Source organism: Aedes aegypti, chromosome 1 (assembly GCF_002204515.2).
Source record: "Aedes aegypti strain LVP_AGWG chromosome 1, AaegL5.0 Primary Assembly, whole genome shotgun sequence".
In the NCBI taxonomy this organism is placed as follows: Eukaryota; Metazoa; Arthropoda; class Insecta; order Diptera; family Culicidae; genus Aedes; species Aedes aegypti.
The window spans coordinates 236,612,508-236,756,686 of NC_035107.1; the positions used below are offsets into that span (position 1 = coordinate 236,612,508).

The window sequence follows — 144,179 nt, forward strand, 5'->3', positions numbered from 1 at the left end:
AAAAAAATATTCTTCTTTCTGGCGTTACGTTTCAAACTGGGACGGAGCATGCTTCTCAGCTAAGTGTTCTTATAAGCACTTCCACAGTTATTATGTTTATTAGCCAATTGACCATTTTTGCATGTGGCAAGCATGAATATACTTTATGTCTTGGAAAGTGGAGAATATTTCCTTTAGGAAACGATCGACCGGTTGGATTCGAACCCACAAGCCACAGCTTGGTCTTGATGAATGGCTGCGTTATTTACAACTACGGCTATTGGGGCCCCCATTTGTATTCTCATGTGAAATTCATATGTAAAATCTCCGCAATCCCGGTACCTTTCAATCTCTCATCTTCAAACGCCACATTCCTCCACAAAGGTCACCGTAGCTGCTTTGTTATCGGAAAACATTCCACGGTCTACCGTAAGCACTCGTCGTCGTTCCCCACCACTTCTGCACCACATCCTACCCCCTCCATCCTACGACTTAAAAAACGCCAAATTGTGCTTGTTTTTGTAGAACTTCCTAAACGTCAACCGCCAGAAGGCGATCCGGAAGTCCACGTTGTAGAATGCGTAGATAAACGGATTGATGGCGCTGTTGATCCAACCGAGCCATGTGAGAAATGCCATCAGAGGTTTGCTCTGCGAATGCTCCGGCAGGAACGGCATCAACAGGTAGTACACGAAGAAGGGTAGCCAACAGGCAATAAAGCCGCCCACCACCATGCTCAGAGTTTGGGCAGTTTTTGTTTCGCGCTTCAGCGATGAAATCCGTATGGGGATTCGTTTGCCGCCATGGACTCGAACTTTGGTGGCGTTTAGTCCGCTGTTGGTCACGTTGGAAACGCAGGATTCGGCCAGCGAAATCTGGCTGGCACTGAACTGGACCGTGTTGATTGGCCTCATCTCGTAGTGGCTATTGCCGTTGTTGTTCCCGTTGCCGCCGCCCATGACCGTTGTCAGCCCGACTGCGGAAGACCTCGGTGCTGTCAACTGGTGGCGCGTGGCGTTCGGAGTGTTGCGAGCCGAACTCAAGAACTCGTACAGCGTTTGGTGCGAGTTGGCATAATTGGACGATATATTACGGCTCACGTAGGTTCCCTGCTTCGGACTGGTGTCTATCTCCGAGGTATAGTTGTCGATGTCGATCTCGCAGTTTTTCTCGGTAGCCTAAAAATAGAGCGTGGGAGAGATGGAAAAATGGTTAAAGGATGACCGAGAAGTGAAAATTAAAAGTTTGATAAATTGAAGGCTTACTGAGCTGAAAGCTAAACATTCCACTGTTAATTTAAAAATTTATGAGAGTAATTCTAGGAGTTATCTATATTAATTAATTGAAACCTGCAGTATAAATTAATTAAAACTTTTTTTCTACAAAGCAATAATTTGTAAATTGCGTAGCACAACGTTGTGGTAGAAATTAATTAGAAACATATAAAACAACACCCACCAACGAATGTTTAGACTAGGACGCTACCAACAACAACAGCATTCCTTAGAACTAATGGCATGATTTCCACGCAAGCTCCAAATGAGAAGCAGTCCACATCCTAATTGTGATGCAGCCGGATTTTGATGCGGAATGTCATTTTCACATTGCCAAACTTTTATAAACGCTCAAGCAATGTTCGTTTGATTCGACAATAATATTATAATTATTCATAAGGTTTCGATGAACACCATTTAAACTGTTAGGAACATTCCACCAAAGTTTTTTTTTACTGTCGTATATAAACATTTGAAAGGATATCTTGCTGAAATTTACTAAGAAATTCTTTCGATTTCTCCTAGAGTTTTCTAAGACCGAGCATATTAACATACATTCTTAAAAAGTCATATGAAGTTACTTTCATTTTGAAGTTACAGCATCGTACCCTCGTGCTGTACGTACACAAATTATTTCTCCCTTTAGATCCTTGTTTGAACCCGTGCCTTCAATTTTTCATTGGACCAGTTAGTGAAACTAGCGGTAGTACATACATACTGTACATACTGTACATAAACGATGTTAATTTCGTGCTAAATTGCTTAAAAATCTCGTATGCCGATGATCTGAAGCTTTACTATACGATCAACTAGGATTCTTGTTCCGATTTGCAAAAAAAAAATTAAAGAGATATACTGCCTCAAAGCTCTTTACTCCTCCATTGTGCGACCCATTCTGGAGTATTCCTCTGCTGTCTGGTCGCCTAATTATTATCAGAACGAAATTCAATGGATCGAGGCTATCCAGCGCAAATTCATCCGCTTTGCGTTGCGTCATCTCAGATGGAACAATCCGCTCAACCCATCCAGCTACAGGAGCCGTTGCAAGCTGATAAATTTGGATTTACTGGAAGATAGACGCAACGTTGCAAAGTGCTGCTTTATTGGAGACCTCCTGCAAGGCAACATTGATTGTCCAACGCTGCTTAGTCTGGTGAACATCAACATACCCAGCCGCAACCTACGCTCGCACTCGTTTTTGACCATTTCTCCAGCCAGGACGAACTACGGATCACGCTATGTCTGAACCAGACGATTATAAAAATCGAATGTACATCGGATATTTTCTCGCTAGAGATCAGTATTTGATCCATATTTTCATAATCGGAAGGTTATAAAATATTCTATCGGTGAAATTTTTTTCATACATTTTGTATGGGCTGAAATGCGCCGAAAAACGAGGTTTTCATGGGTTTTAGTATGAAAAATAGCTGAAAAGTGTAAAAAATCAAAATTTCACCGATAGAATATTTTAAAACCTTCCGATTCTAAAAATATGGATGTAATACTGATCTCTAGCGAGAAGATATCCGATGTACATTCGATTTTTATAATCGTCTGGTTCAGACATAGCGTGCGGATTGCATGAACCTATGCGTAGCATGCCGTGTTTTCAACCAATGTTATCGTGTCTTTGACTTCAATATGTCCCGCGTAACAAATAAGTGTAACTTCCGTAGAATTTTGTGTTATTTTTTTTTTCCTGATCGTAATTTTATTACAGTTAAACCTCCATGAGTCGATGTTCCATTACTCGATATTGACTCATGGAACCATATGAAAAATCAAATTTCATGGTTACTACGATGGTCCCTTCAAACGGCTTTCCTTAGCATTGCTGTTCCATGACTCGATATTTCCATGAGTCGATGGTCCCTTCAATATCGACCTATGGAGGGTTGACTGTATTTTACTTTTAATGTCGTGCTAAACTAGTTACTGGGGTAAATATTTTACCTGTTGGCATAAATAAATAAATATAAATATAAATATAATCCTTTTTGGACACCGTCTTTTGAAAAAAAAAAAACCCTCTTAGAAGGTCACGCCTTCTTTCGATTATTCACTAAACATGGTTGCAACTACCAACAAAAGGAAGGGTGAAACTCTGAATTCACAACTTCCTTCCAAAAAAGCGGGATTTAAAACATTCACTAAACTTTGCAAGAGTGGAAGAAAGGACTTTTCTTCGGAATGCGAACCTTCTTCCAAGGGTGAAATGAATAATGTTGATAAATGTGTCGAAATGAGCAATGAGTTTGATACTTTACACAAATTTTCCGAACATCGAATCTAAACAGCCCCTAGCCCAGGCTCCTTGATTCAAGGGAGGAAACAAAGGGTATCGCCGATCGTGGTCAATTATTTCGAATTTGGAGGATTTAGATAGGAGATCTTGAAATCTATATTCCCCTAAGATTTTCTTTAAATTGCAAACAAAGGAGATTATCACGTATTGCCGGAAATTCTTAAAGATTGCTAACTTTTTCTCAAACATCTTGAAGAGAAGAAGCATAAATGTTTTACTTATGACGAATAAATTGAACGTTTGTTCATGGTCGTATGAAGAGGTGTGTAGGTCAAGTCACCTGAAGTTGAAGATAAATCGAAGCCAAACTTCAATTTTTCTAGAGCACAAATCTAGAGAACCGAACACCCGTTTGAGCTGGAAAACTAATCGGTTGGTCACTCCCAACTAGTGACCATTCCATTAAATTTTCAGCCTAAACGGATGTTTGATTCTACAGATTGGTGGTCTTGAAAAATTTGATATTTGGCTGTGTTTCATCTAACAATAGAATAAATGATTTACTTTGATTTTTTCCAGTCCATGTAATCATTATGAAAAAAAAAACAATCTGACATTTGTCGGAAACATTTCCAGAAATCTGGCGGAAGTTTCCAAAACCCCACTCAGTGCTGTTTGTTCCAAAAGTGGGATCACGGTACCAAACATTTCCGCATGGATGCACAATGCATGATTTACGGAGGTTCTTCTCAAGCTAAAGATGCCTGTCATGTGAAGGAAGATACCAAAAAGTTTGTATGTGCAAATTGCGAGAGCAACCATAAGTCTAACTTTTGGGATCGTTGATGTCCGTACCAGGCAGATGATTGACAACTGCTAGCGGGCTATTCACCGCACATGAAATCGTCACAATTGACGACGTCTTCAAAATTCAGACAGCACTAGAACGATCAAATGGGATGAATCGACGATATATTGCTGGAACGCACTGGCTTGGAAAGAAAGAGCACTTACGAGAAGCGAACTGTGGAAAATCTTTTTTCACCAACGCGAGAGGTTTTTTTCTTAATTATTTATATTAGGATACAAAAAAGCTTCAAAACCCTGCACGGTCTCTCTGGTAGAACAACATAATTATAAAAAAAAACAGTATCGCTAAAACATCCACCAAATGAAAGCTTAGGCTTTCCCCTTTCATTTGAGACCTGTTTGGAAATGTTCTATCGGGGGGTCCTGAACATTTTTTTTTTCAAAACAGTACAATGCCGTTTTTTCAGTACTGATTTCTTAATTATGGTTCACACAGTCATTTTCTTTCATGCTTATCTAGGTAGCCATGAGAAATTTCACTACGAATAGTTAACCAATTAATAAAAAGGACTTAGCATTATACCATTATATTTAAACCAATTACGTACACGACATATCGATAAAGTAAATACGGATAATACGGCTTACAAATGCTCACTATTGTACATTAGTACAGTTCAAAGAAGCTGTCGATCATATGCTTCGGAGTTCTCCGGAACCTTAACATAATTCCAAGCAACTTGAAAATCGAAATGCACGGTTTCATTGGCTTGTTTCCCGTATTTGCTCAAATCACTCCCTGTGATTTTACAAAACTCCGGGATATGATAGCGGAAATATGGAACTTCGAGCTATTGCGCAAGCAATCCTCGTTTTTGAAAAGTTCTGAACCTTTTCTGCAAAATCATCTTCCAGACTCGTTTGAAAACAACTTTTATGTACCTGATCAGAATGATCAAGCGCCTGAAATACATTTTTTCATTGAAAAGAGATAATTTACAGAACAGTACGATAAATTACAATTGCTAGCAAACTTAGATCCCATTACACTTCCAAAATATGCCGATTTTTCAAAAGCTTCTGACAGTTTCATCTGGTGAATCCAAATTTTTTGTGGCGTTGGCAACTGATGATCCTCACCTGTGATAAAAGAATTAATTTTAAGGTCATTTTTATGAATCACACAATCAAACTGCTAATGCTTACCCACTCCTCGACATTATTTGGATCAATGTATTATACTTTTTTGTCAATTGGACAACACCTAGTGCTATATGCAAGGAAGGTGGTGGGCAATTTGTTCGTCGGGTGATCCATCAAGCAGTGGATAGTAAATACATCTGAAGAACTGCTCCGCCAGTTTATGGTCCGAGCCGAGACTTTTCCATTTGGCGGACGCGTATGTGACAAAGTATTCGTGGATGATCAGCTACATTGGATAAATCTTTTTTGTGTGGTACAGTATGGACAAGGAAATGTTGAACTATCTCCCATTATTACGCAAAACAGATTAACGATTTTCAAATCTCCAGCAATGAAGCACCTAAAATTATTCAAAAGCAACAGTGTCTTCCATATTTTCTCAATATTGCCATATTTTTCTGGAAAGCCAGAAGCAACAGCAAGCAGAAACAGTATTTTTACGCCAGTATCCTTACATCGGCCTTGAGTGCTCGATAATCGAGAGGGTAAAGGATTACAGGACCCTTCTCCATCGCTTGCAGATCAAACTGCCCAGGCCAACCCCTCTTTTTGGACGTCACATAATCAACTAACCCCTGAACGTTATTACAGTATATTACAGGTTTTAATTCAGTTTCTGCATTATCGTTCAAATCCAAGTGCAGATATGCTGCCTTTAAAAACCCTTGAACTGATTGGTTAAGTCTGCTGATTTTTTTAGACAGCTGCTCAACTGCAACGCTCATCTGGTGCTCAAATCACATTTTTTTTTAATCAGAAACAAGTCATCAGCGAACAAATGCTTTTTTTAGGTTGCACAGATGTTGAATAAGATTCTCAATTGGGTGGTAAACCGTGTAGATTCGACAACCAACCAATTCAATTGGCACTTACTTTTTGCATTACTGTGTCCACCACGCTTTCCCTTTAGTTTTGGTGAGATTGTTGTTCTCACATCATTACATGCTTCGAGTGGTAGGTTTTAAATTGTATTTAAATTTATACAGTGCTATATTCATAAGTTTGAATTGGTTACTGAACGAATAAACGTGCAAGCTCGATATATTTTTGTAGGACAATACCAGACTGTAATCCTGATGTCGTGAAGAATGTGCTGTTCAATAATATCAACCACTATTGCTGATAACGGTTGCAGACACATATTCTTTAAACACAATACGCAAATCTTCAAACGATTGTCTTCATGGCTTTTCGGTTTCATGTTTCAGGTCTCCTAACAGAGTGTAGTGTAAATATATATTTATTAATAGGTGTTAATAGGGGCCCAGATAGCCGTAGCGGTAAACGCGCAGCTTTTCAGCAAGACTAAGCTGAGGGTCGTGGGTTCGAATCCTACCGGTCGAGTATCTTTTCGGGTTAGAAATTTTCTCGACTTCCCAGGGCATAGAGTATCTTCGGACCTGCCACACGATATACGCATGCAAAAATGGTCATTGGCACAGTAAGCTCTCAGTTAATAACTGTGGAAGTGCTCATAAGAGCACCAAGCTGAGAAGCAGGCTCTGTCCCAGTGGGGACGAAATGCCAGAAAGAAGAAGAAGAATAGGTGTAAAATTGGGATATATTTATTGTAATTATTAACAGGCATACCTCTAATCAGCAAACCAAAATGTTGACCCAAAACAATGAATTTATAAACTTATCACGCGACACAAGCACCAATTTTTCGCTATACCACCTTAGAACGCGACAACTTAAGCAATGAAGCGCCGATTTCCCTACCATTGATGCAAATTGAGTTGTTTGTGCAATCTGTGAAACCATTTGTAATGTAATGATCCATGAGTAAATGTTTTCTCAAACGCTTTGTTTATTACTAATCGTAATAAGCAATATCTTATGAAAATATATTTGAATTTTAAGACAATAGCATACAACTGAATCTAAATAAGAATTATTTATTGAAAATCTTTCAAATATCTGAACAGTTTTTTATTTAAAATTTTAAATACTATTTACAACCATTTTAGTTTTGTATAAATGAATAAATTTTGATTGAAAATATACAATTTTACTATTTACTGAATTTATGATCTACTGAACAGCAACACTGCCAAAACAAAAACAAGCTTGTTTTATGGAAATCTGGACAAACATTTAAAAAGGGCACATCGACATAGGTAAACAATGGCTTTGTAAGACGCTGTTGAGCCCAATTCAACTCGATCACGCTCACCAATACTACTATCAGGAAGAACTAACACTAATCTTTCTGATAGTGTTGTTAGTTTGCATGGGCGAGCCAAAAAGGGCTCAACAGCAACGTTTCTGAAAAAAGGCTCAAGACCTCTCCAGCCCTTTTCAAATGTTTGTCCAGCAATATTTGTCATGGCCTTTAACCGTTCGATTGAGTTGTCATCATATGGTACAAGCGATTCATTGTATCATACTATTGGTGGAAGAAGATCACCTATGGTACGTATCTCTTACTAAAATAAAAAAAAATGTTCAGGACCCCCCGATAGAACATTTGAGCGGTTCCACGCCGTTTCGCAAACCCGATTATTTTTGTATTTTTTGAATCGCCTGAAAATTTGCATACAGATTCTTTATGACCAAAAATGCCATTATGCACTTTCAGACCGCCATTTTGAACCTCGCCTTATTTTTGAGAAGGGCGTATCGAAAAATGCATAGCAAATCTTTAAAAAACTGTAACTCGAAAACGGTTTGTCCGATCGATTTGAGATCTTCTACAAAGTTGTAGGTATTGCTTAGGACTATATGGAGAAAAATATGCACGGTAAAAAAAGTTACAGATTATTTTTTATTTCAAAAACAAAATTTTAAAATCGATTTTCTCCAGAAACGCAGTTTCGATTTTTTTTTATTTTTGGATATGTTTTAGGGGACAACTTATGTGATTTATTGCACAATGTTTCAAAATGGAAGAATTATGGACAAAAAAGTTATGATTTTTTAAAAAATTACAGGTTTTGAAAAAAAAATCGAAATAGAGGAAAACAATATTTTTTATGTGATTATTTGAAAGTACAGAAAAATTGCAATCGAAAAGTACTTAGGTAAATTTTTTCTAGGTTACATCAATTTCGAGATATACTCATATTTATATAAAATTTTCAAATAAAAAAAGAAAATAAGCCCTTTTCAAGCATATTTCGTGTTTCTCCATTCCAGAAAAAAAATATTTTGATTGAGCGAATCGTAGCTAAATCGTTTATCGTTTGATCAAAACATTTTTGCTTAAGTATTGAAAAAAGAGTGAACGGTAAAAAATGTAAACGATATTTTCAAATGAAAATTTGAAGCTAATACAGTCATCTCTCCCTTACTCGATATTCTGTATCTCGATATTTCCTCTAACTCGATGGAATGCGCGGACCCTTCAATTTAGCATGCTTTGATACCTCTGTAAGTCGATACCTCTCTAACTCGATGTTCCCTTACTCGATGCAATCTGTTTCAGTTTCCCAAGTGAATTTACCTCTCTAACTCGATATTTTCATGAAAAGTTCCAAATGTCCTCCAAATGTTAAAAAAGATCAAGAATTTGAATATTATGACTAAATTAATAGTAGAATTGACGTTTACTGCCTATTCCTGGGTGATAAAATTTTCAATTTTTTCCGGCCGGTAATAAAGTTTCACATAGGTAAATGTGGTAAAATTGTATTATATTTCACATTTAAATGATTATTTTGAATGTGTTTTGTCAAAATATATAAATGTTTATAATTTGAAAAATATGTGTTCTGTATCTCGATGGTCCCTTCAATATCGAGTAAGGGAGAGTTAACTGTAGTTCTTAAAAACCGCAACATTGATGTTTTTAATTTTTGGATATATTTTGCGGTTGTTGTAGGTATTGTTCAGGACTATGTGGAAAAAAATATGCACGGTAAAAAATAATGACAGATTTTTTAAATAAAAAAAATTAAAATCGGTTTTCTATGAAAATGCATCTGTTATTTTTGTTATTTTTGGACATGTTTTAGGGGACAACTTATGTGATTTATTGCACAATGTTTCATAATGGAAGAATTATGGACAAAAAAGTTATAATTTTATAAAATATTACAAATTTTGAAAAATAGGAAATAAAAGGAAAACAATATATTTTTATGTGTTTATTTGATAGTACAGAAAATGCATTGGAAGAGTACTTAAGTAAAATTTTGATGATGATGATGAGAGGGTTTAACCCATTAGCCGGGCTTAGCCCTGGGGACCAAAGGTACACCGTTGTGATAGAATCACATTTTTAATGCCACGTTTAGATTTACCGTGTGATGCATCTCAGCTAAATTTTACTTGAGTATTTTTCGATAGAAATTTTTCATATTTAAAAATATATAGTTATTTTTCTGTACTCAAAAAAAAAATCACCAAAAATATCGTTTTACATAAATTTGTTATACAGGTATGTTCCGTTTTTATCAACACGATCAGCGATTTTCAGTTGACAAAAACGGAACCGTGACAAAAACGGAAAAATTATCTTAGACAAAATATTTTACAAATTTGAAATGAAAATTGCAGTTTTGTCAGGATAATACACATTTTCATCATATTAATGCACAGTATTGACGTTTAAGAGCTGTGACGACCATTTAGATTGTTTATTATTATAGGCTCGTAATGAAAGTTGATTGCAGATTTCTATCAATCAATATGATTTTGATATAAATCATTAATAGTATCAGTTTTCTTAGTTAGAATTTCAATAAAAGTAATATAGAATATTGAAACGATAATCACATAAATGTCCTATGCATCACAAGGTACACCATATCTGTAAAAATAACTACAAAGAAGTGAGGCAAGCTGATATTTTTTTTAAAGAAAGATTAAATAAGAAACACCTTTTTTTTCTACTGTTCATCCTCATCCTTCTTCTTCTTCTTCTTCTTCTTTATGGCATTACATGCCAACTGAGAAAGAGCCTTCTTATCCATCTTAGTGTTCTTATATACACTGCCGCAACTATCAACAGAGAGCTTTTTTGCCAAGGTACCGTAATTCGGGGTGTAGTTGATCAGTGAGGAGAAGTTGATTATTCCCGTACCCTCATGCATAAACTGTCAAGAGAGCTATGATCCGATTTCAAATATCACAATTTATGTGATGTCGCTCTACCTGATAGCTGCGCTTGATGTTCCTATATTCGGTTTGACATTCAAGATAATTATACCATGGAAAACAGAATTTTTAGGAAATGTTTTATGAACTGTATAAAGACACCATTTAAATAAACTGTTTCTTACATTCCAGATATGTTCAGTGAACCCAGTTTTTAATTAGCATTGAGGATTAAAATCAATTTTCAGAGAAAAACCATGTTCTTTTAGTGAGCGAGTTACTAATTTCGAAGAAAATTGCATATCTTTAGGTGTTTAATGTGATGTATTCTGCCATTAATAACATTTAATTCTAAATTTGACCGATTTATCAAAAAATTTTGATTTTTCGAGTTTTGATTCGGATTTCGTGAACTCAAATTTAGTGAATAACATATATCTTTAATTTATGAAACCTATCGCAGTAACTGATCAACATCACCCCGGAATCAAGAACTCCAATTCTGAAACATGTTTCTGTTATTACGATAAGAATTTGTCAAAATATGTATAATTCGATACACATCCATTCAGTACAGGTTTAAAAAATATTTGGATGATAATACATGCATCAGTGATGCATTTTGAACTGAACGCGAGCCAAAAGTGAACGGAGCCCGAGCCAAATTTGCACTTGAACGTAGTAGTCAATGAACTTACGAGCAAGAGCTTGCCGTTGCTCAAGAACGGCCCGTTCAGTTCGGAATAATGATTGGAATTTCCACTTGAGAAATGAATCTATCAATTGCCGTAATTTATTATGAGTATAGAAATCATACAGCCCTCGATATAATGAATATCAAAAACACAACATTGACCTAGATTTTGTCGTAAACCAGTCAAAACTGATCGCGTTCATTTTCCGGCTCGCACGGGTTCATATTTTTGAACTGCTCAATGTTCAAGCCTACTTGATCGCTGCGTTCAACAAAATGAACTGGAACGCGAACTGAACGCGTTCAAATGCATCACTGACATGCATCCTACTTGGAATTATAGAACAGAATCTCTCAAAAGTGATCAACTTCACCCCATTTTACGGTACATTTTTTTTGCATTTTTGGTCACAACCGATTGATGATCAAATGTGGAGTTATGTTGCGAAAGTTTTGCAATTGAAATGAATACTTATACAGTAAGGGTATGCGAAATACCGAATGATTCCGTCAAATACGCTTCGAAACGAAATTCCGCGGAATTCCACGGAACTCTCACAGGCGAAATTTGTATTTTGCTATTTCGTTTCGTTTCGCCAAATTGTTAAAATATTTCCACGGAAAATTGAAAACAATCGGAATAAAACGGAATTTCGCGAAATTCGAGTTTAATTTCGAACAAAAAAAGGCAAAGCGTTCGCTTCTACTCCTAGCTACAGTCAAAAATGGGTCCGTATTACGGATCAAATCGATTCATATCATGGATCAGAACACTATAACAGCAAATTATCTGCGAGGCAAACGAATGGTGTGCTAGTGAAAGCATACGTTTTGGCGTTTCTTTAGGAATCGTCTTATCTTAGATTCATAACTGGTCGGTGTTCAGACAGACTGAACCAAGTGTTTTTTCATGGTTCCAGAAAAACTTTTCCCAGGCATGTGAAATATCCAAATATTTGTGTTATTTGCTGTAATAATGGAACTTATCTATTTGATGATACATCTGTATAAAAATAGCATAGGAAAAATCACATTTGATTGAGTCCTTAACGTATCTTTAGAACGCCAAAATATCATCTACTCCGGCCTGTCTGAACACCGACCAACTGTGGTATGGGTTTCAATGCCCCACAAATATGAATCGACGCTCCTAAGCATATGTATGAAATTTAATTTCCTACAAATGGAACAAAAGTGTTTAACCCGTACAGGCCTGAGTGAAAGCAAAAATACTGAAACCCTCACCGCTTAGCGAATTCTTAACGGATTCAAATGATTTTTTGTCAGTTCATTGGCCCACATATATAGTTTCTGGAAGTGGCCAGAGGAACTCGGAAATTTTCCAGTGGCCGGAGTTATTCCGATGGGTCACTGGGTCAAGTCGGGTAAAAAAGGGCTATTTTTTGGGACATGCCAAGTTACCTTTATTTATTTTCAATGACAATCATTTTAATTTGCATAAATCATTAAGATCTGCTATTCAACATTATAAATGAAGAGTTTTGCACCGTTTAAAATATACCGGATGTGGCCATTTGGACGTAATGCCCGGAAGAACCGACTGTAGAATTGTTGGATACTAAAACGTTTCAAATGTCGAAAAGTAGAAATCAAACATAATTGTGCACTAAAATGCGTTCCCACAAGTTTGGCACAGTTGTTCAGATACAAATTGGCCACTTTATCATAAGTTTGAGGCGTCCCGGGACCCGAAAATGGTCATTTGTAGAATAAATCAAATGCAAAACTCATACTTATCCATTTCAATCGTTTCTCAAAAGGTTTACATTGATGCAATTTTCTTAAAATTCCGTCATGCAGTGGCCACATTATAGCCGATTCCGTAAATTATCTGTGGTTTGAAATTTGCCTACTTTCAGGGGCACAAACGCACAGTACCCTTCTCACCCGACCTGACCCAGTGACCCACCGAAATAACTCTGGCCACAAGAATATTTCCGCGTTCCTCTGTCCACTTCTAGAAACTAGAAATGTATGCCAGTATACTGACAAAATATCATTTGAATCCCTTAAGAATTCGCTGAGTAGTGAGGGTTTTAGAATTTTTGCTACCACTCAGGCCTATACGGGTTAAGCATGTTATTGTTGATTGCTATGCTGTATAGATTTATGGTTCGCGTAGGTAAAATAGGTTCTGCGTAATTGCTACTCTATTTGATGAGATATTCTCCGTTTAATCCAACTTTGATCCATATCTGTGTGCTATCCATAACTGTTGGATGACTGTAGTCAGTGATGCATTTGAACGCGTTCAGTTCGCGTTCCAGTTCAATTTGTTGAACGGAGTGATCAAGTAGGCTTGCTCATTGTTCAGTTCAAAAATTAGAACGCTAGTGAGCAAAAAACTGAACGCAGATTGTGCTGCCAGCATTCACGGAATCTTACCGCGCTAAAGTTGTTTAAAAGGTACTCAAAGCAAGACATAATATATTTATTTCAAACTTAATTGGTTTCACTATTGATTCAGGAAATCTTTTCTTGTTAAAAACCTAAATCTATGCTTTGATTACCATTGCAGTGCATTGCGATCTGAGCAGCAGTGGGCTCCGGCTCGGGAGATCACTGTCTACTGCGTTCTCGAGAAAAAATTGAACTTGCTCCGTTCAGTTTTGGCTCGCGTTCAGTTCAAAATGCATCACTGACTGTAGTATTGACTGGTCCGCAGGATATGATAAACTGCACTGCATTGTAAAATTTCCAAAATTGCCAATTTGTCCTAAATTACTCGCAGCGAATAGCCCAGGAAAGGAACAACTGCGTTTGATGAACTACCGCAATGTTATCTTCCATAAGAATGAAGAAAGCAAAACCACGGTTTCCTCCGGGAAACATCGCGTGTCCTGTTGAGCAAATCCGTTAATATATCGCAAAAACTGTTTGTACACAAATGTAAAAAAAGCTGCGGAGCGTGAGTCCCTGATGTTCTGGATTTGCTCAGGTGGTGCAGATTATTGATGCGCGCGCATTAGTTCTTTCTCTTGCTTTCCCGCTATGACGTCACTTAGCATAAGATCAGCTCTCCCAAATCAACGCGATTTTTTCCGCGATGGCGACAAAAAATCGCCGCGATCTCGTTGTTGTGTAAAAAAATTCTATATGTAGCAGCGAAATCGCAGCGATTGTTTGTCGCTATCGCCGTAAAAAATCGCGTTGATTTGGGTGATCCAAAGCCACACCTCAAACCTTCAAGAGCACAAATCTAAAGAACCAGACGTCCATTCAAGCTGAAAACTCTATCGATTGGTTATTCGATGGCCAATCGATCAAGTGTTCAGCTTGAACCGCTGTCGAGTTCGTTAGATTTGTGCTCTTGAAATTCTGAGGTATGCCTTCGATTTATATTCACCTTAAACAAGGAAGATGCATACATTATTTTTTATCGAAAAGTGAATCTAGGTTTATTCACGCTGTACCACACCACCAACTCCTCTCTCCTCTTATAACGTGACATAATTTCTGTAATGTCTACCTATCTCAAGTGATATTCCTTATGATTTTGGTACCTTTTACTTGTTCATACCTACGGGATTTCTGAGCTATAAATACTGACTACCGTAGGCGCAGAAGGCAGACTTCCCAGACTGTGGACTGATTAACATATTATTTTTTATTTTATTTACAGGATATAAAAGTGGCGACGAGGATCATGGAAACGTGTCTTGGCGATTATCGTTTTTCTTTGAGGTGGCGAGTTTGCCAATTTTATTTATTTGAGTGTGGTGAAATTACCAATTTTATTAATTTGAGTGTGGTGAAATTACCAATTTTATTTATTTGAGTTATTACCAATTTGAGTTGAACTAAATTGTACTTCAGAGCTGACAAAATTGTCGTATATTGTGAACATAGTTGTTTTTTTTTGTGAAGCGATTGCTATATTGAGATGGACGAAATTGTTCTTTAGTGTTGACGAAGTTGACAAATATAATGTTGAGCAGAGCAGCATGAATGATTTGAATTTGTTGTTGTAGTCATTTGAAGTTACAGTTTTGGAATTTTTTGGGTATATTTTCGATTGTTCTTTGAATGAGTTGTTGTAACGTGAAGGCGGCTTTTTGAAGAGTTATTAGAAAGTTTCTAAAGGGGAAAGGACTATAATGTCTACCTATCTCAAGTGATATTCCTTATGATTTTGGTACCTTTTACTTGTTCATACCTACGGGATTTCTGAGCTATAAATACTGACTACCGTAGGCGCAGAAGGCAGACTTCCCGGACTGTGGACTGATTAACATATTATTTTTTATTTTATTTACAAGATATAAAAATTTCCTCACGACCTCCAATAAAAAAAATGCGAATATTGATAATATATCACTACAAGTATAGAAGCCGAATGCCGCAAGGCAAAAGTCTTAACCTTTTCAATACCGACATCAAGTTTCAAAATTCTCTAGTTTCGCCAAATCAGTTATAAATTTGATTCATGCATTGCATGGACCATCAAAATTGGTTCCGGATATAGATTCAAGTTTGGTGGGGTACCTAGGGTATTTCACAATGGAAAAGCGCAACATTTTTTTTCGATTTTCGCACATCTAAATCATCTAAATCCCGAGAAAAAAAATGAGCCAAACATTAAATTTAGCTCATTGAAAGACGGATTGTCTGAACGTACATGGGTGAACTTGTCAGCCTTATTTGCGGTTCCTCTAAGCTATGTAGTACAGGTTCAAAGCTTTTTTTTTTTCGATATTTTTGAATATATTTAAAATACTCTCGAGGCACGAAATTGAGTGAAAATGTGATTTTGTAGTCAGTTTTAAACAAAGAATCTGAAAATAAGATATTATCGACAATCCTTAATTCTTCCAGAAATCGTCCAGAAATTCCTTCACAGATTTTGGAATAGGATAATTTCTCCAGTATTTGCTCTTCAAAATGATAGAAATAACTTTATTATTTTCTACAAGGTTTACTCTAAAAGTTTGCTTTCTCCAAATTTGATCACTCCAAGAATTAATTCACAGTTAATCAAGGCTTTTCCAAAAAAAAATATTAGGAACTTCTAAATTAACACCAATAGGCAATCCTGGTTAAGTTGCTGCCGCAATATCTCTTGGAGTTTATAACTTTTGCAGTTCTTTTAAATTTATCTTGATTGATTTCTTAGGTATGTGTAGATGGATTCTTTACAATTTAATTTAATTCAATACTCCAGCAAATACTAAAGCAAATATTCCAGTGATTCCTATGTTCTACTTATTTTTCTTCTTCTTTCTGGCGTTATGTTCCAACTGGGACAGAGTCTGCTTCTCAGTTTAATGTTTTCATAATCACTTATCGACTTGTGTCGATTCATTCATGCCACAAAGCATACAGTACAGTAAAAAAAGAATATCATTATTTCATGTTTTATGGTATATATTAGCATAACATCACATCCACATGATTAAAAAAATTGTAAGGCATTTCTAAAAATCAAATTAATTTTGGGCTCCTCTCAATATTTTTGAGATTGTTTTAAATGTTTGTAACTGCTTTTCGACCCACTTCTTAGTTGTAACATTTAAATTAAACCCACTCATTTCCTTGTGTGAATGTCAGATATGTTGAAATGAAACCTTATAAAGTTATTCAGAAAATTTCAAACAAACAGAAAAGAGTCTTACCAAAACATGTGAGGATTCCGCTGAGCAACACTAAGGTTTCCATATGGTAGAGGATTTAAAAATACGTTTTTTATACCTATGGTCGAATTTCCAGCTTTTGACAAGAAAAAAACTTAAACGTGTATTCCGCGAAACAAATTCAAAAATTTCGTTTCGTTTCGAAAAATTCCGTGAGATATTTGATTTCGTATCGAGTTACACGAAACATTTTTAAATTTCGTTTCGTTTCGTCATTATCAGCGCAAGATATTCCGCGTATCGTTTCGTTTCGTATCGACATGGAAAAAATCCATATCGCATACCCTTATTATACAGAAAGAAAAATTTATGTAAATTTCAACGTAAAATCATGCACATGCAGGGAATGCCAGAAATGTCGCAAATTTACACGTCACATCGTGTAAAATTACAATAACATCATGTAAGTTTCCGCTAGACATTGTGTAATCTAGCATGGACTCTAACCGATTTCGTGACAATTGATATAAATTTACATGATGTTGGTGTAATTTTACACGATGTGTCATGTAAATTTGCGACAAATCTGGCATCCCCTTGATATGCATTATTTCACGCTGAAATTTACATGGATACCGTACACAGAAATACGGTTTCCTGAGCTTTGAATTGCCAAATTTAACATTAAAATGATTGTGGTGATCTTTCTTTTAAAGTTATTACTACCAACTTCGACAAGGATGCACTAATCACCAATCTAGAACAGCACCACCATCGCCTTTAAGCTTTAAGGCCCAAACGCAATGATAGCGGAACGGCAACGGAAAGCGGAACCAGTTCGCCAGCATGAACTGTAGCATGCATGTCGACCCAGACTTGGTTCACTTTTGTTCGTTGACAGCTTACTGTTACTGTTTGCTATAATTTGTGCAATGCTATCGAGTTTGAGAGATAGAAGTTAATGTCCAAACTATTACAAGGTCGACAGTCTTATTAAGAATAAAATAAACTTGATCATACCTCTTGCCGTTGTACACAACATTGAGTTCATTCACAAGTGCATCCCTTATCAAAAAGAGCTGAACATGTATGGGATCGTCCATTAATCATGTAAGCGGTAATGGGGGGAGGCGGGGGATTTGAAGTATCTTAAGTGCCATACAAATTATTTTTTATTTTCATACAAACATTCATACCATAGGGGGAGTATATTTGTCTATCAAATTTACATAGAAAATTCTTTTAAGCCATATTACATAAGAAAAAGGAGAGGTCTATGCAACTCTTTTAAGTACGTTGTTGCTAGGACGTGGCCAGAGCAACTCTCGATTGTTGAAAGATGGGCCAATCTTATGCAACAGAACATGCTACGTTTGAAAACTCAAATTGAATAATTGCATAAGAAGAAGTCAAACCTTATTAAATCGTATATGACTTGACATCTACCATGTGTCGTAGATGCTCAATATTAACAAAATGGCGAAAATTCAACTCTGTGGCTATTAAAAAGCATTTTAATTGCTTCAAAATAAGTATTTAGTTTATATTCGAAACATTTTAAGAATTTAAAAAAATCAATTTTTTTGTGTTGATAAAAACGGAATAATTTGTTGACGAAATCGGAACGTGACAAAATCGGAGCGTGACAAAATCGGAACGTGATAAAAACGGAACATACCTGTATTTATTTTTTAAATAATTTATTTTTTATCCAAAAATTTTCCGTTTTGAGGCATTGTGCAAGAAATTACAAACAAAATGCTGCAAAACATATCCAAAAATTAAAAACATCAATCTTGCGGTTTCTAAGAACAATGAACTTCAAATTTTCATTTGAAAATTTCGTTTATATTTTTTTACCGTGCATACTTTTTTAAATACTTTAGTATATAGGATTTGATCAAACGATAAACAACTCAGCTACGATTTACTCAATCAAAATAAAAAATTTCTGGAATGAAGAAACACGAAATATGTTTGAAAAGGGCCAATTTTCCTTTTTTATTTGAAAATTATATATACATATGAGTATATCTCGAAATTGATGCAACTTAGAAAAAATTTACCCAAGTACTTTTCGATTGCAATTTTTCTGTACTTTTAAATAATCACATAAAAAATTACTGTTTTCCTCTATTTCGATTTTTTTTTCAAAATCTGTATTTTTTTTTAAAAATCATAACTTTTTTGTCCATAATTCTTCCATTTTGAAACATTGTGCAATAAATCACAAATGTTGTCTCTTAAAACATATCCAAAAATAAAAAAAATCGAAACTGCGTTTCGGGAGAAAATCGATTTTAAAATTTTGTTTTTGAAATAAAAAATAATCTGTAACTTTTTTTTACCGTGCATATTTTTCTCCATATAGTCCTAAGCAATACCTACAACTTTGTAGAAGATCTGCAGAAGAAGATCTGCAGATCTTTGTAGAAGAATGCAAATTTTCAGGCGATTCAAAAAATACAAAAAATAAATTTAAAAAAAATTTCGTCATGTTCGGTGGAATTGCTCATTTTCAAACCGGTCTCAAATGAAAGAAGAAAGCCTTAGCTTTTATTTGGTGGGTGTTTCAGCGATACTGATTTTTTTTGTATTAATGTTTTCTACCAGAGACACCGTGCCTGACCTGTTGTGTGTTGGCACGGTGTGGGACTCATGTTAGGTGTGCTTAACCAATAAAAAACTTTACCTACTGCTCCTGTGCCTCGATATAACCCCCCGCCCCGGGAACTTCATCGGGGAGGATTGCGCTCATGCACTTCGTCAATCTTAGCCTCTAGCCGTTCTGCTAGTTCGCTGTTGGAGCTAAATGTCGTCAAAAACGCTGCTCATTATGACATTTCTACGGTGTCTCTGTGACTATTTGTTTTGCCCAATTAGCGGTTGAAGAGCTCGCCGGGGCTTTGGACAGCTTTCTGTGTGACGACGCATACTTACCTTGGCCTGGCCTCGCGTCAGAGCCCTGTTGATCTTCTTTTGGACGCTAATGTGCTGCTGCTGTTCGAGCTCTCCTGGTTGACCAGTTGGATGCCGAAGTCGGTCCAGCGATTCCGGTTGGAGAATGACTTCCGGTTCACTGGCGTCCCGTCCTCCCAAAACTGCTTTGTGACGATCAATGCTACTCGGCCTAGTCCCCGACGGTGGAGCTAGCCTACTCCGGCTACGCGCTTCTTCATGCTTCGATACTGGCCGGTGGAGTGCCGAAGTCGGTCCAGCGATTCCGGTTGGAGGATGGCTTCCGGTTCACTGGCGCTCCGACGACTCAAGCCGGTGATATGCTCGCACTACTCAGAACAGCCCCCGACGGTGGATCTATCCTACACCGACGAAGATTTCCCCGGCGGCGAAAGATCTTCCGAACTGATGCTATCCGGGCAGATGCCGAGGTCGATCCTGCGATTCCGGTGGAAGGAAACTTCCGGTTCACAGGTGCCCCGACGATCATTTGCCGGTGCTGTTCTACTCAGCTAGTCCCCGACGGTGGACTTAGCCTACTCCAACTCGACGTTGGACGGCCAAGTGCCAAGGTCGGTTCTGCAATTCCGGTTGGAGGATGACTTCCGGTTTGCAGGCGCCCCGACGACTTTTAACCGATACTACGGTACGCCCGCTCTACTCGGTCTAGTCCCCGATGGAGGATCTATCCTACTCCGATCGCGACTCGGAGCTCTCTGGTCTTCACTGTTCACCGCATTCCAAGTGCTTTCATGCTGGCACATGTTCTGCACGATGTTGTCCGGATTTAGGACGTTTGTGGTTTCTGGCATCATCTTGCTTCGTATATCCCTGAATCGAGGGCAGTCGAATATAACATGCTCCGGTGCCTGGAGATTCTGTGTGTCCGAATCTGTGCAGATATTTTCGGAAGCATCCATGGCCTGACAGAAACTGGGTCAGGAAGAACTTCTCCATGTTTTCGTCCACACCGACACGTTAGGAATGAGACTGTGGGTTCACCTTCCTTTCTCCGAGTTATTCCACTCCTTCTGCCACCTGGCCATTGTGGCTGTTGAAGTTTAGCCTATCGTCGAACCAACTGCAGCTTGACTCCAGTCATCCACAATTCAATGGTGTCTAGCGATTCCGCCGTCAGCATCTCCACCTCCTCCGCAATCTCACCAGTTATCACAAGAACGACGTCATCTGCGAACCCGACGATCTCGACTCCATTCGGCAGTGACAAGGTTAGCACTCCATCGTACATCATGTTCCACAATGTTGGACCAAGTTTGGATCCTTGTGGAACTCCCGTCGTGACTTCAATTGACATCCGTCCCTGGTTTGTGTCGTAGACAAGTATCCGGTTCTGAAAGTAACTTTGCAGAACTTCTTCATCATCAACAGGCTATTGAGCCCCAATGATAGTTATTAATAATTGGTTATAATACACAGACTACAAACAAAAAATATTTAAAAGTCACAAACACTTAAAAACTATCTGAAAACAGTAAAAAATCTACCACGAAGCACGTCACGTGACACGTTAAAATCGAATTCTGCGTCTACTCTGTTGAACTTCCTTTGTAGACCGGTTATGGCGCAGTTAACTCCGTAATTGGTGCGTTGGGTTTGCGGCCGAAGCATTGAGGTGATACGCAAAGCTCTTGGTCGTACGTATAAATTAACCTGCTGTAGGATTTCCGAGCAATCGACTCGGCCCTGCAAAACGTCAGCAACCAGAAGGGCCTTGGCAACATCTCTGCGTGTTCTGAGAGTGTCTAAGCCAATTAGGCGACATCGGCTTTCATAGCTCGGGAGGTGAAATGGGTCGCGCCACGGCAGCCGGCGAAGAGCGAATCGAACGAAACGTCTTTGGACAGACTCTATCCTTTCAGCTCCATTTTGATAGTATGGACCCCATATAGTTGAGCAATACTCCAAAATTGAACGAACCAACGCACAGTAGAGCGCCTTCAAACAGTGAATGTCAGTGAACGTCTTGGTCACTCGAACAATAAATCCAAGGGATGCTGAAGCTTTGTGCAACATGTACGACAAGTGATGTCTAAAAGTCAGCTGACAGTCAAGTATCACTCCAAGATCCTTGATTCGATCAACTCTTTCCAGAATGACGCCAGAGAAGGTGTAGTTGTACAATTTCGGGTTTTTCAAACGGGAAAAGGTAATAATCGAGCATTTCTCTGGGTTTACGGTCATACGATTACTGTGACACCATTGAGCGAAAGCGTCTAACTGCTGTTGCAAAATCAGCGAAAGAGAGTTTTGGTTCATCAAGAAAGGTGTTGACGTCATTGAAATACAACAGGAATATCAACGGTCCAAGATGACTGCCTTGTGGAATACCGGATGGAATCGGAAAATATGCTGATTTAGACTCTCCAATGACGACTTGTGAACGACGCCCATTAAGATAAGACTTAAACCAGCTTAAAAGTGCACCGTGAACATCAAACCTTTCGAGCTTCGCTATCGCGATTTCATGATTGATTTTGTCGAATGCTGCAGTTAGGTCCAAATATAGAACATCTGTTTGTGATCTTAGGCGCATGCTTTCAGCCACGTATGTGGTGAGACAAAATAGATTAGAGGCGGTTGATCGTCCGGAAAAGAATCCATGCTGATTAGGGCTGATGAATTGCTTGCAGTGAAAGAATAGTTGGTCTACTATGACCAGCTCGAAGAGTTTGGAAACAGCACACAATGATGATATTCCACGATAATTTTCAATATTCTTCCTGTCTCCCTTTTTGTGAACTGGAAACATATACGCATTTTTCCACGCAGGAAACACTCCAGATGATAGAGATTTGTTGAAAATTGTTCGCAGGGGAACGAGTAAGCAGTCAATGCAGTTCATCAAAAACAGGGAGGGAATTCCATCAGGTCCTAGACACGTTGAAGCTTTAAGCTTACTTGATGCTTCTACAATGGATTCGTTACTGACAGTCACATCGGGCATTACTAAACCGGTCAACTGAGTATTAGCTGATGCTGATGTTATTTGCTGGTCCGATAGAGCTTCGTTAGAGAAAGTGCTGGAGAATTTAGAAGCGAACATATCGCAGATGGCTTGTGGATCAGAGGTTACTGTATCGTTCCATTTCATCGAAGAAGGCAATCCGTACTCGTTTCGCTGTTTTTTAACATAATTTCAAAAATATTTTGGATTATTTTTAAGTCGTCGTTGTATGCCGGTCTGATACCGACGAAAACAGTCTCTACTTGCTCTTTTATATAGACTATTGAGTCTGACGTAATGGTCTCTTTGCTCCTGACTTTTATGTTTAGAATACCGTCTCAAAGCAGCTTTCTTCTGTCTTTTTAGATCTCGTAGCTCAGATGTCTGCCATGCTGCATTGGACACTGATACAGTTTTATTGGGTACATGTCGATCAATCACATATGAAAGAATATGGGAGAATGTAAGTGCCGCACTATTGACCAGTCCAGTACTTGACTTGAAATCGTATTTGCAGAGAGCCAAGTTTCAGTTAATACAAGAATTTCATAACAGCAGTCTGAACTGGCCATCAAATAATCCTCCAGAGACGAATTTAAACCGCCAATATTCTGATAGTAAATGTTTACCATACCATCGGCTGAACATGTCGAGGTTGTGATATTAGCAAAAGGGGCTATAACTGATTCTGACGGACGAGTATCGGCAGGCGTGGGAGGCACGACAATATCCATGGTGCGGTTCTCAGGAACAGATGCATCTGCTTCAGGGAACGAGGAATCTGCTCTATCGATACACATAGCTGCATTCTCCAAACGATTGTCATCCGAAATCGGTCGTGTTGGACCGGATATAGCTGGAGCAGCCCTGAAAATTGGAATGCTTTCAGGCAGTGACGTGGTCGGAGATTTAATATACTTGCCTTCATTGGTGGTTTGGAAGACCCCTGCGTCCAACCCAAACACAGGTCCGGAACGACTGTTGTGCGCTGGCAGGATTGGCACGACCGTGCTGGGTGGCTTTGGGGCTTCCATGGTACTTATTGAAGGCTTGCGTTCCGGTGATGAATGATTAGCTGGTCCCGAAGAAACTCCGTGATTACAACAGGGTAGAGTAGATGAGCTGTCAAGGTATGATTTGTCACGCAGAATATGTATGTCATTCGATTCCAAATAATACTTGCCTTCGCAAGCTATCTGGAAGACCTCGTCGCACACCTCAACTGCAGGATCGAGACGACTGTGACGATCGATGTCAGCAAATGGCAGGACTGAGTTGAGGGGATCAGAGGCTTCCAAATGGCTTTCTACGATGCGTCTCGATTGATGATCCGTTCCATACGCTTGGAAATTACTGCCGTACTGAACCAAGGTAGTTCCGAGATAAGCTGCTTCTGATGTTGATGGTGGTGGGTAGATTATTGCATTGCAGTTATCTGAGTGACTGGAGTGGACAAAGTAGCGGAAGGTGTCCGGATGTCCAATCGAGGAATTTTTGGAGGTCCCCGAAAATCCCGTTCTGTTTGCTGGTTTTCAAACTCCCTGAAGAAGATCCCTTTGGGCCAGACAGAGGGGTCGAGGTCAGTTTCCTTCAGCTCCTTCTCAATCACAATTTTAAATGAGATGAATGCGAACTGGTTCAAATCTGCGTCCTTGCGAACAAGCTTTCGCACTTCGATAGGTTGTTGAGTTTGTATACAATTTTTGACTAGTTCGGTAACGTCATCCTCCGTGACGTGACGAGCGATTCTGGATAAATATAACCAGATTTTTTCTGGTGGTTTGGCAACGGTCTCCACAGTCAAGCTCCCCTTTTCAATGGATTTGGTGCCACCAACAAGTCTGGAATCAGGGCGAGCTTTAGGAGTAGCTGTGTCGCGGGATCGTTTAATACTCGGCCATGAAGTACGAGCTCGAACCTGACCAGAAAAATCGTTAGAAAGCTTCTTATCGGTCAGAGATTTTGCGAGCTCTTTGGTTTCCAGAATCTCGTCTTTCAATACATTCAGAGATTCGCGAAATACATCTGAAACTGCTTCTACGACATCCTGCTTCGTTTTCAGTGGATTTTGCTTCAAATATTCAAGATTATCGATGCAACGGTCGCAGAACCATAAGATATTCTTATGCTCTCATACGAGGTCCATATTAGCTCTTTTCAGGCGCTGATTGATGACAAAAACCACTGCACTGTATGAACTCAATGGTTTTGATCGGCTCAGAGCACTGCTTACAATTTGAATTCATTTCGATACCGGCCAACAGATGGAAAGTTGCACAAGAAGAGCTTTGCTTAGCTTAGACTGACTACACATATCAATGGTTGCTATTCCGTGATTGACCGAAGTCAGTGAAAATGCACAAAGAATCAACTAGAAGTTTGACTGGGATTGGCCATAATCTTCTTCAGTGTGCATAATTCAGTGCCTCTATTTATACAGGGTCAATAACGGCGCCGGCCACGTCCTTGCAGTCAGGTGGGATTGAGGGAAGGAATGTTAGTGTGTAACCTTTGCTATTTGGAGACCGTGTTTGCCTCTGCATCTCCACAAAGGTTACTGGGAGGGATGTTTGTTAATGGGGAGGATCGTTGGGTCACAGGATTCACTTTGATAAGCAATTAGACCATGATAAATAATTATTTGTGAGATATAAACATGATTATGCCGACACTTGGGGTGACGAACCATTCAAAGTTTGTTGAACAAATACCTAAATGAAACATTCCTAACACTCCTATTCTTATGCCGACACTTACAGTGACGAACCATCCAAAGTTTGTTGAATAAAGTGAACCTTTCGGAAGTCTACACTTGTAGTGTCCAACCATTCAAAGTTTTTTTTATTACAAAAATAAAGGTAAAAAGAAAGGGGTGTTTTGCATAGCATAGCATAGCATAGCATAAACTGACTGTACATGTCAATGGATGCTACTCCGTGATTGATCGGAACTGGTAAGAATTGCACTACGATCCAAATGAATAAGGGATGGGAGTTTCCGCTTACTCTCGAAGTGCAATTTTAGCAGATCTAATATTATTGATCAATAACGGCGCCGGCCAAGTCCTTACAGTCAGTTGGGATGGGGAAGGAATGTTAGGGTGTAATGATTGTTGCTTCTAGAGACCGAGAATACCTCTGCATCTCCACAATCACCACGGGAAGGGTGTTTATTAGTGAGGAAGGAAAAGATCTGGGAGTCACCTCTGGTCGGTGATGCGATCCATGGACAAGGGGGAAATATACGACTTGTATTTAAAGCTAGTTTTGTATTTTTGTCTCGAGAAGTTTTTGGAAAAATTACGTCAACATCTATAATGTCGAACAATTCAAAAGACGTTTTTATTAATGACGAAAACTGAAAATTACATGTATATATTTTAACTTATATGAAACAGGAATAATGCCGACACTTGTAGTGACGAACCATACATAGTTTGTTTGAAAATTACATATGAGTATTACTGTGCATTTTGTCTCGATATGGTAGAAGTTTTAGAAAATACGTCAACATTCACAATGTCGAACAATTCAAAGGATAATTTTTAATAATGTCAAAAAGAGAAAAATATATGTATATTCAAATTGTATAAGAAAAAAGCATAATGCCGACACCTATAGTGACAAACCATACAAAGTTTGTTTTAATATTACATAAAAGTTACGCTTTCAAGAAAATATGTGTTATCATAAGCATGAAACGAACTCACCAGTTGGCCATCCATTCTCGACTGAACACAAAACTGACACTGACAGCAAAACTTCTTGGCGTCCCGAAAATAAACCGTCTTGCTTGGGCCTTCCCAAATACGTACCCAGCAAGACGCTCCAAAACAAAGGGAAAAAAAAAAAATCTCCGGCGACGAAAACACGCGCGAAACCGTCAACAAACTCTATCGGACGACGCAAAACCGAACCGTCCTGCTTGGGCTTCTCGAAGCACTACCCAGCAAGACGCTCCAAAACAGGGGGAAAAAATTCTCCGGTAACGAAAACGCGCGAATCCGTCAGCTAAATCAATCGGACGACGCAAAACCGAACTGTCCTGCTTGGGCTTCACAAAGCACTACCCAGCAAGACGCTCCAAAACAGGGGGAAAAAAATTCTCCGGCAACGAAAACGCGCGAATCCGTCAGCTAAATCAATCGGACGACGCAAAACCGAACTGTCCTGCTTGGGCTTCACAAAGCACTACCCAGCAAGACGCTCCAAAACAGGGGGAAAAAAATTCTCCGGCAACGAAAACGCGCGAATCCGTCAGCTAAATCAATCGGACGACGCAAAACCGAACTGTCCTGCTTGGGCTTCACAAAGCACTACCCAGCAAGACGCTCCAAAACAGGGGGAAAAAAATTCTCCGGCAACGAAAACGCGCGAATCCGTCAGCTAAATCAATCGGACGACGCAAAACCGAACTGTCCTGCTTGGGCTTCTCGAAGCACTGGAAAGTTGCACAAGAAGAGCTTTGCCGTGAATTAGTATTGGTGCAGATTGAAGTTGGTTTCCACCAGATGTCGCTTCGGAAGAGAATACGAATACAGCCAGAGAGGTACGTCCAGATCGTAACGGCAGCGCACAACAAAAACACTCCTAATGGACCGAAAATTAGATATGTTTTTTCTCACTACGACACGTCGAACGAAGAAAGCCGGTCTTGAAATTAAATAGCAACGAGAAAGCAGTTCACAACAATAATAACGACATGAATTAACGAATCAAATAAACACATAAATAGCGAAAATAAAACGACGACGAAATATCAACAAAGTTGCGTACGCGTCAGTGGTTGCCAGAAGTGATAAGCGAATCTTTACACAGATATCCGGGAACCCGCATTCTGTGTAGGGCTGCGGCGATAGCCTCCCAACTGGCACTGTTGAACGCGTTCTTGATGTCTTAATGTTACCACTACGCAGTATCGATTGCCTCTCCTCTTCTGCTTGGACGCTTTCTCCGCGCACGCGATGACTGTCCGAATAGCATCCACCGTCGAAGTCTTTTTACGGAATCCGAAATGCCATTCCGACAATCCGTTCTTGCCTTCCGTGTAGATCGTCAGCCTGCCGAGGAAGGCCTTATCCAGAAGTTTGCCAAGAGTATTCAGCAAACATATTGATCGATATGAAGCAGGATCTCCTGGTGGTTTTCCCAGCAACACCAGCTTCTGCACCTTCCAACTATCTGGGAAGCAGCCTTCCGCTAGACACTTCTGCAACGCTGTTCTGAACATGTCTGGGAACGCCAAGATTGCTGCCCATAGCACTAAGTTAGGGATACCATCTGGTCCAGGAGCTTTGTTCAGCTTCAGTCCTTTCGCAACCGTTATCAGCTCGGCGTTAGACACTTGAATACCGGCATTTTCTTCATCTGTGTCAGCGTACGATGTGGGCGGCCACGCGGTGGGAGCATGCGTAGGAAAGAGACTATCCACTATCGACTTCAGGATGTCGGGGCACATTTCAGCTGGGGTAACTGGGCCCTTGATCTTCGCCATCACTACTCGGTAGGCGTTGCCCCAGGATTTTAAATCAGCTTCCCGGCACAACTCCTTGTAACAGTTTGTTTTACTCGTCACTATCTCTCGTTTGAACGCGGCTCTGGCCAGTCGGTAGGTCACTTTACGCTCTTTCTTGCTGGCTTCGGATCTAGCTCTCTGCACGCGCCTTCTGGCTCTTAAGCAGGCTGCACAAAGGGTGCTGAGTCTGTCGTTCCACCAGTATGCAGGACGCCGCTGATTTCTTGGCTCTAATTTTCTCGGCATAGTTGCGTCATACGCTCTCGTCAATGCTTCGGTCAGATCTCCTGCATCCATGTTTGAAGCGTCGCTTACTGCTCGGAGTGCTTCGACGAAAAGATCCTTGTCGAAATGCTTCATCGTCTACCTAAGTTCTCCATTCCTTCTCTGCCATACTGCTCAACTGCTCTGGCCAACCCAGTAGTGGATCGCTTGATGGTCACTGTGGGTGTATTCTTAGCTAACTCTCCAATTCATCTTGGTGATCTGCGACGCACAGTGGCGGGTCTTCACACAGAGGTTGGACAAAACGTTAAAAACGTCCCAAATCGCTTAATGCACTTCAGAAAATATGAGGGATTCCACGGAGGCATGCAAGTCGATTCTGATCGACCATTTCAAAAATATCTGAAACTTTGCACAGTTTTTCAGTTCCATCTAAATCGTCATTTTCCGATATCAAATCTTCAAGTTGAGTCACGACTAACTTTTCAAAAGGGTGTATGTGAAAATGGTTCAAAAATATTCAAAAAGCTGCACAGCAAAAACGGTTCGTTCGATTGTTAGACAACTAAAGAAACAAAGTTAGACAACTAAATAAAGATTCCAAAAAAAATACACACAGTAAAAAAAAAAAAAAATTTGCATTGAAAAACATCATTTTTGTCACAAAAACTCAAATATCTCAAAACCCTATCGGAATACCAACGTAATTTTTTGAGGGAAAACGGTCCATTATATTAGCTATCATAAAAATTTGGTGATGATAAGCCAATAAACAAAAAAGTTATGACATTTCAAATATTTCACAAATTTGACACTTAGTGAATTTTTTTTTTTTTTTTCATTGTTAATCTTTTTAGGACCGCAGTTTGTTGCTGAATTTTTTGTTAAGGGTACCACATGAGGTTAACTAGTTGTTTTCATGATATTTTATTTAATTATTCATAACTATTATAGCATCTATTAGAAAGTTAGACGCGATCCAGTGTTGTGATCTAAAGTCTTGATAGTGTTGAAACCTTTTGATAAAAGAAACCTATAAGAAATCTAATATTGAAGACAAAAGCTACAAAAAAAGTTTTCTATACAGGTATACGACTAGTTTACCTGCAAAAAGTTTACCTCGTAGAGAACAAGGCGGGTCTATACCCAGGTGATCTAGTATACGTAAAGCAGGTCGGTTTTCTCGGCGCTGGTTTTCTCCACAAAGTTAAAATCTGATTACACCTGGGTATAGACCCGCCTTGGTAGAGAATAGACTTTGTTAATCATATTTGGGAGAAAGCGAGTAACTTCAACAACATCAAAAACATGATAGGTACATACCATGAACATACTCACGAAAAAGCTAAAAATATACTACCACTATGGTTATAAAAGATTTAATTGTAAAATTTTTCTTCAGTCAAGCAAACGACACCAAACTAGTCAGTAAAAACTTAAAAGTGATTTTGTTTATTAAAATCTAACGAGCAACATGAGTAGTCGCTTTCTCAACTGTTGCAGGCCGTTTGCAGAAAAAAAGTGTTCGAAAGAGCTACGAAATCTCACCGAAAGCACCATAGATAAACTGAAAGCGGCTGGTAATGCTCCAATGTCTACATTGAATACAAATTTACGCATTTGTACGTCCTGCCGTTTAAACGTTGACAAACGGGCAATCTGTACATCATCGGTGGATCAGGTTGCAGGAAGTTCGAAAACAACAACAACTGAGGAATTACTAGATGCACCGACAACAACTGAGGAGTTACCAGAAGTACCAAGTGCAGATAGTCTTGCCACGGTACCATCAGCGACATCTGTTCCAACAAATCAATCAGAAGATGAGTGCATCCAGAAGGTCAACATCGAACGCTTCAACGAAGGGATAGCTGGAATAAAAGTGACTCCGATTAAATGGACGAAGATGGGTTACGTCAATTATCCCGAGAAAAAATACCGTGAAATCAACGAAGCTGTACGAAGAAACCTCTTCAAATTAGGACCTGAGGATGTGGAAAATACAGACTACGATAAGGTAATTATGAATATGAAGGAAAGGTTCTCGAATCTAGCCACGACAAGGAAAGAAAAATTATTGATTTTGTCGATGCTGTCAAGCTCGTGGTCTATTCAAGACGCCATTGATGAGTTCAAAACCAATAGAAATACAGCAAAAGAGGCAAAACAATTCAAAAATAACTGTCTTGCAACCAAAAATGCTAGGTCGAGTACTTCATTAACAGATGAGACAAAAGAAAAAATAATTCAATATTTTGAAGACGATGAAGTAAGTAGAGCTATGCCTGGTCAAAAAGATTATGTATCTGTAAAAAAAGATGGAAAGCGTCAAGCAATCCAAAAACGATTAATGATGACTACTTTGAAAGAAGCGTATACACGCTTCAAGGAAATTAACGAAAATATTAAGGTAGGTTTTTCCTCATTTGCAAGCCTTCGTCCAAGGCAATGCAAGCTTCTATCCAATTCAGGAACACATAATGTTTGTGTGTGCACAACACACGAAAATATTAACCTAATCTTACATAGTTTGAAAAGAATCAATTTATCAAAGGATATTAAAATGTTAACTGGTAGTCTTTTGTGTGAAAATACAACATCAAATTGCTATCTACGATCTTGTTCGGATTGTCCAGATTCTTCATCATTGGAAAATACTTTATTCGCTGAGTTTGAAGAAAATTATATTGATCAGTTATCATTTGAGCAATGGGTGACCACGGATAGGTGTGACCTAGAAACTATTGTAAAACCTGTAGATGAGTTTGTGTCATTTTATTGCTTGAAATTAGAAAGTTTAATTCCTCACGACTTTATTAAAACAGAGCAATCCCGCTTTTTAAAAAATACGAAAAATACATTACAAGATGGTGAATTTTTAGTCATTTGTGATTTTTCTGAAAACTATAGCTTTGTATTGCAAGATGAAGTGCAGTCCCATCACTGGAACGTACAACAAGCTACAATTCATCCATTCGTTATTTATTTCAATGGAAGTACGCAAATTGAACATTTTAGTTTTATTGTAATTTCCGAAGATTTAAGACACGACTCAGTATCTGTAAATTTGTTCATTGTCAAAATGATTAACTTTTTACGCGTTGATAAGGATAAAGAAATCAGAAAGATATATTTCATGTCTGATGGAGCAGCATCGCAGTATAAAAACCGTAAGAATTTTTCGAGCCTATGTCAATTTAAATCAAAGTACGGAATTGATGCAGAATGGCATTTCTTTGCTACGTCACATGGCAAAGGTCCTTGTGATGCTATTGGAGGAACCATAAAGCGCATGGCCACAAGAGCAAGTTTAGCCAAAGAACGTGAGCATCCAATTAAAACTGCAAAAAAGAAAGATTTAACAAAATTATCATTTTGTTTTACTACTACTGAAGAGTACGAATTAACGGCATCAGAGCTCAGCGAGCAATATAATAACGCGAAAACGATCCAAGGAACCCAAAAATTTCACTGTTTCATTCCATTGTCAGAAAATAAAATTAAAGCAAAACTATACTCGAACTGTACTGATAATGATACAAAAGTGTTCGATATTGTAAAAAAATTGAATAACAATAAATAAATAAATAAGTATTAATAAAATGTTTTCATGATCTCATAACGCATACCCAAATCCAAAACTTTTAATGTTTATATATAACATTTAGAAACTCATCGATCATACTCTAAAAAAAATATCCTGGTAAAAAAAAAATTATTTTCGTGTAATCTGTTAATTCATTTTAATTTATACATATATACATATACATATAATATTTATACATAAACATAATATTTATACATAGAATATACATAATACTAATGAATACATGAAAACGACTTGTTTAATTCACGCAAGGTCCTTAACAATAAAATCAGCAACAAACTGCGGTTCCCGTAATAATTTACACCGAAAAAAATTTTTTTTTTTCTACTAAATGTGAAAATTGTGACCTGTTTGAAATGTAATAACTTTTTTGTTTATTGGTTTACCATCACCAAATTTTTATGGTAGATAGCTAATATAATGGACCGTTTTCCCTCAAAAAATTACGTTGGTATTCCGATAGGGTTTTGAGATATTTGAGTTTTTGTGTCAAAAATTATGTTTTTTAATGCAAAAAAAAAAATTTTTTTTACTGTGTGTATTTTTTTGGAATCTTTATTTAGTTGTCTAACTTTGTTTCTTTAGTTGTCTAACAATCGAAAGAACCGTTTTTGCTGTGCAGCTTTTTGAATATTTTTGAACCATTTTCACATACACCCTTTTGAAAAGTTAGTCGTGACTCAACTTGAAGATTTGATATCGGAAAATGACGATTTAGATGGAACTGGAAAACTGTGCAAAGTTTCAGCTCAATAGAAAAAAAATGAATTAAAAAATTTACCAAATTTTGGTGCTGTTGCTTGGAATCACTCATATGGATGATTTGCTGCTTCATAGTGCGTGACTTATTTTCTCGAAACACTTCAGTTTTGAAAATTTATTCTTGTGCAAATTTCCCCAGGACAGAAATTCCTCCATGAAATCCTTCAGAAGTTCTTCTATGAAGTTTCTTCAGAAATATATTTTATTAATTTATTTTATTTAGGTTTACATCAACAGACTATGTAAAGTCCCAATGATATTAAAAATAAAAACAAAAATACATATTCTTTAACAAAACATTGAATATTAAAAAGTCAAGATCGTAAAACATTTCAAACTTAAAATATGTCTTCAGTTTCTCCGGCCAGTGAAAAAAAAAACTAGAAAATTTACGGCGAAGCATATTTCGTGTCAGGTTGAAATCGAAGATTGTTGCAGGATAGCTTCGCAATCGATTCTTCCGTTTAGAGTATCAACGATGGTTAAAGCTCTACAAACGTCTCTTCGAATTCGCAAAGGTCGATCAGTTGGCAGCGGCTCTCGTAACTCGGAAGGCTTAAAGGGTCTCTCCAAGGCACTGTGTTTTATTTTCTCGTTTTCATGCGCTTTTTGAATAGCGCCCTAACCGTTGATTTTAGCGATATAGTTTGTCCCGAGAAGTTTCTTGGTATATTAAAGCGCAACTTTTGACGAAAAAAGTTTTGTGATCAATCCACCTAGTAGTGAGATAAAAAAAAAAACTATTTTTTCAAAACATTTAGATAGACAAATGGTGTCTTCGGCAAAGTTTAGAATTGGCAATTTGAAACAACTTTGTCGAAGACACGATTTTTCTATCTCTTATACTTTTTGAGATATATGCCGTTGTATGTGAATAACAACGTTGAATGGTTCGACATTAAAAATGTCGGCTAAAATGTTAATATTTAGGTGTCCATTTACTTAAATGAACAGACCTTAGCGGGAATTTCTATCGAAAAATGAGGCTTAACCTTCAAGGAATTTCGACATGGCCAAGTTTTCTTCCGATAAATGGCAGTAATTTAACCTGGTGCGAAAAAAATTTAACAAAATCGACCATAGTGTTTTATTCCAACGATAAATTCATTTCGATTCAATGTTTGAAGTATTATCGCAAGAATAAATTTATTGCTCAACTCAATTAAAAAAAACTTATTTTTTCATAGATTATTTGAATGATTTTCAGCAGATTTGTAGTAAAATTTAGTCATAAAACTTTTCGATATTCTCAATCGAATTTAAGTATAATCAAAATCCTCAAGGAATATTGAAAGGTGGCTTCAGAAGTTTTGCAAATCTCTTGGAACTTAGTCAAATAATATTGTGGGAGGTTTAACAGTCATGTAATTTACCTCTAGAGAAAAGATTATAAATTATTTTTCATTGTTATCTTATGTTCTCCCAGCTGCAACATTTCGTTGCTTCTTCTTCCTTCGCATGACGCTTTGAGGAACCTTGTACAAAAAGCTTTCCATACTTCAAAAAGCATCATTTAAAAAAAATAAAAATAAGCTAAATTATAGCAGTTTTGAAAAATTACCGAATTCTAATAGTATGGTTCCTGTTTTTTGAAAGTCCATCAGGAATTCCTCAACAATTTTGCAAAGTAATGCAAAATTTTCTCCTAAGATTTAAATTCATTAACATCTTACACTACAAATATAATCTCAACACATCTCTGGTAATGTTCTTAAAAAAAACTGGCAATATTTTCGCGTTGAACTTCTACAGTACTACAAAATAATGGATAATAGACACTTTGAAAAAGTTTGTTTGAAATTTCTAAAGGTATGGTGCTTTCTACATCAATATGTTCATGAAACTTCAACATGTTTACCAACAAAATTTTTTTGAATTTTTTTTACATATGTTTCCCTGGAAATCTGGTATGGAGTGATTCGTGGAGGAATTTGTAAAGCAATCCCTAAAAATATTGATAATTTCCTGGAGTCATTTTGAACCAAAAATTAAAGAGTGTATACATTTTTAAATAACATTTATGGAAGAATCCTGAGATTACCATTGGGCTTATTTACTGAACCTGATAGAATTCCCGACGAAAGTTCTGGAGATTTTTTTTAAGAAGTTCAAGAATGAATTGCGAAATATTAGTGAATTTGATGGAAAATTTCTTCAAAAATTCCCAAAAGAATCGTTAATGTGATTTAAAATTCACTGGAAAATACTTAGATAAATCTCTGGTTAATTTTTCGGGAGAATCTTAGGAAACAATAGTGTAGTTTTCTAAGAAACCCTGAACAAATTACTCCGGAAATCTTTGAGTATTTTCACAGAAGAGTTTTCGAAAGAACTGTTGAACGTTTTCAGCTAAAAATTTTATAGGAAGTTAGAATTCTATAAATATTTCTTAGTCAGGGTTTTCGAGAGGGTTTTGAAGGAATGCGGGATGTTGCTCATTGATGTTAGAGAAATCTAAAAAAATAATTATCTGTGAAAAAACGCTGATAGATCTGCGGACAACTTCTTTGAGAAACATGTTCCCAATCGAATTCCTCTTAATTACTCATAAAATACTTGTGGAATTTTTCAAGGAATCCTTGGATTAACACCTGGAAGAATCATTTTTTTTTTTTTTTTGCAGGAAGTCTGGATAATTTTTTCTGCGATTTTTTCAAACACTCCTGTAGAGGAACTTTAGCATGAAGTTCAAAACCAAAGTTGGAAAAACTTTTGGCAAACTCTTTGAAGAATTCGTGGAATGAATCCTTGCTTGGTGATATTGATGACATTTTTGGTGAGACTTCTAAAATTTAGTATACCATTTTGTTTGGAGAAATCCTCGGTAATTCCTGAAAATCATTAACAAATTAATTATGAACAACTGGAGGATACTTTAAAGTAACAAATGATAAAAAAGTAGATTGTAACAAGTACGTAGAGGATCTTCCAGTCGAAAATATTAAAAAAAATTCTAACGAATTTCTGGTGTAATTTTTCAACAGATTTTAAGGCAATTCGATAGAGATTCTTCGACAAATTTTATCCCAGGCGAACTCAGTGAAAACTGGTCATGGAGAAAGCACTGAAAAGTACGAAAATAATTCATGAAGAAATTCCCGTAGGAATTCACAGAGGAATCTTTTCAAAGCACATGGTTGAATACCTGAAAAAATCGTGGAAGCATCACAAAGGACATTCTTTGAGAGTTTTTTTTTTTGTTAGAATTCCTAAAGGATTTTAAACTGGATTACAGCAATAATGAATATTTTCCGTAGCGGAAATTGAAATTTACAAATATAAATGATGTACCACGAAATGAGACAAATAAATAAAACAATACAAATCTGTTAAAATTACGAAATTTGTGAAAATCTTGATGATTGCGACCGACATTACTTCTGTAAAACAAGTACCGTTTTGTCTCAAATTCCGAACAGACTCATATTCCGAACACTCGGTTTTTGTATGGCGATTTGGTTGAAATGTTTCGCTGAAATATGTCACCAAATAACAAGGAAATGGCAGTCAATTGCAATTCAATTTTAACGTCTCCAATATAATTTATACCGCGCGAGTAGTGATGATTCTCTAGTTTGAAACCAGTAGAATCAGCTCAGATTAATTTATTATCAAAATTATTCTTTTGAATACGGTTAATTCGTGCTGTTCGGAATTTGAATCAAGGTGTTCGGAATATGAGACAGAATAAACACAGTGTTCGGCATTTGAATCAAAATGTTGTTCCATACTTTTACGTAAAAACAATACTAAAACTAATTAAATCAACATTATTATTGGTACACCCAACAGCTAATCGTTAGGCTTTGCGAAGAAATTAAAATTTACACAAATATCAGCTAATTTATGCCAATCAGATGCATTTGAAGTCACTGTTGGCCTTAAGTGTTCGGAATATGAGTCAAAACGGTATTTGCTAGGCCCCCGCTGGGCCCCCTCCAGAAAAAAAATCTTAGCTACGCCAATGGCGGTAATTGTGCGTCCCGGGGATGAACTGGTTGGAAACGTTGCGACTCGAAGCAAAGGTGATGTATTTGAAGGCTGACTGGAAAGCAAAATGCTTTCAGGCGATGCAAAATTCATTTTATGTTTGTACTTGCCATTACTGGAAGTTTGGAAGACCCCTTCTCCAGACTCACACGCAGGACCGTAACGGCTGATGATCGCTGGCAGGAAGGGCTCTACTGCGGTGAGTAGGATAAGGGGCTTCCTCAAAGCAGGTGGCAAGATTGCGTTCCGGTGACAGAAAATTTGAGATGTATCGAGACTGGCCTAGAGATGATCGAGTGTCAGTAATCTCTCTCCCAGCTAGCACATTGGTTCTACTCCTGTTGTAGGAGTTGAGTACTGCGAAGGTCCGGGTGCAGGAGAAATTCTCACGGTCGGCGTGTTCAGGCGGGGAAACCACATGTTTTTTGAGTTTCCGCTTTCGAATGCTCGAAACAGAATACCTTTTGGCCAAGTCTCTGCGCTATGAGCGGTTTCATGTAGTTTCGGATCCATACCAATTTTGAAAGAGATGAAGCTCATTCGGCTTATGTCGGTGTCCTTTTTTATCAATGGAACAACTTTAACCGAGTCTTCACACTGTACACAATCTTCGACTAGCTTTTCGATTGCCTCAGGTTTGACACTTGGGTGAATGCGAGAGAGGTAACCAAAACAACTTAGCAGGTTCTGGAACAGTAAGCACCTCAGTAGTGACGTTATTATCGGTGGTCACTTTGGTGCCGCCAACAAGTGGTTTATTGGGAAGCAAGCTTTCGTCACGGCGTCTTTTCAAAGGTGGTTGGCGGGGAGTAAGTCCAGAGTTCGATTGAGTTGGAGTTGACAATGCGATTCCTTTCGACAGTTTAGCAATCTGCTGTTTTGCTTCGCTATTTCTCTTTTCAACTCAGCGTGAGCAATTTCTTGCTTTTCGGTTATCAGCTCAAGCGCGACAAACGACGATACAGTTGATTTGAAATGGGCACATTTCATGAGCTTTATACACTCGTTGCAAATCCAAAACAAATTCGGACACGATTGAATAATGTTCGCAAACGGCGGCTCCGTAGGTGAACATCTAAGATGAATCATTCTGTCACAGAACGCCATACACGAGACAAATTTTTCTTCTTCTTTTACTGGTTTAGTGCATTGATCGCAGGCAGAAGTCATGATTGACTAATTTTCCGAACCTCAGAAAAACAATCGGTGGAGATGCTTCTGTACGAATATGGATTCGAGTCACTGTAGCAAAAGTACGGTTGCCGAAAAAGTGCACATAGAGGACAGTCAACGACAACAACAACCAACGGAACTGGTGGATAGATATTAACAGAGTTTTTGACGTAAGACTACGTCTTTGTTTTCTATATTGGGGTGCACTTTAAAAGTACGGAAAATGAGACATGTAACGAAATTATGGGAGATTTTGAACGTTAATTACTCAGTTGTTTATGAACCAATTATTACGATTTTAGTATCATTCGATCAGAAATGTATCTACGCATCGTTAGTAATATATCCGATAAGTGAATTTTGTTGTTAAACTATTGAAAATTTGATAAATGTTGACCCCTTTCTTATCCAACCAATCACGTTCGAGCACTTTTCGACGGTGTCGCTTCCCACTATAAAAGCAAACGGGTTGCTGAGCGAGGAGTTGCTGCTAATCGAGCGTCGGAATCGCTCGAGATTCCAAGAATGAGCATCGTTTCCAGATTTCGCCTTGTGCCCGGTAATCCACTACCCGTTGCTGTTGTGCGCCATCCAAGGACCATGGCAATCAACTGATCAATCCCGGAGTGCTATTTATCTGTGACCGTATCGATGCTAAGAAAGCCATCGGCCCTTGTCAGGGCCATTAAATTAGTGGAAAAGAGTTGAAAGAATAATATTCCCGGCCTTATTACATCTTATATTCCTCAATCAATCTCACAGTTTCGTACACAATTTAATTTGTCATGAATAATTGATGGCACGACAATTTGAGACTATTCTTGGACGCCTTGCTGTGCCGTCGAAGTGAGTGCTCAACATTTCACAACGAATCTAGTTTACAGTGGCATTTCCAACAGTATCTTTGATTTGCCATATTTTATGGGAGCATTTCGATTATGAAAATTATCACATGTAACAAAATTGCGTCATATTTAGAATGGTTTTGAAGAGAAATTCTGATAGAACAAATTTCATCATTTTGGCACGCATTAATCAGAAATTCACCTTCATACTAAGGAAAACTATTGATTATCAATAGCTATCTATAGAATATTTAGTAAATGTCAAGCATTCCAACTATTCATGTTTGATCAATTTCTTACGCATTATCATTTTTCGCAATTTTCAAGTAATTCTAAGCCCAACACATTATTGGCACATACCCATTTTCCAGATTGGTCGACAAGAAGAGAAGAGCACGAATGGGAGGAGCATCATCTGCTAATCTAAGCGTTTTAAGCATGCTTCCTTCGCCGGATTCGGTTTCATTCCATTTTCGCTTTCGAGCTGGTAAGAGCTCCTCAGTATCTAGTTTATGATATTTCGGCTCGTGATAAACTCATCTGTGGTGCAGTCAAGAATCAAGCCCGTTAGGCAAGTCGCTCAAGATTTCAAACTTAAGCTACGTTTTCAGATTTCGACTTCAGCCGTGTGATCTAATACCTGTTGCTGATGTGTGCCATCCACACCACGAAACATTCAACTGGTTCGTCTTATAAGCAGAGAACTTATACAAATTTCTACACTTGCGTTGGGGATTCTTCGTTTAACCATGGCAATCAACTGATAACATCCTGTAGTGCGATTCATCTATGGCAGCATCCGAGCCTTTGGCTCTTTTCAGTGCCACCAAATGTGTGTAAGAGAGTTAACAGACTTCCGACTTTATTTATCACATTGCCAAGCAATGAATAATATTTCTCTCAAACCATAAGATCAACAAAGCGATGACTGAAGCTTTCATTATAATCCTCGAATAACTTCTTTCCAATGCTATCATATATTCCATAGGAGGTTACTATTATAATTTCAAAATGATCATACAACCTGAAGTGAAATTTCGCATTTTCATAGATAAATATGACGAATTCATCGGATAAAGATAATGTATATTTGGGACATGATTAAACGTACACTTGGCTGCAAATCGTTATATGCATAAATATTCACGAAAGTTTCGAGCACTGAAAACAATATGAAGTCAAAACGAGCAACAAGAACGACATCAAATTCAGTTAAATTAACCATCGTGGTCCTACGTCACCAGTTCGTATAACCCCATAGGGATGTACCCTTATAGTTTATTCTCAATTTCTTCCGCTATCTACACTCGCTCTTCTAATTCATTAGTTGCACTGAATATATAACAAAAAAAAAAAAATAGAAAATCAAAATGAAGAAATTCTTCCACCTCTGGATATTCCTCGCGGAAATAACATCATATTGATTCTCCGAAAGATCATTCTGGTACTTCCTCATTTAAAATCCTCAGTTATGTACTATAGGATTTTTTAAAGCTCCATTGGAATTTCTATCGAAATTTCCTTCGAAAGTTTCCTCGGAAGTTCCTTCGGAATACTGTACGATAGACATCTGTAGTAGATATAGTTTCCATTGTGAATATAAACAAAATGAGTCATGTGTTGTAAATGCCTAGCGTGTCGAGCTTTAACTATAAACTTGCCATAAAAACGGAAAAGGCACGGAAATAATTACTATAGTCTTTTTCGGCAGAGATCGTCTAAATATGGTTTCGGACCTAAAATCTTGTTCGGGTTGAGATGAGACGGATGGCATATCAAGAGTGACACGACAGACACGAAACCATCCGAGCGTTCGGCTTCGTGTAGTTGCGAGTCGTGCTATGAGAATGTATAGCATGCGACCACGAAGAGTGCGATAAAGAAGAAGAGCTTGACTACTTCGCGTCGGAAAGGCATGTAGATCGGCTTCTAAGGTTCGAGGCCGATGCCATGGTTCGGTAAAGTGAGTCTGTTGGATAATCTTAGCACGATTACACGTGTTTTTTTTAGAATCAAAAAGTTTTGGCCGAAAATTTAGTGCCCGCGGATTGTTTGATTTGGCAAACTTTTCGACCAAAACGCCAAGCGTTACGACAATGTCCATGTAGAATCCCTTCAGAACAACCTTTGCCACAAGTTGATATCGGCGCGCCTCGTCTTCGGCCAGTTGGTTCAGCACACATGGTGTGCAGGACGTTGTTGAGCAGGAAGTAATTTAGGATGTGAAATGGAGGAAAGGAGGTGAAAATCGGTTTGGGTTTCAAAGGATTAGATACGGAAGGGGAATATGGCATTTGTATTAGCTTAACCGACTGTAACACTCGAGACGTTTTTTCGGATGAATTAAAGAAGTTGCTGATAAGCAGGACGCACATTTTCCTCACAACCAGTGTTGTTAAATGTCATTTTTTCATAAATTCATATGCTTGTATCACCCTTTCTTACGAATTCTAGTATTAGTAAATATTGCCAATTGATAGTAATTTGTAATTTGTCGTTGTACTAGCGTGAAATTGTTCCATGATCGAAAACAAAATATCCAAATAAATCAGTTATTTGAGGTGTATGATTAACACGAACATATTATATCAATATGTAATAAAATAAACAACAGAAATTCATCTCGCATATTGCGTGCAAAGAACGAAACGAACGAAACACTTGATTGGAACCACTTATCGAACCTCACCTCGGTCTTGGTCATCCGGTGCTGCCGGGACGTGAGCACGCAGCAAATCTTCGAGTAGACGTACAGCATCACGCTCATCGGTATGAAGAAGGAACCCATCGCCGAAAAAACCACGTATCCCTTGTTTTGGTTGTACTGGCACTCGTTCCGCTCCCGGTCCTGGTCGTACCTGATTGTTGTAGGTGGAAGTAAAAAATAAGTAAGTAGGTACCTACATCAAACGAAAAAAAAAATCTGTATGAGTAATCTGATGGCAAAAGACTGTGCAAACATGAGGTCGGCAAAACCAAATCTCCGAATATACATATTTGATCGAAGAGTACAGGGAAATCATTGCCCGTCCTTCCCATTTCCCGGCATTCATTTCGAACCACTTTTATTTTTGGAGCTTCTGCTGCTGCTTGGAGAAGTCAAACAAAACAAAAAAGCGATTGTAAGCATAAGACGCTTTTCGGGCGAAGTGGAAATCTGAGTTGTTTAATCATTCACGGGACACGCGGCGGTGCACCGTGGGCGAAATCGGACCCGCAGTCAGACTTATTCAAAAATTGCTGAAATAAAATCTTCCAGAAAGTCATGAAAACGTGATCATGCTGGAAACTTTACCCTAAATATGTGATTGTATGAACTATGTTGTGGACTACTATCGTCTAAAATACTGGTGAATGCAACAATTTCGTTTTATACTACATCTGTAGGCGAATTCCGGCGCGTATTTTCTTCGAAGAAAAAAAAATTTTCTTGCTGGTGAGTAATGGAAGAAAATTTCTTCTCTTCGAAGAAATTGTTCGTCGGAATTCACCTACTGGTCTGAAAACAGGTATATTTTGTACAACTTTACCCTATATCTAAATGCTAAGCGCTCTGCAGTTTAATCTACAGTCGTTGTACATGGCTTCCTAATGTTAATGTCTGCTAGAGTAAAATTCAGGAAGTGGTAATTTTATTTCTAAAGTCTGTACAGGATGATAAATCCGATTATGGGTTCGATTTTGTCCACTGTGGGCAGTGGGTGGTAGCATATGACGATGATGACGGTCCCAGTGCTACCTACATGTGCAGGTAATATTAAAAAGATTCCATGACCAGGATCAAGTGGTACGGAGGGGCAAAAACGTCTTGGGTATATTATTTCTGAGCGGAATATTAAACGATTCGCTTGGAATGCTTTAATTCAAAGCTCGCTTTCTGTGCCGGAATCCGCGTTTGCATCGTTAGGATTGGTGTGCGTGCGTGATGTAATTTGTGAAGCACAAACGAAGAGCGAAACACTTACCATCCGAGGATGGGAGGGCACGTGATGGCCAGTGCCACGAGCCAAACGACGAAAATCATCAGCAGGGCCAGCCTTTTGGAACGTCTTCGTTTTGAGTACGTTAGGGGTTGAGTTACGGCCAGGTATCTGCGGATTGTAGAAACATTTGCTGATAATCATCGAAGTTTATAACCCTCCATTTGGTAAGACTCACCTATCGACACTGATTGCACACAGACTCAGAATCGAGGCCGTGCAGAGGAGGACATCGAGCGATATCCAAATATCACAGAGTATCCAACCCAGTTGCCACTTCTCTGAAAAGAAGGTAAAAGAAAACACACACAACCGTTAGGATTTTGATTTTATTGGAGTGTTCCTTGGTGACTGTTTATGCAGCTGTTTGAGCATGCATTTTTAATGAAATTTGAGTAACACGAATTGAATAATTAAATGCGTACATCTTTGAAGTTATTGCAATATTCAGATATAAATCCCAAACCTGTTATATATAAAACAAATAAAATACCAGTGCCATGTGAAAATTTAATTGAGAGTTTCATTACGTATTATATAGAAGTCCGTGCGCTTGATGGAAAGTGTTGTTTTGCGATTGAAATTGTGGAGACGAGTACCTATTTGAATTGTCACTAGACTGAAGTGACCAGACGTCCCGCGTTTCGCGGGACAGCGCAATTTTTAAATTGATATTACAGCGTCTAATCTATTCGTTTGTCTAAAAAAAAGCATTTAGATCATGTTTTAGGCCTGAAATGATTGTAAAACACATATAAAACACGGAAAATGTTTGATTGGGAACGAGATTTGACAGTGATATGGTCGATTCACACTAGACCATTCTTGCATTTGCATATCATGTGGCAAGCACGAAGATACCTTATGCTCTGAGAACTGTTTCAAGTTCAGCCATATCTGTTATTATTTTTTTTTTCACCCGGATTTCTCATTAGTTGAGGTTGAATTTTACTCAACATTGTGGATGTTTGCCCAGTCTTACCGTAAATGAATAACGTAATTTTGTCTGACTAATTCAATCCTTAACCTACGCTCACAGAGTTGGTATTATTTTTTTTTCCATTTGATATTCATGTTGACATCGCCCTTAACGCTTCAATCAGTAGTGATGCATTTGATTGATATTTGTTCCTTGACTCCCATGGTAAAGCGTATCTTCGAGTTTGCCACAGGATACACAATACAGCAGACTCTATCTTAGTTACCTACCCAAAGAAAATGAAATAAATCCAGCTGGATGGATTTGGTTGATTGCTGGGTATTTGTCGATAAATTCGACTTGTTACGCCGAAAAGATGGATTTTTGACGGCTTGCAGCCGAATTCTTTTTAGCATATCACAAACTTCATTGGTCTGGGTACGAGACAGCTTTAAGCTGCAATTTTATTAGCTCATTAGATCAAATTATAAGAGAACAAAATATTACTTACATAATTCGGTATTTAGCTCAGTTTGGAATACAATCAGTTCATCCGTAACATTTCTTCTCATACCTGTGATAGTAGATTAAGGTTAGAATAATACATTTTGTAATCGTCTAATAACTTACTGTGATAATTTCTGTGATATTAACTATAACTTCATTTAATTCATTGCGCATTTAAATACTACTGGTAGCTGTAAATAGTTTAAGGATTTTAGCAACTAACTCAATTAATAGCTACAAACAAGCAAATCACACCTGCATGACGCTTGGTACTGTTCACAAATCTCTTTCTGCTATTATTTTGCTTTATCCATCACATACAAACATCATTTTGTTTGAGCAGTGTTGGCAGCAACACGACTCGACCTTTTCAATATTTAAAGTTTGATTGACGGCATGCATGGGATCTTGATTAAACACATGGGGATTTTTTTATTTTCCGTACGGGTTTGGCGAAAGGTCTCAGATTTTCATGACACTTTTTCCACAGGCAGGACTCATCAATATATGAATAAAAAAAATTGACAAAAATTCAGGGTCGCCTATTTTTCCGGAAAACTCTGTTGGATTTTTTTTTGTTTTCCCCTGACACTACTTACTTTGAAAAATCATAACTCAAGAACGAAGCATCATAGAAACAAAGTTTTTTTTTTTGAAAATGAAAGCAAATTTTCTCAGGAATAAAAAAATTAACTGGAAAAAGTTTTCTACAAAATTTTCCACCGTTGAGAAAATTCGTAAAAAAAAGCCGGAAAAACTATGCTCCAACTCGTGGAAAATTTTCAAAAAAATATTTTTGAGAAGGTAATTTCATAAGCTTTAATCGCTGAAATTTTTGAAATGTTTTTTTTTATTTTCGTTTTTGAGTTATGGCCAATTTTGTAAAAAAATGTGCAAATGTACCATTTTGAGCCTTTTCTTTGAAAAATCATAACTCGTGAAAGAAGCATCGTAGAAACACAGTTTTTTTTTATGAAAATGAAAGCAAACTTTCTAAGGTATAGAAAAAAAATGTTAGCTGGAAAAAGTTTTCCATCGTTGAGAAAATTTGTAAAGAAAAGCCGGGAAAACTATGTTCCAACTCGTGTAAGATTTTCAAAGAAATATTTTTGAGAACAGAATTTTATAAATTTCAATCACTACTTTTTAATTCCTGCGTTTGATCATAGTTTTATGAAAAATGCCCTGATTTCTCGTACAAGTCTTTTCGTTCGAAAATCATAACTGAAGATAAAAGCGTCACAGAAACATTTTTTTTTGTCAAATCGGAATCAAATTTTCTCAAAACTTTGAGATTTTTCCAAATGGAATAAGTTTCCTAGGACATTTTTCACCGTTAAGGAAAATAAATAATAATAACCCGATTAGCTATTCCAGCTTACAAACAAAGTATATTTGAAAAGAGCGATCAATAAGATCCAATCCTAAATATTTTTTAAATACGCTCATTTTTCGTTCCTTAAACATGATCAAATATTGCCAAGATGAGCAGTTTACAAATTTATACATTTATAAGTTTATATCGAAGTAGTGGTGTAGGTTTGGGTAGTGAACGTTCCCAGATAGTAGCCCGAAATTGGGTTCAATTTCACAGTTTAATGTCGTGACTAAAATATTTTGAATGTGGCATTCTATATGCTTTCCACTTAACATATTTGGGTTTCAGTTCTGTATATAGTCTGATTCACAACTATTACAGTTTAGTTTACTGTATTTGCGCTATTAAAGCGGCATTTTGTGTGTGCATACCTCCGATAAAGTTTTTGTTAAATCAGATCGCTATGCTTTTCTAAAGCGTATACATTTTGGCTTTCCTCAATGTGGATGTAAGGTAAGAGTACTATTCTTTGTCTTTTCTATCGTTTTTTCCCTTTCCTTGCAAATTTTGTTATTTGTATGGCAAGGTGAACGTTCACGAAGTCAAAGATTAGTGCTTTCACTCTATCAATGTGAAGTGCAATGTGGATGACATGTATTAATAGCTGGTAGTTTATTACTTATTGCATCCCAATTGTACTATTCTCAATACTGTCAGGGATATTTTTGCATCCTTTGAGTGTTTATTACTTTTTTTTAGTAATCTCAATACTAAATTTCATCAGTCAACCCAGACTGTTGTATAAAAAAAAGGTTTTTCTTGTTTTATTATTATAAGATCTACGATCTAAAAATGGGCTGAGTTGATGATTTTTATATAATTCTTCCACAATTTGTTTTATCATAGCTGGAAGAATTATACGTATATAAGCAATGTAGCGTTTGTGGTTAAAATCTAAAATTGTCGACACGCGGGAGTTGATTTCCCTCCGAGTTAGTGCGTTGGGATTAATGTCGGGCATGTTGTGCTACAAGCGCTCCCTGACCGACTTAGTTATAACGCATGGATTTGGACAAAAATTGTTTCGGAAACTCCAGATTTAGCACTGAAATAATAAAATATACGAGTTGAGTCTACCGGTGGTTTATATTCATTTCTATAACGAAACGATTTTTTTTTTCGATAAAAATGGGTTTCTATGTATGCAATTGCATACTTTTGCATGAAATTTCTGCTTATCTTCTATTCAGAAGCGCTGGCCATTCTTCCGTAGCTGGAAATAAATGGGTTGATGAGTTGGCTCAGAGCATAGCATGACTTCATTGGTCCTGAGCCAGCTAATCTAGTTACCTAGTGCTTGGTGAAACTTCAGATCAATTCTTGGACGGCAGCTCAGAAAAAAAAATATACTGGAATAGTTTGGAGTCGTGTCGTCATAGATAATTGCACAACTGCGATTCTAAATACTTAATAAACACTTATTTAGTGGAACTGATTTCAGGAGCCTGATTCTTCAGGACATTCTGTTATTTATTTGCCCACTGTGGTAATGAGCTATAGGCTCTCTTTACGCTCATGCGTTTTGCAGTGCCTTTTTCAGGGCGCTGTTCGAACCCATTGTGGTATGAAGCTATAAACTCTCACTTCGCTTATGCGATTTTCGCTCTTCAAGGGATCCCATCCGTATTTCCTCCCATCTTTCCCTTTCCTTCCTTTCCCGTCGGGTAGATGATGAAATAGGCTCAAATATGGCGATGGCACAAATCTCCCAATTGGAGGGGAACGTGCCTCTAGAGCCAGCCCTCTGATACCTGATATTTGAAAAGAGCGATCAATAAGATCCAATCCTAAACATTTTTTAAATACGCTCATTTTTCGTTCCTAAAACATGATCAAATATTGCCAAGATGAGTTGTTTACAAATTTATACATTTATAAGTTTATAAAGCTTATTTTCAAATTTATAAGTTTATAAACAAAACTACTTAATAACGAAACAGCATAGAAACAAAGATTTCTTCAATCATAATGTAGGCATTTATCCAGCTACCTGTTAGGTAACTACACAATTGACAGTTAAATCAATGGGTAGACAATATGGCAATTAGGTATTTACCAATTCTGGTTTAAAGCGTTGAAATGGCTTGAGAAGTTTACCAAAAAACTAACAAAGAGCAGTGAGAAAGTGCTAGTGTTGTCAGCTGTATATTACTCGTTATTACCGAAGCTGTTGAAATGGACAAAGTTCAATACTACGAATACTATTCGTCATGCTGTAACCCCTTAGGACTGGACGGCCACTAATCAGTAAGGACAAATTTACGCTCGATTGGCCATGGTTTCATTCGAATGGAGTTCGGTGGATTACGGAAAAGATGAAAACTGCATGAAGTGCATGAATATGATTAACCAGAAATGTTAGTTATGTACTGAATAATTGAATAAATAAAATTAAAAGAAATAATAATAATATTATTTATTCCATAGAAAAGAAAGAATCCTTTTTCAGTGTAATGAAAAATTGAGGCAGATACAGTTTTTTTCAGTTTTTCTTAGCGGTGTAATTTTTCATGAAAAATATCATCCATTCAAACTTATACTTCATTTAAACCAATCCTGAGAAAATTTGCTTTCATTTTCATAAAAAAAAACTTTCTTTCTACGATGCTTCGCTCTTGAGTTAGAGTCAGAGGAAAACAAAAAAACTTCCAACTGAGTTTTCCGGGAAAATAAGCGACCCTGAATTTTTGTCAATTTTTTTTTATTCATATATTGATGAGCCCTGCCTGTGGAAAAAGTTTCATGAAAATCTGAGACCCTTCGGCCCACTTTGTACGGAAATAAAAAAAATCCCCACATAACACTTTCTTTTTCATTTCAAATGTCATACTGTAACCTAGAGGAAAAAAAACGGTTGCGTAGAATCGACGAGATCTAACCTGTCGATTTGAAAATGATACAAATCTAAAAGGAAAATTTTCAATCGTTAATCATCTCCTCCTAAAAATGTTTAATTAAGGAGACTAACATTGTTCATTGTTCATCCGCCAAGGTCCAAAATACTTAGCAACTTAGCTGTGTTAAACAAATTATCGTTAATTTCCTAGTTGTATTGTTCAAAGGGAAAACCACCGAGCATCACCATCCAACCAGAGCGGCGACAGACATGAACCAGCCACAATATTTGATCAAACGGTGGTGGCTGAGTTTTCAAAAAAAAAAACACGAGATTTGTTGAGGGTTTGACGATGGGTAAGGTTCATCCCTCAAAAACCACCACCTTGAACACAAGCTTGGGTGGTACCGTAATCCGGGGGCAAATTGATCACTTTTTTATAACTTTTTGCTGTGTTGTCCTTCGGAATTCAAATATTGTTAAATAAATTTCGGCAAAACCAGTACTCCATTGATCTTTATCTGTTTATGTAATCGATTTTTTATGAAATAATATTTTACATATTATAAAAATAGTTTTAATATCAAAAAATTAGAATGACGCACTGGGGCGAAATTGATCAACATATAAAAAAGCAGACTTAAGAGTAAAAAATTTCCCTACTAAATTTGGGTCTCCTGAATCTGAATATGATGTCAAAAATCTTACAACTCTAGTATTTGATAATTTTATTGCAAAATCAAACTTTGAAAATCTGCCTAATACGCCTAAATATAGGCAATTTCCCATGAAATAAGCACATTATTTGAGAATAAACGATTTTATGAGCAAAACACTATACTTCCTATGCTGTATGATATCAACAATGAGTTCAGCAGTTCATACTAAAGTTTACAAAACATTTTAAACACTCATAGTTGACATGTAGGCATGGCACCAGTGGATTGTTTAGCATCGACATTTCCAACTGTATTGCTTACACCTTCAAAAAATGTGAATATTTCTATGCAAAACTGACACTTATTAAAATGAAAAAGTTCCAAATCATCATTAGGCATCTATAAACTTGAAAGCATGGAATGTGTTTGGTGCCAACGAAACCTTCAGCATCCTTGAGAGGAAATGTTTTTCGGTACCGACCTGATCAAATTCGCCCCAGTGATCAATTTGCCCCCGGTTTACGGTAGTGGTTTTTGCTTCAAAAATATGTATTACCATGAAGTATGATTATAGTTGTTCTCAAAATAGAATACCTGTGAGGTTGTGAGGCGATGAATTGGTTTCCGTTTGATAACTTTATTTAAATGTGCAATTCTGTGAATCTGATATTACGCGTATTTCGAGTCCGTATCTTTCTCTTCTTCTTAGTAATTAATCTCTACTGTGAAACTGGTAAAATCTCAAAAAAGTGATTCGAAAACATGTTAACAAATATCAACTGAAAATATTCATTGCAAAAATTATAACTTTCTTCATTTATTCACCATTGAAAGATTGTGGTTTCCAGTGAGCTTACTAAAGGGTGTACGGAATCAAATTGCACCACTTTTAAATGGCTGCAACTTTTTACCCGTTGGGTATTTAATATTGAAGTTTCGAGTGTAGTTTGTTCAATGTGTATTTGTTTACGCTGTGTAAGTTTCACTAGCAGATGTGCAATCGTTGTGAAGACTACCTTGAAAATCCGGATCTATCTCGTCGTGCCATCAGCAAAAAGCTGGAAATGGTTAATTCTACGGTGTCTCGTGTTATCGGTACCACGAACGTTTGACCATCGATTGTAAAGAAAAAAGTGGCAAAAATGGATCTCCGTATAGTGTTAAGGATCACAAACGGGTAGTTCAAGCGTTCAAGTTGACTTCCAACAGTTCAGTTCGAGATGTGGCGAAGAAACTGAATCTATCCAAAACTTTCGTGCAAGAGGCGAAAGACCGTGAAGGACTACATATGTACAATGTCCAAAAGGCGCCTAATCGTGATGAATGGCAGCATACAGTAGATAGAACATGTGCACCGAAGCTCTAAACCCAGATGTTGACGAAACCACATTGTCCCATTGTGGATGATGAGGCGTACTAGCAAAACTTCCAGCAGCTTCCGGGGTTCCAGTTTTTCACTGCTCATTCGATGTCCCTGAGGACGTTAGAAAGCAGAAAATGCTAAAATTGACCAGAAAATTTATGATTTGGCAAGCAATTTGCTTGTGTGGAAAGCGGAGCACCCCATTAGTGACATCTGGAACGATCAATGGGTAGGTGTATCTAAAGCAGGCCTGCCCAACTTTTTTGAACCGCGGGCCAAATCGCAGAAGTAATTTTGTGTCGCGAGTCACATTTTTAAATGCACAAATATTCCCATGAATTCTGGCAAAAGTTAGTTAATAAAGTTCATAAAACCTGACAAAAATCAGTGAATGAAGTAAGTTTCATTTGAAGAAATCTTAAGAAAAGATAATTGCTGCTAAGCCTTCTGCTGGATATTGTGATATTTCCTTGCAAGATTATATAATAATCTAGTGCAGAATATTTTGAAGAATCTACCCCAGGAAATTTTAGATCCTGTGAGAATAATATCCAGGTTTTTTTTTAAATCGTACTCCGAATTCTGTCAGAATCCGACCTAATATTATTAGCATGAACCAACATGTGCTAAAATCCTGATCAAGCTTTTACGAGAATCTTGATCAAAATGTCCTAGGTTCTACAATCAGAATCTTACTCAATAATCATTTTGAAATGCCACCTTGAAATCTTTGAAAATGCTAAAAATTATTTTAAAAGAAACCTGTTCATAATTTTATTATAAATTCGTTTAGTGTTCGGGCAAATTGTTACATAGCGTAATGTTGTAATCTTGCCTAGGATTCTAGAAAATTATTAATTGATTTTTTTTTTTGAAAATTCTGGCTATAGAATCCAGGTAAAAGTCTGTGAGAATCTTGCGAATTTTAAGGCTGATTTGCTGCTGACAAGAAAAGTAATCGCCAAAGATACGTGGGAAATTACTTGCCAGAAATGGTCAACAAAATCACATTTCTTTGATCGAAGTACGCAGTTGAGAAGAAATGTCATTTCAAATGGGGCTCTCTGTAGGAAATTTCTTGCCCCATTCAGTCAAGGAATTTCGTGTCCAGAATTCTGTCCTAAAAGTCATGTCCAGAATTCTTGAAAAATCCTGTTCAAGATTTTGTAAAATGCCTGCATTTCTTATAATCCTGGCAAGAATGAATGTCGAAGGAAGTCATGGTAGAAACATTGTTGAAAAACCCAGTATTTGAGATTTGGAATTTGAATCATTCATAGAATTAAATATCTAAGAGAGTTAAAAAACAAAACAATTTAAAAAATTACTGGGCAAGAATATTAGGTTGAAACTTAATTTAAAATTAAATAAGCTTAGTATGTTCAAACTTCGGGTTGGTAGAATATTCAACGGGCAAAATATGAGAAGAATCTCCGAACCCTCTGCGGGCCGCACAAGTTGAGTTCGCGGGCCGTACACGGAAAAAACAGTTTACCTAATTTTTGAGTTGTCTTTACCCAAAAATAAGTATATCGATTATTCTTTCAACCCAAAATCTCTCGGTATTCTCTCTCTTCCCCACCAATGTTGTCATAAACAGAGAGAGAGCTGCACCTACATAATGGAGGTAGTTTGGCCCAATAAGTCAAATTTGGGTTAATGCATTATTCTCAAGCTTTGGTTGAATGATCTCAATTTTGCGTTGAATCAAACCAAATTTAAGTAAATTTTGCATATGGCTTCATAGGCAAAGTACCTAATGGAGGCCTTGGAAATTTAGCCAAATTTAGGTTATTGGGCTCAACTACGGTTTTGCGTTGAAACAACTCAAATTTGAGTAAATCCGCGTCGCCGTGTACATTGGGCAGCCCTGATCTAAAGGAATGCCTCCAAAGGCGTATACTTCCTCTTCTGAGGTCGCACGATGGTCTATCGCCAAATTTGGCCTCGTGCCTTTACTCGAAAGAGATTTTGGAGTGATACAAGACCAAGGACGTGCCGCAGCATCTTAACCCCTCAAACGCACCAGAACTGCGGCCAGTTGAAAGTACTGGGCCATCATCCTAAGGAAGTGAAATTGGACGAAGATGTGAAGAAAATATGGACTGCCATGCAAAACAATATTGGTCCAAGTGTTGTACAAGACCTTGGGAGGACCTTACCTTAAATCAAATATGAGAAAATATTCATAACATACTTGTTTTAATTATGAATCGTGGTTTACGGCCAACCAGCCGAGTGGAAGTTTAACAACTACCGAAAAGCTAAACATTACATATAATTTGCAATTGGATTAGATGGACAAATTGATGTGAAGATTTGCGAAAAAGTTACACGTCTTCTCAGTGAGAATCGAACTCACGACTCCCCGATCTCTAGTTGGGGCGCGTTAACCACTACGCCATGAGAGGACTCATGAACGCAGAAGTTAACCTGAATTCGATTTCAGCTCAATAATCACGTGGTCCTCTTTCGCAAAGTGCACCTCTTTCGGAAGAATTAGATGCCCATCCAAACACAACGCTTTCTATATATATCCAATGCCTAGCCCGAGAGCGCATTGTTTTTTAGGTATAGGAATAGCACACTACACTAGCCAGCAACTGCGCTGGCTGAGGTTTCTATTGTGTGGGCTTCCAATGGGTCGCGACGTTCTCAAACGACCGGTTACGGAACATGAGTCCGTTGCTCGATAAATACTTGTTTTAATTATGAATCGTGGTTTACGGCCAACCAGCCGAGTGGAAGTTTAACAACTACCGAAAAGCTAAACAATTTGTCCATCTAATCCAATTGCAAATTATATGTAATGTTTAGCTTTTCGGTAGTTGTTATTCATAACATGTTTTATTTTACTTCCTGAAAGTTTGAAGATGATTGGTTGAACGTGCGAATTTTGCCAAATAATAGTGTTTGTCGCAATTTGATTCCGTACACCCTTTATTTGATTTTGAAACAAAAACAGGTATTTTTACCAAATTTACAAGTTTTTGTTTACATTTTTTTGACAGTTTTCTCCTCTCTTCTTTCGCTTCCCACCAACGGAAAAAGTTGCCATAAGTAACCAATTGAGTTGTGCGGACAATTATTGTTTTCAATATCATGCTTATATTTCACCTGTTGAAATGCGTCCTATCACACCAAATTTTCGGTCAGCCTTCCAGCAATTTCGCTGAAACCAATTCTGCAATACACCATTTTACTGATGTACAGCAGTTCTGAAATTGTTTACTGGAATCCAGCAATTCAACTTGCTGGATGATTGTCAACAGCATAAGGTTTACTGATTTTCAGTAATTTATATGACAGGTGATTGATAACCAGCAATCGATTCGAAATTACGCTGTAAACCAGTAAACATAATTACTGAACAGTTGTACTTGTCAACCGAGAAACTTAAAACAAAGAAAAAATGTTCTCGCACTTTAATTTACAAATCAGCATAGAGGTTTGTGAGAAAAATAAATCAATTAGTCGCATTTTTTTGTATGTCTCTTGGAATATCTGAGTAAGTACAATATTTTATGAAATACCATAATCCGGGGTAACATTGATATTTTTTTTTAGTTTTTCTTTAATTTTTTTTTTCATTCATTTCACAATACAAATGTTACAAGTTTCATATTTTTTTTTAAAACAAGTACTGGCACCCACCGCTCGTAGCTATGTACTTTATTTTGTTTTTCGAAAGATTTAATTATGTTTAAATAAATGTTTTAAGTTTTTTTTTTGAATCAGCTGATATGGGGTAACATTGATCACCCAAGTAAACAACGTTCGCTAATATTGGAAATGTCGTTACTTACTAAAATCAGGGCCCCTGAAGCCGAATATGAAGACCAAACTCTTACAAGTCATTTTGAGTTATTCCAAAATTAAAAACACTTTGAACCGCGTAATACGCCTAAAAGTAGGCAATTTCCTCAGGAAATTCTACATTCGTAATAGTAATTAGTTAATGTTGCCTAATTTAATAAACTTATGATAGATTTGACAATGGAATCGTTTTCGGCGATGCCATTTTAAGTAACACCCGCATTTTGCTTGATCACATCGTCTGCAGAACTCATGTGAGACATGAATTTTCGGTAGTGTCAGTGAAAATGATAGAAATCATTGTTTCAAAAAGTTGACAAATTTGCGCATGAACTAAACGCAATTTTGGCAAAAACCTTAATTATCATTAGCTTATGAATATACGAAAGAGAGGCACCATTCATGGTTCGAAAATGTTTCATCAATAAATCTTTATTTGAACGTTTAACAAGATGAGTCATCCCGATCAATGTTACCCCGCTGATCAATGTTACCCCGGATTACGGTACTTATTATTGATAAATATCTCAAGTGTTCATTTCTAGGATAACAATAACAGAACGGCCAATGGGGATTAACTGTTTCCTCCCAAAGCACAGACAATTTTGGATAATTTTTTATTGTGAAAATAAATGTTTATAACATGTAACAGAATAGCATTTTTATATGTGTATTGTGATTCGTGGGTTGAGCGAATTACCTAGGATAACTGTGGTTCGACCCAACGTTGACCCTTCGCAACAAACTGGAATGTTGTACAAACACCTAGTGATCCTCCTTGTCCTTCCTTTCCCAATTCCTTGTCCTTAATCCTTCAAAGCACTCCAAACTTATATAAAACTTTGCACTTTATTTCCGCAAATGGTTTATTTTTGAGCATTTGAGAGCAAAAACAAAAATCAAAAAAAGTCGATTACTGTACTTGTACTACTAATTAAAATGCTGGATGGTCAGTACCAGCTGTCATTTTTATGAAAATTTGTTTTGCTGAATGATCCAGCAAATTTCATTTTGCTGGATCGATTGGTGAATTAACAGCACAAAAAATATCAGCAAAAATTTGCTGGTTTTCAGCAATAACATTTTGGAATGCTTGTTAAGAGCATTCGTAAATTGCTCGAAATACATGTCTTCGTTGTTTCTTAAGCGATTTCTAAAATTTTACCACTAATGGAGCCGGTAATGTCTCTCCTTATGCCATACAGAATACCATAATGGAGGTGCCCAGATAGCCGTAGCGGTAAACGCGCAGCTATTCAGCAAGACCAAGCTGAGGGTCGTGGGTTCGAATCCCACCGGTCGAGGATCTTTTCGGGTTGGAAATTTTCTCGACTTCCCAGGGCATAGAGTATCTTCGTAACTGCCACACGATATACACATGCAAAAATGGTCATTGGCACAGTAAGCTCTCAGTTAATAACTGTGGAAGTGCTCATAAGAACACTAAGCTGAGAAGCAGGCTCTGTCCCAGTGGGGACGTAACGCCAGAAAGAAGAAGAATACCATAATGGCCGCATGCTTCTGAAGTTATTCCGGGGTGCAGTAGAGTAGGTTTCCCGGGTGATGATTCGCTTACAAAATACTTTAGAAGCGTAGACTTGAGACACTTTGAACCATTTTGGTCATTTTTGGTCACTTTGGCCGCATTTCATATGTTTTCTGGTACCCTGGTTTCCTCAGGAGAGTCGCCATGTAAGGACTGTTCATTTTATAAAGTGGACACTTTGTTTATGCTATATCTTTTTTATTTATTGATAAAATCGCAATCGGTTTTCTGTGTATCGTTGACCTATTATTCTAAAATGATATAAAAATATAAAATCTTTGAAAATGCTTTTGGTTGAAGAGCTAAATAGTTTTTCCAAAAACTCTTAAACAAAGCTGTCCGTCAAAGTTTAACATTATTTTTCGCAAAACAAAAATCCTTATTTTTATGAACAAATTGTATGTTTGTATCCTTTACTATTCTACTAAAGGTAAAGCTTTCAAAATATCAATTATATTCCACCATTCTATGACATTAGGTAACTTTAGTGATTTACCCATTTATGGCCAAATTTGCTGATACACCATCCTTTCACTCCCAGCAAAAGAGAACAGTAAAAAGCGTGTTCAAAACTAGTTTGGATTACTAAAGAAACTATATTAGTATAAACGAAAGCTAAATCGTGAGATTAAACCACAGTCTTAAGTATAAATTTTACTGTTTATGGTAGTTTTACTAAAAAGTCTCATACTTTTAAAACCATGTGCGCATATTTATCGATCTACAGCAAATTGTAAACAGTTTTCTCCGAATTTTTCAATTGGTAATCTCAGAATAACATATTATGAAAATAATATGTGGAAAATAAAATCGATTTTATTACAGCAGTGTTGCCAATTTTGATGATTGTCAATGTACTTTGATAGGTCTTCTAAGAATAAGGCAATTGTGTTTCTGTTGTGCTTTGAATGTGACGTGGGGACTTACTAAGTAACTCTATGAAGGCGTAAGTTATTTTTTATATTAATACTATACTAGGACTTCCATCAGGACGTACTTTTACACAAAAAATTCTACTCATATCAATTCCCATCAAATTTGAAAAAAAATTCTTTCAAAATATACGGGAAAATTGATTTTATTAAGGTACAGTGGGGGAAGTGTATCAGTGGGGTAAGTGGATCATTTGTCCATATTAAGCTTAAATACTCGAATATGTTGAATGTTTTTGCGCCATTGCTTCTTTTTAGGTTATATTCTTACGTACACACTAATACTATTGCAAAACTGGTACTACACGTACACTAACACAAACAAACTTGTGAGCCGCAAAAGTTGATTTATTTTGAAATTGTTTTCTATCAATCAAAAATCCATTATATCTCTGTCTAAAATCGAATACTATTAGTTTTTTCAACACATGGTGAGCATTTCATTCTAATTGAATGAATCACAATGAAAAATATGAGATTTTTTTATAAATAAATATAAATATATTGGACATGGTACACTTACCCCTAGTTTTGAATGGGGTGGGGTAAGTGGATCAAGTATTATTATCATTTGTTGACACACTGTTTACGAGAATTTGAATAAGTTTCAATATCCGCAAATGTTGTTTTCCTTTAACTTTTCTCATTCCTAGCCTAAATTTGTCAAATTGACTATAAAAAAATTGAATTAATCCACCTAACAGTTTATTTTTAATCTTTCTGGTATAAAACATATAAAATAATGTATATTGCAATATTTAAACCAAAACTTTACGTGGTTTATCTAAGCTGAGTTGCAAAAGACCAAAATATTTGTTTCTTTCAATTGAATGCCCAATGTCGCACCTTATTTGACCATATAAATTGTTCAAGACATATGATACAATTATATTCATCAATAGAATAAAAAGATTTCAGTTTTTTAATCAAAAATAAATGTAACTTATGTTTTTAAACAAAAACTGTTTTTCGAAAACATTGTTTGGAATACCCCTGCAATACTTCTGTATAGCTTATGTGTATAAATGGATGAATTTCCTCCTAATTATACTAGCCACAATGTTTTTTGTTCGAATTAGTGTGAACTAATGTATAATATTTTAAATATTATTTTGATAAAATAAAGATATTTTTTTAATTTTTATACTATCAAAATGTAATATTACTAGCACTATTAACAAGAACGGAAGTAATATCATTCATACTATACATGATTATACCATGCTAGTTTTGAGAATAGATTTTTTTGTTTGGTGATCCACTTACCCCACCATGGTGGGGCAAGTGGATCATTTGGTGCAAATTTTCAAGTCGCTCATACTCAATACATAACAATCAGAAAAATCGAAACAAGAAATGATTTGAAGCACATTAGTCCCTCATTTGTTATCCACAGAAAAAAGTTTGAATTACATTATTGACGTTAGCTGTACATAACAATGAAGTTGACTGTTGATTTTTATGTATCCACTTACCCAAGGTACCTTATATCTGTAAAATTGTTGCTCCAAAAATAACTTGATTTTTTCCATCAGGCTTCTGATTGATGATGCTTTCGAAGAACAAGCCTTTTTTGAAAATAGAAAATATAAATTATCGAATTTTCCAGCCAATTTCTTACAATCATTGATTTTGATAACCTCAAAAAATCGACCGATCTAATCGTTGGTCCATATTCGTGTGAAATTTAGTCGAACGATGTGCAAAAAACCGATTGAAATTTCATTGATTAATAAGAAAGATACAGCATGCACAAGGTGTCCACTTTATAAAATGAACAGTCCTTATGGACCGGCTATGAAGAAAGATTTGTAACAAATCAATCTTCATGATTATACGAATCAAGTATGGAGATTATTTTAAATCGTTTTTGGTCGCATTGGCCTTATTTCGAAAGTCTTCCTGGCCAGTGGGTCTCTCAGGAAAGTGGCCATATATTGTACGGTTATGAAGCAATGCTTGCGACATATCAATCTCTAAGATTATACGAATAAATATGTTAAAGACTTAACCAGGGATGGAAATACCCAATCTATCCTTGCCGATATTGACGCTCGCTGATTTTATTTGTTTTTATCCTCTCCTTGAACATCGCTAGCGCATGACGGCTCACCATAGTAGCATGTCCGAAAGAACTTGAAACTATTGAGAACCAGAGCTACAGGTCTAAAACCTTGATAAAGGTGGATGGTTGTGATGGCTATGACCGTGGTCATCATGTGAAGAACAAACGGAAAATGCTGTATCGTGTCCGCACCGAGGAGGCAGCCCCTCTAGCATGATGTAGGTAGCGCAACCTTCGTTAGGTGGCCTATCGAAGACTCTTCACCAACCAAGAAAGGCAAAAGTAGAGCAAACGGATTGATTTTACGGCAACAGACCCGGCAACGAATAAAGGACAACGTTTGGAAAATTGGATCTTGGAACGTGAGAACTTTGAATGAACCCGCGCGTGTTGGGCTCCTGAACTGCGGAATGTCGGCGTGAACGTGGCAGCTATCCAGGAAATACGCTGGCCAAGAACCGGAGAACGTGAATTCCGAGCAGTGGACTCCATCGCCAACACTTAATTTAAGTGCCACATCTACTACAGCGGTGGCGACAGAGCAGAACGAGAAGTTGACCGAATCTGTGTGCTGAGAATGAAGGACTAGCCTGATCAGCATATATGCGCCAACGAACGATAAGCCCGATATCATGAAGGATGAGTTCTATGAGAGCCTGGATAAGGCCTACGGAGAGTGCCCAAAACATGATGTCAAGATAGTCATCGGCGACGCAAATGCGCAGATCGGGAAGGAAGATTTCTCCCGACTCGTCATTGCACTATGGTCCAGGAATCAGTTTTACGCGGAAAGATGCATTTTTAGCTTTAGAATGAAACATTAGACAAAAACGGTCTTCTACAAAGTTGTTTGTATTAGTTAAGCCCTTTGTTTGGTTTTATTTAAAATTAGGGTGGACCACATTTTCATAGAAATTGTATAACTAACTCTCTTATTTGTAGAAATTATATTATACATGCTTCAGCAAAGTTATAATCCATTCAATTTCAAGCAACTTTGCCAAAAAAAGTTTTTTTGTATCTCTTAAATTGACCGATTTAGAGCTTTTTTTCCTACGGTGACATAGGGTGGTCCGAACAAAACTGGTTTTCTGACTCTAGAGTTTTCAATTCAAATTTCTCATCAAAGTAGTCTATGAAACACTTTTAAAGCTTTGAAAAATGCGTAATTTGGTGAGTGAAGAAACTCGCTATCTCCTTCCGTTTAGGAGTTATTGTTGTTTTTCTCTCAAAAACATGCCTACTTTGATTGTGAATATCTCTGATTGGGGCAAACATAAAAAATATCTTCCGACGGCGTTCAAAAGACAAAATAAAATTGTATATTATATCAAAAAATTACAGATGTGTTATTTTTGTAACTCTAATAAAGCGTCTTGAAAGTCAAATATTTTTTTATCACAAAAACTTTAATAACTTTTGAATCAAAATAGATATCAACAATCTTTTTGCATGAAAATTTGCGTTTTGTTAAGTTCTTAAAGTCGTTCATAGACGACTTTGACGAGAAAATAATATTAAAAAAACTAGAGTTGAAAAACTTATTTTTGTTAGACCACCTTGCGATAATTAGGAAAAAATGCTCTAGATTGGTCAAATTTTGAGCTACAGAAAAACTTTTTTTGGCAAAGTTGATCAAAATTTCAAGTTCTACCGCTTTGCCTAAGAGCATATACCAGTACTTTTGCAAATAAAAAAGTTGATTATATTATTTATGTGATATTGTGGGTCACCCTAGTTTCAGATGACACATTATGGAAGCTTACATCTATAGAAACAATTTTGTAGAAGATCATTTTTGTCTAAAATTTAATTTTCATGCTCAAAATGCAAAATAATAAAGAAATACATACTATGAAAATCTTCAAAATAGTTTTAGAGCCCTATCTTTCTTATTTCAGATATCTCGTCAAAGTGGTCTATGAACGACTTTTAGAACTTAACAGAACGCAAATTTCCATGCAAAAAGATTGTTGATATCTATTTTGGTTCAAACGTTATTGAAGTTTTTCTGCTTAAAATCCTCTGTTTTTCGAGGCATTTTATTAGAGTTACAAAAATAACACATCTGTAATTATTTGATATAATATACAATTTTATTTTGTCTTTTGAATGCCGTCAAAAGATGTTTTTTATGTTTGCCCCAATCAGAGATATTCACAATCAAAGAAGGCATGATTTTGAGAGAAAAACAACAATAACTCCTAAACGGAAGGAGATAGCGAGTTTCTTCACTCACCAAATTACGGTTTTTTTAAAGCTCTAAAAGTGTTTCATAGACTGCTTTGATGAGAAATTTGAATTGAAAACTCTAGAGCCAGAAAACCAGTTTTGTTCGGACCACCCTATGTCACTGCAGGAAAAAAGCTCTAAATCGGTCAAATTAAGAGATACAAAAAAACTTTTTTGGCAAAGTTGCTTGAAATTAAATTTTCTATAACTTTGCTGAAGCATATATAATATAATTTCTACAAATAAGAAAGTTAGTTATACAATTTCTATGAAAATGTGATCCACCCTAATTTTAAATAAAACCAAACAAAGGGCTTAACTAATACAAACAACTTTGTAGAAGACCGTTTTTGTCTAATGTTTCATTCTAAAGCTCAAAATGCATCTTTCCGCGTAAAACTGATTCCTGGACCACTGTGCATTGGAACGGAAAGCCTGCATTCCGTCAGCAATGATAATGGCCTGCAGCTAGTAACCCTCGCTGCTGCTAGAGGGATGGTAGTCAGCAGTGCCTACTTCGCACGAAAAAATATCTGCCAACACACCTGGCGACATCCGAATGGCGATGCCTGCTCCCAAATAGACCACGTGCTGGTTGATGAGCGACATTTCTCAGATGTCTGTGATGTCAGGACCTTCCGAGGCCCTAATATCAACTCGGATCATTATCTCGTTGTAGCTAAAATTCGGGCGCGGTTATCAAGCGTCACGAGTTCCACAACAAACAGAACGCTGCGCTTTAACATACAACGCTTGTCGACTGATAGGGTAGCTAAACAGTACCGTCAGCAACTAGACGAGCAGTTGGGAAGAATCAACGTTGCTGGAGATAGCCTATGGAAACCTATCCACGAAGCTGTGACAACAACGGCGCGGGAAGTGATCGGCACTGGTCAACGACGAAGACGAAACGACTGGTTCGATGAAGAGTGCCAGAGAGTGACAGACATGAAGAATGTCGCCAGAAGCCGTATGCTTGTGGCCGGTTCCCGACAGAACAGAGACAGGGCAGCGAGAGCCGAAGAAAAGCAAATCTACCGCAGAAAGAAAAGGCAGCACGAAGGCAGCATGAACCGAAATGATATGCGGAGATTCGACCCACCGAGTACTTCTCAAGGTATGGGAGGACGAAGAATTGCCCACCAATCTACAAGAAAGGGCACAGACTGGAGTGTGCCATTTACAGAGGAATTACCTTGCTGAATTCGGCGTACAAAATTCTGTCGCGCATCCTGTTTAAAAGACTGAGACCGCTCGAGGAGTCCTTCGTCGGCGAATACCAAGCTGGTTTACGTGAAGGCCGTTCGACAACGATTCGACAATGATCCTAGATAAATTCCGGGAGTATAACTTACAGACTTACCATCTGTTTATTGATTTCAAGGAGGCGTACGACTCAGTGAAAAGAAATGACCCTTGGCAAATAATGTCTAAACATGGTTTTCCGGCGATATTAATTAGACTGATACGTGCTACGCTGGATGGTTCGAAATCAAGTGTTCGGATCGCAAACAAAATTCGCCCTGTATAAAACATTGATTCTTCCGGTGGCTCTTTACGGGCAAGAAGCGTGGACGTTGAAAGAGTCAGACCAAACAGCATATCGGTGTTTTCGTGCATTAAGTGCTGCGGACAATACTCGATGGGAAACTCGAAAATGGTTGTGCGGCAGACGCATGAATCACGAGCTGTATCAAGTGTATAAAGATGTGAATATTATCAAGCGTGTAAAATACGGCAGACTTCAGTGGCTGGTTATTTATTGCAAATTTCGGAGGAAAGAATTGCGAAAATAATATTCAGTAGGGAACCAGGTAGAGGACGGCGGCCTCTGGGAAGACCACGAATACGCTGGCTGTAGGCAGTGGAAGAGGACATGGCGAACCTAAACGTTCGGGGCAACTGAAAAAGTTTCGCCTAAGACCAACGAAGATGGAGCTCTACAATACGCCCGGCAATGGCGTGACGCTACGCTGTGGCCATCAAGGCAAGGTATGGACTAACGATCCAAATTGATTGAGATTTCAAAAATAGATGTTTTGTAGAACTTGTAGAAAAAATGATACAAAAACATCGAAAAACAACAAAAAATATCTCACTAGGGTAATTCGCCAATTGTTGAACGGTCAAAATGCTCCCCAATTGTTGAACACGCCATAAACAATACACGGGCTGTTCAACAATAGGCGAGGTTTTTAGGGGGTGACCCATTTCGCATAAAGACGTTTGGCATAAAGCAATTTCATATAAGAACAGGTAGCATTTTTAAGAAGGCATATAATTCTCTTTACGCCAAACGTCCATTATGCGATATGTCTTTATGCGAAACGTCCCACCCAGAGGTTTTAGCCGTTCAACATTAGGCCAATCCCCCTAGTTCAAAAACATTGTAAATACAAGCAAACTAATTTTGTTGCATAATCTACTGAATCCATGGGAGAATCAAGAGCTGCGACAATGACTTTCAACCGAATACAAAAATTTGTTAAATTTACTATAATCTGGTAAAAATCACTGAGTTGTGCAGTTAATGTGACCATGTCCATAGTAGCGTACAATACAAAGCATTGTATTTCAATCCGTAACACACAACGTACAACACAGGGTGGTCAAAAGTATAATGTTAAACTTCTCAAATCAAGAATGGTTCTAGTCCGAAATACTGCAACTCGGGTTAAATAAGCCGACTATGTTTTGGTAGAGTCAACAGATTAATGTAGTCGGTTAAAAATCTTTAGTGCAGTTCTTGTTTTTACCAAGGATTCAGTAGTTTCTGTAAAAAATAATTTCTTTGTAGACAGTTTTTATCTAGTCAATCAAATACTTCAACCCCTACTAATTCTACTCACCTACAACAAAAACTATCACAGCCGGAGGCATCACGAAGATTCCCACAAGCCAATCGGCCACGGCCAAGCTCATGACGAAACAATTGGTAACGGTCCTCAACCGTCGGGTCGTGGCCACCGAAAGGATCACCAGAGTGTTCCCAATCACCGTTATGACAATCAGCGCACAGAACAAAATCACCAGAAACATTTTCTCCCAGGACAGGCAAATCTTGGTGCAGTCCTTGTCGGTGGAAGTGTCTGCCGCAGCCGTGGCTACCATTCCGGTGTGGAAGGATGATGTTGGGATCAGGGATGCGGAAGAAAGTGGTGAAGACGAAGCCGTCAGGGAGCTGGACGCCATTGCCGAGCCGTTCGGGTCCACTACGAGACGTTCGCTAAAATTGAGCAGGTCGCCGTTCACGAGCTGCAAATTGACGTAGATTTCCTGGTACAGACTGGTGGTGAACGAACTGCTGGTGCTGGTGTAGTTGATGGTGATCGATGCCACTGACGTTGTGGTGGCGCCGGGGATTGGGAAGGCGCCGCTTTCATTGGCCATAATTATGGGGCTTACCGGGAGATGAGATGGAAGCACAGTGGCTGTTCGATTATCCAGTAAGATCAATCACCAATGACTGACGTAATCTGCGGAAGAAAGAAATAATAATTTTTCTACATATTTTTATACTAAATCGGGACTGCGTTTCAAAAAAGTGAAAACATCTAGGTCATAAAACGAATTCCTTGTTTCATTTGATGCTGATGATAACGATAATGATATTTATTTATTTATTTAACGGAAAATTTTGAAAGAGGGAAAAGCCCCTTTGAGTGATATCATTTCGAAATCGTTCTCAAAAGGGCACAAAACCTCTTTATCTTTTCTAATATCGTTACAAAAAGAATCTTAAAACTATAGGCTCAACCGGAAATGATCCATATCAGAGCCGATTTTTTGAAAAGGAAATTCCAATAATCAAAAATGAGGAATAGTTGAAGTGAACAAGAGTAGGTTATTTCTTGATTTCTGAAACGAGAGAAAATAAAAGTAAAACAGTATCAAATATTATAACAAATATCTTTGAAAAAATTATATAAAATTTGTATCATTGAAAGTGATCTGCTACCAAGAATATCACGAACAGATATGGGTACTGTTATATCTAAATTCTTGTATTTTTCTATTATTTTTTTTCTAGGTAAAATATATTTTTTGCAATGAAAAACTATATGATCAACATCTTGATAAGATTCTCCACAATCACATAAATTAGAATCTATTATGTTAATACGATATAAATGACTATTACAAATATAATGATTACAAATAAGCCTTGAAAACATACAAATGAAATTTCTACCAACAGACATTTTTTTAAACCAGGGACTTTCAGCAACAATAGGAACAATTGAATGACACCATCGACCTTTATCACTTGAATCCCAATCAACTTGCCAAGAATCCAAAGCCTGTTTTTTATTCTAGCATAATATTCTGTATGGAAAATATTACGTTCATAAATAACTCCACGAGTAGCTCCTAATTTAGCTTAATAATCAGCTTGTTCATTACCAAATATATGACTATGGGATGGAACCCAAACAAATTTAATTATGAACCCCCGAGAATGCAAATCACATAATAATTTTCTTATCAATAAAATTAAATAATGGGTTTTGAAATTAAAATTAGTAGATCCAATAGAATTAATACAACCTAAACTATCAGTACAGATAACAAACAAGTATGGATGATAATCCTTTATTATATTACATGTGAAGTACAATGCTACCAATTCAGCTACAAAAATAGAACAGGGAGATTTCAATTTGTAAAAATGATCTATATTATAAACTCCAAAACCTGCATTTTTTTGAATCAATGATCCATCTGTGTAATACACAAATTTTTGATCAAAAGCAGAAAATTTTCGTTCAAAAAATAATTTAGCATATTGAATACACATATGACTTGGTATTTGATTCAATTCCCAATGTAATGATTTATCGACAAAGATCTGAAAAGAATAGGCATTTATATCACAATTATAAAATGTATTTGATAAAACAGGTAATATTCTTTCTGAAGAACAATGATTAAATGAGTTCAATATTTTACAAGTAGGATTTATTCTGTGTAAATCTCCTAAAATTTCTATAAGAGGGTGTTGATTTGTGAAGCATTGAACAAGAAATTTACAATTTAATTCATGAAAACGAATTTTGAGTGCCAAAATTTCAACAGATTTTGTATGAGTAGAATTCATTAATTTCAAACAAATTCTTAAACAACGATATTGAATTTTTTCAAGTTTTGAAAAATGAGTTTGAGTTGCACTACCAAAAGTAAAACAACCATATTCTAAAACTGAGCGTATTGTTGTTTTATAAAGAATAATCATATCGGATGGATGAGCACCCCACCAAGTACCAGTAATAGTACGAAGAAAATTAATCCTTTTAAAACAAATTTTCTGAATGTATTTAATACGAAAATTCCAATTTAGTTTTGAATCATACCAAATACCAAGATACTTGTATTCATATACTTGTTCGATTTCAAACCCATCAAGAAATAAATTTACACTTACTGTAGAATATTCACGTGAAAATATAATATACTTAGTTTTTTGCACTGAAAACGTAAAACCATTATCGTGAGCCCAGGAACCAATATTATCTAAACAAATTTGCATATAATGGCGTAAGATTTCTCTATTATGTCCACTTGCAGAAATAACGTTATCATCAGCGAATTGACGCAAAATACATCCATTTGGAATAATAGATGAAATACCACATGTGAATAAATTGTACAAAAAGGGGCTCAAACAAGATCCTTGAGGAAGGCCAAAATAGCTATTACGAGTGAATTTGGACGACCCATTGTGATAAAAATGCATAACTTTGAAAGAAAATAAGTTGTATATGAAATTGGATAAAATTGAAGGAATTTTATAAGTATTCATTTTATTAAAAAGCAAATCAATAAGTACTGAATCATAAGCTCCGGACACGTCTAAGAAAGTAGAAATAGTATCCTGTTTTTTTATTGAAAGCAAGTTGAATTTGAGAAGCCAAAAGTGCTGTGCAATCACGAGTACCACGTCCTTTTCTGAAACCAAATTGACAAGGTGATAAAATATTATTATGTTCAGCCCATATCTCAAGACGATTTAAAACCATTCTTTCCATAAGTTTACGTATACATGATAAAAGACTAATAGGTCTACGACTATCAACCAAAGAAACATCTTTTCCTGGTTTAAGTATATTAACTACTTTAATTGAACGCCATTCTAATGGAATAATATTTTGCATAAGAAATGAATTGTAAATAGAGAGTAAATGAACTTTCCCTTCATACGGTAAATTTTTGAGAACGATAAATTTAATATTATCAATACCTGGTGCAGTGTTATTAGTAATAGACAGCGCCAAATCCAATTCATGTAATGAAAATGGCAAACAAAGCTCCGGGAAATAATTGACTGATTGCTTTGTTTTAAAATTGATAGATTGAGGAACAAAATCTGGACAAATTTTAGATGCAAATTGATCAATCCATTTATCGGAATACTCCAATAAAACAGGAGGAGAATTATCATAATTTCTTAAATTTCTTGCTACAGAGCACAATGTGGATAATGAAGTTTCTCTATCAAGGTTTTCTATGAAATGTTTCCAATAATTCCTTTTTTAAATTTAGTTGTACGAGTAAACCAAGTTTCCGCTTTACAATATAAAAAATAATTTTCTCTAGATCCTAAACGACGAAATTTTTTAAAAGCTTCCGTTTTATTTTTTAAAGCAATTGAACAATCATAATCCCACCAAAATGTAGGACGTTTATTTTTGTTATTATTGCACAAAATTTTATTTTTCTGAGATTTAAGTAAGCAATTAAACATCAATTTAATGAATTCAGTATAATTTTCGATTAAGGAATTTGAATTTTTAAGATTAATTAGTGAAACAGAAATTAAATCTGAAAATTAAACCCAGTCAAATTTTTTGAATAATCAGGAATAGAAGAATTTCTTTGAAGATTATTTTGTGAACAGTGACTAAAACAAATCAAAATTGGAAGATGATCACTATTATTAGGATCATTAATTATGCTCCAAGTTGACTTGAAAGATAAATTATTTGAACACAAAGATAAATCAATGCATGAATTTTGTAATGGAGGAACAGCAATTCTGGTAAACGATCCATCATTTAAAATGTTTAAATTATATTCATCAATCAAATCCAATAATAAGGATCCACGACCATCAATTTTATCACTACCCCAAGAATAATTATGTGCGTTAAAGTCACCCAAAATATGGAATGGGTGAGGAACATTGTCTAAAATCATTTTCAATTCAAATAATGAAAAATTTATATTAGGAGGAATATATAAACAAATAATATGAAAATGGTAATCCATATGTTTTACAGAAATAATGACATATTCAAAATGTACATACAAAGACAAATAAACATATTTAAATTCAATACCACTACGAATACCAATCAAAACTCCTCCAAAAGGAACATCTCTATCCTTTCGAATTATGTTAAATGATGGAATTCGTAAAATTTTTGATTCAGTTAACCAAGTTTCATTTAAACAGAAAATATCAATTTTGTTATGCTCAAGCATTACTCTCAGTCTATCTATTTTTGGAATTGTGCTTCTACAATTCCATTGTAAAATATTCAAATAACTGTTGGAATTCGAAGCCATTACGATGAAAATAATGAAGCAATGATGGGTCCAAATGCATTCAATTTATCAAGCAAAGAGGCAACAAATGGTAAAACAAATTTAATATTTTTTTTCCAGAAATCACTAAATCCCAACAATTCTACTAATTCCTCCAAAATTGCTAAAATTGAAGAATTTTCGTTAACATTATTGTTACCATTAGACGTATTGGCATTAACGTTCACATTACTATTTGATGGATCAGATTCAACACGTTGGAAACCTGGAATAATACGAGAAGATGAAGAACTCAATCGCGGGAAATTTTCATCGAATGATTTTGCATTTGAATCAATTTTAATTTGAGCTTTATTTGTAACTTTTTGAATTCTTTTTCTTTTTGATGGAGGTTTATAAATAAAATTATCTAAATTCAATGTGTCATCAAATTCATCATCAGTTAAGGATTCATAAATATTTGGAGCGGTACAATCCGCCGAGTTTTTCAAAATTTCAGAATAAGAAAACTGATTTCTGTTTTTCAATTTTTGATGGAAATTGGATTCATTACTTTTGTATACAGGACAATCTTTTAAAAGGTTATGTTTTTGATTACAATATATACAGAAATCCGAATTTTTACTACATTCTGATGATAAATGAGATTGACCACATTTAGAACATTTAGGCTTATTGGAGCAAAATCGATTCGTATGTCCGAAAAGAAGGCATCGTTCACAATGCATAATTTTCGGAAAAAAAAGTCGAACTCGAAAAATTACATTGTTTACTTTAACAAAGTCTGGAAGTACTGATCCAGCAAATGTAATTTTCAAACAATTTGAATGAACATATTCAGAACCTTTGTCATTCAAAAAAAGTTTGGACAAACGATGGCAATCTAAAACATCGACGGGAGAAATAGCTTGATTTTTGAAAATGCCAATACCATGACTTAAAACTTCGTCACATTCTAAGGATTCATCGTATATAACACCACTAATTTCGCAGAAATTGCATGGTGCATATACACGATAAGATCCTGTAAAAAGTTGTGATTGCAAAAGTGAATTTGCATCATCACGAGAACCAAAAATAACTCGTAATTTGTCAAGTGAAATCTTTTTGGTTTCCTTGACAGAAGAGTATTTTTCATAAATTTTAGACGAAATTAGTAACACATTTATTGGTATTTGTTTTTTCCGGAAATATACCACAAATGGACCAGCAAAAGAAGTTGGATATATTTTTACTCGAAATGGTTTTGTAGAAGAGGTTGATGGTCCTGGTGGAGGATCACCATCTTTCAAAATAGAATTATGCACATCTACATCCATGATTGGGGTGCAAAAATATAAAATTTAAAATAAAATAAAAACTATTAACGGAAATAATATATGAAAGTAATTATAAAAAGATACTTAAAAGTTCCAAACTTGATTTTTCGCGCGAAGATGAAACTTCAAGCTTCAAGCTCTTGGTAAGTTTCAACTCTTCACACAAGCAACAGCTGCTCCCGCACCACGCAGGCAGTAACTTCTTCCACACCACACAGGCAAAGCTTCAACCGCACCACACAGGCAAAGAATTCCCTCAAGAAGACGTTGAGCTTGAAACACGATGAACAACGCCCGCTTGAAAATCTTGTCAAAACCGCTCCAAACAGGAAAGGATCAACTACCGTGCACCACATACTCTCGATGAAAATTAGCCACTCTTCAATCGAATCCCAAAAAGTTCGAATCCAATCTTCAATGGCTTGAAAATTTTCTCACCTGAAATAGGGAGAAAAATGTCAGTCGCTCGCAAAAACACGTCCTTCCAGATCAAGGCCTACTGAATGAATGACGATAATGATAATGATAATGATAATGATAATGATAATGATAATGATAATGATAATGATAATGATAATGATAATGATAATGATAATGATAATGATAATGATAATGATAATGATAATGATAATGATAATGATAATGATAATGATAATGATAATGATAATGATAATGATAATGATAATGATAATGATAATGATAATGATAATGATAATGATAATGATAATGATAATGATAATGATAATGATAATGATAATGATAATGATGATGATAATGATAATGATAATGATAATGATAATGATAATGATAATGATAATGATACTACAAACTTTATATGCCAAAATACAATGTGAATTTAGGGATTTCATAACGAACTAATGTGTAACTTAATATGATCTAATTTATGATAATAAAATAGATTTGGCAATCTACTTCGGTTTGATTCGACTTTAATTGTAGATGTATACGAGACGAAACTAAATACAATTAAATTTACAATATCATTATCTTTTACAAAGGCTTGAAAGTAACCAAACCACACATCATTTGAAACTTCTTGTTTTGTAAAGTCGGGAACGCCAAACTGTCAATCACAAGGCTTTTGTTAGAAGGCAGCCTTCCAAAAACTAATTTTGGATTATGAAAAATTGTGCGGTTCATCCCACCACTTTAGCACCAACCTAGTAGATTAATTAGTAACGTAAGCTCACATTTGTCACTCCATTCATCACATTCACCGCCTACAAACTTCTCTACCACACGTCTAATTTGTCATTCTGCTCCATTGTGAACCATTTCTTGGGAGCATTGTTCCCGCGGGCCCAGCTCCCTGCAACACTAAGCTGAGCGCCAAAAATGGCCGGAATGATTTGCGTCCCACCTCCATACCAACATACTTCTCATTTTCTTGACAAGGCTGTTCGCAATTTGTTATCAACGTACAATGGGCGGCTAAGACGGCCGATTTTTTTTTAGATTTCTACTTTTATTTTTTTTAATATACCCAAGTATAAGCACCAATAGTAAGCCCCAAATTAGCATCAGAAATGCATATAGGGATTTTAATGGCACTTGAAATACAGACACGCCTAATAACAGCACCTCAATTGCATTCAAATGCGTACATGCATTAAATTGACACTATACTGGCTCTATATTCACATATAATGCCTGTTTCAATACCACAATTGCATGTTATATACATATAGGGGAAAAGTGATGGTTTGAATTGGTCTCTTTTCTCCACACAAAATACATTTAAGCATTATAATAACACGCTATTTCGCCTTTTTCGGTATTAAATGCATATATAAAGCTGTCGGGCATCAAATGACTCGCATACATACGCATATAATACCGTATTATCGTGCCTACTGATTATTTGGGTACCTAACATAGTATATTTTTATGTTAAAAACTGGATAGCATTGAAACGTTCCTTACTTGCGAATATATAGCCAATATGGTGCTTATGTTATGCCTGTACGCATCAGGCTTTAGAAGCACTAAGGATGCAATGATAGGGTTTCTAAGTGATGGAAGAGCTGTTATAGACGTTTCTGCATTAGTAGTGCTGTTATATTGCCTATATGTATGTCTGGTGCTAATTTGGGGCTTATTATTAATATTTATGACAACTGGGAATATTAGGATTAGTAATTTTTTCGATAAGGGAAACAAAACTAGTTTTTGGCCACACTTTATTTTTCCCGACCATTGTGCAGCGTACACATACACGTGCCATCTCGTGGTATCTCGCGGATACCGGCTGGCCTAATGATAAGACAGCTACCTCAGCGTCTTTTGAAGTTTAGGTGGATGAAAGTTGACGCAGCATAAAAACATATGCAGCACCCTCCAAGTAATGTGTAGGTATGCTGACGCCATACACACACGTGGGTGCGGTTATGACAGTTCTGCTGGGGGTGGTTGAATTTTCCAACCCATAGCTCAATTTTGGCTCCTGAATTTGTGTGATTCAAGCATGAATTACCATAATCTTCTGCGTCTGGTGTGCAGCTGTTTCGTCGACAGGTTCAAGGTTGTTTGCACTTAATTAATAGAGAATCGGTCCATCATCAAACTTTTGAATTGCAAATTAATATCCTCAAAACGGGTAATGAGTTTTTGCACGCAAACGGGATGGAAGGTATTACACTCGCTGCAAACCTGATAGTATCATTTACACACTCATTATGAGATCACAGCCAATTCGACCCCATAACCTTGGCACAAAAATAGCTTCGAAAATCAAGGTTAAAGATGTTTCTTATAATTATGGCGCCAATATAATAAATGGAATTTTAATTACTTCAATCAGTGTGGATATAAGTGCTGATGACGTCTGTCACGTCAAGATGTTAGTCAATAAGGAAGCGAAGGTGTAATTGAATGTGCGTTTGTTCGCCCACTATTATTGTTTTCTGGCGTAACAACGCAAGTGAGATAGAGCCAGCTACGGCCTACAACATTGTTCCGTTTACACTTCAATAGAATACTGTTTACGCTCTTTAATTGTAGATAATAGATAATAAGTAGATTCACTAAAATTTCTTCTCTCAATGCATTTTTTTTTATATTTTTTGTACTCTTATGAAACTTTCACAAATACGTTATTTTCATCAAATGTTTATTTTTTGAGCTATGAACTTCTGAAACATAACAACATTGTTCTATTTGATAGGCCATTTAAAAAACGTTGTGTAGAAAAATCAGCAAAAAATGATGGATGATTTGTTAATGATTTGTTTGCTCAAAATTTCTTCGATGGTGTGATCAAGCTTCACTCCATAAATTATTAGATTAACATTCTCACCATATTCAGGTCAAACCTTTGATATAATCCGAATAAAATAATTTTTACTCTGTATTGTAAATGTTCTCTACAAAATCTGACCATGGTTGCCTATGAAATCTGGTCAAAAGATAATCTAAGGTAAAATCCGGTAAAAACTCTTTTTAATATTTGAAAACAAATCCTTCTGCATTCCAACCAAGACACCTTTTTCGGGAATCCAATAATTATTCTCTCAACAATCGGGTCAACCATTAAGCATTCTATGTTCTAATACTCTGCATGATCTGATCACAATTTCCTCCGAAACCCGGTCCAAAATGTATTTTCACCGCAATATGATTTCCTCGTATTTCCTTTGTAAATTTATCAAAATTCCCTGCGTCAAGCACTTTTCCATAACTTAAGCCTGATATGGTGCTGAAAAGTATATTCCTGGCCTATCTTGATGCATGATAAATTCCTGCAAGGAATCTGTAGGGATTGAGAGGGGTACTAGAGAAGATATACACTTAGCAGAACTAAGCTGATATAGGGTAGAAGAATCGGTTTTGGCCATACGCCAGTTGTAGCCATAGTGGATTATCCACCGTTTTACATAGCTAATCAGCATGAAACCCTGAAACATTGCTAATCAGCATGTGTTCAGTAGATCACATTCATATGATAGAGCTACATTCATTTACTCGTCCAAATTGATTCGAAACCTAGGAAAAACAATTCATTTTCCGGGGACGGACCTGGTGTAGTCGTTAAAACACACGCCTCTCACGCCAAGGACCTGGGATCAATTCCCATGACATTGTCACTTATGACGTAAAAAGTTATGGTGCCGACTTCCTTCGGAAGGGAAGTAAGGAGTGCTTCGTGAAGCCCAAGCAGGACAGTTCGGTTTTGTGTCGTCCGATAGATTTAGCTCACGGTTTCGCGCGTGTTTTCGTCGCCGGAGATTTTTTTCTTTTTTCCTGTTTTGGAGCGTCTTGCTGGGTAGTGCTTCGTGAAGCCCAAGCAGGACAGTTCGGTTTTGCGTCGTCAGATAGATTTTGCTCACGGTTTCGCGCGTGTTTGTCGCCGGAGATTTTTTTTTTTTACGCGTATCGTTATTTTATACAATCCGATGACCCTGGAGGGATCGGTTTTTTTTACTGGTTATTGAGCAAAAATATTACTGCACAATCGACAAGCATTTCGCGAAATACTATTTATACTATAAATAAGCTATTCTTTTCTCTTTTGATTGCCGGCATCCAAAAGATTAATTTGAAAACGCTTAAATAACAAATATGTATGGTCTATCGCCAGCTTTCTAGGCGAATCCTGACAATATACCTTCCCCAACCTCCAACTCCGTAGCACTTATGAGGGTGTCGCTGAGTCGGTGGCCTCTCATTAAGTAAGAGCTACATCAACATTTCCTTCCCCTATCCCAAGTTACGGTAAAGATGGGCGTGGCCGGGAATAGCGATATTCATGCTTTTAGTTTTCTTGTTTATGATTTGAACAAGGTATACTCCCCTGCCTTGTTCTTGAAAGTAGTCAGTATGAGATTATTAAAAAGAAACATGAATGTTGCTAGTATCCAATCTACGAAGTATACCGTAACTACGCTAACGCTAACGCTAACGCTAACTTCCTTCGGAAGGGAAGTAAAGCCATTGGTCCCGAGATGAACAACTATTTTACCACAGACAAACAGACGTAACACTTAGAGCAAATCTCGATCAATATCATAGTCACGAGGACATGTACGCCCAATGCTAAAATAAGCGTATTTGGCAGATGGGCCAACAGATGGTGGTAGTGTGTAAACGTCAAATGCGAACAAAAACGATGCGAGCGCTGCGGGTGGCGGATAGGCCAACTACCATATTTTTGAATCGACCGTCAAAAAGGTGGTCGATGGACAGTGATGAGAGTGTGACGTCTGTTTGTCTGTGATTTTACCCTAACTGAAGCGAACGGGATGAGACGAATGACACGTTAGTCATGAAAAGTGTTTCGAGCGATGAAGTAGCGCTGGAATTGCTCCTGCTGCAATTCGGCTGACCGAGCCGTTAGCTTTGAATGTACCGGTTCCTCCCTTCGGGCACTATAATGGCACAGTTGGTAAGTGTATTGTGCGCCCCCAAATATTCAAAGCCTCGGCCTGGAACAGAAGATTTTTTTTTCTTTATTTGTATCATTCCAAGCATTACATTCATTTCTTATATCTAGGTGTTCTGTGTTATTAGACAACACTATCATCTTAATTTGGTAAAACAAATTTAAGATTTTATTAACATTTTGTTAACAACATGTTACATTTCATTTGCCGTAGCAGTTCAGATTTTTTACAAGTGAGTTGATTTCACCTGCTTATAAGAGAAAAAAACGCTTTGAATATTAATTAACGCGTGGTAAAGATGGACAAATTATGGGTGAAATAATGAAAAAAAAACCCACGTGCTCGTCTGGGATTTGAACCCAGGACCCTTGTATGCTAGACGAGCGCTTTATCAACTAAGCTACCGAGCCACTTGGTGACCCAATAACTGAGTTGGTTACAAGTTTAGAATTCAAATCCCTACAGACCACGCGGACCTATTTCATAACCCATATCCATCCATCTCATGTTCCTACACACGCGGAACGAGCGAGCGCGATTTATTTTGTGTTGAAACTGTTTGCCTATCGTACCTACATCGCTTCCACAACAACTTTGAATATACTTAACCTAACTTAACCTAAACATATAACGCATTAATCGTGACAATAGAAGATTGCAACGATTTTTGCCTGAAATTATTAATTATTTTATTTGATATTTGTTCCAATGTTTCAACATTGGATATTCCATGTAATTCATTTGTACTATACCAGGGAGGAAGCATCAGAATCATTTTCAAAATTTTATTTTGAATTCTCTGTAGAGCTTTCTTCCTGGTATTACAACAGCTAGTCCATATTGGTACAGCATAAAACATGGCTGGCCTGAAAATTTGTTTGAATATCAAAAGCTTGTTCTTAAGACAAAGTTTTGATTTTCGATTAATAAGGGGATAGAGACATTTTACATATTTATTACATTTGGCTTGAATGCCCTCAATGTGATTTTTGAAAGTTAAATTCTTATCTAGCATGAGCCCTGGATACTTAACTTCACCTGACCAATTTATTGAAACCCCTCTAATCGTGACAACATGGCTACTTGAAGGTTTCAAATAAAGAGCTTTTGGTTTATATGGGAATATCACAGACAAACAGACGTAACACTTAGAACAAATCTCGATCCAAATCATAGTCGCGAGGACATGTACGCCCAATGCTAAAATTAGTGTGTTTGGCCGACGGGCCAACAGATGGCGGTAATGTGTAAACGTCAAACGCGAACAAAAACGATGCGAGCGCTGCGGGTGGGGGATTGGCCACCTACCATATTTTTGAATCGACCGGTGGACGATGGACAATGATGAGAGTGTGACGTCTGTTTGTCTGTGGGAATATTATTAGTTGAGTTTTTGAAGCATTAGGAGAAATCTTCCATTTTTGCAAGTATGAAGAAAAAATATCCAAACTTTTTTGCAATCGACTACAGATGACACGCAGGCTTCGTCCTTTGGCGGAGAGGCCTGTGTCATCTGCAAACAAAGATTTTTGGCATCCCTGAGGTAACTCAGGTAAGTCAGATGTGAAAATATTGTATAATATTGGTCCCAAAATGCTGAAGTCTTTCAGATCTGGAGTTCTGATAATTAACCTGAAGTGTACAATTCGACAGATAACTTTGAATTATTCTAACAATGTACGTTGTAAAATTAAAGTTTTTTTTTTAATTTTACGATCAAACCTTCATGCCAAACACTGTCGAATGCTTTTTCTTTGTCTAGAAGAGCAAGACCAGTAGAGTAGCCTTCAGATTTGTTGGAACGGATCAAATTTGTTACACGTAAAAGTTGATGAGTGGTCGAATGTCCATGGCGGAATCCGAACTGTTCATTGGCAAAAATTAAATTTTCGTTGATGTGGGCCATAATTCTGTTCAAAATAACCTTTTCAAAAAGTTTACTGTTGGAGGAAAGCAAACTGATTGGACGATAGCTAGAAGCTTCTGCAGGATTTTTGTCTGTTTTTAAAATTGGAATAACCTTAGCATTTTTCCATTTGTCAGGAATATATGCTAATTGAAAACATAGGTTGAATATATCAACTAAAAATGATAAGCTACTTTCTGGAAGTTTCTTGATGAGGATGTAGAAAATTCCATCATCGCCAGGAGCTTTCATATTTTTGAATTTTTTAATAATAGTTCTCACTTTTTCCAAATCAGTCTCCCAGGCATTTTCGAAAACGTTCACTTGATTGAGAATATTTTCGAAGTCCTGAGTAACTTGATTTTCAATTGGACTAGTAAGTCCTAAATTAAAATTATGCGCGCTTTCAAACTGCATAGCAAGTTTTTGAGCTTTATCGCAATTAGTTAGTAATAATTTGTTTTCCTCTTTCAATGCCGGTATTGGCTTCTGAGGTTTTTTTAAGATTTTATATAATTTCCAGAAGGGCTTAGAGACAGGGTCCAATTGAGAAATTTTTTTTCAAAATTTTTGTTTCTTAAATCTGCAAAACGTTTCTTAATTTCTTTCTGCAAATCCAGCCATATAATTTTCATAGCAGGATCACGAGTGCGTTGAAATTGCCTTCTCCTCACGTTTTTAAGACGGATCAAGAGTTTAAGATCATCGTCTATAATCACGGATTCAAATTTTACTTCACATTTTGGAATTGCAATGCTACTGTCTTCAACAATGGAATTTGTTAAAGTTTCAAGAGCATTGTCAATATCAAGTTTTGATTGAAAGGGAATATTAACATCAAGATTAGAGTCAACATACGTTTCATATGTATTCCAGTCGGCTCGTAAATAATTGTAAGTGGAACTGATAGGATTGAGAATCGCTTCTTGGGATATTCGAAATGTAACAGGGACATGATCAGAATCAAAATCAGCATGAGTAACTAATTGGCTACAAAGATGACTAGAGTCGGTTAAGACCAAGTCAATCGTAGAAGGATTTCTAGAAGAGGAAAAACATGTAGGGCTATCAGGGTATTGAATTGAGAAATATCCTGAAGAGCACTCATCAAATAAAATACTGCCGTTGGAATTACTTTGAGAATTATTCCATGACCGATGTTTGGCATTAAAGTCACCAATGACAAAAAATTTTGACTTATTGCGAGTCAATTTTCGCAAGTCAGTTTGCAGCAAATTAACTTGCTGCCCAGAGCATTGAAAAGGCAAATAGGCAGCTATGAAAGTATATTTACCAAGCTGAGTTTCAACAGAAACGCCTAAAGTTTCAAAAACTTTAGTTTCAAATAACGAAAAAAGTTGATGTTTTATACGCCTATGAATGATGATTGCAACTCCCCCGCATGCCCCATCGTTACGATAAACAAAAAAGTTAGGATCTCTTTTGAGTTTAGATCCAGGTTTTAAATACGTTTCGGTAATAACTGCTATATGCACGTTATTAACTGTATGAAAATTGAATAGCTCGTCCTCTTTACCAGTCAGAGAACGAGCATTCCAATTTAAAATATTTAAATTATTATTTGGATCCATTAGAAAAACGTAATCCAATAACAATTTGATTTGTACATTTTACACCTACTTGGACTGCTTCAGTCATAGTGGTGGCCTTGAACATTGCATCAATCATTAGATTCAATTGTTTGGTTAGAAAATTAAAATCAGATGCAGACATATCACTTCAAGTGGGTACATCTGATGATTTCCCATTAGAACTTTCGGTAGACGAAGAAGCGGGGTAGGAAATACCTGTGGCGGTAGGGTTTTTTCCATTTGATTTGAAACAAGTAGAATGGGTACTCATGGAACGAAAAGGGGAGGAGTTCAAATTACCTGCTACGAAATCGGCAAAGGATTTACCGTGGGTAGATACATTCAAAATTGAAAGATTCGAACGGCTAGCCGACAGATTAAAATTTGTTTGTGAATGAGCATGATTATGATCTTCCTGATGGGTATGATTCATGATCAAGCGATCGTTAACTGAAAAATGAGTATTGTTCGATACTCTACCAGGCACATTCCGGAAACGACCGTTATCATAACGGATATTATCTTTCATCTGCTTGGCACGAGCCTTAATGACTCTTTTGCGTGAAGGGAAATTCCAAAAAAATGACTTATGATTAGCCCCACAATTAGAGCATATGAACTTGGTGGTATCTTCCTTCACTGGACAGACGTCCTTGGCTTGAGAAGAACCTCCGCAAATCATGCATTTAGCATCCATGCGACAATTTTTTGTACCATGACCCCACTTTTGGCACCGACGGCACTGAGTGGGGTTCTGGTAATTTGCTCCAGGTTTCTGGAAATGTTCCCATGTCACACGGACATCTAACAAAAGTTTTGCTTTTTCTAAAGCTTTAATGTTATTTAGTGTTTTTTTGTTAAAGTGAACTAAATAAAATTCTTGAGAAAGCCCTTTCCGAACAATGCCAGATTGGGTTCTCTTCTTCATAATGATTACTTGGACTGGGGAAAATCCAAGTTAATCATTTATTCCATTTTTGATCTTTTCAGGTGACTTATAGTCACTTGAGAGACCTTTCAAGAAATTGTGCTTCTTCTCTTCAAGATGTTTGAGAAGAAGTTCTCGATCTTTAAGAGTTTCCGGCAAAACGCGACAGTCTCCTTTCTTTGCGATTTGGAAGGAAACCTTGTTTCCCCTAATGGAGTTCAAGATCTCCTGCCTAAATCCCCCAAATTCGGAACAACTGACCACGATAGGCGGCACTAAGCACCACTTCCTCACTTGAATCAAAGAGCCTGGGCTAGAGGCTGCTTCGATTTGGTGTTTGGAAAATTTGTCTAGAGCATCGAACTGATTGCTCATTTCGATACAATTATTCATTTCACCCTTGGAAGAAAGTTCGTTTTCCGTTCTTGCCACGTTTAGTGACAGTTTTAAATCCCACGTTTTTGGAAGGAAGTTGTGAATTCAGAGATTCACCCTTCCTTTTGTTTGTTGTTGCAACCTTCTTCTTTTCTGGCGTTACGTCCCCACTGGGACAGAGCCTGCTTCTCAGCTAAGTGTTCTTATGAACACTTCCACAGTTATTAACTGAGAGCTTACTATGCCAATGACCATTTTTGCATGCGTATATCGTGTGGCAGGTACGAAGATACTCTATGTCCTGGGAAGTCGAGAAAATTTCCAACCCGAAAAGATCCTCGACCGGTAGGATTCGAACCCACGACCCTCAGCTTGGTCTTGCTGAATAGCTGCGCGTTTACCGCTACGGCTATTTGGGCCCCTTGTTGTTGCAACCATGTTTTGTGAATAAGAAGACGTGACCTTCGAGAGTTTTTTTTTTTCAAGACGGTATCCAAGAAGGATTATCACCGCTAGCTTTCGCCAACGGGTCCAACGAAAAATCGAAGGCACGGGTCCAAACAAGGATCGTAAAGGGATCAATAGTAGAAATAATAGTACTGAAAAGTACCGTTTTAAATTTTAGCACTGAGAAGTACTGCTTTATTGCTTTAGGTAGTTTTTAAGAAAACTTCCAAGAGCAGAGAGAATTCATGTACGCACAGCACGAAGGTACGATACGCACTCGCCCATTATGACGATGTACACTTTCTTTTTGCGTCGTAGTTCCTTGTAGGGTCCATCGTACAGTTGTGTGAGCTTGACGGCTTACAGCGTCAACTCTAACGAAAACGTGCGAGCAGGCAGCTACCTATTTCTGGATGCAGCAACCACTCCAAGCACCACTAATTTGAGTGGTTGCTCATAGGTGTCGGCCGAAGTTTAGCCATGGTCGACTTGGGGTCCATAACTATTTGACAAGAGTTGACCCGGGAGAAGATGGATAGCCCCAGAAGAGGACTGGCCTAAGCCCGAAGCAGCTGGTCTTGAGCCAACGGCCGCTTCCGAGGTTGGCACAAAAAGGTCTTCTGTCTCCCGAGTATCAGGGCGTGTTCAGTAGGGGAGAGCTTCGGATGTGGGAGTGCTACAGAAATGGAATGGCATTTAACCTACATCAATTTATTGGTAACATTCGGTGCACTCCGTTTGCACGACGCAGAGTATGGAGGGCTCTATGTGGCGGACTGTACGAGGGGATGCTGATGCAATGGGGTGGCTTCATGCGGTGACGCTCGGGATCGTCTTCGCTGGCGGACAGGTTAGCGTGTTCGTTGAAGGCGGATGAAGCAGTCTCCGACGACCGATCTTTAGGCGAGTGTCGACAGTAGTCACAGTCAAGCTGGCCGGCGAAAATTTTTGGAAATATTTTCGGAAAAAATCCTGGAAAATTTTCCGGGAAAATACCAGGATATTATAATACAGTAAGCGAAAATTTTTTTTCGAATATTCATAGAAACCCCACAGACATTCCTGGTAGAGTTTGCGACGAATCTTGGAACGATTACTAAGAGAAATTCATAGATACATTTCTGAATATTGTTTTGGAACATTTCAAAGTGGAACTGCAGAAGAAACTACTCAAATAATACCTTAATGCATTTATAGCACAATTTACGAGCAAGCCTTTTGAGGATTCCTCAAAAAAGTACCTTAAGGGAACCCAATAAAGGTAAGTCAAAGCCAAACTCAAATAGTCAAGAAAACAAATATGTAGTTAATTACTTGATCGATTGGTTACGACCAGCAAACGATGAATAGATCAAAATCTCAACTTAAACGAATGTCCGGTTCTCCAGATTTGTGCACTTGAATATTTAATGTGAGGTTTCAACTAATCTACAACTCAACAAACGGAGTAAATGTTATAGGATTTCTTTTGTGAATTGCCGGAAAAGGTATATGGTATCTGTATAAGAATTCCTTGAGAAATTATTTAACATTGTTCATGGTAGTATGGAAACATGGCCTAATAAGCACTGATGGGGTAAAATGGCTCACCTCAATAAATCATACCTAGAACGTTTCAATTTGTATCCTTTGCCAAACGATGTTAAAATATGAAATGCAAACTTTAGCGAAAACTCTGTTTATGAACTCTATCGAAATTTTCGCAAACCAATATTAATATATATCAATATTAATAGTTTCAGATAGAGCAAAATTTTGCTCAAATAGTATTGCTATACTGGAAAAAAAATAAATTTGCCCACTCTCTTCTTTTTAGTTTTGAACAAAAAATGTTTTTTGAAATATTTTCGGGCAATCCATAATTTGGTTGGATTTTTAATTTCGAGGCCTTCCTTAGCCGAGTGGTTAGAGTCCGCGACTACAAAGCAAAGCCATGCTGAACGCCGCTGGGCATAGTGTATCATCGTACCTGCCACACGATATACGAATGCGAAAATGGCAACTTTGGCAAAGAAAGCTCTCAGTTAATAACTGTGGAGGGGCTCATAAGAATACTAAGCTGAGAAGCAGGCTCTGTCCCAGTGAGGACGTTAATGCCAAGAAGAAAAAGATAATTTGATTGAGAAAACAATTTACACGAAAAATAATTGGAAAATCAATTACCTCGAAAATTATGTTTACTGCCACAAAAACTGAAAAACTGGACCTCTGTGCGTTGAAATCGATAAAAGTTTATAAGGTCGACCCAACTTTTCTGGGACAGGTCTATACATCGCTTATTACTTTTCATGTAAGTTTTTTCGGTTTTCCGGGGTATAACAGTTCTATAAGCTTACCACATGGTGTTATCTTTTACAGTACTGGATTCTGACATTAAAATTTGAAAATTCTGGGAAATCGCAATCTTTTGGTCGATTTTGATGAAATTTCCAGGATATTTTGATGCAAGTATTGGACATTTTGAATTCCATGAGGGTTTTGTTTTTATGTCCAATTTTTTTGGGGTACCTAAAGTATTTCGAATAAACAATAATAGGGAAATGCAAGAAACCTCATCCATATTTTTGGAAAAATGTTGTGAAAATGATTTATTTGACAGTACGTATCAACAGTTTCAGTTTGGAGACTATTGCAAGCAAATGCAAAAAATAGTCAATTTCATTAAACTTTCATAAGTCAATAACGAAAAAGTGCTCGTGATATACTAAGCTGAAAATCAGGATAGGAACAAGGAAAAAGGATATAAGATTATTATGTCTTTTTCCATATGGAGATGAACCAGCCACGGGCTGAAAATCTCCCTAATAAAGCTAATAATATTATGTCAAATCACTTCAGTGTGAAAAATCATAAAATTCAAGCCGCCATACGACAACGACAGAAGAGGTTCCAAAATTCACCATTTTGAGCCCTTTCGGAACCTGTCCGCGAGTTCCAGAAGTGTCAGTAGTACTTTATAATTCATGACATGATATTTAAGAAAATTCATCAAAAATATTACTAATTTGTGATTTTTCTTGATGAGAATCAAAACCGTTAGAACGAGAGCGAAAAAACATAAATTTGTTTTTTTTTTATGTCGGGATCCGGTACTGTAAAGGTTAAATGCAAAATTGAACAGCCAACCATAATTTCGGTGTTGTATATGGAAAGCGAGAGCTCTCGACATGTAATATACAAAATACAATAGCGCAACTACTAAACATTTGAATGAATACTTCAAATATCCAAGTAAGAATCCCTGAATTGATTCTTGGAGGAAATTCTTTAAGAATGTGTATCCCTGGATGCACTCATGGATTCCCTGGTGTCCTGGAAAAATTGCTGGTGGAATTCTTGGAAGGTAAACTAAAGTTATCCAAGAAAGTATTCTTGTAGGATTTTTTTGGATTAATTCCTGTAGATATAACTGAGAAGGGTCTTGTACAGTTGCTGAAAAAACTCCTGGAGTTTTTGAGATGTAGAGTAACAGGAAAGCTTTCGCGAGTTGTGTTTGATCCTTCGACCTTGACGCTTGCGCCTGCGGGTGCCGGTGATGAGGGCAGGATCAAACATGTCGCGCGTCGGTCGAGTAAAGTGAAAAAGTGGCGTGATCGTTTAGTTCCGTTTGATCTTTCGACCTTGACGCTTGCTTCTGCGGGAGCGGGTGACGAGGGCAGGATCAAACATGTCGCGCGTCGGTCGAGTAAAGTGAAAAAGTGCCGCGTCCGATTAGTTCCTTTTTGATCTTTCGACGTTGACGCTTGCTCCAGGGCAGTGCGTCAAGAAAGCCCGAGCAGTCGTCAGTTGTTTTCCCTCTCGGGTCGCGCACCTGTTTTCTCTGAGTGCTTTTATATAGCCGAGCAAACGAGTGAAGCTGAAAGTGGATTGTTGCTGCTCAAGGATGACGGATCAATTGGTGAGCTCGTTTCATGCTACTATTTCTAATCTTTAAAATATGTATGACTGCACCTTTAATCGTTACAACGGTGAGACGTAAATATGATTTTTCAACAAACTATGAAAGGTTCGTCACTGTGAGTGTCGACATAAACTCTGATTCATAAATTATTTATGTCTTAATTTTATTTTTTTTTTCAAAAACCTTTTTTCTTTTACCTTTATTTTTGTAATTAAAAAAATAACTTTGAATGGTTCGACACTTCGAGTGTAGACTTGCGAAAGGTTCACTTTATTCAACATACTTTGAAAGGTTCGTCACGTCAAGTGTCGGCATAATTTTTCTCTACATAGATATTGTTTATATCAAATGAAAATATTATATTCACATATTAGCATGTTTATATCTCACCAATAATTATTTATCATGGTCTAATCGCTTATCAAAGTGAATCCTGTGACCCAACGATCCTCCCCATTAACAAACATCCCTCCCAGTAACCTTTGTGGAGATGCAGAGGCAAACACGGTCTCCAAATAGCAAAGGTTACACACTAACATTCCTTCCCCCAATCCCACCTGACTGCAAGGACGTGGCCGGCGCCGTTATTGACCATGTAAATAGAGGCACTGAATTATGCACACTGAAGAAGATTATGGCCAATCCCAGCCGATCTTCTAGTTGATTCTTTGTGCATTTTCACTGACTTCGGTCAATCACGGAATAGCAACCATTGATATGTGTAGTCAGTCTAAGCTAAGCTAAGCTAAGCTAAGCTGTAGAGTAACAGGAAAGCTTTCGCAGTTATTAACTAAAAACTTTGTTTACATATTATGTGGCAAGCACAAATATACGGTTCACCTAGGGAAAACTAAACAATTTACTATAGGGTAGGTGTACCAGTTATGGACATAGTGGTTGCCTATTTTGGCATACGTGATAACTTTAATGTCTTCAAATTTTGAAAAGTTTCGTGTGTTGTAGAAGTTAGATTTAAGATATATCTTGACGTTAAAACATTCAAAAAGATTTAAGATGTGAAAGTTGTCAAAATTTCTCATATGCCACTATGGCCATAACTGATACACTTTTCCTACTTAAGGTGATTATAGAACGAAGCCACACCTCAAATCTTCAAGAGCACAAGACTTGAGAACAAAACAACGATCCGCGTTGAAAATCTATCCCATTGGTCACCACCAGCAAACAAGCAATTTGATTGATTTTCAACGCGAACTGTTGTCATATTCTCCAGTCTTGTGCACTTGAAAATTCAAAGTTTGACTTCGTTTTATAATCACCTTAAAGATCCTCAACAAGAAAGAGAACCCAGCACCTTCAACAGAGTCTTGTTGAAAATCTGTTCCACTATGGTTATTGAAGCCCCAGACCAATCAGACAGATCATTGAACTCTACATTGTTATCGGTGTTAAATGTCAATCACCTTCCTCTGCACGCCAATGAATTAGAGTCTCATTGACTCAGCAGTACCGTGGGCACACCAGACGCTTGTTACACAGCCTCAGCCTTTTTTTTAAGATTTACACACCTCCGTACCATCCACCTAAAATACGCCAACACAATTCTCCGAAACATTGACGATGTTTTGATGTCCCACATAAAAGGCACTCAAAGCGACCGGCCTTACACTGGAACAGTTTCATTGAATTAAGGACTCTTACGGAGATTGAGCCTTAAATTTAGTAATCGAGTTCCAGGAAGGTTTGGCTAACGTCACAACTTGGGACCAAATCACATTTATTTCTCCCCTCTTGGGGTTCATTGCACCCCGAAGGCATCCCACAACTATTTTTATCGCCGAAATCGGATCACAGTTTCGTATGAATTTACAACCATTTCCCACAGCAGAGAGGCGCAAATACGTTTACGATCCCTCAAACGCGTAGTCAAGCGGCAAGGGACTTAAATTGACCGAAGAGGAGGATGAAAGCGCATAAAGCGTTGTAATCTGTTCCTGTGCAACCTGATGACAATCTGAAATTAGCTTCAATTAATTGATTAAATTTGAGAGCTGTTCCTGTGAGACCACAGTCGTGTGGGTGTCTCTTGCAGAGGACCTTTAGGGATTATCCACTTGACCGTTGGAAAAAAGGCCAATGAAATTAGTTCGTGCCCAAAGTGTCAACAGTCACGCTTCGTCATCTTTCCGCTAGACCGTTCTAATGAGCAATTAATTGACGGCCAACGATGGTGGCGTAACAATGATGATGACGACGATGACACCGACGCCATCCATCGATAAAACACGGATCGGTGATTCCGTCTGAGGACCTGGGAAGTGCGGTCCCCGGTTGCCATCGTTCAAAGCCGAGCGGATTGGAATCGGGCTTGGGGTGACCATCTGGTTGAAGTCCGAAAATCAGGACATATTACTTAATTCCATCGCCCGCAACTTGAGATATTGTAAATAATTTTTAAGGAACTTCGATTTTAATTATCGATTTTATATCGATTGAATTGATGTTTTGGACATGTTCGCAGCTTCAATATAAGACTTGTCATTTTTATATACAAATACACATGGGCGCAACCAGAAAATAACTCTGAAAATCCTTCCGATATTAAAATATCTTCAAACTTTCTAGAAGATTTGCCAGAATTTACCCCAACAGCTATTCCAAACATCTAAAAATAGACTCTTGGATCACCAAAATGCAATACTTACTTGACGTGTCATCTGTAGTCGATTGCAAAAAAGTTTGGATATTTCTTTCTTCATACTTGCAAAAATGGAAGATTTCTCCTAATGCTTCCAAAACTCAACTAATAATATTCCCACAGAATCAATCAAGAGCTCAAAAGCTCTTTTTTTGAAACCTTCAAGTAGACATGTTATCACGATGAGAGGAGTTCCAATAAATTGGTCAGATGAAGTTAAGTATCTAGGGCTCATGCTAGATAAGAATTTAACTTTCAAAAATCACATTGAGGGCATTCAAGCCAAATGTAATTATTATGTAAAATGTCTCTATCCCCTCATTAATAGAAAATCAAAACTTTGTCTTAAGAACAAGCTTTTGATATTCAAACAAATATTCAGGCCAGCCATGTTGTATGCTGTACCAATATGGACTAGCTGTAATAAAATTTTGAAAATGATTCTGAAGCTTCCTCCCTGGTATAGTACCAATGAGTTACATAGAATATCCAATGTTGAAACATTGGAACAAATGTTAATAAAATAATCAACAATTTCAGGCAAAAATCGTTGCAATCTTCTATTGCCACGATTAATGCGTTATATGTTTAGGTTAAGCTAGGTTAAGTAAATTTAAAACGTTATTTTTTTTTCTCTTATAAGCAGGTGAAATCAACACACCTGTAAAAACTCTGAACTGCTACGGCAAATGAAATGTAATATGTTGTTAACAAAATGTTAATAAATTCTTAAATTTGTTTTACCAAATTAGGATGATAGTGTTTTCTAATAACACAGAACACCTAGATATAAGAAATGAATGTAATGTTTGGAATGATACTAAAAAAAACTTGACTTGTGATGACGCTACGTTGTTCAAGACATGAACTACGCCAGAATATTACCGCCAATAAGCTCGGTCCATAACGGCTCTACCCCATTTAGCATAAAGCCATTTGGCATAATGCCGTTTGGCATAACGGTCATTTGGCATAATTAAAAAAAAGGAATATTATTTTTCTTTATAATTTAAAACCGTTCATTTTCGTGCTTGAAATGTTTATCTAAGATAAGATTAATGGAAGGCTAAGCAAATATTGGTCAAGAACTTTAGTACTAAAAAGTTAATGGAAAATTCGAGGAAACACTTCAAGAGTTACTCGTTGCCTATTTTAAAAGTTTATTACGGAGAAATTCCAAATAGACCTATAGACAGAAAAAAGTCACCAAATGCGCATTTGAGGCTGATGATAAAACATCAGTAGTTACTACATGTTGGGTTGAGCATAACGCTGGGGATGTATCGTGTAGATGGAGACCTATATAACCAAATGTGGAAGGCGACTCTCAAATGGGAGTAAAATTGAAAAGCTATTATTTGCTAGCAGTGAAATACTACGAGCTACTGCAGTGCGCTGTTGATCATTTAATCAGCAAATTCTGCTAAATTAACGAAAATGATGTTTTCCAAAAACTAATTACGCCTTCACCATTGTTTGGTTGTTATTTTGTATGGTTGCTTACATTTTAGAACCAGAGACACGTTGGGGTAGCAAGAAGAAGCCGTCAGTACCACCCTTGTATTTAACTGATTTCAATACAAGGGATTTTTTTTAAATTTCCGCACAAAGTGGGCCGAAGCGTCTCAGATTTTCATGAAACTTTTTCCACAGGCAGGGCTCATCAATATACGAATAAAAAAAATTGAGAAAAATTCGGGGTCGCTTATTTTCCTGGAAAACTCAGTTGGATTTTTTTTGTTTTCCTCTGACACTACTTATTTTGAAAAATCATAACTCAAGAACAAAGCATTGTAGAAACAAAGTTTTTTTTTTATGAAAATGAAAGCAAATTTTCTCAGGAATAAAAAAATATTAACTGGAAAAAGTTTTCCACAAAATTTTCCACCGTTGAGAAAATTCGTAAAGAGGGGACGGACCTGGTGTAGTGGTTAGAACACTCGCCTCTCACGCCGAGGACCTGGGATCGAATCCCATCCCCGACATAGTCACTTATGACGTAAAAAGTTATAGTGACGACTTCTTTCGGAAGGGAAGTAAAGCCGTTGGTCCCGAGATGAACTAGCCTAGGGCTAAAAATCTCGTTAATAAAGTCAAACCAACCAACCAACCAATTCGTAAAGAAAAGCCGGAAAAACTATGCTCCAACTCGTGGAAAATTTTCAAAAAAATATTTTTGAGAAGATAATTTCATAAGCTTTAATCGCTGAAATTTTTGAAATGGTATTTTTTTCGTTTTTGAGTTATGGCCAATTTTGTAAAAAATGTGCAAATGTGCCATTTTGAGCCTTTTCTTTGAAAAATCATAACTCAAGAAAGAAGCATCGTAGAAACAAAGTTTTTTTTTTATGAAAATGAGAGCAAATTTTCTAAGAAATAAAAAAAATATTAACTGGAAACAGTTTTCCACAAAATATTCCACCGTTGAGAAAATTCGTAAAGAAAAGCCGGAAAAACTATGTTCCAACTCGTGGAAAATTTTCAAAAAAATATTTTTGAGAAGGTAATTTCATAAGCTTGAATCGCTGAAATTTTTGAAATGGACTTTTTTTTCGTTTTTGTGTTATGGCCAATTTTGTGGAAAATGACCATATAAGCCTTTTCTTTGAAAACCCACATATCAATCGAAGCATCGGAAAAACAAAGATTTTTTATCAAAGCAATTGCAAATTTTCTAAAACTGCTGAAAAAAAGATATGGGATTGGTTTTAATGAAGTATATGTCGGAATGGATGATATTTTTCATGGAAAATTACACCGCTAAGAAAAACTGAAAAAAACTGTTTCTGCCTCAATTTTTCATTGCACTGAAAATGGATTCATTCTTTTCTATGGTATAAATTAGATTCTTATTATTTTTTTTAATTTTATTTATTCAATTATTCAGTATATACTTACATTTTCATCTTAATACTATCTATTTTTTCAACCGGGAAGATTGTCTTTGGTTGCTACCACCAGAAGATTTTCGTTTCTTTGTATTATTAAGAACAAAGCATGCTGTATTTTCTTGGTTTTCATGTGCATCTGAGAATTCACTAGCAAAAATGCTTCGTTCTTCTTTTGGTATAAATTGATGATATGTTTTTGTTCCAGGAATTGGAACAAGGTTAGACAATCTTTCCTGAAGAAATTTTTCAGCCTCTGAATAGTCATTTTCAGTTGCATAGATAAAATCCCAATCTTTTTTAAATTGGTTGAAATTTGCAACACAGCCCAGTCGAAAAATTGTTTGGCGTTATTAATTTCTGCTGATTTTCTAATACTAGCATATCTAGCCATTCGCCTCATGTCAAATTTCAAAAATGTATGCAACCATGAAAATGATTTTAAAATTAAAGCAGAATGGCACTTTTTCCAAACCTCACATGGAGAAGGTCCTTGTGATGGTATCGGTGGTAATAGATATCTAATTTCATTAAAATAAACTTTATATTTGCCTAAATAATCAAATTGTACTCTTTTGGAGAAATCAAATTCCTACAGAAAATATGAATAAAACTAAATCGGCTGATTCTAAGTATTGTCAACAAATGGGAAAACAATGTTTTCCAAGCAGATAAAGCATTGATTTATGATTACTTTTTCAAACTTTTAACTTGTTCATTTATAGATTAATTAATTTAAACTTAATATAGAATTAATAAAAATTATTGAAAAAAAAAGGAATTTTTAGATCTTTTCATATTAATGTTTTGAAGCTGAATCGTCATTTAATAACTCAAATTCAATAAGTAAAACAAATAAGTTTGATAAAAATGACTGTTTGTCATTTGTTTCAGCGCATCTTTTTTCAACAACATTATTCAAACTGCTGTGTCCACCAGTGGGCACCCCATACCTCCCCATTGTCACACATCGTCACAAATTCATGAAGACCCTCCTCCCCCCTAAAATGCTACGTCATTTATGGATGACCCCATATGGCTTGTTAGAGGTAAAAGATAAAATATAAACAATAATATCTAAAATTAGAAAATAAGCAGTCAAGTCTAGTACACGACACTGAAGACGCCCTTACAGTTGAGGTCGAAATACGCGTATCTATAAAAGAAGTCTTATCATCATATATATAAAATCCCAGAGTTGTCTGTCTGTCAGTAACGCTCTGAAATGTTTCATCGAACGCTACAACAGCAAATTAGGACCACTACAACTGCTAATATTCTAGATTGTTTTACAACATTGCAATTCCACATTTGTAGAATATTCTCGATCTTTTCAACATTGTCGTTTTCGTTTTTAGGAACTTGGTCGGTGATTAAATTGTAAACAAACCAAATTCAAGAGAAAATTGTAGTTCGGTCGAACTTTAATCGGATTGGGGTAGAATATGTGATTCAAAACGGGTAGCGTCAAATCCATCCTAGGTTCAAAATCGAATTCGACACATGCAAGAGCTATATAAATATAAATTAGATGGATGTGCTCCAAACATTCACTTTTTTGTAATTTAGAGTGAAACCTTCATGAATGGATTATCCATGACTCGATATCGGCTCATTGAAACATACTAAAAATAATTTAATGGTTACCAAATCCCCAAAAACAACTTTCCAAAGCATTCTTGTTCCATGAATCGATATTTAAGTCGATGGTCTCATAGTTCCAACTTTGATTTTGAAAGACGACAATAAATTATAGAACATTCAACATATATTCGAGATTTTTCGGTAATATTCTCTCCAATTCATAGAATGTTCTGGAACTTTTGAAATATTTCACAGCACAAGAATCACTACAACAGCAATGAGGGCTGTAATCATTTCAGATCAAAACATTACAACAGCTTTGTGGCCATATGCTCAACGGAATATGATCAGAGTGTCAATGTCGGGTCATGTTAATAATATCATAACCATTATCATCTTCTTTTGACATAATACCTCCACTGGACTTCTCAGCTTAGTATTCATAAACCACTTTAACAGTTATTAACGTAGAAATACCTTTGTTCATGATGTTATTTTGCAGTTAGACATAGGGCAATTTGCCTAATGTTGAACGGCTAAGAACCTTGCCTATTGTTGTACTGTGCGTCATCCCTGTGATTATCATGGATATGCAGAGGTATACATGATCTGTTACAATAATGGATACCACAAACATTCCTTTATTCACCCAACGACCGTAATATGAAAATACAATTTACAAGTTATATATTTACAAAAACTTTGAATGGTTCGACACCATAGGTGTCGACATATCTTATATTAAGTCTTCATAATTGTCAATAGTTGACTTTTCAATTGAGGTTACAAGTATCGCATCACTTTCCAAGGTGAATTCAGATTGTGCAGCTTCTGAATCCTTCCCACTAACAAAAACTCTTTTGCATGACAACCATGAAGATGCAGAGGTATACTCGGTCGTTAGTAACAATGGATGGCACATTAACTTTTGTTTCCTTCCCCGATGATCGGTAAGGACGAGGCCTGCGCCATTATCGACTCTGTAATATTTGAAATTCTCTCTGTACACTGAAGATGGTAAGCTACTCCCATGAATTGTACGTTCATCAATGCTCATGCTCGTGCTTAAAAGTAATTATTTTGAGTTATTATTGCAAGAAAGTACTGCTTTTTTAATGTGAAAAACTGACAGTAAATTTGTCTTGGTAAGTCAGAGATTGATAAAACTACTAGCACTTCTTCTTCTTTCTGGCGTTACGTCCCCACTGGGACAGAGCCTGCTTCTCAGCTTAGTGTTCTTATGAGCACTTCCACAGTTATTAACTGAGAGCTTACTATGCCAATGACCATTTTTGCATGCGTATTTCGTGTGGCAGGTACGAAGATACTCTATGCCCTGGGAAGTCGAGAAAATTTCCAACCCGAAAAGATCCTCGAGATACTAGCACTTACCAAGTATTTTAAATTATTCCTAAATGTGTTGAAACAACAAGTTTGACAATCAAGTCAGATATGATTGACATTAGGAAGAATGTCGTTAAAATTAGTATGAGCAAATCTGAATTCACGCTGAAAACTTGATCGGTGGGCACCAGCGAGTGAATAATCGATGAAGGTATTAGCTTTAACCCGTATAGGCCTGAGTGAAAGCAAAAATACTAAAACCCGTACCACTCAGCGAATACTTAACGGATTCAAATAAGTTTTTGTCAGTATACTGGCCCACATATCTAGTTTCTAGAAATGGCCGGAGGAACTCGGAAATACTCCTGTAGTCGGAGTTATTGCGGTGGGTTACTGGGTCAAGTCGGGTGAAAAAAGGCGATTTTATGGTACATGCCAAGTTATCTTTATTTATTTCCAATAGCAATCATTTTAATTTGCATAAATCATTAAGATCTGATATTTAACATTAAAAACTAATAGTTTTGCACCGTTTAGAGTGTACCAGATGCGGCCACTTGGACTTGATGCCCTGAAGAACCGGCTCTAGATTTGTTAGGTGCTAAACCGTTGCAAATCTCTAAAAGTATAGATCGAACATAAAAGTTCACTAAAATGTGTTCCCATAAGCTTGACACAGATGTTAAGATACAAATTGTGCACTTTATCATTAATTTGATGCATTCCGGAGATCCGAAAATGGTCATTTGTAGGATCAATCAAATGCTGTTGACATAATTATTCAATTTAATTGATCATCAGAAGGTTTACGCTGATGCGTTTTTCTCAAAACTCCTTGATATAGTGGCCATATTCTAGCCGATTCTGGAAATTATCTGTGACTTGAAATCTGCCTACCTCCAGGGGCACAAAAGCACAGAACTCTTGGTATCCGACCTGACCCAGTAATCCACCGCAATAACTCCGGCCACATGAACATTCCCGATATCCTTTTACCACTTTTAGAAACTAAATATGTGTACGAGTATACTGACAAAAAAATCATTGAAATCCGTTGAGTATTCGCTGAGCGGTGAGAGTTTTAGTAATTTTTCTTTCACTCAGGCCTATACGGGTTAACCGATGTCTCCTTCTACAGATTTGTGTTCTTTAAGATTTGAAGTTTGGCTTCGATTCATCATTACCTTAACATGATAATACAACAAACATTTGTTAAATTCCTACTTGTACTATCCACATCCTGTAGAAAGCATGTTCAAATTCGAGTAGAATGTTTGTTCAAGGTTGAAGATCTTCTCGTTAAGATTTTTTTCTTGACTTCGCAAGGCATAAAGTATCTTTGTATCTTCTACACGATGTACGAATTCACACATGGTCAACTGGCAATAAAAGTTCTCAGCTAATAACTATAGAAGAGCTTCACACTTAAATTATTTCACCGACCTCAGTACAACTTTTCGCGGAGAACCCAACAGCTGAGAATTCGGTAATTTTCAATGCCGAATCTCGGTAATTATTTTAGCGAGATTTCGTCAATCCAAATTTTTTGCCTAGATCTCGGAAACGTTTACCGAGATCTCAGTAAACATTTAACCGAAAATCGTCAAATTATTACCGAGATATCAGCTGGTGGTTCTCGGCGAATCCGTTTAAGTGCGTAAGAACATTCCGCGAATAAAATGAGAATGTATTCCTTACCAGATTTGTATCCTTGGTTCATGATTCAAAAGTCGACAAGAGAAGCTAAACAACGTAAATAGTTACCCATAGACAGTGATCTAAATGCCACATTCTGGAGAAGGGTCACTGTTACGGTTGAAATCCGGTCAACAGTTAGGCGGGTTGGTTTTCCCTAATATGTAGTAAAACTCAACCAATCGAATTCAATGCAACTAACCATTTCTACTCCTTGAAATCTAATCGAACTAAGCAAACTATGAACAAATACTTGAAACTGCTAGATGATGAAATTCGAGCAAATGGTGGATACTATATACTCTCTTGAAAATATACACTACCCGTCATAAATACGGACTCACTTAAATAAGTATTGCAACACTCAGCTGAATATTGAATCACCCTGAAAAGTTTAGCATCACCTCAAAACAGGTAAATGATCGACAAGAGATAAAAAGTTTGAGTCTTCGGCAAAGTTTTTCATAAAGTAAAGGATATCCGAACTGCAAACCGTTTGATTCCTAATTTTGTCACTAGGTTGCATTAATAAAATTTTATCTGTTGTTCAGAAAGTCAAGGGCATCCAGGAAACAGTTTGAATTATAATTTTGCCATCATGCGGCGCTGTTGATCATGTTTGAATGAGATTATTTTATCTCAAGATTTTACTATGGTCAAGATTAGCCATGAAAACCAACTTGTACTCTGGTTTTGGAGCGATGACTGTACCTGAACCTTATGAATTTCATAAGATAGTATCTCCTAAATGCTGTTCAGAAAGACTTTGGCATTTGGCATTTTGAAGTTGAAGTGTCAAGTTTTCATGCTCACTAGCGCCACTTAGCTGCACAATTTCGTACCAAACTGTTTGTCCTCCGGATGTCCTTAACCTTCTGCACAACTTTGCCGAAGACTCGAACTTTCTATCTCTTGTGGATTACAAGCTACAACTAGTTTGAAATGCTCAATTTACATGCTCACTAGCGCCACCTAGCGGCAAAATTGCGAACCAAACCGTTTGTCTTTCGGATGTCCTTGCCCTTCTGATCAACTTTGCCGAAGACCCGAACTTTCTATCTCTTATAGATCACAAGCTAGAACTAGTTCAAAATGCTCAATATTTCATGCTCCCTAGCGCCACCTAGCGGCAAAATCGCGAACCTAACTATTTGCTCTCCGGATGGCCTTGATCCCCTGAACAACTTTGCTGAAGATCGCTTCTTTGCAAGTCGTAAGGATCGCGAGATATAGAAATGTGAATTTACCTGTTTTGAGGTGATGCTGAACTTTTTGGGGGTAGATAGATAGAAAATCTTTATTTGAGTGACCCTTTAACTTACTGTCTTTCGGGTCACTTTTTGGGGGTGATTCAATATTCAGCTAAGTGTTGCAATACTTGTTTAGTGAGTCCGTATTTATGACGGGAGGTGTATGAAGTTTTAGGCAACATATGTTGATTATTGATATTAGGTATGAAATGATATTTTACTACACCAGTCAGAACATTTTCTCAGATATCAAAAAGCGATCATGACGACCGAACTCAAAATCAGAACTTGTCCTGCCAAATCAGCAAGCATGGTAACCCTAGAAACGGTGATAATATTCCCACACAATTTTATCCCCAGACGATATCGAGGTATTGTGAGGGCAGCAGTAGTATCGAGAATGGTCCCATTGACCGAATCGAGGACAGGTTCCAAAGCTTCTCAGTCGTCGTATTTGGCGATGGCGTGCCTAACGGTAATTTGTGTTTTGTTTCTTGGTGCTAAAAGACCAGTGACATCATTATCTGCGTCATTCTTTTCAAGGGTGGTTTTGGGTGTGGTGCATCAGTAGGTGATATATGGCTTTCTAATCTTGTATATATACTTAGGTGGGATAATGTGATCCATCGAAGGAGGTGATAAGTGAGAAATAGAACACAGTCAGGAAATAATTGTAATCAACTTCGAGGGTTAAAGTTGTCTGAATCAAGAAACTTGACAGTAAAATGTTATAGAACTCCGAGAAATAAGAATACAGGAAACCCAATTTAAAAAAGGGAATCGTTCTGAATACAATTTTAGACATTTTCATGGCACAAATCTTCAAATCGGCGAGAAACGTGCTTCTGGAGCAGGCCATCTGATGAATAATCCTTGTATACACTCAAGAGAAATATCTGGAGCATTTGAGCAATTGATGAAGAAAATTAATAGTTGTTTGGATAATTTTCCATATTAGAAATTTTTATTCGGTCCCAAAATACATGCAGATGTTATCTCTAGAGATATTTTTCAATCATCCCTGAGGAAAATTTTGGGTAAATGCAATCCTCAGTGGAATAATCAATATTTCCTGAAAAAAACTATAGCCTTTGAAAAAAATAAACTAATAATTTTATGACACTTTTATGTCATAAAAATACTTCTGTGTTTTTACTTTCAGAAAAAAAAACACACTTGATTTACATCAGCAAATTGCCCAAAACAGGATTGATTGCATTATACCCAAAAATAGAGATTTTTTGCAAATTTCGCTAAATTTAGGGATAACATGTGGATGTTAGGCGATTTGCATTTTTATGTGGCTCGCACATTTGCCCTGCTGTTTAGAACCTTTGCTCTAAGACGGGATTGGTTGTTTAATGGCTATTGCTTCTGCTTCACCAGCAGAAGTTCATGAGTTGAATCCCAGACCCGTCCAGTTCCTCGTACTTTGTCTATCAATTGCTTCTATTGTCCACTCTTCTAGTCGCTAGATCCAGAGACGAACAAGAAACAGTTTCTTTACGCTTCACCTTTCTTCCATTATTATAGTATGCCTTTACTTACGCCTGATACATAGGCAGTTGGCTAACCAAAAAGCAAGATTCTCTGCCATAAAATTCCCTTACCCCCAACCCATACACTCCCGCATGGAAATGGCGTAGATTTAATCGGACTCCACGGTCAACCGAGCGGGCCAGTCATAAATGCAATTTCAATTCTCCTCCCATATTCTCATTGGTCTGCATTCTGATGTGGCAAGCACTATTGTTGCCTAAAAATAGAAGATCACCAGTACTTATACACTGAGGGTGTCTGTTAGTCCCAAACAGTTATCTGATTGGTTCCTTGTGTAAGTGCAGTGATCTAGCGATTCTGCAATTGCAACCAATGGTTTTCACGCATTTATACAAAAAAAAAACTAATACACTTTAATGTATATAGGCCTTCATGTTAGGCCTAGAAACGCCATTACCCATAGCATCTAATACGCTCTTTTTTGTTTTGTTCCATGCAACGGTAGTTCAACTAAATAGTAACATTTTCGTTTATAAAACAATAAATAGCCATAATTTTTTCAAGCCTGAATAGATTTCTTTAATATTTGGAGTGAAAATGTCTTGCTTGAATAGCACTCGAGCTACAATATTTTTTTTATTTATTTTGAATTGAGCTGAAAATCTTAAAGAGAAACTTTTGTCCTACTTTAACTTTTGCCCCACTTTGTTCTATTTAGCCGTTCGACGATCACCAAAAAAACGACTGAGCTGGTTTCTATCATTCGGATCTTTGGTTATAAAATCTAAATCTAATACAAGATTCAGTTGCCCTACACTCATTTCATTCAATATGCTCGGTAAAGTTTGAATACACCAGTTTGTAGCCGGTAGTTAACATCAACATTCCAGCAAACGAGCACATCGCTCAAAGTCGACACTTTGTAAATATTATCCTTCATGGTATTCGTCAGATCGGAAACACCCACCGTAAGTGAAACAACACACCTCAAACTAAACGATCTCATGCAAACACCAACCCTCCTAAACGATTCCTACCGATGGCTAATTTCCATCGTCAGAAGTTTCCAATCTAGAGAAATTCACGGTCTTTTGAGAAAGACTCTGGAGCCGATTCCGGAGGCTCTGGTAAAACTGTCCGTGACAGATTTTAATATCTTTGAGAAATTCTCTCGAATTGTTGTTTCCCACCACAGGACAACACATGGTTCGAACCCGACAACACTTTAAAACACGCTTTTTTTCACCGGTGTTTCCGGTGTATGCGGTTTCCGAGCAAACAACTTCCATCAAACTTAATTACTTGGACAACCATTGTCGGCACCACGCAGCACCACATCAGAGCTCGCCCGATTCCGAACCTTGCGTTGGACTGACGATTCTCGATTTTGTGCATTTCATAACCAGAACCAACACACACACATCATTTAGGGGAGGATGGTTCAACTCTGAGGGAGACTTGCGAAGAGAAAAAATATCAACGTCATATGCAGCCCAGATTCCGCTGCCACGAAACGTCAAATGCAGTCCACCGTTTTAATGGCTGCAAAAATGAAAAGTATTGTATTCAAAATAAACTGTTAGTAATAACCTCAGTCGGTGGAGCAGTTTTTTTCGAAAGTTGCTGATAAATCTAAACACAAGATTAGTTATTTATAATGTCTGCTACGTTTGCTGGCATGAAATTTCACTCAAAAGGCTATTTATGATTCGGTGTGATGCAAAAGTAATTATTTTTTGCTGGGAGGTTCATGTGAAGGTTTGAACGGTTTGCGCATGATTGTGGAATAAGAAAAAACTCAGCAATCACAGAAAAAGAAGACCATCTTCGCGAGTCTCGTCTCAGGTTCAACTTAAGCTCAATCTTTTTTTACAGAGATATAACAAGTTTTTACTAGAAACTAGTGATGTAACGCAATATTTACAATAGTGCTGTCCATTGTTAATTGTTTTTAATGACAAAGAACTCCCTTTTTCCTGACAATACAAATTATTTAAAATTTCGACTTGTACATCGCTTACATTTTGCATACAATCAGTTCGCGTTCAAAAACTAGGTAGTTTCTATTATTTCTACATTTAAACTAGTATTAAGCATAATTATTCACAAATTTACAAATATATACCAAATTATGAACATGTTAACATAGTATGGATATTTCATTTAGAAAAATAGTTTGGATATTTTATTTAAAAAAAGAAGAAAAATATATATATAAAAAAAAACAAAAAGAAAAAATACAAAAAAGCAAATCTGGATTGTTACCTATCACATGAATCATCATGAGACATTTATAAACTAGAAAACATGGAACGAAACGAAACCTTAAGCATCCTTGGAAAGAAATACTATATGGTACCGACCTGATCAAATTCATCCCAGTGATCAATTTGCCCCCGGATTACGGTACTATGCTATCTTTTAACGCAGACAAGATATTTGACAAAACCCCCAATTTCATGAGATCCCATCAGACCTTGGCCTTCTATAACGCCTCCCAATCATGTGTTTTATAAGAGACCTGACTGTGTTTAGCTTATTCGCACAATTTCATTAGTGTTGCCAGCGTTATGAATGATTGTGTTTTGCTTTTCCGAACGCAATGTGTAACACAAAATGCATACCTAAACTTTGCATAAGATTTGATTTGAGTAACGTGCAGAGAACCTGATATATCGATTTTTATCGATTTTACTTGAGCAGTGTTGCCAGCTAGGACTTAAAATCAAACCCTTCAGAACAAAGTGGATTAGAGTAAGGTGGGGCAAAAGTTCGACCTTAGTGGTATAATCAAAGTATCCAGGAAAACAATAGCAGTTTAAACTAAACAAATACCATACGGTGAACCTTCAACATATTGGCTATAATTTTGCTGAACAAACTTGTGTCAAAATATTTACTCATTTTTAGTTATAACTGTTTCAAAATTGATTGTCTTATTCGAACTTTTGCCCCACCGGTGGGGCAAGAGTTCGAATTTAGTGTGGGGCAAAAGTTCGCTGGCTAAAACACAAAATATCGATCCTTTTATGACAGGCATACTTTACACCAGCCGTAAACTTAAGTTTGACGAAAAATACACACTAAATTTCCATCAAAAAATTGCCCAAAACCGGGTTGATTGTAATATACTCAAAAATAGCAGTTTTTCGCAAAACTAAGTGAAAATGTAAAATTTTGGTGACAGTTTTCACACAATCAGACAAATTTTACTAAATTTGAAGATAATATGTGGATTTTAGGCAATTTGCAAATTTTTCCGTGATTTTATACATGGGTCGAACTTTTGCCCCGCTGATTCGAACTTTTGCCCCACTATGGGCCAAAAATTGTTTTCAAGCATTTATGCAAAAACTAGTACACCTCAAAGTAACCTTATGATAGGCCTAGAAACGCCCTTACATAAAATATTGAAAAAGATTTTATCTTCAATTGGTTCCATGCAACGAAAGTTTGACCAAAAATTACAATATTCACGTCGAAAAACAACAAAGAGCCATAACTTTTCAAAATCTCAATCGATTTTTATGATATTTGGAATGAAAGTCTCTTACTTGAATAGCATTCGAACCACCATGACATGTATAAGATTTGTTTTGAATTGAGCTAGAAATCTTAAAAAGAAACTCTTACCCCACTCGAACTTTTGCCCCAATTTACTCTACAGTTGTAAATATTCATATGTTGCAGAGCATTCTATCTTTATGTTCCACTTAAATTTTAGGATTTTGATCTTTCTTGTATTCTTCTTAAACAATGTTACCAGCCACATGAATATTTGTGCTTCAACCGACTGTATGACATGCAACACTTCTCTCAAGTTTGGGGAACATTCGGGATCGTTGTCTTTAAAATACATTGGTGTCTGCATGTATATCACCTCAATTGCATAAATACCCCAATTATATGGGACTTTCATACCAATCGAGCAGTGTTGCCATCTACTACCAGAATATGAAAACTTTCATTGTCATGATGAAAAGTTCTCAATCCATATTTTATCCTTGCCGAATATCTCAGATCAGCATTTCCACATAAAGACGTTGAATTTTTCAAAAACCTAATTATAATCCTGATATTTTTACTATAATAAGAATAGCAAAAAAAAAAAACATTGTTTGGAGTAGTCTCACCCTAGCTTCTCCACAAAACCAAAATAATTCCAATAGCGATCGTTAAAACAATACAAAATTATTTTTTTCTGAATTGGAAGTTATAATAATTTATGGGAGCAATGGAGAGCAGAACAACCTCAGTAACAATGATAGCTGAATAACAGCTTATTCAGCTAAAATGTGGTTTAAACTGCCTCTTTTCAGCAGAATAAACTGATATTCAGCTACCAATGCTACCTGGGAGAGGAGCTTCGAAACAAGAGAGTTGCTAATGACAAGTTTTAAAAGATCGCTAAAATTCTTTAATTTTATCACGATCAAGAAAAAAATGGCACGGGTACAGGTCTTTAGTCCGAAAAGATCATTAGGCCGAAAGGATCGTTAGGTCGAAAAAACATTTGATCATTTACTCCTTTGTCAAATGGCCAAGAATAAGAACTTTCGTTATTTTTGGCCTGACAGCATTCGGCCTAACGGCATTCGGCCTAACGACATTTAACCTTACGACATTCGGCCTAATGGAAAAGAACCAAATGGCACAAGTAGTAAGGTTTCTGTAAGTTGCATTTAAGTACATAAAGCAAATATTATTTTAGAACAACATTGGAGATAACAGTTTAGGTCGAAATACGCGTATCTGTCGAATGATACAAACTCTAGCAGAATTAAATGATGTAACTACTACTACCCAGACAACCAGAATGTACGCATAACGAAATCACCTTTTGCGTTATGCGATGTTTATATGCGCAAAGTTTCACGAATAAGATGTTACAAAAAAGCCATTTTTTATGTGGTTAAAAACACAATGCGAGTGTGTAAATTTTATTGCGAACTAGTCTGTACTCTTATGCGACTTAATTTGTGATAACAATGTTGATTTGATAGCTGCTACGGATTGATCCGACTTACTTTGTACGAGTACACGGAACGAAACGAAATGTACGTATGAACTCATAAAAAAGCGTTTTATGCGGGGAAACTCATCGGTCGAACGATATAATTCACCATGTAGTGCGGGTGTGATGAAATTTGTGTAACTAAACGACTTTGCACGTTAACAGTTATGCGACTTCTGGTTGTCTGGGTAATTTCAGGTTTTAATTTACTTATTATTTTAACCATAGTTGAAATTTTTCCAGAATTCTTACATTGAAAATGTATTTATATTCATTATTTAATCACTGAGAAATATTATTAATACCATGTTTTGCATAAAAATAACATTTTTTTAGACTTGAGCAATTCTCGCTGAAACCAGGCCGTCATCGGCACCCATCGTTAGAATTCCAATTTTATGTCACTAAGAAGAAGAATATACGTAACCTTTTTTTATTGGTAGCCACTAAATTCGACAGGCTACCAGATTTTTTCACTAAAAATAATATTCTTATTCTTTACTCGACTCGATAAAACACCAACGATTGAAAACTTGTTTCTTTGTTGTACAAAAAAATGTTTTCATTGATTGCACTCGCCATATACGTCAAAATCGTAAAACATGATTTAGAAAATCGTTCATTTCATAGGGTAAATACCATTGCTCACCTAATTTCTGTAGTCTATCTTACGCAATTTTTCCTCAGCTTTCTGATGGTGGTCTCAGAATTCAAAACTAGCGGTGCGCTAATGGTGAAAAAACAATTTTTCTAACAAAATTCAAGATTGCGGTCAAATTCAAAATGGCCGCCAATTTTTTTTTGATTTCAAATGAAAGCTATATCCTTTCTCTATACGATGCCACTAAGTTTGCTATGGGTTCCAAGCGAAATATGAGACATATCCACGTGAAGAAATACCCAAGATTTATCAAAAAATGGGCTCTTTCGCAAACTGTTCAGCTAGCTAGCGTACGAGGGGTCAACCAATTTGAGAAAACAGAAAGGACCACCCTTAAGTTTTATCAAAAACTAGCGACCAGTGACATAAAATTGGAATTCTAACGATGGGTGCCGATGGCGGCCTGGTTTCAGCGAGAATTGCTCATGAGGTATCAGGTATTGAGGAAAAACCTTTAATGTTGGGTTTCTGATCCGGGATACCTGATTTTTAAATTTCAAAAAAAAAAATATATCAAAAACTAAAGACCATCGCTGAAAATTTGAGGGTATACGTAAACTAGAAGTTTTTATATTTTTTCATATAAATTTTTTTTCAGATTTTTATATATTTTTTGAAAAGTTGAAATCTTAAGCTTTCATTCCATAAAAAAAAAGATTGGAAATCGGCTGAGCTGTTCAAAAGTTATGATTTGTTAAGGCTAAGTAGCCCGTCATTTGTTTAGGCAGCCATGTTGAAATTGCAGCTTATAATTCCAAAGTAATAAAACTCAGTCCTCATAATTCATAAAGATCGTACATCGTGAAGCAAGTACGGTAGTACTCTATGTTTAGTAGATGTTTTCATCGGCTCTATGTCCAGGGAAGTCAAATGCCATGACGAAAAAATCCGGGACTGACCGGGTATCGATACTAGATTTTTCAGAATGGCATTATGGCAGGACCCATATGTGACCTCTGTTTGATTAGAATTTACCCAAAAACTGTCAAGTTTTCTAGCTAATGTTTGTTGAAGTGTAATAGCAAAATAAATTAGTTCTAGGAATGATATTATACTACCAATGGGGTGATTTTAAGTTTTATCCGCCCGGTAAGTACTGTAAATATTATGAATTTTACAAAATCCACACTGTGTCATATTTTCCCTCGTGTGCATTTTGAATCACATTCCCCTGCGATGTTTGCATCCTCATCAACCACATTAACCCATTGCGCCGTGTAGCTGTCTCTACTGCTGCTGCTGCTTCTGCTGCGGTTGGTGCTGAAGCAAGCGTATGCCGGAAGAGGAGCATTTTTAATTCATCCCGTGATCCAAACTGCCATCGTCATCACTCTGTTATAATGTTGTTGGTGTTGCTTCAGTAGCCATTACCAGAAGTCCAGTGCGCAGGCACTCAAGGTTGAAATAATCTAATTTCCTTCGTTGCCCTAGCAAGGACGGAAAGTTGGGCGGCAGGATGCTAAATGTTGATTCATGCAGTAAACAGTTTTCAATTTTCCATATTTGGATGGATGTGCAGTGAGTAGCTTCCCAGACAACCAAAATGTACGTATAACGAAATCACCTGGAGGCTTTATATGTGCAAAATTTCACTTATAAGATGTCGTGAAAAGGCCTTCTACGTACAAAAGTGGAGGCGATATGCGTGCATATATTATGTGATGAACAATAACATACAATGCGAGTGTATAAACCCAGACAACCAGAAGTCGCATAACAGTTTACGAACAAAGTCGTTTATTTACACAAATTACATCACACCCGGATTACATGGTGGATGATATCGTTTGTTCGATGAGTTTCCTCGCATAAAATGCTGTTTTCTGAGATCATTTGTACATTTCGTTTCGTCCCGTATACTTGTACAAAGTAGGTCGGATCAATCCGTAGCAGCTGTCAAATCAATTTTGTTATGATAAATTAAGTCGCATAAGAGTACAGACTAGTTCGCAAGAAAAATTACACATTCACATTGCATGTTATTTTTCATCATATAAAATATGCACGTATATCGCCTCCACTTTTGTACGTATAAGGCCTTTTCGCAACATCTTATACGTGAAACTTTGCGCATATAAGCATCGCATAATGCAAAAGGTGATTTCGTTATACGTACATTCTGGTTGTCTGGGAATATTCTACCGAATCAACCTGTGATCTCATGCGACTTAACTTATGATAACAAATGTTGATTTGACAGCTGCTACGGATTGATGCGACTTACTTTGTACGAGTGTACGGGACGAAACAAAATGTACAAATGAACTCAGAAAAGAAGTGTTTTATGCGAGGAAACTCATCAAACTGACGAGTTTATCCACGGTGTTTTGCGGGTTTGATGTAATTAGTATGAATAAACGAGTTGTAACGTGAACTTTCATGCGATTTCTGGTTGTATGGGTTATGTAGTATTAGTAGTACAAAATTGTCCTTAAACTTCGTCAAACTAATTCTCAAGTCAGTCATGTTGTATGCTGTACCAATATGGAATAGCTGTTGTAACATTAGGAGGAAAGCTCTGCAAAGGATTCAAACATTTCTTCGAATTGCAAAAACTGCGGAGGTTGAGAATAACAAACCATCAAGGATACGTTTAAAGTTAATGGTTCACTTCCTTTCCCACGAGTTACATCGCAAAAAAAGGATACTTGCCTCTGTAAACAACAACAGCACCAATCAATTGGAAACTAATTACACACCTACTAATCCCAACTCGATGGCAGCCGTCGAACTTTGGAGTGCCCTTCTCTGCACAAGATTAACGTTTGTTGTCAAGCAGATTACCACCTGGAGTTGCTCCTAAACCCACATCAGTTCACCCACGGCGGCAAACATACTTGCAACTACCTAGTTAGCTAGTGGGCGGATGTAGAGTAGAGCCGGATATTAAAGCTGATGTGGCGGCTCTCAACTACATATGTCTTAATGCGCCTGCCAACAACACACAGTTTGCTCGGGCGGGCATCCGCAATTCAAATAAAAACAGCAACAGCTTGTGGTGGTGGCTGGGTGTTTGGGAGCAAACATGGCTCACCCACGACTCCACACTAGGGTGGTCCATAATGATCAAATTACAAAATCCTGAAACTATTTGTTCATAGTTAGCGCTAGTACCAGAGACGTATAAAGAAACCGTTTCCCTCCGCTTCCATTGTTCCATAATTACAGCACGCCTTGCCATACGCATGATACATAACTTAAAACAAGCCCCTCCATAACATCACCTTACCCCTAATCCTTCCGGCATGAACTGGCGTAGATGCAGGGGCATATCCGATCTACTGTTGAGCAGTTTCAATACAACATCAATTTCTAATCTTTCCCATTCTCATTGTTCTGCTTGGATCCTTGTGCAGCTGATCTGGTGGCACTGGAGTAGCAACCATGAGCGGCCAATAAAGCTCAAGCTCAAGCTTACGACAGGTTGTTTCTTCATGACGCCAATCGTTCATGAAACGGCCTACTTTTTTTGCACTGGATCATAAATTGTCGTAATAGTAATAGTGGTTTCTGCGTTCGTGTACATACACGGCACATGTCACCAACACTACTTAAAAAATGCTGGTGGAAAATATAAACAAAGATCAGCTGTTCCCAGCAAAATCAAATGGCAGTATTTTCAACCAGCAAATTTGCGCATGTGTTCGTGACACCGCTCGGCGAGAACTCAATGAATACTACGAAACTGTTTTTTTTTACTTTTTGAATTCCGTAATGAATCTGACTCCTTCAAAAATGGACCACCTCAATCCACACACATTAAACCCAGAAAATGTCCCGCTGATGGTGATTAGCATTTTCTCAAGCACTCAAGATTAATCCGGAGTGCGGCAGCACCGTCAGGTGGGAGCTCTTGTGATGGCTTATAAAAATAAATATTATAAAAATTCTACGTCAAGAGTTTTCTGCGCTGCTGCCCCTTGGCAAAAAGCAAAAAAAAGTCAGTCCATACCAGCCAAATTGAATCCCGCAGTCAGTTTCAACTTGGATCAGCGGCAAAGAAGTGCGGTTTATTGATAAAAACTGGTGGGTAACAGTGGAAACCAAACTTTCTTGATTGAAACATGACCGGATCGGAAAAGTTTTCGTTACAAAGTTGAATGAAACGTCTAGCGCATACTGTTGAATAGCTCAATCGCTGGGATAAGTCCCATATGCGTGTGATTCGGTTCGGTTTAATGGATTGTTCCGTTTTTTTTTTCAATGCATGTGTACGCATGCATAATTTTAAAACTAGATGATCCATATCAGTTTGTACATGTTGCAGAGCTTTCCTGTTTGCAACTGTTAAATCTGATAAGATTTATTGCACAACCAGGTTCAAATCAATTTAAATTGCAACATTGTGAACATATGGCTGAAACTGTGAAGCGAAGCACTACGTTGATGGATCACGATATCAAGCCACGAGAAAAAGTTTTCCATTGCTCTGGAAATGGCAGTTTCTTAACCGCAGATAAGAAATTGAGAGCTAACTCTTTCCTTAGTGAATTTTCCGTTCTTTCAGAAGAGGTAGTGTTACAAACACAAGGTATGAGAAGCAACCATTAAAACGAACAAGAGGATCTTGTAGATACAAAATGATATTTATGTATTTACAAAAGAAAAACAAATACGAAATGCTTGCAGCTTTGAGCAGCGTACCCTGGAAGCTGGGAAGCTTCACTTCCAGAAGCAGGAAAGCTTTTCTTCCAGAAGCTGGATAGTTTCTCTTCCGAAAGCTGGAAACCTTTTTTCAGGAAGCTGGAAAGCTTCTTTTCAGAAAGCTGGAAATCTTATTTTCCAGAAGCTGGAAAGCTTCACTACCATAAACTGGAAAGCTTCTCTTTCAGAAGCTGGAAAGCTTCTCTTCCAGAAACTGAAAACTTTTCTTTCAGAAGCTGTAAAATTTCTCTTCTAGAAGCGGAAAAAAGGTGTTCTAGAAGCTGGGAAGCTTTTCGTCCAGCAGCTGAAAGCTTCTTTTCCAGAAGCTGGAAAGCTTCTCCACCACAGAAGCTAAAATGTGATTTTACGAACACTAGAAGCTTCTCTTCTCTTCTCTTAAATGTGACTATCTGGGCTCTCAAAGCTTCTTTTTCAGAAGCTGAAAAGCTCCTCTCCCAGTAACTGGAAGACTTCTTTTTCTGAGCCAAGAATGACCAACTATTATGTTCCTTCATTCAATAGGTTAGTCCCCGGGAAAGCCCACTTAAGGAAATTATTGAATACATATATGTGATGTCCCGCAGGTTCCAATGTCACATCCAGATTTTTTACGGTTTTCTTTGGAGATAATCTACCTTCGAGAATTGTTTAAGATTAAGGCAAACATGGCAGACGAAGAATGCCTTAACCAACTGCAACCGGATACACCGATTGACACCGATTTCCACAGGAAAATCGATTCAGTAGTAGAACGTTAGCAGTAATCAAGTCCGAAGATTCCCATCCATCGACAGCTAATGTGATGTATCAGATTAACTGAAAATATCCAATGTCTTTGATCACCAATTCAATATCAGAGCTTCAATCCTGTGGCAACGACGGAAGTGCCTCCGTTCTGATTGATGCGGCTCATTGCTAATCCTGTCCACGAATAAAGGATTTAACATGATTAATTGGCCGGAATTCTGTTGAGTGGCCTCCAACAGCAACTGAACAGAATCAACAGTTTTATGACGAAATTTATGCTTCTAAATATAGCTTTGTACAACAATAGCGCTGAATCAGAAGATGTGTTTCCTAGTTCCACGATAATAATCAGGCCAACTCGTGCGTGCAAACCACTGAAGGAAGACTAACTTTGCTAAACCTTCTAGCGTTGCTTGCTGACTGATGAGAGACGAAGGTTGGATCGTTTCAAGGAAATGACAGTAATTCGCATTGATGATGATATTCGTTAAAGCTTCCTGTGTGCAACGTCTGGCATTAGTTTTAAGTTATTTTTTTCAGATGATGAATGGTAGATGAATGGCTTAAAAAGCCTTATAAGAGTTATTTTTTCTTGTAATAAGATATAGGTTAAAACACTTTATGACCAAAAATTGAATATTTTTTGCAGAAAAAAAACAATACATTTATATGATGAAATCAGTTTGGTAATGAAATTTGACCACTGTTGAGTGGAACCGCAAGCAGAGCAAGACTCAAGCAAGGATGGTGGCTACAAACATACAAAAAAAAACACAATACATTTATGATTTTTAGAAGGAAAATTAAGAGAAAACAATCATAACAATTGCAAAAACCATTTATAGCTTATTGGAAGAAGCTTGAATGATTCTAAAGACAAGCTTTAAAAAATCTGAAAAAAAACATTCCTGCTTCTGAAAAAGAAGCTTTACCACTTTAGGAAGAGATTCTTTCCAGCTTATGGAAGAGAAGCTTTCCAGTTTCTGAAAGAAAACCTTTTCAGCTTCTGGAAAGAGAAGGTTTCCAGCTTCTGGAAAGATAAACTTTCCAACTTCTGGTAAAGAATCTTTACAGCTTGTGGAAGAGAAGTTTTCCAGCTTCTGGAAGAGAAGCTTTCCAGCTTCTGGAAGAGAAGTTTTCCAGCTTCTGGAAAAGAAACTTTCCAGCTTCTGGGAAAGGAACTTTCAAGATTCTAGAAGAGAAACCTTTAGCGTACCTGATAGATATAGTTGCCTTCTATATATCGAAATAATATCGATCACTCATCAATAGGTATGGCAAAGGTCAATGCTAACAATCCCCTGATCATGTAATTGTTAACCTTATAAAAGATCGATCAGCCATTCTGTCGTTCTTTTTATTCGCTCACTCCTCGAGCAAACAACATCAGCACGAAATAAACCGTAAGAAGTATCCTTAACGAGTGTTTGAACCCAACCCACGTGATCCAAAAACATAGTAAAACCCTTCTTGCTTCTAGAAGAGAAGCTTTCCAGCTTCTGGAAAAGAAAACATTCCGGCTTCTGGAAGAGAAGCTTTCTACCTTCTGGAAGAGAAGCTTTCCAGTTTCTGGAAGTGAAGCTTTTCAGCTTTTGGAAGCTGAAAAAAGGCTGTATAAACAACATTTTGGCCGAATAAGCTGTCATTCAGTTGCCAATGTTACTAGGGTAAGCTTTCCATATTCTGGAAGGAAAGTTTTACAGCTTCTGGACGAGGAGCTTTCCGGCTTGTGTGACAGAAGCTTCTCAGGTTGTGAAAAAGTAGCTTTCTAACCTCTGAAAGAGGAGCAATCCAACATCTGGAAGAAAAGCTTCCCAGCTTCTGGAAGGGAAGCTTTTCAGATTCTGGGAAGAAAGATTTCCAGCTTCTGGAAGGAAAGTTTTCCAGCTTCTGAAAGAGAAGCTTTCCAGCTTGTGGTAGAAAAGCTTTTCAGTTTCTGGAAGGTAAGCTTTCCAGATTCTGTAAGGAAAGTCTTCCAGAAGTTCTCTTCTAGAAGCAAGAAAGGCTTATCTTCTAGAAGCTAGTAAGCTCCTTTTTCAGAAGCTGAGATTTTTTTCTTCCAGAAGCTGGAAAGCTCCTCTATCAGAAGCTAGAAAGCTTCTGTCACACAAGCTGGAAACCTCCTCTCCCAGAAGCTGGAAAGCTTCTCTTTAAGAAGCTGGAAAGCTTCTCTTCCAGAAGCTGGAAAGTTTCTATTCCAGAAGCTGGAAAGCTTCTTTTCCAGAAACTGGAAAGCTTCTCTTCCAGAAGTTTGAAAGTTATTTTTCCAGCAGCTGAAAAGTTTCTCTTCCAGAAGCTGAAAAGCTTATCTTTCAGAAGCTGGAAAGTTTTTCATCCAGAAGCTGGAAAACTCCTCTACCAGAAGTTAGAAAGCTTCTCCTCCACAACCTGGAAAGATTCTCTTCCAGAACCTGGAAAAATTTACTTCCAGAAGCTGGAAAACTTTCCTTTCAAAAACTGGAATACTTTTCATCCAGAATATGGAAAGCTTACCTTCCAGAAGCTGAAAAGCTTCTCTTCCAGAAGCTGGAAAGTTTCACTTCCAGAAGGTAGAAAGCTTCTCTTCCAGAAGCCGGATTGTGTTTTTTCCAGAAGCTGGAAGGCTTCTCTACCAAAAGCTGGAAAACTTCTCTTCTACAAGCTGAAAAGCTTCTCTTCAAGAAGCTGGAAAATTTCTCTACCAGAAGCTGGAAAGCTCTTGGTAGAGAAACTTTCGAGGAAGGAAAGTTTTCCAGCTTCTGAAAGAGAAGCTTTCCAGCTTGTGGAAGAAAAGCTTTTCAGTTTCTGGAAGGTGAGCTTTCCAGATTCTGTAAGGAAAGTCTTCCAGAAGTTCTCTTCTAAAAGCAAGAAAGGCTTATCTTCTTGAAGCTAGTAAGCTCCTTTTTCAGAAGCTGACAATTTTTTCTTCCAGAAGCTGGAAAGCTCCTCTATCAGAAGCTAGAAAGCTTCTCTTCCACAATCCGGAAAGCTTCTGTCACACAAGCTGGAAAGCTCCTCTTCCAGAAGCTGGAAAGATTCTCTTTTAGAAGCTGGAAAGCTTCTTATTTAGAAGCTGGAAAGCTTCTCTTCCAGAAGCTGGAAAGTTTTTCTTCCAGAAGCTGGAAAGCTTCTTTTCCAAAAACTGGAATGCTTCTCTTCCAGAAGTTTGAAAGTTATTTTTCCAGAAGCTGAAAAGTTTCTCTTCCAGAAGCTGAAAAGCTTATCTTTCAGAAGCTGGAAAGTTTTTCATCCAGAAGCTGGAAAACTCCTCTACCAGAAGTTAGAAAGCTTCTCCTCCACAACCTGGAAAGATTCTCTTCCAGAACCTGGAAAAATTTACTTCCAGAAGCTGGAAAACGTTCCTTTCAAAAACTGGAATACTTTTCATCCAGAATATGGAAAGCTTACCTTCCAGAAGCTGAAAAGCTTCTCTTCCAGAAGCTGGAAAGTTTCACTTCCAGAAGGTAGAAAGTTTCTCTTCCAGAAGCCGGACTGTGTTTTTTTTCCAGAAGCTGGAAAGCTTGTCTACCAAAAACTGGAAAACTTCTCTTCCACAAGCTGAAAAGCTTCTCTTCCAGAAGCTGAAAAATTTCTCTTCCAGATGCTGGAAAGCTCTTGGTAGAGAAACTTTCGAGCTTCTTGGATAGACGCTTTTCAGTTTCTGAAAGATATGCTTTCCAGCTTCTGGAAGAAAAGCATTTCAGTTTCTGGAAAAAAGCTTTTCAGCTTCTAAAAGAGAAGCTTTTAAGCTTTCGGAAAAGAAACTTTCCAGCTTCTGGAAGAAAAGCATTTCAGCTTCTGGAAAAAAGCTTTTCAGCTTTTGAAAGAGAAGCTTTTAAGCTCCCGGAAAAGTAACTTTCCAGCTTATGGAACGAAAAACTTTCCAATATCTGGAAAAAAGAAGCTTTCCAGCTTCTGGAAAGAGAATCTTTCCAGTTTCTGGAAAAGAAGCTTCCCAGTTTGTGGCAAGTGAAACTTTGCAGTTTCTGGAAAGAAAACCTTTTCAGCTTTTGAAATGTGGCGCTATTCATCTTCTTGAAAGATAAGCTTTCCAACTTCTAGAAAGAAAAAGCTTCCAGCTTATGGAAAAGAAACTATCCAGTTACTGGAAAGCGAAGCTACGAAGCTTTTGTGAAGAGAAACTTATGGAATGTGACTTTCTAGTATGAGAACCAGATAGTTTTGCTCTCCTGTTTTTTCGTCAGAAAAATCTTTTTGAAACATCGAGAAAACACTTTTGACTCATGCTGGAATGCTTTTTTATCTTAATGCGATTATGGGAACCAATATAATTGTTTTTTTCCTTCAAATATGTAAACTTCGCTGTTATTTTTGTTGCTCTTCACTTTCCGACCCCTTGCTATGAATTTCCCAAGCAAACAACATGCCTCGCTCAAAACGCCCCCTAACCGATGGGTTATTATTGTAACTGAAATGTTTTATGAGCTTTCCCATACCGCAAACGGCAGCATAAATAAAATAATCCTGTAAATAAACATCCATCAGCAACCCAAAATCGGTAACGGGGGAACAATCATCCGTCATCTCTCGCTTCGAATGCGGTGACAAACGGTCACCAAAAGCATTCCATACTAGGTAGCATTATTTTTTTTATGGTCTTCTTAAAATATCACTCAAATGACAGGGATAACCGTTTCAGTAATGAATAGCGATTTTTTCTTGAGATTAAATTCAAATATTTTGTTTGTCTAGTTGGAAAACCTGGACAATTCTGAGCATATTATACACTGAATATTCTCTTTCCTATTTGTTTTTATCCTGAGATACTTTAATCCCTCTTCTTTTGAACCTGCTTTGTTCCAAAAATACTACCTACTCGACAAAATAAAATGCTTATCAGTTCGGTTGTTATTCCACTCGTACGACGGGACGACTTCACCAGAGCAATTGCTCCGAGGTTGACAAGCGTGAAACGAGAAAGTGACTTGACCAGACCATCATTCAAATTGTATGACACATCGCCTCCAGGATCCATCGCGGAAAGTGAATACCATTAAGTTTGATGTTTTCTCGCATTGTTTCACCCATTTCGGCGAATCGTTTGTAATTTCTCGAAAAAAAATTTCGTTCCAATTGAGGAAACCTGACACGGCACACGTTTAAGTGTTCCCATATTTCCATGAAGCAATTTAGATCAGTCTGGTCGTATTTTCCTCGGACGGAGAAAACTTGAAGAAGCAATCAAATGGAAACCGTACGGGGCACAGTGGTTCAGGTTTTCAGAAAGCTGGCATAAACATTTTGTTTCATAAATTTGTCTAGCCATAAACTTTAGAAAAAAAAAACTTAAGAATATGCCATAATTAGGATCTTCAACTCAAAGTCATGTTTCGAAACACTTATCATGGCTAAAAATAATGAAATGTATAGAAGAAAACGTTATTGTCATGATTTTTTCCAAATCTAGACCACTGAGCGGCGAAAACTCGCAGCGTACGTTGAATGGTATTGTTGGCGATGAGTTCCAAGAATGGTTATTCCCTCAAGGAAGAAAACCAAACAGAGCAGAGCGGGAACATCTTGTCACGATATTAAGGTGTAGGCACCGCTGCACAAACTCAGCCATTGATTGACTTTGACAAACAATTCACGGAAGATGAGTGATAAAATTCCATTCGAAGTCTCTGTCGTGGCAAACAGGATTCTCCTTGGACGACCGAACTTCGATTCAACTTCAAGAAGTTGATTGTGTCACATTTCACGTTTACAAGATGGGAATCATTAAATTAGGTGCTCGAGAAAAAGAAGTTAAATTTCATGCTTTCTTCGGAAGCATCCTTTAAGCACTATCCCTGCGCAAAGTTTCACCCATCACTGAAAGATGTCCTAATCAATCACGCATCACGACACCAGCGATCTGTGTCCGTTTTGGTTAAAAACGACACGAAGAGCGACTTCCAGATTCTGACTTCCGCCGGGAAAACCGAAGCGTGCCATGTCAGTTCCATTCGAGTTGGATTGGAAACTTGTTTCTACTTCTTGCGAACAACATTTTGATCCCCGGATAATTTGTTTCGCTTTCGAATTGAATGTTGTTGAAAAACCACCAGAAGCGTTTGTTTTTTTTTCTATTTCCATTTTCAATCCAACTGTAAAGAATTAAAAAAATTGTGGCACGTGATTAGCTTGAGGTATGTTGGCAGAATATTGAAATTCTTACCGGATGAATAATGAATGGGATGGTTGAATCTGTTTGTTTCAGGGCATAAAGGCGCCTCATTGGACAATTTCTCAAAAAGCGCATAGTACCGCTGTCTTGGAAACAAAACCATTTGAACATAGCATTGTTTGTTATATTGAACGAAACAAAGCCTGTTCAAACTGTTTGCAGACAAGCTTCAGAGGATTTAACGCCTCTTAATAGAAGCTGGCAAGCTTATTTCCATCAATAAAACCAATATATTATACATTTTTGGCGACCTGTAGCCAAAAATTGTGACGTGCTGGGAAATTTCTGAGAACGACATAAGATTCAACTGCCCCAAATCTACTGGAGACGCATAAATTGATCCTTGAGACACGCAAAAATGTCATTTTTGTTGCGCTGTGTAATTTTTCTAGCACCAGGCGCTTTTTTATACAACGAGGCTTGTCAAGTAGATAGTAACGACGAGTGCTATAAATCGAGTCCTGCAGCGAGTTGCATACAACATTTTTTGCAAATTGGTAGAAGACTACCGTCAAGCTACCATTCACCGTGCATTTAAGAAAAATCTGGACTTCGAAAAATTGTATAACTTTTCAAAATAATTTAAAGCGTACTAGAATACCACTTCGAAGCGTACATTTATACCATAATTCAGGGAAAAACCTGAAACTAGTGATGCATAACAAAAAATACTCAAAAATTATGTTTACAAATATCAAGTTTAGGTCGCCTCGTACCGTTCTATGTCACCATTTACCGTGCACACTAGTGCACCATTCACCGTGCGTATAGTTTTCGTCATGATTTAATTTTGTATCTTGAAGAAACGTTGTTGGTGGAATAACTATGTCGTTAGTAGTGTGCGCATTCGTTTTTAAGAGTATTCAAATCGTTATTTACAATTAAAGCCATGGAAAGTTTAATATATGGCTATATCATTAATTTTTCATTTAAATCGTTATAGTGGGTTTGGCTGTATTGTCCAAACCATTCCATATTCACTCAAAAACTGAGTATGAAGTAGTTAAATCACGACATAACCATAAATCTGATTTTACCTAATAATTTCATGCCTTTTATACTAATGCACGGTAATAGGAACCATACATTTTGAGAAGGGTCCATTCACCATGCACTTGGGTTTCGACTGAAACACAATAAAAAAAAATAATTTGCATATTATCTCATTGCTTATACGATGAAATACATCTTGTCTGTAGTATCCACTGCAAAAACTTGTTGAAATTATGGAAAATTGGATACTCTAACGTTAATATTAAAAATGTGAATTTTTGGCGTTTCTTCTAAGAGTGTTAAGAAATCTCATTATTAAACAGAATTCACATGCTTTTGACTACATAAACTAAATTTTTCAAAAAGCATCGTGACAAAAACTACTTCATTTCATCAGTTTTGTATTATTTTGCTAACAAAACGATAATTTGTATAATTTTCATGAATATTCTGTAGGAATCTGTATATGTGCACGGTGGACGGAGGCCGCACGGTGACTGGTGACTTAACGGTACTTGAGGGTACCAAAATCAAATCGGGATGCATTCACCATTATTTTGCAATTTCTGAACTTGACTCAAAACAGTTGCGTAATAAAAAAGCGTTGTGCAATATTCATAACGCAACTGATTTCAGTTGAATGATGGCTATTACCGCGCTGCATAATTCAGTGCAGGAAAGTAGGCCGTTTCATGGCAGATTGACGTGATGAAAAACAGCCTATCGAAAAATGTAGTGCAGCCTTTCTTGAACATTGCTTCCGAACGAACACGGTTCAAATCAGGTGGAAGTGAATTCCAATATACCACACCCTTCACAAAAAAAACGATTCGCCATACAGTGAAGTATTGTGGACAAGAACAAATAAGCTCATAGTTCGTCTTCCCTGAAAAAGATATTTAGGTGTTCTTCGGTTCAAAATCTTGTGCATGAAGAGGCAAGCTCTCAAAGCGTGAAAGTTGCGGAAAAGACAGCCTAAAAGAGATTCTTGGAGATGCCGCACTGATGTCCATCTGTATATGTCCATAAACCTCACACAATCGTTCAAAGCAACTTCAAGATTAGATAGCAATGTTCATATAGACCACACCCGCAAAAATGCTGTCTTGGTAGTGTCATTCTCAAAACACACCCAAGCCGTTCCCATAGGGGACGTTAGCCACAAGGAAATGACGTTTCAAGTAATACTGTTTCATATGGTATGCCCTCTTCAACATCTAATCCAATTTCTCTCGCCGTTCCCTTACGGTACCTATCCATCTAGTATTCATTGCTTTCTTCTCCATGCTCCCTCTTACTTCGAGCAAAATAGACCTATATGCCGATAAACAAATTCAAAATATAATCATCACGGTCGATACCTTTGTACCGTCAAACGGGGCTTCTTTTGACATTATTTTCACATACCTCAACTTTGAGGATTTTTAGCTCTAAGAATTATGGATAGATTTCGATAATTTTTGCATATATTTAAGTTGTATATGTATGTAATAAATGTGCAAAATATAAAGCAAATCCAGCAAGAAATAAAAAAAATGCTTGAATAGTGAAAAATATGTGTCCTTCAAAACAAAAAAGGGGCTACTTTGGACACTTTTAAAAAGCAATACGATTCGACAATAAAATGGTTATTTTCGTATAAAATTTCAACTGAGTCTATAGATTATCGTCTATCATGATGTTCTTAGGCGTTTTTCGTTGATAAACATAACTAAGAACATTATAAAGCACGAAAAAATACACGTACCAATATTACACTTTCCAGCAGAACATGCTATTCATAGTTTTTGATTTCCAGTATGAAATTTCAAGTTTACTTACTGTTAAATGAAACTGTCAGCTACGAGTGCTTGATTGTTTAAGTAAATATAAAGAAATGCTGTAACTACCAAGTACTACGACGATTTTTAAGGTCTGATTAACAATAATTACCATTCGTTCTGTTTTTTAATGATATATGAATGATATGTAGAAGGATCTCTCTAATTCCTGTAACTAAAAGTAATTTTTATTTGAAGTGAAATGCATGAAGTACAAGGATAATTCTTCGTAAACAATTTAAATTTCACTTTTGTTAAACGTATGTTGGTTTTCAATAGTTTTGAGGTAGCGTAAGAGTAGTTTATGTTTAGCAGATGTAGGGTGGAATTGCTTTGTGTTGCGGACTTATGTAAAATATGACCGATTTGTTTTTTTTAAGGAATATGTCGTGAGTTTACTATTTATACGTATTAAAATATATGTGTTTTATGGCTATTAACTTATCTGATTACTTGGGTTACTTTTGTTTGTGTTGTAAAATATACAAATCAACACTTACAAATAAAATAAAAGTCGTGATATTAAGACCTTTGATTAATTATTTGTGTAAAATAATTATTTTTAACACAAAATAATCACAAATTTCTATAGAACATGACGATTTGATAGTTTTGTGACGTTGCCAAAAACTTTCCACGCTATGTGAAAAATTCGAACAATGTTTACATACCAAATGTTTTGTGCCTTGTGAATATGTGTTCGGAATTCTTTGATATATTTTCTTGTTTATCCTGTTATTGTTGATGTTGTTCCAAAAATAAATTATGCCTGATTGTAAAGCATATACTGATTAATAAAAGTGCTGAAGACACAAAATGGCTCAGATTAATATTTATGCTGCAAATAAATCTAAAACGTGAGTGTCCAAAGTAGCCCCCGGAATCAAAAGTAGCCCCGTTTGACGGTATGCAATTGAAGCTTTGTTTGCACAATGGATATGCATTGTCACAGCTCTCAAAGTCCTCAGACCGCTATATATTTTTCCACATAGCTGAGAAACAGTTTTGTCCCACTTAACCTTAAGGTTAGTTTGAAAAATCATGCCAAGATTACTACCATCGCAGGTTAGCCCAATATGGTTTCTATCAACTTTTAAGTCAGGAAAAATTTGGTTGTCTTGTCTTGGTACACCAAACTGCAAAACTTTGCTTTTGCTGTGATTGATCCGAAGGCTATTCCTCATGGCCCAACGATAAAGTCGTGTCTGATCTTCATAAACAAGGTGCAGCAACTCAGTCGGTGATTTTCCTGGATAAATTCAAACTAATTGGACATCATCTGCAAATAATTGGGCTGCTGGAGGCTTTTGGCAGCACTGGCTGTCTCGAACAGTTAATTTTCCTAGCTCCGTAATTATTAACGATTTTTTATTGTTTTCAACGAATATCCTTCTGTAAATGTAAATTAAAGTAATAATAAGTGCTTAATTCAGTTGAAGAAAGTGGAATCCAAGTGAATAATTCTCCTTATTGTGTTGAAAAAGTGATTTTTATTTGGAAGAAAGAGGCCGCAGCGAGAAAAGAAAATGGAAGCATCGAATGTGATTTGGAAAAAGCTCGCCCGATACCATGTTTTAGTGATTTCATGAAAACTTGAAAAGCTCCTTGGTGTCCGAAAGTGATGCCAAATTACAGAAAATAATACGTGCCGTTACCTAGTGCCAAAGTTAAATCATAAGATTAAAAACTATTATTCACGTGATTATCAAAAATTAATCGGTTTGGGGGTTTCTTTTGTTTTAGAATGTTGATGAGATCATTATTGAGTGCTTTTAATTTTGAAAACAAATCACCGCAAAGAGTAGCAACTGTGAGGTGAACTAATTTACATGTATGAAAAATGGCTACACTGATTTGACGAATCGCGATGACTTAACGACAACAGTCGTCAAAAGTTGAGAGTCAAAAGCTCATTTTATGGCTGTCACCTTCACTTGCAGTGACAGCACCAACTTTGAATTCGCCGAATTCACATACATCGCAACGAAGTAGTATGAGTATCAGAATCGAAAGGTCCATGTGTTTGTGTGACTTTCCAGGTTTTATGTTTTAGAAATGACTGTGTTTACCTTTTTCACTAGAGCAAGAGCCGTAGGTATTTATTAGAGTTTCAGTTAGTTCATTGCAAAGGAAATGACGATTCCGCGTGAAAGTCGGATGAGTGGTCTCTTAATACGTTTCATTTAAAATCTACTGTCGCCAAGACATTGCCGTTGAAGTTTCAGTAAGGGGTCATCCAAAAATGACGCCCATCATTTAGGTGAGGGGGGGGGGTCTATGAAATTGTGACAGTGCATGTATAAGGTATTAGAAAAAGCGCGACAAAGGGGGCAGAGGGGGTCTTGAAATCCCGATAAACGATGGACGTCATAATTAAATCATCCCTAAGCTCTGTGTCAGGATAACTCTGTGGAATGGATATACAGTCAACTCTCCCTAACTCGATATTGAAGGGATTCATGTTAAAAAAAAATCGTCAAAAATTAAAGCTTATAATCCCGCAATTGGTGCTTGTTCATGAAAGTATCTAGTTAGAAAGGTAAACCTGCATCGTAAATTAATCGTAGGTACAGAATTTCGAGTAGATAAGAGTTGACTGTACTGATTACTGCCTATAGAAACTTGCCGGCCGGTACGTTGGATTCGGGAATTTTTACTCTGAAGCGGAGCTGAAACACATGGGGCGATTAAGAAGCGTGCTCCGCTCAGGTGTTGGGGAGGGTTCCCGAGCCGGGTGAGCTCGGTTCACTGGTAGATAAGTAAACTAGGTAGCAAGATTTATGAAATACTGCAAAGAGGATCATGTTGCTTATACGTAGTTAATTTCTATAATTTCAACATTTAAAGAAAATATTAATAGCGCTCCTTGATGCCTGAGCAGCACAGTTTGTTTTTTTTTTCTCGTTTTCGCGAGTTTTACTGGGCAGTGCTTCGTAAAGCCCGAGCAGAATGATTCGATTTTGCCTCACCGGAGAAGTTTTTTTTTGATTTTCGCGAATCTTGCTGGGCAGTGCTCCGTGAAGCCCGAGCAAGCCGACTCGTTATTTATTTAGCCAATATGCGGTAGGCTGGTACCGAAATTGAAGAATTGGAAGCTGCCCTGTCAATAATGGAATATCAATTGGTGAGCTCGTTTTATGCTTCTATTTCTAATGAAAGATGTTTCTTGTGAAAACGGTATGAATATTTCATTTTTTAACTTATTTAAAAAATACAATGATTGGTTCGACACTCCAAGTGTCAACGTACTATAATTCATTTATTACATTATACATATTGTAGGCCATATACCTTTATTTCTGTTTTGTAATTCAAACAAAACACTTAATTGTTCGACACAAACAGTGTCGACGTTTTATCAAAGTCGAAATTAATGAATCGCATCACTTAACAGAGTCGTGTTTTATCCTTCCACCTTGACGCTTGCTCCTGCGGGGCGTGCGATGAAGGCAGGATCAATCATGTCGCGTGTCGTGTTCGCGTCGTAGTGAAAAAGTGCCGCGATCGCTTAGTAGTGTTTGATCTATTGATCGCGTTGCTTGCTCTTACGTGGGCGAGCGATGGACACTTGTTCGGCGTACAGTGAAATTATCGAATTATTTCGCGAATCCGGTTAGGCGTGATTATATCATGGATCGCATCATCAAAAATTGATGACTCCCAGATCTCTACCTAATCCCACTAATCCAATGCCCTTTCCATGACAACCGTGGAGATGCAGAGGTGATCTCGGTCTCTAGTAACAACGGTAGTCACACTAACATTCCTTTCCTTCCCCGATGACCGTAAGGACGTGGCCGGCGCCGTTATTGACTTATAAAATTTGAGCTCTCGATTTGTGCACATTGAGAATGGTAAGCTAATCCCAAGCCCCATTTATCAAATCTCTGTGCAACTTCGATTGCTCTGGTCAATCACGGAGTAGCAACTACGAATTGTACGGTCATCTATGCTTATGCTTATGCTTATGCTTATCATCTGCAAATAATTGGGCTCTACAATAGTGCAACACGTTGGGAAGATCATCAATATATAGCGTGAATAAAACTAGACCAAGCACTGAGCCCTGTGGGTCACCCGATGTAACTGCAGCACTTCTAGATGTTTTACCATTACATACGACTACCTGTGTTCTTCCTGATAGGTAGGATCGTATCAAACTAACTGTTTTGTCAGTGAAGAGATAGCGGTCATAGAACTTACATCACAGCTGATGATGGGAAATGGTGTCGAACCAGCCCTGTCGTCCTGCTTAGTCGTGCTTAGTCGACGACTAAGAAGCTTCTCTCAAAATTGTTTTACAATTTTCACTTGAAATCGTTTGTAATCTAATAAATCATAAGTTTACCAACGCTCTGGAGTAATTTGACCTTGTTTTATGTAGATCAAGTACGTCTTAACGCCCTGTAGGACATCAATTGAAAATTGCAAGCTGTATCAACGCCCAGAAGTATTTGGACCTTATCTTATGCAGATTAGATGCATCTTAACACCCTGTAGAACTAACATTGAAATTATGCCATGCAGATCAGGCTTCTTAACGCCCCGACATCAATCTAAATCGTCAAGCTGTATCAACGCCCTGGAGTAATTAGACTTAATTTCGCATAATCTTTGTGAGCTTAGGAGCATCTTAACGCTCTGTAGAAAATCAATAAAAATTTCCAAGTTGTATCAACGCCCATGAGTAATTTTACCTTGTTTGGTGTAGATCAGGTGAATCTTAACTCCCTGTAGAACATCAATTTAAAATATCAAGCTCTATCAACGTCTATGAGTAATTATACCTTATTCCACATAAATCATATGCATCTTAACGTCCTGTAGAGCATCAATTGAAAATTCTGAGCTTCATCAACGCCCTGGAATAATTTAACCGTATCCCATGTAGATCAGGTGCATCTTAATGCCCTGTATGACGTCAATCGACGTTACCAAGCTGTACTAACTCTTTGGAGAAATTTTACCTTGTCTCACATAGATCAAGTATATCTTAACGCCCTGTAGAACAAAAATTTAAAATTTGAAGCTGTATGAACGCCCTCAAATAGTTTGACCTTTTTTCCTAAGTAGAGCAGATGCATCTTAACGCCCTATAGGACATTTGGAAAATCTAGACTGTACCAACGCCCTAAAGTTATTTGACCTTAGCTTATAAAATTCAGGTGCATTATAATGTCCTGAAGGACATCAATTAAAAATTTAAAACTGTATCGATGCCAAAGAGTAATTAGACCTTTCTTCAATATCAGGCGCATCTTAACGCCCTATAGAACATAATTTGAAAATTTCAAGCTTTATCTACGTCCTTGAGTAGTTTGACCTTATCTCATGTAGATCACACTGTATGGCTTTGATCTAATTTTTAAGCTGTATCAACGCCCTGGACTTCATTCCACATAGATCTTTGCGAGATCAAGATCATATAACCGCCCTGTAGAAAATCAATCGAAATTTCCGAGCTTTACCTACTCCCTGGGTAATTTTAGCTTATTTCGTATAGATCAGGTGCATTTTTTCGCCCTGAATGCCATCATCGGAATTGTCAAGTTGTATTTGGAGTAATTTGCCCTTGTCTCACGTAAATCAAGTACATCTTAAAGCCCTGTAGAACATCGATTGAAAATTTGAAAGCTGTATTAACGCCCTCTAATAATTTAACCTTATTCTATGTAGAACAGATATATCTTAACGCCCTATAGAACATCAATTCAAAAATCGATGCTTCATCAACACCCTGGAATAATTTGGCATTATCCCATGTAGATCAGGTTCATCTCAACGCCCTGGTCGACATCAATAGCAATTATCAAGCTGCAACAACGCCTAGGAGTAATTTGACCTTCTCTCTTGTAGATCTGCTGCAACTTGACGCCCTGTAAACATCAATCGAAAATTAAGGAATAATTTGAACCTTTCTCACATTTTCTTTGTGCGGTAATGAATCCTAACGTCTTAATGCAGCTTAGAAATGTATTTTGAAGCACTTGATTTTGATTAGATCTACGTAAAATAAGGTCATATTATTCCATGGTGCTGATAAGTGCGGAATTTTCGTTTGTTGTCCGACAAGACGTTAACAGTATGCACTTGGTCCCTAATATTCGTTATTATTTAAAGATAACACAGCGTAACAAAAATGACATTTATGCGTGTGTCAAGGATCAAATTATTTGTCTCGAGTAGATTTGAGGTTGCTGAATCTGATGCCATTTTCAGAAATGTTCCAGCACGTCACAATTTTTAGCTACAGGTCGCCAAAGTTGTATAAAACACTGGTATTATTGATGTTTACATTAAATTCAAAGTATAATTTATCAAACTTTTTTTGATCTAATCCACTAAGCATGCTATTTTGCACTTAAACTTTCATTTTGGATTAAATTTGATTGAAATTGCGCGATTAAATTTGGAATAAACCGATTTTTTCGACATGCTTGCTTTCTCCATACAAAATTCGTCGTTTCTATTATATGGGAAATTACAATACTTTTTTAAACCATCAAAAAATAACTTTTCCGCATCAAAAGTATTATAAACTTTGCCGATAAGTATTGTTATACACATAAAGTTTGAATTCTGTGTCAAACTAAGCTAATAAATTGCCTTACAAGCTGGGAAACTTGCATGCAAGTTGGCCAAAATAGTCATTTTTTGCATTTTCAACAGCTAATATCTCAAAAACTAGACGTGCTATGATAATTTTGAAAACGGCAATGGATTCAGCAACCCTTAATTGAGTGAATAGCGGTATTTTGGTGCTTGAGACAAAAACGTGTTCCGCAGTGTAATCGGATCAAATTATCTGGAGAGATCCCTGGATAAAAAACACGAGGTCGTTAAGAGGGACAAGGCCTATGGTTCATTTAAATTTAAAAACATGTATGTACGGAAAATCATGATTTGGAGGGATTGGAAGGAAACACTCTAAAATTGAATATCGTGGTTTATGGAAAGCGCATAATTATTTTGTAGAAATTTGGGATGATCCTCTTGCAAGTCAATGAACAAATTGTTGGAAGAAAATTGATCATTTGTAATGTGTTGCAAAATTGCCAATGTTTGGGCAATTGTTGGAGAATTCTTTGTTTTTATTTTTGCGGTAGATAAACAACTACCGTAAAACTAAACATTACACATACTTCGCAATTGGATTGAATGAACACATTGATGTGAAATTTGTGAAAAAAAAATACACGTCTTCTCGGTATAAATCGAACTCACGACTCCCTGTTCACTAGATAGGGCGCATTACCCCTACACCACGAGAGGTTTCATGCACACAGAAGATAACATGAATTCGATTTCAACTCAGTAATCAAGTGGTCCTCATTCGCAAAGCGCACCTCTTTCGGAAGAATTGTGTTTTTGATAGAAGTTAAAACTTCCACTGAGCTGGCTAGCCGTAAACGATGAATCATAATTATGAAGTACTAAACTTAGAGCATGCATATATTGAATATTCCCAAACAGCACAGTTTATTTCCACTCAAGAAAAAAATATCTCTTGGAACTAATAAAAGTTGTCAATCGTTGAAAATGTGACTTACAATTGCACTGAATAGCAAAGCAAAAAACGCAAAAGGCGGAGTCTGTTTGCAACATTTATGTTATAGTAAAATTGCTAATTTGTTGCAAAATACTCAAGAGAAAAAAAAACAGAGAAATATTAACGAGAATCAAACTTTCAACCTCAAGATCATAAATCTTCTCCTCTACTCACTACTCCACCAGCTCTTCGAAAGATTGCTTGTTGTTTGCTACTTTACTGCACCCTACAAGGCGAAATTAGGCCACACCTCAAATAAACTAAAGTTATTTTAACATATTTTGCAATAATTTTGTTATTCTGTAACATTCTTGCAACACATTCTGTAATAAATCTGATATGATTGTAACAGGGTTTGTTATAGTTTTGTTTAATATGGTGCAAATTTTGTTTTGTTATTTTAACTACTAACGAGACCTGTTTTGTAACAACTGATGATATAAACAAATCATATCAGGGGAACACATTCTGTTCTAATCTTGTTTCTTCCATCTGATCGGGTAAGCATGGTACATCTGTCAGAACAAGTTGTGGTGAATTTTTAGATCAAATTGTTGATCTGAGTAATGTTCGAGACCTTGTACTTTATCGTTTCGTTCCATATTTCAATTGAAATGGAACACAAACTGAACTATTGCAAATGTATATTGGTTGTCATTTGTTTGTCATGTAAATTAAAGTATTTGGGACAATTTATTTTGAGACGACCTAATTAACGTCTGGGGGTAGAAGCGCCCTCTGGGCTGTAGCAGCGCCCCTCTAAAACAAAGCACGACTTAGAAGCTCAAATTTTACGACGACAGGGCTGCCCGGTATTTCAAAAATATTCCCGGCTTAATGTGTGCTAAGAAACGTATATTATTACAATTTTTCTACCATTTCCAACGACTTGAGGTACGAGTTTTGTATACCAAAGCATTCCTATCAGGAGTAGATGGAAATCCGTTAAATTCCAGTTGGATCTAAATATCTTTTACGTCGTTTTTTTAAAGTAATCGAGGATTTTTTTTATGAAAAAGTTTAGTGTTAAAAAAACCCTTGTATATATGATGGGATCGAGTCAATCTTAGAATGATTCAGGGTTTTAATTTTAAACGGTCACACAGACTTGGTAGACTCACCTAAACTTCTATTCTTAGAGTAATTATTACTGATAAAACATGACAGTTATGATTTAAGAATAAATTTAAGCATAAATTCTAAAAGTTTTATAGTAATTTCACCATTCTAGAACAAGAAGCGAATGGTAATTCTTTAATGGAGATTATAGGTTCAAAGTTTGAAACATATTCGAATAATATAAGATATATTTTACTAATTTACTAATTGCTGTATCTATATTCATATGTCGAATTTATATGATATGTTTTTGAACAAAAATATTGTTATGCTTTCCCACAATTTGTTTCCGATGAATCCTATATGTTTCTAAGGATTCCAACCACTTTTCTTTAGTAATAAAAAAGAAGTATTGAGTAGAGGGGCTTCTAACTACGATTCATAGAAAAATTGTACAAGCAATTAATTTGATCTTAGCTTTTCTCTTTGCTTTTATTACCAAGTATTTCATATTCCAACAGGAGCTCTGATTAGTTCTAGTCCACAGATTGACCAGGAGCCTGGCCAGATAAGTAGAATAGTTTTCTGAACAATATTAGCATTATTTGGACAGCTTTTGTTGAACGATAGGAATTATAGGATCAAGACGTACTCTTAACCCTTGTTCCTGAGAGCAGTCTGAATAAGATCACTTCACAGTTATTCGTCAATTAGTGATACATCCTACCTACTACATTTAAACTAAACAATATAGAAAATATACCATTTTAATGCTGAAATACTAATCGTCCCGTTTCACATTGGCTATTTGGTGTGAAATATTTACTCAGGATTTCACAAAATAAATGTTCTTTCAGTTGTTGAAAATACGCTTTTCACATTATGCAACAAGTTGTAAAATATAATGGATCATCGCTTTTTTTATCTCAAACCATTTACATTTTAATCATTTGACCTAAGTTAACAATGCGTCATATACTGCAGAGAGAAATAACGTAGTTGGCACTTAAAACAAGCGTGAAAAGTTCTATCACACTGTGGATCACGTTTTTGTCTCAAGCACCAGAATACGATTCTACCCCATTACCCCGAATACCATTACCCCGAATGCCATTACCCCGAATTCCAAAATCATGGAGAAATGTCATCATGTCAAAGCTATTGTTATTTCGGTGAAATAGCATTCGGAGTGATTGAATTTGGGGTAATGGTATATTCGGGGTAATGGTATTCGGGAAGAATCCTTCAGATAGTACACTCCTATAAAAACATTGTTTTGAACATTGGGCCATGATGATTGTCCTTGTTTTCAAGCATATTTGATCCCAAAATAAGCTCCTGCTTCGATTTCATATTCATTGAAGCTTTTTTTAATTATACTGCACTGTGGTAACAATAATTGGACCTTAACGTGAAGCTGTATGACCATTTGTTTTTTTTAAATAGTTATATTTACAACTTGATCCATAGAAGTTTATCCATATTGCTGCTGAATGCGCGACCACTCTTGAGTAAAAGTTTTTTAGTTTTACGATCAAACCTACATGCCAAACACTGTCGAGTGCTTTTTCTATGTCTAGAAGAGCAAGACCAGTAGAATAGCCTTAAGATTTGTTGAAACGGATTAAATTTGTTACACGTAAGAGTTGATGAGTAGTCGAATGTCCATGGCGGAATCCGAACTGTTCATTGGCAAAAATTGAATTTTCGTTGATGTGGACCATCATTCTGTTCAAAATGACCTTTTTAAAAAGTTTACTGATGGAGGAAAGCAAACTGATTGGACGATAGCTAGAAGCTTCTGCAGGATTTTTGTCTGGTTTTAAAATTGGAACAACCTTAGCATTTTTCCATTTGTCAGGAAAATATGCTTATTGAAAACATTTGTTAAATATATCAACTAAGAATGATATGCTTCTTTCTGGAAGATTCTTGATGAGAATGTAGAAAATTCCATCATCGCCAGGAGCTTTCATATTTTTGATTTTTTTAATAATAGTTCTCACTTCTTCCAAATCAGTCTCACAGGCATTTTCGAAAACGTTCTCTGTAAAAAAAAAACAACAACAAATATGGACTAGCAAGTGATCTATAATATGGAATAGCAAGTAGGAACTGCTAATATTCTTAATTACGAAGAAAGAATCATTAAAATTGTTGTTTAAAGCTGAAATCAAATTAAAGAGAAGTGAAAGGACCATTTTCTATATAAATTCCATAGTTTATACTTGAACTGCATTATTTTGCGGTTGAATATTATGCTTAACATTAAAAATTATAAAAGAAAATTACGACAAATATGCAACGCTTACCCAAGCTGTAAAAGAAATTCCAACTTTGCTGTCAACACGTCACAGTCGCCAAAGTTAAATCAACCACGTGATGTCGAAACATTTACCAATTCACAGAATCTTCGTAAAACTTATGTTTAGCTTGGAAAAAGTTTATGTTTAGTTTTCACATAAACGCTTTTGTTTCTTTTCTATGTGCTTCTACAATCCATCACAGTTCGGGTGGAGTATGCTTCAACAGTTTCACTGTTTCAGAACTTCACATCTGTGTAGAAGCTAGCACTCAATTTGAAATACGAGTTTCTTCACCATCTGAAATCATTATCCAGAACTATAAATTTTCTAATCTTTTTATCTTACTATCCGGTGAACGTTTTGCAGTTTTGGATAACATACTTGCTGTTTCACTACGCAAGACGATGCGTTACACGTTCAAAACTGAATTATTCCAACACTCTAGGTAGGTCTCTTCATTCTATCCGATCTAATTGTTTTCGAAACAATCGAGCGATCACTAATTCCGGCACTTCTCACTTGAACGCTCGTCGTGCACATCTGTTGCTAATCGCCGAGGACATTCCACTACGCTTTTCTTGGCTCACATGTTTCCGTTTCAACCGGCTAATGCAAGCCGTATTCAACGGTTAACCGTCCGCACTGTCACAACCACACAACGCCAAGTGCACCTAAAAAATCCACTACAAGTCCAACCGAACCACGGCGAGAAAATCCAAACCGCTTCGACCGGTAGTCGAAGTGCGACTGATAGATCCTGTGGAAACACAATCCCAAAGCTAAAGACTGTCTGCGGAAAATTCATCATCCCCTCGGCGAACGAACTGAGAAAACCGGCGTCACAACCCGAAGCGCACAGCTCTATGGTAGATGGATGAATGGAATGACTACCGCTAGAGAACATCTATCCACAGGTATGCATTTCGGTTGATGGACGCGAAAGTGAAAGTCGGAGGCTTCCTGCTTCCGTCCGCCCTTTCGGCGAAATGCGCGCTCCGTCACACAGTGTTTGGATTTGTCGATTTCGTGCGTTATATGTATCCGTTGGACGGATTTCAAGTTAACTTGACCAGTGCAGAATATTTCAAAGGCGTCCAAGACCTCAAAAATCTCAGTTGTTTTCTTCAAACGGTAATATTTTTCTCGAATTCATCAAACACATCATTGATTTAAATGCAAAGTTTGAAGTAGATTCATTGTGGTTTGAACTTTATACAACTCTTTGAATGGACCGTGGGCGTGATTACCAAGACTATAATAGGGCTGAATTAATGTTGAACAAAAATGAATCGTTTGGTATGTAACTGATATTTCATTGAATTCATTGTGTCCTCCCAAGTAGCACTGGTAACATGCAATATTTCAGAAAAATGAAACAAATTTATTGTCGTTTCATTTCAGATAGTTTGTAGTACATCTTATTACCGATTACCGTCGATGGGGGTGACGACAATGGGTCTAGGGGGTGAGATTGGGTCAAAACGGAAAAATATGTTTTGTGGAATATTTCAGCTAATAACGCTGATATTACTAACAATAAATAATTCAAATGTTAGGGAACATATTATTGCACATAATTCATAACAATATACATTTTTAGAAATAGTAGTTTTTGTTTACTACATCAATAAACTTGCATGTTGAAACTAGATAAAATTAACAACATTAAATTTCTCCTGTACAAAGTATCACGCATGTACTCTAGCCTCTATCGTTGTATTAGTAGAACGTTGAAAGTCTTTTCATTACACATCACAGGTATTTTCCGGAATGTGTTTGATTTGCCCACAAAAAAATCATTTTTTTCGGTACGATGTCTAAAACATTGAAAATGGGGGTGAGATTGGGTCAAGCAAGAACGATAGTAAATGAAATTCCAAGTCCACTTTTTTGACATTTTACGGTGCCGAGTGTTCTCTTTTTTTTTATTAAGATGTGTTTATTCTTTCTAAATACAGCATCTCTGAAACATCAAACAAGTCTACTTGAGTATTCCGTGCATTGAATAACAATACAACGCATTTTGACAACTTCTCAAACCAGGAACTGTGTTTCGTGCGCAGCAACATCGTAAATTTTTATCAAAAGGGTATTTTTTTTTCTAAATTTGATTATTTATCAGTGTTTTCATATTATAGAAACATCTCACGGAAGTACAAATGAGTTGGATCGCTGAAATACTGGGATTATGACGTCAACTTCTGCCTGAAATTTATTGATCGTGGAATGTCGCACCGAAATTTAACTATTTGCTAAGGTTTAAAATAATCACTGTTTCAGTACACCTTTGGGGAAACTGAATGGGCTTTATAGCAATGGGGATGAGACTTTGAAGACAATCTGAGGGAAAAACCAAGCAAATTTATGTAAACTTGACGATACATGTTGGGTTTACATATTTTTTCTCATAGCTCTTCAATTTTCAGTATAATCTTTCTTTTAAGTGGGTTTATCATACTTGTGAAACATCTTAGATATCTTTTCATCTTGTTTGCATCGTATTTCATCAATATTCTTCAGCTGTGAACCGGAGTTTGCAACCATATTATCAAAAACAAGTTATTTCAATTACAGTGACCCAATGTCACCCCCTCTATGGGGTGAGATTGGGTCATTTTTCATTCACTTGTGGTGCCGCTGTGAATAAATATTTGTCTTTAATTTTTTGAACAGTTGTTAATGTACCATCAAAGTACATACACACCAAATTTGAAGTTTATTGGAGTTAAATTGCGAGTTATTCAAAAAATAAATCGCACATATCCCTTTTTGACCCATTGTCACCCCCAACAACGGTACCAATTTTTAAACTGTTCCATTGTGACTAAAGCTTTGTTGACATAACATAGGTTGCATTACCCAAGTAGCAAAGTAAATTTTTTGCTATTCTTGAAGTATTCTATTACACCAATTCTATAAAACTAGAAATAAAACCAGCAATTCTATAAACCTACACTAACCCAACGATAAACCTCTCATAAGACTAAAGTGGCCCATACTAGAGACGGTGTTGGAGAGCAGCTGTCAAGTATCTCTTAACACTTGTAATCATGCACTTATGACAATCTTCAACACTTCAATAAACCTTCCACAAGTAGTTCTCAAGACAAGTTAAACTCGCAATATGTTTATCATGTTGGTTTGGCTAACGAATTTATAAATTCTTGTTCTTAAAATTATCAATCAATAATAAAACAAAATGCAAAACATCAGTGATAATAACTTTTCGTATTTTTTTTTCGATACCTACCTGTGTTTTCGGTTGTCACGCTCATTACATCGTGAATATCATGCATAAAACACCCGAAACGCACAATGCGCCTCGACAATATTGCATTTTCAGAAAAACATTTTCATCAATTTGGTGTCCGAAAATGTTGAACAATCCAGCATACATGGATTCTCCCATCATGGCTTCCTTGCCAAAGAATCGAAAATTACAATCATGGCGGTAGTTTTACTCAACACCACCATAGAACCATGATAAATTTTGCTGAACTCGGGCAAGCGTAACAAATGTCACTTGAGAGTTCTTAGGCTTAAGGCGATCTTGATGAAGACAAACTGATCTTCTTGAAGAACGTGATAAGATTCGTTCGTTTTATTCAAGAGAAACGCATTTTGACGTTTGTTTATTTACATTTTTCGTTTTTGGAGAAAAGCGCTCATGATAGATTTTGTTACGGCATGAAATTTAAAGCTACCAAACGACTAAAGGTACGTATTTCCAGCTGTGGATAATTTTTTAGTAATGCCCAGATGTTGAGCAGGGAAAGCAATCGGACATTTAATTACATCCAAAGTCCAAGGAGGTGTCCAGTGGTCCAGTTCCGCTTCTATATCATGGCCAAGGGGAGAAAGACCACTGGAACTGGTTAACTGGTTAACAATATTGTTCGCGTTGTTAGCAAATTGCGCACCGTGAAATCAACAACGACTGCCGTGAATAACAGATCGAAAATCCATGCAAGGCGCCCCCTTGAACGATAGTATTCATAATACCACAATCAATAATGTATACATATTAGTGCGTTGATTGATGGGGAAGAAATTTATGATGTTCTCGGCCAAGAGTTCTTGCTCTCGCTCGAGCGCGTTCTTACAGATAAGTACGAGAGTTTCATAAAATTGTTGCCAAGGTCACTTGTTCTTATTAAAAATGAAGTCTTATGTGATGCATCCGAAGTGTTCTTGAAGAAGTATTTAAAACTAAAATGGTTAAAGATAGTTTCTACTGGGTTAAAATCATTATAAAACCTAGAAGAATATGCAAATATACGATAAAACTATCGTAAAAGTAAATAAAGCCAGTTAGAATCTAAATTGTTACTTGGGTTGTACCTAGTACAGTCGACTCTCCTCATCTCGATGTTCTACATCTCGATATCTCTCCCTATGTCGATGATTGCTTCGGTCCCTTCATTCTGCATACGATTACCCTCTCCACATCTCGATATCCTCCTTATCTCGATATCTCCATATCTCGGTGTGTTTCTGTTAATATTTCGTTCCCAATTTTCTCTCCATATGTCGATATGAACACTATCAAAGGTTACTAGACCAGATTCAAGTGATTCAGAAAAAAAATGGAAACTTGAAATGAAGTTTGTTTGTTTATCATTTTCCTAGTAACGGAGTGATTTTCAATCTAGTGTTCATTAAATTAATGTTCTTTGTCTCGATCTCTCCCTATCTTGATGGTCCCTTGGATAACATGATGTGGAGAGGCGATTGTATGTAACATAGCCAAAAGCTGTCAAAATGAATTAGTTACATTGAAGCAAGGTAGGTAAGGGGATGTGGGGTTAGGGAGGTTATTCAATGTGTTATTTTATTCCGCCGTGTTGTAAAAATATTTGACAGCTGGCAAATGTTTTGGTGTGCTCCATCAGCTCAGCAAGCCTTGAGATCCTAGCAACTTTTTCCTCCCATTTTTTTTATGTTGTTTCGTGAACGTCATTCGACAACCAAGTAGAAAACTTTATGTATGGGAAATCATGCATTGCATTATCATTACACTATGCTACTTATTAATGATGACCATTTTCATATCAATTATAAATTGGCTTCAAAAATATCAAAATTGTAAATTGTACCAACAGAACATCTGTGAAACCTACGAATGCAAGAGGATGTACATTTCATGAACATACATTAAATGCAATAATGGCGCTCAGAATAGGCATACATAAAAAGTTTAAAAGTGGCAATATGATAAAATATGTCTAAAATTGAAGCTAAGTTCATCTAAAATCTTAACATGAGTATATAAGGTATAAATTAGGTGATGTCCAAAATAGATTACGGTTTTTGTTCAGTTGATATAATTTGGTCATCTAACACACTGGAATGTCGCATGCATGCATACTTGCAGGCGTTTTTCGTGGATCTGATGATATTCGCTTGCATTCAGTGAATCAAATTGTCATCAAAATAGACGAATAATAAACAACAAAGCAAGCTCGCTCACAACCGTTTGTTGCAACTGTTGCGGATAAGGACACAATCCAAAGCAAAATTGTCATGACAATCACAGGGCGCAACAATGTTGCAACCTTTTCAACTCGCGATTAATCAGTTATTTTGAACACAAAACCAAATTTCTTTTATGGATGCTGTTCGATAGTGTGTCAATGTTTACCAACATGAAGAAAGTTCTCGAAAATTGCAATGCGAAGCCCACAAAATTGCTGCGCACGTGGTGATCGATCTTTGTCATATTCTGTTCAAGTGATGATAAACTGATGTTGCGGAATAAAATTGTTGCAACAGGAATAGATGACAATGTCTTTGTTGTCGAGTGTTGGGTGACAATTGATTCACTGCTTGCATTAAATGAAATTAATGATTATCACTAATTTACACATCCAATAAGCGAAAAAATGCATAAGTCACATGTAAACTCTTAAAACTTCATGATATGACCGTCTTTTCAAGAAACAATTGTATGGATATAGAGATTACGCCCCTGTCCAAATTACATTTGCATGAGGGTGTCCAAAATATATATTTGTTGTCCGAAATGTATAACAGACAGGCCGCTTAAAAACGCTATTTTGGAAGCTAATGGTACAGTTTGTAAACTTTTTCTCTTCAGAAACTCAAAGTACAATGAGACATCAAGCATATAAGTAACATAACGTAATAAAATATTAGTATCTAATGCAGTTAATTGATCGCCGTTTCCAGACATATCCTTAGCCTGTCCAAAATACATAATTTACCCTACAATTTCGAAAAACGAAAACCGCTCGTGTCACGAAAAGTGGATAGATTTTGACTGTTAATAACATACTAACACCCGGATAGATTTTCGAGATTCTTGCACCAATCGATTGGAAATCTTTCTACGAATCGACTCCAATAATTAAAGCTATCGATTTTCATTACTAAACTATTGATAAATGGGTAAATATCGAGGCATGTCTTATTCTCCATAGAGAAGCACATTTTTCTTGCTGTTATAAGGTTTTTACGTTTTGAAGTTTACATGTACCGTAATTTCGGGTGAAATTGATCATTTTCATGGTTTTTCTTGTCTGTCTTCAATATTGTTAAAAATGCCAAACAATTGAATTTTTTATCCCTTAAATAAAAAAATCGATGATCCCACTTCAGGGTAAAATTGATGCTGACACGCTTGGCGTGGATCGCGCACAGGTTGCTATCCTCAAACAAACCGATCAGTTAGGCCTGCAGGACCATTACAGCCGAGCTCTTGAAACGCAGACTTGTCTCTACATTTCCCTGGATACCACGACGAAACAGAAGAAGTTCTTCATGGTGCGGAACTTTTTCGAGTTTCAAAAGGAGATCATACTAATCATCGTGGCTGGCAACTTTAACATCGATTAGAGCAAAGAGGAGAACATGGAGTTCGCGGACTTCATATAGTTTGGATCAAAATCCAAACTTTGAACTGAAGACTACTGTACATCACCCTGTACTATATCCTGTCAGTAAAATAAGTAATCATAGAAAAAAATGGTTAAATGAATTTTAATTACCAGTGCATATCCAGTTTAGGACATCTATAACATTGTCTTTGCTATACATAGATAACAAATTATTTTTTTTTTACCTCAATTTCCTGCCACAAGCATTGTTTCAGAAGCATTACAGTTAACACGCACGTTATTCAAAAGCATATATTTTAACCAAAAAATACATATATATTTCGCTTAAATTTTCCATAATCAGTCTCATTCTAATCCCTAGTAAGTCTAAAAGATTGTGGTAGCATGCTGTTACAATCAGGCAATTTTTTCAGCGAAGTTTAGTCAAAAATACATATCTGTGGAAAACGTGCGTGCCAGGTGCAATGCCTTTAAAACAACACATATGACTAAAAACTAAGGTAAATGAAAAAAGATTTAATCTTTACTTTTTCAAAACAAACTTTATAGATGTGCAAAACAGGATGTACACCGGAAATTAAAATTCATACATACATCTTTTATCTACGAACATTGACTTTACTGACAGGAATTAGTAATCACCCTGTATATCAATATATTTTTCCTTTGACCGACGTCATCGGGTCAATAGGATTTTTGAGCCAGATTCGTTGTCCAATGGAGAAAGTCAATATGAATCATCAATTTATTCGAGGCCAAGGCATTTCAGGGGGTGTAAGTGAATAAGACGGTCTTATCGGTTGTCAACATTCCACCGAACGGTTGTTGGCTATGGCAGAATTTCCCAAAGAGGTTGCCCGACTTTTCAGGGGGTCCGCGAAGACATTGATAGAAGTGCCGTTTTTCATGATTGATGAATAAATGTAAGATATCTCATACTAAGTTTGTTACAAGAAAGCATTTTGTCGTGTATGTGGGTGGTTTCCCGAATCAAAGGACTTGAAACGAAATGATTACCGCAAAATATAACTTTATTGTTTAACTAATTGATACAAAACGCGAATTTAATAGAGGATGGCTAGTTCGCGACGCGCGGTTTTATACGTCTCATTTTTCAACTGAGTTCAAGGTTTAAACAAGAAGTTGCATTATGCACTGGAAAAAATAAACATTTTTAAATTCAAGAAAAACCGAGGTGCATACATAATATTTCCTCCCTCCTTTAAGAAAGAAACTCTTATAACTACTATAATTATGGAGAGTATCGAAGAGGGGGGCGATGTGGTCTCACAGAACGACGCAACCCTGGTGGGGGAGCCGGTGGTGAACCTTCACTTGACCGGTCCGACCTGCTACTCGGCGTTGATCGTCCATCTGGTGTCTCGAACCCTTCAGAAGACGATTCCGATGACGAAGTTGATTGTTGGTCGGATTGCGTTTCTTGTGACGTCACGATGTCTCTGTAAAAGTGCATACGATGAGGTGCCATACCTGATGTTTCATTCGACTTTGCTTCGCTTGACGGCTGGATGCACTTTTCGTTGCACTCGTTGTTGTTGTTGTCGTTGTTGTGAAAACGTCGAATTTGGTCAACATGACGTTTCAAATGTTTTCCTTCGTAAACGATGTCGTAATGCAAATCTCCGAAACGAGCAGCAACAACTCCTGGAATCCATTTGGGCATTCGCGGATTTCCTGACAGGCAATAGATGTGTTGTCCCGGTGAGAAGGAGCGGAAGGACGAATCGAAGGTTGCCCGTTGTTTCTCCGTTATCTTCGTGCGGGCATCTTGCGGTCTGATCAGATCGAGTCGAGTTCGGATGTTACGACCTAGGAACAACTTTGCCGGTGATTCTCCGGTTTCGGTATGGGGAGCTTTGCGGTACTGTTGAAGGAATTCATTTATGTTTGCTTGCAGATTGCTGGCCGTCGTTCCCATCGCCTTTAGTGCCTTCTTCACGGTCTGGACATAGCGTTCGGCCTGACCGTTCGTAGCCGGATGGGGGGGGCGGAAAGTTTGTGGAATTTTACCCCGCTTTTCTGGAGAAACGACTTGAATTCACCAGCAGCAAACTGTGGACCGTTGTCCGACACAAGTGTTACTGGTGCTCCATAGGCAGCGAATAATCCGTCAAGCAGCTGGCAAGTTGCCTCCGCCGTGGTTGAGTGGGTGATTTTGACGTCGACCCACTTGCTGTATGCATCGACAATTATTAGCAGCATCGCACCTGCCACAGGGCCAGCGTAATCAACGTGTATACGCTCCCATGGACTGCTCGGGTACTCCCAGTGATGGCTGCTGAACTTCGGTGGTGCAGTTGCATGTCGTGCGCATTCCGCACAGGATCTCACTGCGGCTTCGATGTCTGCATCTAATCCAGGCCAGTACACAAAAGATCGTGCCAGCCCTTTCATCTTGACGACTCCGATGTGTCCTACATGAAGGTCGTTCAGGATCGCTTGCCGAAGAGTTGGTGGGATGACGACACGGTGCTCGAAGAGTAGGCAACTGGCAGCCTGAGTGTATTTTGCTTCCGGTGCCTTGTAGCCCGACTGCGGAAGGTTTCGTCCTAGCTCCAGATTTCGAACGATTTTCCCAAGGTGAGTGTCTTTCCGTGTCTCACGAGCAATTCTTTCAGCTCGCACCGGCAATTGTTGGATTTAGTACAGAGTGAATAGTTCAAATTCGTCTTCGGTATTTCTTCCTTCGTGAAGAAACAGACTGTTGACATCAGATTGTGTCGATCGGCTTGGAATTCTCGAACAGTAGTCGGCATTCGTGTTCTGACTGGTTGGCTTATAGACCACGTCGAAGTTGAAGTGGGCCAGGTAATCAGCGTAGTTTGCCATTCGACTAATGCAGAGCGTACTGAGGGACTTCTCGGGATGCAGGATTTGCGTGAGCGGCTTGTGGTCCGTAACCAGCGTGAACTTGCGTGCGTACAGGTAGTGGAAGAACTTCTTCACTGCCCACACAATGGCGAGAGCCTCCTTGTCGATTTGTGGGTACCGTTGCTCGGTGGCGGACATGGTGCAGCTAGCGTAGGCTATCGGTCGCTCCGTTTTGTTGCTCAGACGGTGGGACAAAACAGCGCCGAGACCAGTTTTGCTTGCGTCCGATGCCAGAACCAGTGTTAGTGTCGGGTCGTACTGGATTAGTACTTGCGGAGAGACCAGAACCTGTTTCAAGTCTCGGTAGACTTCGTCGGCTTCGGGTGTCCATTCGAACGGGTCGGCAAGCAGCATGTCTCGCAAGCTTCTTGCCCTTGAAGAGAGATTGGGAATGAACGCATTATAGTACGTTGCCTTACCTAGGAACAGCTGCAATTCTTCCGGGGTAGTCGGACGTGGTGCGTCACGGATTGCTTCGACGTGCTTGTCCGACTTGTGTAGACCGTGACGATCGATCCGATGACCCAGGCATTCTAGTGATGGTGTAGCGAAGATGCATTTCGATCTGTTGAGCCGTAGACCGTTTTCCTTCATCCTGTCCATCGTTGATGTGAGTGCAAGCAGAAGCTCGTCGAAATCCTTTGCGAAAACGATGACGTTGTCGTAGAAGCTGACAACGTGATCCAACCCTTGAAGAACGGATTCCATACGTCGTTGCCAAATAGCCGGGATGTTAGCAGCTCCATTACGGCTCTCGTAGTACGAATGAGTCCGTGTGTCATGGTGTTCAGCGTGAGCACATGGCAGAATTCATCGTCGATTGGGAGGTGCGTATAGGCATCGGTGACGTCTAGGTGACAAAACAAAGTTGCTCCATTCATTTTGTTAAAGAGCGTTTCAATCTTCGGTATCGGATGCTCGTCAATGATCATTCTTGGGTTGATGGTGGGTTTATAGTTACCGGTGATCCGTATACCTCCGTTGTTTTTTATCACGATGTGGGTTGGCGAAGCCCATTAGGAGAATTCCACTTTCTCGTAGAATCCTGAGGCCAGCTTCTTATCGATTTCAGCTGCATACCGGTCACGTAGAGCAAAAGGTACGTCGCGCGCCTTCGCGAATACCGGTGATGCGCCGGACTTGAGATGAACTTTCGCTGGTGGTCCTTTGAGTTTTCCTGGAACGTCGCTGAAGGTTCCTTCGAAGTTGTCCAGAAGTTTCGAGAAGTGTGCTTCTTGATCCTGAGTCAGCTCGGTGTTCGTTATCGAGTTGATGGGCGTGCCTTGCGAAAATATTTGGTTTAGGTTGATCTGGTCTGCAAAGTGAGCAATCCAATCGCGCCCGAAGAGAGAATCGGATTCTCCAGACACGACGTATAGGTTCAGTCTGCGCGTTGTAGATCCGAGAGATACATGCTCAGGGAGACGACCTGTACTATTTCAGATTTCCTTGAATTAATGACACAGTTTAACTTGTATTTAACCAGACAATCACTTCGCTTCATTTATTCACTTCCTCTCGTGTCCACCATCTCCACACATCTCCCCGACCCCGTCCCCTTCTCTCCCCGTCCTTGCATTCTCCCACCGTCCTCTACATCCATCGCGCGTGTTGTTCAACTCTCCACAATGTCTTACTCATTCTCCGTGTTAACCGTGCTGCCAGATACTACAACCCCACCATTTGTTTCTTCGATGTAGTACGGCACGTAGTCTTCGTTCCTAATGGGTTCACGACGCTTGCGTTTACCTCGAGAGTTCTCTTCCTGCGGTACAAGCGGATCGGTATAGTTATCAGCCTCCGGTGTTGAAGAGTTCAATGTTCCTTCCTGCCTGGGTTGTTGATGATCCATTTCAGGTGATTCGATTCTCTCCTTCGAAATCCTGTCACTGGTCTCAGGAACTTTCCTCAAATGGGTAACGTTTCGTCGGAATTCCTTTCCTGACATAGTTGAACGAACAGTTGTGTCTGAACCGTTCTTCTTTATAACTTGAAACTCCTCAGGAGCAAAGTCGGCCTGTAATTTGTGATCCTTCTTCATCCGCTTTAAGAACACTCGATCACCTTCTTGAATGTCGCTAGATACCGCCCTACGTTTTCCATTAGAATACATCCTCCCCTTTTCCTTTTGAAGATTATCATTATCGCGCACCGATTCATCATCAATGAAAGCTGGAACTCTAGGAAGTCGGCTTTTTATGCGGCGTCCAAACATCAGCTTAGATGGCGCCTGTCCCGTTGTAGAGTGATTGGTTGCATGATACACCAACAGAAAATCCCGCAGAACTTTTCGCCAATCTTTCCCAAGTTCTTGGGCGATCCGCAACCTCTTAAGGATTGAACGATTCTGCCGTTCTACCTGGCCATTCATTTGTGGCCAGTAGGGTATTGAGTTCACCAGCTGAATTCCATACTCATTACAGAAGTTTTTGAAATCCTCACTCGAGAATGGTGGCCCATTGTCTGCTTTAATGAGAGATGGCACGCCGTAACGGCTGAAAATTTCTCGCAGACGCTCGATGGTTTCCCTAGAGTCAGTATTCCCCATTTCGCACACCTCTAAATATCGGCTGTAGTTGTCCACGATCACAAACAGATGTTGTCCCTCGGGTAACGGTCCTAGGAAATCAATTGCGATGTCTTCCCAGGGTCCGGTAGGCAATTCCTTTCGCATCATTGGTTCTGGGGCATCATGGGCAGCCACTAGTGTACACCCACGACAGTTCTTGATAAACGTCTCCACATCAGCATCGAGTTTAGGCCACCAAACAGCAGTTCGGAGATACGACTTCATCATTGTCATCCCCGGATGACCATCATGAGCTATGTCCAGTACTCTCTGACGCAAGACAGTTGGAATCACTATGCGATCCCCGCGAAGAAGTACTCCACCAACGTCACACAGTTCTGAGGAAATAACACGGTAAGCGATAGGAAGTAAGTCCAAGTTGTCATCTTTTAAACACTTCAGTATATCTTCCAGTTTTTCATCGTCTTGCGTTCTGGCAACCAGTTCATTCCAAGAGATAGCAACAACCTCAGCATTTGTGGCGGCGATATGTTGTACCATGATCTCCTCAGCAGAGTCAAAGGGTTTTACGGCAGGGCATGAGAGACGTGAAAGAGCATCGGCGGCGTTTTCGTCTCCTCGTATATGAGTAACCGAATAATCGAAGCACTGAAGCCTCAAAACCCACCTTTCAATTCGCGGACAAGGGCGAGACCTAGGGGTAAATAAGTACACCAGAGATTTGCAATCGGTCACAAGTTGAAACTTTCTTCCTAAGAGGTAGAACTGAAATCTTTCAACGGCCCATACTAACGCAAGGGCTTCTTTTTCCGTCTGGCAGTATCGTTTTTCGGTTTCCGTCAAAGACTTTGACGCGAAGCTAATAATCCTCTGTTGACCTTCATCATCGGTTTGCACAAGCATTGCTCCGAGTCCCGTTGGACTTGCATCTGCGATTACGGCTGTCGTATTGCTAGCATTGTAAAATCCAAGAACCTTTACGTCTGTCATAGCTTGCTTTATGGCCTGAAATGATTCCTCGCATTGTGAATCCCATGAAAACTTCATACCTTTCCTTGTAAGTGCTCTGAGTGGCTCATCTAGAGTCGCAAGATTTGCTATAAACTTATTTAAGTAGTTCGCAAGCCCAAGGAAGCTGCGAACTTCACTCTCATTTGTAGGTTGGCGAAAAGATTGAATTGCTGCAACCTTTGCACTTGAAGGAGAAATACCCGAGCTGTTGATTTTGTGCCCAAGCCACTCTACTTCTACCGCCCTAAACTGACATTTCTCAAGATTAAGTTGAACGCCTCTTTCATTTAACCGACCCATTACTTTTTCAAGCCGCATGTCGTGCTCTTCCATGTCTCTTCCCACCACAAAAATGTCATCGAGATACCAGTGAGTACCCTCACATCCACACAATATTCCATCGATGACTTTTTGGAAGATTTCTGGAGCCGTTACGAGACCAAAGGGTAACCTTTTAAAACGGAACAACCCCTTTTCCGTAATAAAAGTGAGGATATCGCGTGACTCTGCTGCAACCATTACTTGTAGGAAAGACTCCTTAATATCTAACTTGCTCCAAACAGTCCCACTGCCAATCTTACCAAGAATTTGATCGATCACCGGCATCGGATGATGTTCCCGCATCACAGCTTGGTTCACCCTTCTGAGATCCACACATAGGCGAAGTCCTCCGTTGGCTTTGGCGACAACCACCAAAGGAGATACCCACGAAGTAGGTCCATTTTTAGGTTCGATGATGTCGCGATTCAGCATATCCTCTAGCTTACGGTTGACTTCTGACTCCAAAGGTATCGGCAGCCTTCGAACTGGTTGTACGACAGGTTTTGCGAGCGGTTGCATATGGATATGAACTTCAACATCCTTGATGCAAGCAAACGGCTCCACACTCGGCACGTTATTTATGTTGGTTCCCACTTTCAGCACCTGCAGTTGCTTAGCCGTAAAATCCCCAAGCAAACATGTTTGGCCTTTCTCCACCACAAAGAATTGAGCTGAAGTACTTCTGTTTGCAATCCCTATTTCTGCAGAAAATGTTCCGCGTACCAAGAGTGGTTCGTTGCTACCATACGACAAAAATGTACGACCTACATCTCTTGCAGAATTTGAAACCACTACTCCCGATTGCTTCATTCGCTCCCAAGCTTCAACGGTCACAAGATTCGCATCCGCCCCGGAATCGACCAGCATTTCCAGCTGTACGCCTCCCACGTCAAATCTCAACACATTTGTGGAGTTTCCAGAAAAAAATGCATAGTAGACTTTGTCAGCCGTTGTATCGTTGGTGTCCTGCTGCTCGACGCGTCGAAACCTTGTACTTGGAGGAGCTTTTGAAGAACTTTCTGGTCTCATGGTGGCATTCGATGATTTGCACTTGGATTCAAAATGCCCAACCCGATTACAGTTTCTGCATTGTCTACCCCGCGCTGGACAAATTTCCGAAGTAGAGATATGGCCCGACTTGCCACAGTTGAAGCAGACCACACTGGAGAAGCGATTATTCTGACGCCTATGACCTGGTTTGACGGAATAGGGATAGGGACGAACGATTTTTTTTCGAAGGTTTTTCCCTGACCTTAAAAGCTTTCTCTACACCAGAACTTAAATCAATCGGCTTGGCAAAATCCTGAATCTGCGAATCAACACCCTCTAGACTAGATGCTATATCCTCGATTTCATCTAGCGTACGGTCTTTCAACAACATACGCCGACGAAGCTCAACTGACGTACAGCCTTCCACAATTACGTCCATGATCATAAGATCCGTCAATATTTGTTTTGTCCGCTTTGGATATTTATCAAATCCACACAACGATGCTTGATGCCGTAGACGAACCATGTAATGAGCAAATTTCTCGTTTGGCAACTGCTTCATCTGACGTAAGCGGTGACGCTCCAAAATATCTTGCCTTACTGGTTGAAAATAATTATCAAGCGCTACAATTGCCACATCGTAGTATTTCTTTTCAGTAGCAACAAGCGGAAATTTATTTCCCTCTGGAAGATTGGAGAACACCTTATCTAACTGCGGTCCTCCGAGGTACAACAATTTTGCCCTCTTTTTATACTGGTCCGTTACGTCATTCGCATCAAAATATCGTTCTAAGCTACTTTTCCAGTCATTCCATTCACGGAACAACTTGGATTTTTCAATATCCTCGCATCGGAACTGCGGTAGCGGTCTCGTATCGTTCATCTGTGAAATGTATTATAATAGCACAACGATATACTAAACACATACTATATGATTTGTTTAAACTAATAAATCCATGAGACCCACGGAAGTTGGTCGGTCCTTTCGGTAAAATTCCTGAATAAATTTTACAGAAGCAAATAAAAATTTATGTCACTTATATGTGCCCCTTGAAAAAAAAAAAACCTAATCAATTCAACAATTTCTTATGATTGTTGATCTGCTCTTAGAATTATTTTCGTTTCTCTTGAATAACATTTACTTTTACTTTCAATTGCCTCACACAATTATTG

At 37.4% G+C, this 144,179-nt stretch overlaps 1 protein-coding gene across 1 annotated transcript; it reads right to left on the bottom strand.

The window, feature by feature from the left end:
• Positions 1 to 203: 203 nt before the first annotated feature.
• Positions 204 to 64,582, bottom strand: LOC5564693 (probable G-protein coupled receptor No18). The gene is made up of 5 exons (XM_021837306.1): positions 63,961 to 64,582; positions 43,037 to 43,139; positions 42,844 to 42,969; positions 41,568 to 41,736; positions 204 to 1,157 (listed from the first exon to the last, which is right to left on the bottom strand). The coding sequence occupies exons 1-5, from the start codon at positions 64,499 to 64,501 to the stop codon at positions 465 to 467; spliced, it is 1,632 nt and encodes a 543-aa protein (XP_021692998.1). The 5' UTR covers positions 64,502 to 64,582; the 3' UTR covers positions 204 to 464.
• Between the last annotated feature and the right edge of the window lie 79,597 nt (positions 64,583 to 144,179).

Excerpts from the sequence above, each read along its gene's own strand:
- LOC5564693 (XM_021837306.1), bottom strand. The coding sequence starts at position 64,501 with ATGGCCAATGAAAGCGGCGCCTTCCCAATCCCCGGCGCCACCACAACG. Across the intron at positions 43,140-63,960 it reads TGTGATAGTTTTTGTTGTAG|AGAAGTGGCAACTGGGTTGG; the intron begins GTGAGTAGAATT and ends CCTTCTTTTCAG. Across the intron at positions 42,970-43,036 it reads TGTGCAATCAGTGTCGATAG|ATACCTGGCCGTAACTCAAC; the intron begins GTGAGTCTTACC and ends TACAATCCGCAG.